The 141,013-nt window shown below is 50.9% G+C and overlaps 2 protein-coding genes, 1 long non-coding RNA gene and 1 other non-coding gene across 16 annotated transcripts; 2 read left to right on the forward strand and 2 right to left on the reverse strand.

The window, feature by feature from the left end:
* The first annotated feature begins 3,364 nt into the window (after positions 1-3,364).
* Positions 3,365-24,729, forward strand: LOC105491528 (katanin regulatory subunit B1). 3 transcript variants are annotated; one of them, XM_011758045.3, is made up of 20 exons: positions 3,365-3,513; positions 4,627-4,932; positions 9,282-9,412; positions 11,980-12,097; positions 18,348-18,448; positions 18,787-18,828; positions 19,167-19,250; positions 19,460-19,575; positions 20,044-20,115; positions 20,293-20,443; positions 20,592-20,782; positions 20,904-21,034; positions 21,458-21,517; positions 22,442-22,509; positions 22,639-22,758; positions 22,865-23,014; positions 23,322-23,398; positions 23,473-23,547; positions 23,842-23,958; positions 24,300-24,729. In XM_011758045.3, exons 2-20 carry the CDS (start codon positions 4,893-4,895, stop codon positions 24,430-24,432), a joined length of 1,977 nt encoding a protein of 658 aa, XP_011756347.1. In that variant the 5' UTR covers positions 3,365-3,513; positions 4,627-4,892; the 3' UTR covers positions 24,433-24,729. The 3 variants fall into 3 exon arrangements, with proteins under 3 accessions (XP_011756347.1, XP_011756349.1, XP_011756348.1); XM_011758047.3 differs by having other exon boundaries at positions 21,458-21,508; XM_011758046.3 differs by lacking the exon at positions 3,365-3,513 and adding an exon at positions 3,530-3,674.
* A 961-nt stretch (positions 24,730-25,690) lies between these two features.
* LOC105491526 (kinesin family member C3) lies at positions 25,691-70,594 on the reverse strand. Of its 11 annotated transcripts, none has more exons than XM_071084648.1 (21): positions 70,444-70,594; positions 66,159-66,369; positions 63,103-63,245; positions 56,718-56,856; positions 53,634-53,836; positions 40,182-40,247; positions 39,508-39,651; positions 39,163-39,402; positions 38,187-38,360; positions 37,459-37,606; positions 37,249-37,379; positions 34,250-34,361; positions 32,838-33,019; positions 31,632-31,736; positions 29,647-29,777; positions 28,945-29,068; positions 28,571-28,700; positions 28,255-28,484; positions 27,780-27,914; positions 27,202-27,310; positions 25,691-26,386 (listed from the first exon to the last, which is right to left on the reverse strand). In XM_071084648.1, the coding sequence occupies exons 2-21, from the start codon at positions 66,328-66,330 to the stop codon at positions 26,361-26,363; spliced, it is 2,844 nt and encodes a 947-aa protein (XP_070940749.1). In that variant the 5' UTR covers positions 66,331-66,369; positions 70,444-70,594; the 3' UTR covers positions 25,691-26,360. The 11 variants fall into 11 exon arrangements, with proteins under 11 accessions (XP_070940749.1, XP_011756338.2, XP_011756343.1 ...); XM_011758036.2 differs by lacking the exon at positions 70,444-70,594 and adding an exon at positions 26,601-26,627; XM_011758041.2 differs by lacking the exons at positions 53,634-53,836; positions 56,718-56,856 and adding an exon at positions 26,601-26,627 and having other exon boundaries at positions 70,444-70,593.
* Positions 70,595-83,169: 12,575 nt separating this feature from the next.
* Positions 83,170-84,853, forward strand: LOC105491527 (uncharacterized). The gene is made up of 2 exons (XR_011616160.1): positions 83,170-83,397; positions 83,967-84,853. It is a non-coding gene; the product is annotated as an uncharacterized lncRNA (long non-coding RNA).
* Positions 84,854-98,953: 14,100 nt separating this feature from the next.
* LOC112428298 (U6 spliceosomal RNA) lies at positions 98,954-99,060 on the reverse strand. The gene has a single exon (XR_003020338.1). It is a non-coding gene; the product is annotated as a U6 spliceosomal RNA (small nuclear RNA).
* Positions 99,061-141,013: the final 41,953 nt, after the last annotated feature.

Raw genomic sequence — 141,013 nt, forward strand, 5'->3', positions numbered from 1 at the left:
AAATGTAGATAGATAGCTATCTGCCAAAAGGCATGTGCTAGAATGTTCATAGCAGCATTACTGATAATAGCACCATACTTGGAAGTTACCCAAATGTCCATCAAGAGCAGAATGGATACATAAATTGTGGTCTTCAGATATTTTGGGTTGTGTTTAACTGCTTAGGGAGAATGCTACTGGCATCTAGTGCATACAGGCCAGGGATGCTGCTAAACGTTCTACAAAGCCCAGAACAGCTCTCCACAGCAAATAATGATCTAGCTCCAAATGCCAATAATATTGAGGTTATGGAGTGTATTAGTCTGTTTTCACACTGCTGGTAAAGACATACTCAAGACTGGGTAATTTGTAAAGAAAAAAAGGTTTAATGGACTCACAGTTCCACATGGCTGGGGAGCCCTCACAATCACGGCAGAAGGCGAAAGGCACTTCTTACATGGTGGCAGACGAGAGAACGAGAACCAAGCTAAAGGGAAAATCCCTTATAAAATTATCAGATCTCATGAGACTAATTCACTACCATGAGAACAGTACAGGGGAAACCGCTTCCATGATTCAATTATCTCCCACTGGGTTCCTCCCATATGTGGGAATTATGGGAGCTACAATTAACAAGATGAGATTTGGGTGGGGACACAGCCAAACCATATCATAGAGCGAGCGATGAAAATGAATGAACTTGCAACACAACTATATGGAATGATATGGTCGAACTGCCTAAGTATAATGTCAAAAGATTCAAGACACAAAAGTACATACTGAATGATTCCATTTATGTAAAGAACAAAAATAAGCAAAATTAATTGGTGATATTAGAAGTCAGGACAACCATCACTCTTGGAGTGTGAGGGTTAGTGAATAGATGTGAGCATGGAGCCCTGGGAGGGGATTCTGGTTTCTGGTCATGTTCTGCTTTTTGACCTGGATGTGTTCAGTTTGTAAAAATTCATCAACCTTGTACACTTACAATGTGTCCTCTGGAGTGTTTTTAAGTGCTTGTTGTCATGAATCTAATCAAGCCTTTAGCCCTAACTTAAGAAATTCAAGGGAAGAAATGCATTTAAGAAGAACTTCCATCGAACAAGAACTTCGGGAAATTCAGGTAAATGACACTAAAAGGAAACATTCCTAATGTGGGACAATCTACTAGGTAAATGGCCTGATCTCTTCAAAAGATCGATGTCATACAAATAAAAAGTTGGGGACAGAAATGGAAAGAACTTAAAAGAGTCAAGTGTGCTGAATACTGATTGGTTCCTAGTTAGAAAAAAAAGTCATAAAAGGTTTTTGGGATGACTGGGGACATGCGAAAATGGACTGGTTGTTAGAGAATTAAATTTTCTTAGCAGTGGTGATACAATGGTTATGTAGAATAAGGTCATTATTTTTATTTTATTTTATTTTTTTGAGATGGAGTCTCGCTCTGCCGCCTAGGCTGGAGTGCAGTGGCAGGATCTCAGCTCACTGCAAGCTCTGCCTCCTGGGTTCACACCATTCTTCTGACTCAGCCTCCCAAGTAGCTGGGACTACAGGCGCCCGCCACCACGCCCGGCTAATTTTTTGTATTTTTAGTAGAGACAGGGTTTCACAGTGTTAGCCAGATGGTCTCGATCTCTTGACCTCGTGATTTGCCCACCTCGGGCTCCCAAAGTGCTGGGATTACAGGCGTGAGCTACCGCGCCCGGCCTTTATTTTTATTTTTTGAAATGGATCTCAGTCTGTTGCCCAGGCTGGAGTACAGTGGCCCCATCTCGGCTCACTGCAACCTCTGCTTCCCAGGTTCAAGTGATTTCCAGGTTCAAGCAACCGCGCCTGGCCAAGAGCCTTATTTTTAAGAGCTACATGCTCAGTATTTGGTGTTGGGGTGAAATGTCGTATCTACAATTTTCAAATGGTTCAGAAAAAGACACACAGACGAAGCAAATATGGCAAACTGTTAACAAGTGCTGGAATCTACGTGGTATCATGATACTGTGTTTTCAAGTTTTCTCTATTTAGTTTTTTTAATAATACAAAAGTTAAGAGGAACTACAGACTAGACAGTTTTGATCCGATGTTATTCCAATCGTTTAAAGGTGCCTTGTGGTGACTCACGCCTGTAATCCCAGCACTTTGGGAGGCTGAGGCGGGTGTATCACCTAAGGTCAGGAGTTCAAGACCAGCCTGGCCAACATGGAGAAACCCCGTCTCTACTAAAAATACAAAAACTAGCCTTAGCCAGGCATGGTGGCGGGTGCCTGTGGTTCCACTTACTCGGGAGGCTGAACCAGGAGAATCGTTTGAACCCAGAAGGCAGAGTGGGGACTCCCCCACGCTTCGGCTTTCAGAACAAGGGTTCGAATTCTGGGGCTATTACTTTCTGACCGTGTGGTTTTTTGCAAGCATCTTAACCCGGAACTCAGTTTCCTCATCTGTAAATGGGAACAGGAATTCCTACCCCGTAGGGTTGTAGTGAGCGTTATGTGAACCCAAGGAGCCCTGATCTGAGGTGAGAGGCTGGAGGCCGAATGGCGAGGTTCGAGGAGCTCTGGGTGCCCGGGACAACCTCTGGGCAACAGGAAGAGGCGGCTGCGGGGCCGAGTCCCTCCTAAGCGGCCACGCGAGAGGCCCTGAGTCGAGAAGGGTTACGGCGCTTCCCTGAGCCCACCCCGCCCAACGTGTCACAAATAAAGCCGGCCTTTCTCCTATTCCCTGATTGCGGCCCCTCAGGGAGCAGCCCCTTGCCCACGCATCCATTAGCCGAGGTGGTGGCTGCGTGGTCAATGCTCCAGGACTCAGCGCCTGCCTCGGCTCCGGAATCAGGCTGTTTCCTTCTAGACCTTCCGTGGGGGATTCATGCCGGCGTCCGGGTCAAAGAACAGGGACAAAGTCCTCCTGCCACGGGGTACTATCTGCAGGCAAAGGGAAGAATGAGGAGCTTCGGCAAAATGCCGACTAAGGACTCCCTAGGTTTTTCCCCACTCCAAGATGGAAGGCCTGCGGCTTCAGACCGCCCCAGAAGTCTCCTTCCCATTGGCTATCTTGTAATTGGTTTTCCAATAATGCGGGCTCTGATTGGTCAATCCAGGACGGTTGCTCAAGCCATTGGCGCAGCCGCCATTGGAGGGCGGCTCTCAAAAGTTTTCAGACACAAATTAGGTTCGAGGAAGGAAACGGAGAGGAAAGGGAAACTTGAGACGGAGGCGGGACTAAGGAAAAGGCAGCTTGCATTGGTTTATCAGAGGCCAAGGGGCGGCTCTTGAACGCTCCTTCCTCTTGATTAGCCTGATTTAGGAAAAGAGGGCGGGTACTTAGGAAAAGCGGCAGAAGCGCCTGCTTCCATTGGTCAGTCCTGGCAGGAGGCGGAGCGCCTGCGGCAGCTGATTGGTGCGGGAGGCGAGGTGGGCGGGGCTCTGAGCCGGAGGTTTTGTTGTGAGGGTCGGTTGTCAAGCAGCGGCCAATCAGGGCAGGGGATGGAGGCAAGTGGGGGTCGCGCCTGGAGCAGAGCCTCGGCCTCCGGAGCCGCAGCTGCAGGTGGAGTGGGCAAGGGGACGAGGTGGCGAGGGGACGGTGGGCCCTGGGCTGGGCCGAGCCAGGCGGGGCTGGCCGGGCTTGCGGGCAGAGAGCTCTGGGCGTGGGGAGGCTAGAGCCCATACTCCGCAAGCAGAGGGTTGAGAGGATCAGCTGAGGCCGAGGTACCTGCCCCCGCCCCCGGACCAGAGGGGTCGGGGTGGAGGCCGGAGGGGGCAAAACCAGGGAGGCCGGAAGCAGAGCTGGGGGTCTGCAGAAGGACGGGTAATGAATAGGGAGAAGAGAAGCAGGAGAATGAATGAATGGGAGACCCCGGGAACATACGGGAAAGGGCAGTAACGGGAGTCTGGCGAGGCAGGGGCCACGTGAGGGAGCTCAGGAGGCAGGATGTGCATGAGTGGGAGACTCAGGGGGCAGGGAGAAAAGGGGGTGTGAACGGAGGACTAGAGAGGCAGACCCGGGGACCCAGGAGAAAGGTGACGGAGGGGAGCGGGCTCATGGGAAAGAGGTGAAGTGGCTGTGGGAAGGAGGTGGGAGGCTCCATGAGGTGGCCTTTCAGAGTTGAGAAGTCATAGCCACTCACGCCCAGACCAGAGGCCTAGTTCCTAGCTCTGTCCTTGGGAATCTCAGGGAGCAGGAGCGGTTCCCTTGCCAGGAGCTGGGGAGTTGGGCCATCAGGGTCATCTTCGAGATTCTTTCCAGGGAGGACTAAAGTGGCCGTCTCTGGGATGCCTTTCCTAGGCCCATAAGCTTAGCTTCTGACTCCACTCCCCCACACCCCACACGTCAGACAAAAACAACCACTCCCGAGAAATCTATGTGAATTGCAGACACGTGGTCTTCTCCGCCCCACTGCAGCTGCTGCACTTTAGGCAGCCAGCATCCTGGAACAGAGCTGCATCTCATTATCCTGGCCTCTGGGAGGAGTTTCTTTTTCCTTGTGTTCCAAATCACCCTACCTGAGGTGCCCCCTCTGCAGATCCCCAAACCCAATTTGCTTCTGGCCCTTGGGGCTTTGGTGGGTGCCAGTCTTTATCAAGTGGCCTTGGTGATCCAGGTAGCGATAGCTCTTACCAAGCATTTTCTAACATGACATCACCTCTGTTTGTATTGCAGCCCGGTACTGAGCTGAGATGGCTCAAGCCTAACATCCCATGATCCAGGATCGTGACAGATGTGCACAGGCTGCTGTTCTTGCTGCTGTGGGTGATTTGGAACCACGAGGCAGCCCACAGCCAGAAGACGAGGCATTCTCCCTGCCTGGATGTGTGGGAACTCTCTGCCAACTTGATTGGTGGATCTGGGGGGGATCCACCCCCACCCCACGAGGAAAGCACAGTTTATTTTGTGGGTGGGGCTTCAGGTGGCCAGCCAGCTGAAGGATGGCCACCCCTGTGGTCACCAAGACAGCCTGGAAGTTGCGTGAGTGGTTTTCATTTTTCTTTATCACCCCATTTATTCTGTTAGCTGCTTGTTGCTGGGAGGCCTGAACCCACAGCTTTGTTTCCTGTTCTTGGCACAGGAGGAGACTCCTAGACTTTGGAGTAAGATAGACCACGATGTAAATCATGACTGTGGCACTTCTTAGCTGGGTGACACTGGGCAGGTGACTTAACCTCTCTGAGGCTCAGTTTTCTTGTCTATACAATGAGATGACGCCTGCATTCTACGGTTGCTGTGAAATTCAAGTGACAAGATGAACATCCTAAAGCACTTAGCATAGCATTTCCAGCTAGGCCGACAGTGGGGTGAGAAATCCTGAAAGATGTTCGCAGCATTCTCAGACATCTCACAAGTCAAACTTCCCCGGTCAGATAAAAGCATCTTGGGCCCAGGATGGAGGAAGGAGTGGGAGCGAGAAGGGATGGGCAGAGGGTTGCAGACAGGGCTCGGACTGTAACTGATGGACACTGCCCTGAACAAGCGGTTCTAGACTCTTTCATCTAAAGACTTCATACTCTTAACAATTATTGAGGACCCCAGAGTGCTTTTGTTTGTTGGATTTATGTATCTGTCAATATTTACCATGTTAGAAGTTAATACTGAGACATTTTCAAACAAGAGTATATAATCAAATAGGCCTCTAGTGATGTTCTGGGAAACTCCACCATATGCTTGTGAGCAAATGAGAGTGCAAAAGGCAGATGCCATCTTAGTGTTATTGTGAAAATCCTTTTGTCTTCTCAGACCCCCCGAAAGGATCTCGAGGATCCCAAGCATGCCCAGATCAGAGTTTGAGAATTCCTGTACACATTGGCACCTCTATCGTAACTGGTTGGCATAGCTTTTGTGTGCTCCACCTGGTCACTGTCTGCTGCCAGCTGTCCCTGGGCTGGTTTTCAGGAGCTGGGTTGAGACAGACTCTCACTTTCGCCCAGGCTGGAGTACAGTGGTGCAATCTCAGCTCACTGCAACCTCTGCCTCCCGGGTTCGTGCGATTCTCGTGCCTCAGCCTCCCGAGTAGCTGGGATCACAGGCACCTGCCACCATGCCTGGCTAATTTTTGTATTTTTAGTAGAAACGGGGTTTCACCATGTTGGCCAGGCTGGTTTCAAACTCCTGACCTCAGGTGATCCACCTGCCTCGGCCTCCCAAAGTGCTGGGATGACAGGCATGAGCCACCATGCCTGGCCAAGACTACGCACTTTTTAACCATGAATTTAACCATAAGACTCGGGCAAAGTTCTTTGCAGGGCCTCTGTTTCCTTGTTTGTAAAGTGAGAGGTTTGGGCCATTTCCATGTTGTTCCCCAAAGCTCTAGGGCTCTGGGAGAACCCAGTTATGGTTCCCCAAGGAGGGCACACTTTGGTCAGAGTGACTTTGTCATTATTGGGATTACATATTCATCCCTTCAACAGCTGGCTTTTCCCCAGAGCTAGGCACTGGGGAGCCAATGGGCGACAAAGTAGTCAAGGTCTCTGTACGGTGGGAGCGCAGAGCCTGGGGAGAGCAACAGGCAGGAACTGGATAACCGTATCCCTCTGTGTCTCCTCTAGTTGCAAGCTGAATTAGTTAACTCGGGGGTGGGGTAGGGGGTGGGGTGGGAATACTGCAGGTTGCATGAACAGCAAGCGCAAAGGCCCTGAGGCAGGAGGCTCGGCGTATTGGAAGGACTCAAGGGAGGCCATGGGCAGTGGCACAGCAGCAGGAGGAACGTGGGGCCGCACAGACCTAGTGAGTTCACAGGAGCATGTGTCCACAGGACCCCAGCCCTACTGAGGCTGCCATGGCTTTATCTTAAAGGCAAGGCCAAGCCATCAGAGTGTGCGAGCAGGAGGTAATGAGATCAGGCGTGTTGGGCATCTGCTGCTGCTGCTGATTTCATGTGCATGGTGGTGTCCATGGGAATCAACTCTGAAGAGCCCAGGGCCACATGACCTCTGGCTCCTTGTGGCTCCAGGGTCTGGTGAGGATCAGAGGTGCGTGGCCCACATGAGGTCGTTGAAACCTAGTACTTTGTATCTTGCATCTGGGACGTGGATCCTCAGCCCTTCTTGCCATGCCGCACCGTGTTCCCCAGCTTTGGCTGGATGTGGGGCCCAGGTTGTATGTGCTCCCAGAGCTTGGCCTGCCAGTAGACACTGAGGATTTTTATTTTTCATTTTTTGTATGAAAATCAAGTATTCGGCCTGGGCTGTTGGTCGCTGTCCTTCAAGCCAGGTGAAGGAGGAGCTCTTGGGGTAGTGCCCCGTGCCTCCTTTGCAGGTGCCTGTGCTGTGTCCCTGCCCTTCTGCCCTCCCTCCTTGGGCTCCAGTCAGTCCCTGGTCAGGCTGCTTAGAGGGGAGTGATGTGGGCTTCTCAAGAAGGGCCCAACTTCTAAATTCTCACCCCAAAGTCGGTGGTTTTGCCAGCTCAGTCTCTTGCCCCCACCACCGTCTGATCACACTGGGGCAAATTTTGTGCAAGGCCTAGAGTGGGCACCCAGGCAATACTGATATTATGAATGAATGACTGTCTCCAGGGGCAGCAGTCCTGAGGCCCAGTGAGGTAGGGCCCAGCCAGACACTTTCCCTGGGAGGAGTGAGGGCCAGGGGATAGACAGAGCCCTCCAGGTAGGCCAGGGGGAGTGGGCAGTGCCTCCACGGAGAGAATGCCAGGCTTGGGCACAGAATGCCAGGGAGAAGGTGCTTTGCCCTCTTTCCGGGTTGGGCGGAAACTCTTGAACAGACACATGTCTGTGGCTGGATTCCCCAGGTTTCTGTCCCCACAGTGTCCAGAGGACAGAAGGCTCTCGTTGAGATGGGACTAAAGTGGGGCCCAGCTCCCTGGGATTCCCCATGGCAAGCTCCCCGGTGCCCTGGCCCAGGTTTGGGCCCACAGGGAACCCTCGCCCTTGCTGGTGCTGCTGCCTGTGCCGGCTCTGCCATGGCCGGGCCAGGAGGCAGGGTGTCATCAGTGAGATTGAGCCTGCGACTTGTCCCCTGGGCATTCCTGGTGGCCCCTTGGAGCCCGGCTTTCCGGCAAGCAGCTTCTGTGGACCCAGTTTCCCAACCTCCTTGTGGTCTGAAGTCCGCAGCAGAGACACCCAAGCAGAGTGGAGTTGGAGCTGGGGTGCAGGAGGGGCCTCTGTGGAGCACCGTGGCTGCAACACCCTTTTCCTTGGCGTCACCCACGCTGGCCTCCCAGGTGCCTCGGGGCGTCAGCACCTTGGGGTTTTCCCCTGGCCTGTGTAGGGAGAACTGTCTTTTTTCTGCTTTCTTTCCAGAAGGAGCTTGCGCAGGGATGGGCTCCGAGGCCCTGGCTGCCTCTTGGTTCCCTGCCTGTGCTTTGCTCCCTGTGGAGCCCTCCGAGGCTCATACCTGCCATCTCCACTGACCAGGCCAGGGGCCTTGGGCTGCCTTCATGGCTTCCTCCTCTGTGTGGTCAGCCCTCACCCCCACCCCGGCTGCTCAGTCTGTTGCCTCCTGCCCCCTCCTCATGAAGCTCACCCTCTGGTGCCCGCCGGGGCCCCCATGCCCACTCTCTCATGGTGACTAGCCCCGAGCCTGCCCAGCGTCACGGAGCCCTCACCTGCTACTAAGCAGCACGCAGACACGCTCTCGGGGAGTCCTCAGCATCAGGTGTGAGCAGGCACCATGGGTATCCCCACTTTCCAGACGAGGAGCCAGACCCTCAGAGGACAGGTGACCTAGTAGCCAAGGCCACACAATAGCAGATCGCAGACCTCAGACCAGAACCTGATCCATGATTCTGAATCTGAGCCACAGCCCCGTGCAGGCTCACCTGGGGGCAGCTTGTCTACAGGTGACTTTGGTTGTTCTTAGAGTGTGTTCTCCAGAGCGGGGTTTGCGTGTCCACATAAGCAGCAGCTGAGAGGTGCATAGGCAGTGCATGGGTCAATGTTTTTTAAATTTTAGTAACTCTTTTTCTTTTTGTATCATAGAAAGAGTATCATGAGTATATCAAACTTGTAATTTCATGGATATGGCCTAAGACCAAGCTAATAAAAAATAGCAAGTCAATTTTAAAAATTGAGTATAACTAGTCAATATTACCAAGTGATGTGCAGAAACAGGAAGAAAATCGTGAAGTCTAAAGGTAGGAAGGACAGGTATGATGAAAGTTGAGAAACAGTGATTTCCGTCTCAGGCCCATGCCCTGCCCCGTCTGCTGGTCCTACAGCTCATGGTGGGCACCAAAGCGGGAGCTGAAGGAGGCAGAGCCTTCCACTGGGTTTCAGGTTCTGGAGCGGGTAGCCGAGCAGGGTCACCCTCCTTCACAAGACCACATCGGGCCCCCCTGATGGCCTCTCCCTCTCCTTCCCTGTGTAGAAGAGATCGTCGCACATGCCAGCAATGTGTCCTCACTGGTGCTGGGCAAAGCCTCCGGGCGGCTGCTGGCTACAGGCGGGGATGACTGCCGCGTCAACCTGTGGTCCATCAACAAGCCCAACTGCATCATGGTGAGCCCCGACAGCCAGCAGGGGGTCAGGACAAGGACCTGGGGAGGGGACAGGGACAGGGGTTGGAGGCTGAAGAGTGAGCAGCTTCTCAGGCTCTCTTGAGCCCAGGGCCCCCTATCCGCTGGGGCCCAGTCCAGGGGTGGAGGGGGCATGGTGCTTCCCCCAGCTGTCTGCTCAGTGAGGCCCAGGACAGCCCAGCATGGTTGGGACAGTGGCCAGCCCTCAGGAGCGAGGGAGTCACCTGCCTGTGGTACTATTAAGAACTCCAGGCAGGCTTCGTGAGAAGGTTAAAATAAGCCCCGGGCCTGTGGTTGAGCCAAAAGACTTATACCCCTCCCCTCCCACCTGCCCATCTGCCTGCCTGGCAGCAACATGTGGGCGTTTATTTTAATTCATTCCCAGCCTTCATTCCCCAACAAGGATTTGAGGGGACCTGGCTGGAGCTGGTTAGGGAGCTAGTTCTTAAATAGCATCTCCCCACTATTTATGCAGCTATGTTCAATGCTAGAAACTGTTTTCTAACTAGGAGCACATAAAGGAGAAAACACAAAATGAATTACATATAGTTCTTTTATCCAAAGGCCACCACAGTTGGTGTTTTGGTCTGAGTCCTTCTAGATGCTGAGACAGATACGTATACGTGTACATGCACATGTGTGCATACTTGTACATGCATGTACACATGTATACATGCAAATACTCATACAAGCACACACACACAAATCAAAAAACACTGCCACTCTTGTGCAGCCTGATTTTTAAAACTAACAATGTTGTAAGGATTTGCCTGTGTCAACAAGTATTCTTTTACAACATGATTTTGAATGGCTTAATGGTGTTCCATTGTAGGGATGAGCTGTAATTATCTTAGCCACACCCTGTTATCAGCATGGAGGTTGTTTCCGGCTTTTTTCCAGCTCCGCTGAACCACCCTGTGGTGAACATCCTCAGCCACCTAGATCCTTGAGCAGATCCGTGATCGTTGCATTCAATCCAGGGGTGTGTGCTTTTGTTAAAGCTTTCAAAACAGATTGCCAAACTGCCCTCCAGAAATCATTTTACATTCTCACCAGCAGCATCGGAACCTGCCCTTTCCTCCATGCCCCACCCCGCATCCCTTGCCAACCAGGGAAGTATCATTGTTTTGACTCCTGGTGAAATAGATAAAGAAAATTAGGACAGGCACAGCGGCTCACACCTGTAATCCCAGCATTTTGGGAGGCCGAGGCGGGTGGATCAACTGAGGTCAAGAGTTTGAGACCAGTCTGGCCAACATGGTGAAATCCTGTCTCTACTAAAAACACAAAAATTAGCCGGGCGTGGTGGCGGGCACCTGTAGTCCCAGCTACTCAGGAGGCTGAGACAGGAGAATTGCTTGAACCCGGGAGACGGAGGTTGCAGTGAGCCGAGATTGTGCCACCGCACTTCAGCCTGGGTGACAGAGCGAGATTTCATCTCAAAAAAAAAAAAAAAAAAAAGAGAATATGGCAAAGGATGAATTTCTTAGTAGAAACTTAATCACCTCTGTTTTTCTGAGATCCAGGGGTAGAACTGAGATCCACCCCAGCCTCAGCAAGGGTGCCAGGGGTCAGTAAAGATGAATTGAAATGTTTTGTTTTACTTTGTTTTTAGGGTTCAAATGTGTTTTCTACCCCCCCTGAAATGCCAAAGTAGTAGCATACACAAGCTGAAAAAGCAACACCAATGACTGACCAAAAATAGGACATGCCACGACCCCCAGAGAAACGGGGCCAACCGTCTGGGGCCTGGCTTGCAGGCTTGTCTTTGAATGCCAGGTACAGCTGTCAGGCCCCAGCCGGTCTCGCCCCCGGCTGCTGCCCTGGCTCACACACACCAGCCTCCCAGGCCTTACAGTGTCTCCAGGCTGCCGGGGTCGTTCTCTCCTTGGGGTTTCTGTGCACACTCTCCCCCTGCAGGCCGTCCACTTGGATTTATTTTTGTTTATTTTTGAGTATGGGATACACTTATTCCTCTCAACATCCAAAAGATAGAGGGTCCACAGTGAAAAGTCTTCCGCCCTCCTCCAACCCCCACAGCCCTCTCCTTTCCGTGGGGATGGGCAGTCGGGGAGAGCCGGGGGTTCCAGAGGGGCAAGATTTGTGCCCGGGACCAGGCAGGCCTTGGTTCAGCTGTGGCTTTCCTCACTGAGTGGCTTGTGTGGGGCAGAGTGAAGAGGGGAATAGAGCAGGGGCGGGTTGCTTGACTTAGGGCCAAAGGGACAGCATCCCTTTATCTTGGCCAGTCACTCCCCTCCGAGAGGCCCAGGGCCATTTCTGCAGGTGACGCCCATGTCAGAAGCACAGCGAGGAAGAGGGAGGTGGTGGGGGAATGAGTGGGGTTTGTCCACTTTCAGCCCTGAGAGCTGAGGCCGAGAGGAGTAGCTGCTCAGAAAGGGCCTGCAGGAGGGCTCTGCTGTGGCCCCATGGGGTGCCCTCTCCTGCCTTAGCCACTTCTCGCTGAAGCGTTTCCGGGGGACCTGGAATTCAGGGCGGCAACTGCGGGGGTCTGTTCAGCAGTGCACTGCAGCTGCTGCCCTCTCTCCACAGAGCCTGACGGGCCACACGTCCCCAGTGGAGAGCGTCCGCCTCAACACCCCTGAGGAGCTCATCGTGGCTGGCTCCCAGTCGGGCTCCATCCGTGTCTGGGACCTGGAAGCTGCCAAAAGTAGGCCTCTGAGCTTGCCTTCTGTGCACGCGCACCTGCCTTAGTCTTCAGGCTCTGCAGTTGTGCCACTTCCTCCAGGAAGCCTGCCTGGACTAGGTTGGCTGCTTTGCTCCTGGAGCACTAACTGGGCAGTGTGGCACCCACTCCACCCCCATTAGCCTGGCATTGACATGCACTGCTGCCTCTAGCAGCTGGCACTGAGGGCCTGCTGGAAAATGTCTGCATGACCCATCGTGTGGGTTGGGGGATGCGCAGGTGTGTGTGTGTTTGGATGTGTGTGTGTTTGGATGTGTGTGTCTGCATCTGTGTGTGTGTGTGTGTATTTAGAACCTAAAGGGACGTCACATGTGGCCAGGGGCCCTGCAGGTCACGTGAATGAGTGAGGTGGCTGTGTGGGACAGCCGTGAAGAACCGGGGAGCTTGTACCCCGACTCCAGGTGGTTCCCACTCTGTCTTGGCTCCCTGGTGCCATCAGGCAGCCTGGAATGGCCAGATCTGTTTGCTTGTGCTCTGTTTTAATTTAGTTTTCATCTGTATGGAAGCTGTACATAGCCTAAAATTTAAAACCTCAAATACCAGTAGTTCTGCAATTAATTCCAATGGAGAGAGGAAACTTCTGCCTCACTCCTTCCCATTCTCCAAGAGCCGAAACTTTCTGTGCTTTCATCTGTGCTTTGCTGATCGCCTCCACCTTTCTAGACCACATGGTTATACCACAGTTTCTTTCTTTTCTTATTTAAAAAACATCGTGGCCAGGCGCAGTGGCTCACGCCTGTAATCCCAGCACTTTGGGAAGCTGAGGCAGGCAGATCACCTGAGGTTGGGAGTTCAAGACCAACCTGACCAACATGGAGAAACCCCGTCTCTACTAAAAATACAGAATTAGCTGGGTGTGGTGGCCCATGCCTGTAATCCCAGCTACTTGGGAGGCTGAGGCAGGAGAATCACCTGAACCCAGGAGGTGGCAGGAGGTGGGAGTTGTGGTGAGCTGAGATCGCACCATTGCATTGTAGCCTGGGCAACAAGAGCAAAACCCCATCTCAAAAAAAAAAAAAAAAAAGTTAGCACATTATTCTCTTCCTACTGTAGAGGATGAAAATTTAGCTCTCTCGTGGCACCACCCCCAGCCCTATCGCTCGTGTTTCTCCTCCCACCCTCCCAGTAGCACCATTTCAATAGGCAGTGTTTATAACGTAAGGATGCGTAAGTGTCATTTACCACTGACTGTTTCTTTTTAATAACTTGGTTTCCCTGGAGTTAATAGTTGTTCTTTTTTCTTTTTTAATCTGTGTGTTTTCTATGTCTGTATTACTCATTTATCCCCAGATTCTCTGCCAGAAGAGTAAAGCTCCTCCTATTTCTTTGAAACCCATCCCATAATGCAGGCGCCTTTTCTCAGAGCCTCTCCTCTGGTCCTAGTGGCCTGCAGCCCGGCTGTCATCCTGGGCCTCCGTGTCTTTTCTCCGGGGAATTCTCTCCGTCTGCTGTTCCTGGTCCCACCCCGCCACCTTTCTTGGTTTTCTCCCTCTTTTTGATGGAGCACATTCTTTTGTAGCTTACTGAGAAAGGGTGCTGGGAAGGCATAGTTTTGGAGACCTTCCATGGCTAAAAATGACTTTATGCTACCCCCATCATTTGCTTTTGTGTTTGTTTTATGAGTTTGAGTATAGAGTTCTATGTTGGCAATAAAATATCACCCTCAGAATTTGGAAGGTGCAGCTCTTCTGCCTTTTAGGTTCTAGGGTTGCTATTGGGAGGGGCTGGTGCTGTTCTAATCCCAGATCCTTCACAGGGGACTGGCTTCATTCCACGTTCTCGCTCTTCTTTCCTCTCTCTCTCTCTGTCTTTTCTTTCCTCTCTCTCTCTGTCTTTTCTTTCCTCTCTCTCTCTGTCTTTTCTTTCCTCTCTCTCTGTCTCCGCAGGCTTTTAGGGTCTTTGTCCCAGTGTTGTGGTGTGATGAGCCTAGGGGCGGGTCTGTTTCCACCCTGTGCTAGGTCATCGCTGGTTTCTTGCGGTTGTGGTCTGGAAACTCATGCCCTCAGTTCTGGGCTGAGTGGAGAGTCTCGCCCACTGCTCCTGTGCTGTGCCTCGGTGCCTTGGCAGGTGGTGCCAGCTCTACGGATTTTTCAAGAGAGGCTGGAAATCTGGAAATTCATGTGGAATCCACCCATTTAAAAATGTTGACAGCTCACTCAACATTTGTTTCAGAACACTATGCAGGCCAGCACTGTGAGGTCCAAATGAGACCTGTTTGCCTGATGCTTTTCTTTTCTTTTCTTTTCTTTTTTTTTTTTTGAGACAGAGTCTCGCTCTGTCACCCAAGCTGGAGTGCAGTGGTGCAGTCTCAGCTCACTGCAACCTCTGTCTCCCAGGTTCAAATGATTCTCCTGCCTCAGCCTCCTGAGGAGCTGGGACTACAGGCATGGACCACCATGCCCCGCTAATTTTTGTATTTTTAGTAGAGATGGGGTTTCTCCATGTTGGCCAGGCTGGTCTTGAACTCCTGACCTTAGGTGATGTGCCCTCTTCAACCTCCCAAAGTGCTGGGATTACTGGCATAAGCCACGGTGCCTGGACTGCCTGATGCTTTTTGACAGCCTTGGTTGGATCACCCCACGTGCCAGGCAGGAGGCCACCTACCTGAAGCCCTGGAGAGGAAGTGGCAATGTGGATGTTGCCGAGGCTGCTTTTTCCAGAAGAGAGCCCCTCTGGCCCGGCTGAGACTTCAAGATTCTTCTGGGCCTCTCCTTGGTTTGTGCTCTATGTTGGCAGCAGGGCCGCAGCCATGAGCCGCGCATACACAGTGGCAAGGCTCCCTTTGCTCAGGAACAGCGGGCTTTCTGTGTAGGTGGTACTCAATAAAGATGCACCCAGGTCGCTTCAGTGATGCTTGCCTACTCAGTGATGGTCAGTTTAAGAACAAAAGAGCCCCAGGACCTCTTTGATAACAAACAGGACTGCAGGCTTTGCGTCTTGGCACGTGATCACACTGCCTGGTCACACCAGGGCATGCTGTGCTTGGGTGTCACTGAACTCAAGCGGGCCAGGGAAGAGCGAGTCCAGGATGGCTGGGCTCTAATGGAGAAGGTGGGAAGGCTCAGGCAGAAGGCTGGCAGCTCCCCGGACCTGAATCCCAGCGTGTGGGCACCAGCCATTCAGTATTCACTGAAGAACAAGAGACAGAAGGGAGAAACCGAGGGCGCCGTGCCCCCTGTCCAGGCTTTCTCAGCCACAATTGTTTTGCTTATAAGGGAAATGTGAGGAATTCCTTGAAGTGGCTGAGAAATGAAAAATGAAGACTGCTGGATTCCTGGGCCCTGGACAGCCAGGGCTGGCTCCTCCACAAGGAGCTTATTACAAACTCACGGCGCAGACTCCACCCTCGGAGAACCCGACTCAGTACTGGGGTGGGCCCAGGATCTGGATTTTAATAAGCTTCCAGGTGATTCTGATGGACAGCCAAGTTGACAGATGGGCAAATGGAGGCCCAGGGAGGGCACCGAGCTTAGGAAAGCCCTGGTAGCTGCAGGCAGCAGAGCCTGGGACTTGAATCCTGGCGTCAGGAATCCCATCCCAGTGCTCTCTGTTGTGCCATTGAACGGAAGAGAAACTTGCCTTCAGCACAGCAGGTAGAGCTAAGACCTCCGGCCTCCTCCACCCCCACTTGCAAGAGCTCGGGTGACAGTGACAGACAGGCAAATTGAGGCCCCAGGTGTAGAAAGGTTCCAAAGAGAGCTGCTCCACTGGCATGGTGGCTCATACCTGTAATCTCAGCACTTTGGGAGGCCGAGGCAGGAGGATCACTTGAGGCCACGAGTTTAAGACTAACCTGGGCAACAAAAGGAGACCTCTGTCTCTATTTAAAAAAGAGAAAGAGCGCGAGCTGCCTCTCATATCGGTTGCCTTGGAAGGCCACCCATCACCGGAGGGCTCAGATGTAGGCTGAGGATGTGCTCAGCTGGGAGGCCTTGGGGGTTCCTGTGTGGGGCAGACAGACCCCGGAGGCCCCTCCACTCTGCAGTTCCTAGATCCCGTGATTGAATGTGGGCATCAGAGGCCTTCGTGGGATAGAAAAGCAAGGACAGGAGTCAGGCCAGAAGAATGTGGTCCTGCCTGCTTTCCACAGCGCAGCCAGAGGGCGAGGATGGCTCAGCACAGGGGATCCCACGGGATCCCACAGGAGGGCGGCCGGCACTTCATGCAGCCAGCCCACACAGGGTGGGACTCCTCCACATCCTCTCCGGGCAGGGCAGGATTTTGGAAGCCTTGCTGTGGGATCCAAGCTGAGTGGGCTGGGAGCGGGTGTGGACTGGAGCAGGAGCTAGCGTGGCCTCCTTGGCCAGGAGGCAATGCCCAGCCCCCAGCAGCAGCTGATAGCTACACGGAGCAAGGAGGGACAGCCGCAGAGATTCTGGTGCAGGTGAATTGGATATGCATTCGACAGACTCCAGAGGGATGTGAAAGTGTCCAGACCCAGCTCCAGCGCCAGACAGGGCCAACTGCAGAGGGGCACTGAGGCCTGGGGAGGAGGAGAGAAGGCCCAGCTTGCAGGACAGCCAAGAGCAGATGGCAGGCCTTGTGCAGGAAGACATGTGAATGGGACTAATTACGACTGGCATTTATTGAGCACTTACCATGTGCAGAGCCCGTGCTAAGCACTTTATGTCTGTTTGTTTACTCCATTCTGTGACCCAACGTGAGGCCCAGACACAGTATGTGATTGGCCAGGGTCACACCACCAGTGAGGATTGGAGCCAAGGCTGATCCCAGTACTGTCTGACGCCACAGCCCACATCCTGACTTTGGGGGTAGAGAAGATCATACAGTAGAGTTCATTTAATTCACCCAGTGCTTGGATCTTGACTCTGCAGTAAAGTGTTATATATGGAATCTTGAATACCTCCTCTGACCGAGAGCTCATTACCTCACAAGGCACCCTATTGCACCTTGGTTCAAAACTAAGAATGGCTGGACTCCCACATTTCCTGGCTCCGCCACTCAGGACGGTCAGTTTTGTTCAGATAGTGAATTATAAATCTTTTCAAAAGCAGGAAACATGAGACAAATTTGAGTGGTGCTGGAAGACACCCTGAAACACACAAGGTTTGCCTCCAGGCTGGGCCGCTCCTGGCCATGGAGATGCCTGCAAAACCTTCCAGGAAAGGATGGGAGATGTGGTTCCTAGGCAGCGGGAGGCGATCAGGCCCCACCCCGGGAGTTCTTTGGTCCTCGCGTGTCCTCCCTGTATCCTCTCAGTTCTCACTGCTCCTCAGTGTGTCCTCACAACCATCCTCAAGATCCCATGGACAGGGGTTACCCAAGAAGACTGGTGTGTGCATCAGGGCCACCCCAGCCATGCCCTCCCCTTGCCTTCCTTAGGGACTTTGCCCATCACCTCCATCTACCTAACAGTGCATCCCTCATCCTCCACCCACTGACATCTACTCAAATACGACCTCCTCCATAAAGCCTTCCTGGATTTCTCTTTCCGACCGAGCTGTTTCTCTCCCAGCTTGAACCTCTCCTGGTCTCTCTCTCTCCTCGTGCTGTCTTGGGTGGAGTTCAGCCCTCTGCAAACCATGAGCTGCATGCCCATAGGGCCTGAACTGAGTGTGGTGGTTCCCTGGCTCTGCTGCCGCTGGGGCACAGTCTGGGGGAGAGTGTGGTACAATTTCTGCAGACTTGAGGTAACACAGGGCTGTCATCTCTCAAGAGAAATATAGGAAAATTAATTATTGACTGGACGCAGTGGCTCACGCCTGTAATACCAGCACTTTGGGAGGCCAAGGCAGGTGGATCACTTGAGGTCAGGAGACCAGCCCAGCCAACATGGTGAAACCCATCTCTACCAAAAATATAAAAAAATTAGCTGGGTGTGGTGGCACATGCTTGTAATCCCAGCTACTTGGGAGGCTGAGGCAGGAGAACTGCTTGAACCCAGGAGGCGGAGGTTGCAGTGAGCCGAGATTGCACCATTGCACTCCAGCCTGGGTGACAAAGCAAGACTCCTCAAAAAATAAAATAAAATAAAATAAAAAATAAAAAAAAGAAAGGAAAAGAAAATTCATTGTTAGGGTGGTGGGACCCTTGATTTTTCCTCCTGTTTTAAAAATACGAGTCATTGTTCTATTTTTCTGTTCTGTTTTCTGTGCGGTTAATCCAAAAGCGCACACACATCCCCACAGCAGCCCTTCCTCTGCCAGCCTTCTCATTTGCTCTTAGCCACTGTCTCTGCTTTCCTTCTCGTTAGTTCTTCGCACACTCATGGGACACAAAGCCAACATCTGCAGCCTGGATTTCCACCCGTACGGCGAGTTCGTAGCCTCCGGTTCCCAGGACACGAACATCAAGGTGAGAGGCCGGTCCATGCCCCGTTGTCTCCCGCTGGGCCTGCGGCAGGACCGGCCCGGCCCTCAGTGCTGGATGCCCGCTGAGGGGACCTCTTCCCCTTTCTGCAGCCACATCCGCACCATCCTAGGGAAAGTGGGTGGCAGGCATCTGCCAGACGTTTCTGCTCAGAATGCCAGCTTAGTGAGCAGTTTCTGTCCTTGTTACTGTGGGGAGTAACAACCTAGAGAAGCCTGCGTCCCGCCCTCTGCTCACAGCCACACACCTTCCTCCAGTCGTGGCTCTGGGCCTCAGTCATGACCTCCCCTGACTCTGCCCCTTTGCTTCTCTCACCCCCACAGCTCTGGGACATCAGGAGGAAAGGCTGTGTCTTCCGATACAGGGTAAGGATGCGCTCTGTCAGTGACTCCGTGAGCACCTTGCAGGCATTGAGTGTGGCGTGGTGCCCAGACCCCGGCAGGGGATGGAGGGGACAGCTGTCCCACATGGGTGAGAACATAAAACATGGATCTGGAGCCGAGCAGGAGTGCCATGGGTGGCCCACCTGGATCCCCTGGCTCTTCATGAATCCCCTAGAGCCACGTTCATCAAACTGCTCCTTACAGAACCAGGTGGATAACCGGTGTCGTTACATAGAAGGGGTCCCATAGGAGTGAGGAGGCAGGGAGAGGTCTGTTGGGCCCAGGATCCCAGGGTGAGCTCATGCTGTGTCCTCCCTCAGGGGCACAGCCAGGCTGTGCGGTGTCTCCGGTTCAGCCCCGATGGGAAGTGGTTGGCGTCGGCCGCAGATGACCATACCGTGAAGGTAGCTCCCAGCCTGACCTGGGCCCTGGGGCTGGGGGCTGGGGGCTGCTGATCACACCAGGCTGAGTCCTCACCTCCCTCCTGATCGGGCATGTCCCAAGCCCATCCCGAGTGGAAGGTAGCTTGTAGATAAAAAGCTTGGCCTGGATTAGAAAGGGTGGGTAGCCAAGATGCCTGGTCGCCCTGACCTCCTCCCTGCCCTGCCTCCAGCTCTGGGATCTCACTGCTGGCAAGATGATGTCTGAGTTCCCTGGTCACACGGGGCCTGTCAACGTGGTCGAGTTTCACCCCAACGAGTACCTCCTGGCCTCCGGCAGCTCTGACAGGTGAGGAGGAGCGGGCGAGTTGCTCGTGACTGCCGTCCTTCACTACCTTGTCCTCTGCGCGTCTCTGCTCTCGGTCTGTCACTATCTGGGGTGTTATATGCCTGACGATCCTGTGTGGACTGAATTGGATTTCAGCCCAGCCAGGACTGGACCCTGGTCCATCTCCCCTTGCTCTGGTTCCCTGGCCTCAGTGTCCCAGGTCTATGGCTTCATGGGCAGGTTGGGACCCAAGGCACCTAGCGGGACCCCGTAGGGCAGGGAGGCTCATGGCTGTTGGGGCCAACCCCGGGGCCAGGGCCATCGGGCCCAGCCTCCCCCTTGCAAAGTCAGGGCCAGCTCTGCCCCAGACGTTGCTCCTGGTGGCCCTGCCCTGGGGGAGAGGTTTCTGGAGAGAAGCTGGCTTCCCAGGGGCATTTGGAGGCCAGGATGAGAGAGAGGCTTGGCAGCACAGCCTGGCTACCTTTGCAGGACAATCCGTTTCTGGGACCTGGAGAAGTTCCAGGTGGTGAGCTGCATCGAAGGGGAGCCTGGGCCTGTCAGGTATGCAGGCTGTGGGGTGGGCGGCCCAGCGCTTCTCCCGGGCAGCGGGGCGTGGCTGTGGGTGGGCCTTTCCCATTTCCACTGCTGTGCCCTCCTTGCCCTGGGCTCTCTGGGTTCCTCGGGGTGGGGACCAGGCTGGGTGCCACAGGACCCACAGCCATCTCTCGCCTGGCCCAGGAGCGTCCTGTTCAACCCCGACGGCTGCTGCCTGTATAGCGGCTGCCAGGACTCGCTGCGTGTCTACGGCTGGGAACCTGAGCGGTGCTTTGATGTGGTCCTCGTCAACTGGGGCAAGGTGGCCGACCTGGCCATCTGCAATGACCAGTTGGTGAGACAGCTATGGGACCCACCGCCCCCCACTCCCACGGGGCCACCTGCCTCCCTCCAGCCCAGGCCCTTCCTCCTACCCCCACACTGGGGCTGAGATTTTGCCCTCTCAGCTCACAGGCCCAGCCCCACCTCTCTGCTTCCTGCAGATAGGTGTGGCCTTCTCCCAGAGCAACGTCTCCTCTTATGTGGTGGATCTGACACGTGTCACCAGGACTGGCACGGTGGCCCGGGACCCTGTGCAGGACCACCGGCCCCTGGCACAGCCACCACCCAACCCCAGTGCCCCGCTCCGGCGCATCTACGAGCGGCCCAGCACAACCTGCAGCAAGCCTCAGAGGTGGGGGCGTGGGGGGCCTTAGGGGGCACAGGAGAGGGCCTGTCATAGGGGAAGCCTCGGAGTTCCAGCCCTGGGCCTTACAGGGCACCTGCTTCCTTTGGGCTTGGCCTCATACCCCCAGGGTGAAGCAGAACTCAGAGAGCGAGCGCCGCAGCCCCAGCAGCGAGGATGACCGGGACGAGCGCGAGTCCCGCGCGGAGATCCAGAACGCCGAGGACTACAACGAGATCTTTCAGCCCAAGAACAGCATCAGTGAGGCCGGGCTCCCGCCCCCAGCCCAGCGTCCCCGTCGGTGAAAGGGAGGCTGAGGGTCCTTCCAGGATGGCCTGCTGTGGCTCTACGTCCCTTTAGCTTCTTCTTAACCCATCCTGGGTTCCACACCCTGTCCTCACGTTCCCTGGACCTTGCCAGGCTGTGCTCTGATGGAACTGAGAGGGGGCCCTGGGCACTCCTCAGCAGCAGCCCAGCAGCTACTCAGGGTCTCAGTCCCTGCCCTGCCAGGGACAAGTGGGCTGGGAGGGGAAGGACTGAGGGTTCCTGGGACCAAGAGCAGGGTCCACAGTCTGCAGCCGCATGCCTGGGAGCTACCCTCTGTCCCCCACACTCTGACAGGGCCCGGGGTCCCAGGTGGCCTGGCCAGGAGCGCTCACAGCCAGGGGCCTCTTTCCGCTGCAGGTCGGACACCACCCCGGAGAAGTGAGCCCTTCCCTGCACCCCCAGAGGACGGTGAGTTGGGTGAGCCTGGTTTCCTAAGGTCTCTGATGCCCCCCGTCCCTCATCTTCTCTCCCTGTGAGTCCTCCTGACAAGCCCCTTCCCTGGAACCTCCCCTCTCAGGACACGACCCACAGCCTCTCCCGCTGGGTCTCTGCCCTCCACCCGTTATGTGCCGGGTCCCTGCAAGACTGACAGTGCCTCCCAAGGAGCCTGTGCCCTGGTGTGTGGGGGACAGACATAGACACCACCACACGGGCGGGCCTGCCAGGGGCACTTGGGCTGTGGAGGATGGAGAGGAGTCACTGGGGGCCCAGCTTAGATGGGGTCTGCTGTAGATGGGATGATTGGGAGGCTCTCAGGAGGCCCAACAACTGCTGAGGCCTGGGGGCTGGCAAGAAGAGGGAGAGGGGAGCGCTTCCGGCAGGAAGGGAGCTGAGAGGCGGGGAGCTGGGGTGAGTCCCAGCAAGAGGTCAGGCCCACAAGGCCTCACCTGGGGGTTTGGATTAAGAAGGGAGAAAACATGATCTGCGTTGTGGTTGGAGAAGGGGCAGGTGTGGGGCCCCCTGTCCTACAGAGTACCCCTGCCCTCCACCTGGCCTTCCCTCAGGGACCGTCCTTGCTGTCTTCTGAAGGCTGGGTTTCCTAGGAGGCTCCACTTCCATCTTGCCAGTCACTTATCCCAGCCCCCTCCACACACATGCCAGTGAAGGGACAGGACAGCCACATCCTAGAGCCCCCTGGGTCCCACCCACAGGCAGACTTAAGATTGAGTTCGGGGAGAGGGAGGAGGCAGGTCCAGGCCTGCCCCCAGGTCCTCTGGAGCCCCCATGCTACTGGCCTGCTGCCTCCCCACGCTCCCGCTCTGTCCCCATTGCAATGCTGCCCAGAGCTCCGCCCTGAGGCCCTTCTGGCCGAACCCAGTTATCTTTTCCTTTTGCCTCCAGATGCAGCCACAGCAAAGGAGGCAGCAAAGCCCAGCTCTGCCATGGATGTGCAGTTCCCAGTGCCAAACGTACGTCCATGGAGGGAGCATGGTGTGGGGCCTAGAGAGGGTCCTGAGCCAGGGTTGGGGGTCCCTCGTGTTGGGAGGCAGAGAGGGAGGCCCCAGGCTGGCACCCACTGAGCTTCACACCCGTTTCAGCTGGAGGTCCTGCCCCGGCCCCCGGTGGTTGCTTCCACACCTGCACCCAAGGCTGAGCCTGCCATCATCCCTGCCACCCGGAATGAGCCCATCGGGCTGAAGGCCTCCGACTTCCTGCCCGTGAGTGGGAGCCCAGTGTGAGGCATGGGTGGAAGTCTGTGGGTGGAGAGCAGAGCTTTGCTGCCGGCTCTTCCCGTGCCAGCATCTGGGTGCGCATCCCACACAGGCCGTGAAGATCCCCCAGCAGGCTGAGCTGGTGGACGAGGATGCCATGTCACAGATCCGCAAAGGCCACGACACCATGTGTGTGGTGCTCACCAGCCGCCACAAGAACCTGGACACCGTGCGGGCTGTGTGGACCACGGGCGACATCAAGGCAAGCGCCCACCCTCGCCCAGGGCCTCATCTCGCCCCCTGCCCCTGCCACCTGCCTGCCCAGGCGTGGGGCAGAACAAGAAGAGGCCACCCATGTGGGATAGGCCGTCCTGTCGTCATTATCATGGCTGCTGTTTAGTAAGCACCTGTTTAATGCCTGGCCTTACACTCACTGCGTTAGGTGCAGTGCTGTAAACACCCACAGCCCCTCCAGCACACCCACATTCACGTTCGTGCCCCCACCCTCACCCTCACAGGGCCACACTGTCCCCCACTGCCCCTCCCCTGACGGTGCTCTGTTTGCACAGACGTCGGTGGACTCCGCTGTGGCCATCAACGACCTGTCGGTGGTGGTGGACCTCCTGAACATCGTCAACCAGAAAGCGTAAGTGGCTGCCGAGGGGGAGTGGGTGGAGGGGCAGGGCTGGGCTGACGGCAGCATGTCCTGGCCTCTCCTAGCTCCCTGTGGAAGCTGGACCTGTGCACCACGGTCCTGCCACAGATCGAGAAGCTTCTGCAGAGCAAGTATGAGAGGTGCGTGTGGGGAAGCCATGCCTGCCTCAGGCAGGGGGAGGGGAGAGGTAGGAAGCCTCCTCCTGGACCATGGGAAGCCCCCCAAGAGCCTGGGTGTTCCTGTGAGCTGGCTGTGAAGCATTGCTGCCCCTCAACGGTCCAGAGGTGGGAGTGGAAACAGGCGTGTGTGTGTGTGTGTGTGTGTGTGTGTGTGTGTGTGTGTCTGTGTCTGCCCCTCCTCCTCTGTTCCTCGCTGTTTCTCTTTCTGTCTGTGGCCCTGAGTCCATCTGTGACTTCATCCATCTCCCCCTGAAGCTACGTCCAGACGGGCTGCACCTCCCTGAAGCTGATCCTGCAGCGGTTTCTGCCCCTCATCACGGACATGCTGGCAGCCCCGCCCTCCGTGGGTGTGGATATCAGTAGGGAGGAGAGGTGAGGGCCAGGCGGCACGTGTGTTGGGGGCAGGGGTGCCACAACAGGTGAGGGGACAAAGGCCTGGAGGCCCTGGCCCCTCTTACTGACAGTCCTGTTGGGACAGAGTACAGAGGGTGTGTTGGTCTGGGGCCATGGCTCAGGGCGTGGGTGGGCTTAGCCAGAGCTGGGTTCCTCCATGGCCTGGCTGTGCCCACAATCCCTGGCAGGGCCTGGGTAGTTCCCCTCTGGGCCTCCACCTTCCCTTGGGAGGAGGGGCTGGAGCAGTTAGGACAGCAAAGGCCCTGGGGTTGGGGTGGTGATGGTGCCAGCTGGCCCCTCAGGCACTGCCCTCTCTACAGGCTGCACAAGTGCCGGCTCTGCTACAAGCAGCTCAAGAGCATCAGCGGCCTGGTCAAGAGCAAGTCGGGCCTGAGCGGCCGCCACGGCAGTACCTTCCGCGAGCTGCACCTGCTCATGGCCAGTCTGGACTGAGAAACGCAGTGGGCAGGGGCGCTTGGCTGCCCTCAGGGCCTGGCCTCAGCCCCCACTCCTGTTCCTTTTGTGCCTAGTGGCCCATGAGCCTCTGCCTGGCCCCTGCCGCTGTCCTGTGGCCGTCCTGGAGGAGGTAACGCTGGTCCCTGGCCACCTCTACAGCCCTGAACTCTGAGACAACTCTCTCCAGCAATAGCTGCCCAGCTTTGCCCAACTGTTGCTTCTTGGGGCAGCGAACTGAGCCCTGGGGCTGCTACTGTAATTTATAAGGCAAATTTTATTAAATTTGTAACTATTCCCAGGTTTCCTTGCGGGGAATGTTTTCTGCTGGCCACAGGGCTCCCCACGTCCCAGGAGTGCCTGCCCCATCCTTTCTGAGATGAGGCCACACCCCCTCCAAGCCCTGGGGTGGGGCTCTGGGCCGTGTGGCCAGCAGGGGGCAGCAGAGAGTCAGGCCTGTGGGACATCAGTTCAGCCAGTTCAGACTGGGAAGGAAAGGGAGGCGGCAACCACCCTTCCACCACTGGGTGTTGAGGTTAGGTAGGGGTGGGCCCCACCAGCCGGTCCTCCCCACCTCAGCCACACACAAGTTGTCTTATGGACACCCCCAGGATGCCTCCAGGGGCAGGACTGGAAGGCACCTGCCCCTTCTTCTGAGCAGGGCTCTGATCAGCTGTCATTCCCTGCTGGAGCCCCCAGCACTGGCTGGCGGGAAAGGGCCCACTGCTCTGTGGTCACTGCGACAGGTGGGCCCCCTCCTGCTCCCAAGGCAGGGACCAGGTACAGCCCTGTCCCGGGGTGGTCAGGGTCCTCGGCACTGGAGGAAGGTGGCGCGGACCTCTGGCCAGTTCACTGAAGAGGGAAAAGGCCAGGGCAAAGGGTGGGCAGTGGGTGGTGCCCAGCAGTAACCCGGAAGGCCAGCATGGTTTGGGCAAGGCTTTAATGAGCTTTCGAAGCTCTCTCCAGCCTTAGTTTCCTTCCCATCAGTAACATGGAGGGAGGTCGGTCAGTTATTGTGGGCACACGGTAGGCACTGCATGAGGTGACTGTGACCACAAACAACAGAGAAAGTGACCCAGGGTGGGACAGCGCGGGCTCCCCCCAGTTGTTAAGGATGCATGTCCCTAACTGACCTAGAGGACAGCTCCTGGAGGGCTGTGGGGTGACCAGCCAGCGCGGGAGTCCACAGGACCTGCCAGTGCCCCATCCCCCTTAGCAGACCAAGAGGGGCTCACAGGCCAACGTTTTCAGACCATACTTGTGTAAAAAGGCTTTTATTTTAATAAGTAAAAATGGCTAAGCTTCCAAAAGTTCTTAAATAGGATTTCAGAGGGAAGAAAATTCAAGAGACCAGTGAGCCAGGCAGGTGAGGGAGCAGCAGAATCCCCCACCCACTGGCTGCCTCTGTCAGCCATAAATACGGCGCGGCCCCGTGGCAGGAGGCCGTGCGCCTCTGTACACACCCCAGCTGCGGGACCCTCCTTGAAGGAGAGGGGCGGGGAGGGCTGCCCTTGGTGCCACCAACCCACCCCAGTCCGCATGGTTCTTGAGCCTGCCAGGAGGCTCCTTGCCCACCCACGAAGGAGGGGGCTGGCCAGTCCTGCAAGCTGCGGAGAGGAGCTGGGGCAGCCTGGGTGAGAGGCCCGCCCTCCTCCACTCTCCTGCCCTCCTCATGGGGCCCAGCTCACTGACAGCCCAGGCCCGCCAGGAAGAGCAGCCACCCCCGCTTTTCCGCCCATGCAATTTGCACCCAGAGCCACAGCCGAGAGACACCGTTTCCTTCTGAACATGTTTCTCATCTCTGAGGGGAGACGGGGCAGAAGAGGAGCCTTCACTCTTGCCTCCACCTCCGGGGGTCCTGGCGCTGCAGCAGGAACAGGCCAGTGAGGCCTCGGGGCCCAGCTCCAGGCCCAGCGGGGTCACATCCGTCACACAGGCAGTGGCCGCGACTTCCCTGCAGGGGCACCGGGATCATCAGCCTCTTGTCCACTCGCCCACCGGCAGCCCACAACAGGTGCCACCAAGAGCAGGAGGGAACCCAGCAGAAGCAGACAGACAACACCAGCGGAGGCCAGACCCAGCCCTGAGCAGCAGAACGTCCCAGCGCAGCCCTGCAACCCATGGCGGCGGGCAGGCGGGTAGCCCTGGGCCACTGGCCCCACACTCACCTAGAGGCTGCAGCCCCAGCCGTCAGGCTGAAATCAAAGTGACAGGCGTCTCACTGCTGGGCCTGCCTCAGGCCAGTACCCCACAGGACCCTGCTGCTGCTACCCCTTTGGACTCAAGGACAGGCCAGGCCTTCCCATGATCTGGGCTAAACAGGGGCTGGAGTCCTGGATCCCAGTCCTGTGGTGGGGCTCACTCCTCACCTAGGACGTAGGCAAGCCCTGCCCTTTCTATCCCCAGGGCAGCTGAGGTGCAGGGAGGGGGATGCAGGGACTGCTCTGGAGGGGGCTTACTGCACAGGCCCAGCCAGCCCACCCTCAGAGAGCAGGGTCCCAGGGTAAAGTCAGCACCCCAAGCTGGGAGGCTGGGGTCTCCTTACACTACCCCTCCCCACGGACCTTCCATTTCCCACCTGCAGACTGAACACAGCACTGTCTGCCCTGACGACTGCCTGGGGGCAGGGGAGGTTGTAAAACAGGTTCTGGAGAAGTTGTAAGAACTTTTTAAAAAGGAAAGAAAATAGAAAGCCAATCCAGGTAAGGGCAGCCTGGTGACTATTATCCTGGGGAGACTCCCCCACCCACACTTCCACCCCAGGCTCACCCGAGGGCTGCAGCTTCCTCCGGATGGATCCAGGGCGGCTACTGGTCCCAGAGCTGGGGGCTGAGTGGGCCCGTGCTGAGGGCTGTGGCGTCTGACAAGCCGGCTCCCACTGTCAGCAGGGAAGGGCGGGTGGGCGTGGGCCACGGCTGCCCTGGCTCCCCACCCTGCTGTGCTGCTCTCTACTCCCCTGCCCTGCCTCCTAACCTCCTAACACCCAGTTTCCTCATCTGCAAAATGGGCATGATGCTCGTGCCCCAGCCTCAGTTATGGTAAGAATTAAACGAGATAATACATATAAAGAAGTCAACTAGTTACCACTGTGTGCTAGGTACAACTAGTACCTACTGTGTGCCACCCCCACGGCCAGCTGATCACCCCACAGGAACCTCTGAGGCCAAGAAGAATTACCTGTACTGAAGAGGCTCCTGGCTGTGGGTTCCAGCTGTAGCTCCACCCACCTCCGGCAGCTTCCCCGCCCCCACTGCTTCAGGACGTCCCCGCCCAGTTCCCCACTCCTGCCATGACCCAAAGTCTCTGACCCAGGGCCACCTGAGCCAGGCCTGTGACAGTCCCCGTACCTCTAGATGTTCCTGGCTCGACCAGGACCCAAGCTCTGCCCTGCGTAGCCCAGGCCCCAGCTCCACAGAGCGCACCCGCTCAGCAAACTTGAGAGAATAGAGCGTCTCGCTAGTGTTCTTCTCCACAGGGGACACCTACGGGACACAAGAGCTCACTGCCCAACCAGGCCAGCTGGAGGGACAGCAGGGCCAACAGAGGGAGCTCACAGCTGGGGATGTCAGAAGGCTTCCTGGAGAGGACTGAGAGATGGGGTGGGAGGGCAGGCAAGGTGGCAGAGGTAGCGTGGTCAAAGGTGGAGAGGAGGGACTGGGAGTCACACAGGGTGTGTGTGGCCAGGTCTGGGGCTGGGGGCTGTTGCTGACTATGGAGCTGCTGAGACAAGGGTCCCTTTGCACAGCCTGGGGTGACTGGGTCTCGCTGCTAGCGCAGCCCCTCCACTCTAGGGACTGGCCCGCCCTAACCCAAGGCACTCACCTGTACCACCATGAGGGTCTTGCTGTCACCACTAAGTGAATCCTGCAGCAGGTAGGTGAGCTTGGAGTTGCGGAAGGGCACGTGGCCCTGGCGGGAGCGCAGGGCAGCAATGACATCCCCCAGAGCTGACAGCGACTTGTTGATGTGCTGTGCCTCCCGCAGGCGGCTGCCCTCAGCCCCCGACTTGCCCACGCGCTCGGAGCCAGCCAAGTCCACCAGGTTCAGCTTCCCTGCAGGGAGGGCACCCAGCAGATCAGGCCTGCCGTGCCCCTTGTGGTTGTGGGGATCCTCAGGCCAGGCTGCCCGCCACTCTCACCCGTGGTGCGGAGGCCCGTGCTGCAGTCCATGCCTCGCACCGTCACGATGAGCAGCGCATGCGAGCGGGAGCTGTGCTCGTTGAGGTTGGTGAACTCCGTCGTGCGATTGGTGTGGCCGAACTCAAACACCTGGGGGATTGGGAGCGGGAGGGCAGAGGCACAGCGTTGAGAATGGGGTCCTCAGAGTCATCTGGCCCCAAGCACCCGTGAGGAGTGGCACCACCCTCTGCAGTTTAGATGAGGGAACTGAGGCTCAGAGAGGCGTGGGGACTTGCCCAAGGGTGCGTGCTTAGGACACAGCAGAGCCTACATTCAAACCCAGTTCTGTCCTCTAGAGCAGCGTGGCTGTGGTCAGGGGCTCCCTCCTCCACACCTTGTTGATGTCGTCCACGCTCTGCACCTGGAACTCAGTCAGCCCTGGTACATACAGCTGCCCACTGCCATCTGGGCATAGCCGGATCTCCAGTTTTTCCTGAGGCTCTTTCCCTAGCAGGTCCCTGGAGGGGTAGGTGAGACAGTCACGCCCTCCTCCCATTTCTGGCTGCTGTTTGCACTGCACCCAGCCCCCCAGTCAGGAATGTTCCCCCAACCCAGGAAGCCTTCTTCAGCCATCAGCTGAGCGCATCTCTCCTCCTCCAGCTCCTCCACCGCATTCAGCTGACGCAGAGATCTCACTCCACAATGCAATGAGCCCTGTGGGCAGGGCCCCCAGCTGCCCACTCTCACCCACGGCCACCTGGTGCAGCCCACAGGTAGGGGCAAGGATTGCCTGGGTCTGGGCTGGGGCAGGCTGAGAGAGAGCCCCTCCTCCCCACAGGACCACCCAAACCGATGGGCTGAGTCAGGACTTGCAGCCAGGTCCCTTGATGGCCTCATCTGTTCCCTGTACTCCCTTCAGGAAGACCCCACTTCCTATCCCCCATTGCTCCAGCACCACTCCAGAGGACCCCAAAACTGCCCCTGAGGCCTGCTCCCCACATGCTGGGGCTCCCAACTGAGGACCTCATTCCAGCACCACCCCGGAGGACCCCAAAGCTGCCCCTGAGGCCTGCTCTGCACACCCTGGGGCTCCCACCTGAGGACCTCGTTGTAGATCTCCGCGGCGCTGACGGTGATGGTATACTCCCAGTCAGACGCCTTCTCCTGCACCTCGGAGAAGAGCAGCTGCAGGGCCCGCTGGTTGATACCTGGGTTCTCAGGGGTCCCCTGGGGGCAGAAGGAAAGGCCCCAGTGAGCCAGGCCTGTCCCCAAAGATGCTCGTGTGGTGTCTGTCCCCCAAGCCCCTTGGTTACTCCTCACAGGCAAGCCTCCTTGCCCAAACCTCCTACCTACCTGCCACTGTCCCCCAAAATGCCCTCCACCAGCTGCAGGCAACTGCACCTCTATTTCCCCACCATTAAAATGGTATCGCCCTGCCAGGACTACCCTGAGACTCATTGTCCAGCACTGGGGTAAGGGGCCTGGCCCAGACCCCACATAGGCCAGCTGATGGCCAGATGCATGCCTGGCCCTGCGGGGCCACCTGGGAGGGGTGCTGGAAATGAATGACCCCACCACTGCCCAGAAAGGGGCTCAATCTCAGGGAGGCTGAGGCCTGGGCTCTGTGGGTGGTGGAGAGGAGGCACAGGGAGGAGTGGACCAGTGTCCTGGGGCAGGAGGGGTGGGCCGGCCTTTCTAGAAGGAAACCTGGAGTCCCTACCTGGGCCCTCGAGGCCCTGGGAGCCTGGCCCTCGCCCTTCTTCTGACAGTATCTCTCACCCTCTCTTTATTCCTGCCACAGGGGCCTCCTGGTCGGGCCTCAGGTGCCCCTGGCATGCTCTGGCCTCTTGGCCTTGGCCCTGCAGCTCCCTCTGCCGTGGGTGCTCCTCTGACCTCCCCGTGGTCGGCTCTGTCATCTCCCTCAGGGAGGCTGCTCCTTCGCCCAGCACCCCCAAACGCCCTGTCCCTCCCCCTAGTCAGTTCCACATCCCTGGCTTTATTTTTCTCCCTGGCCTGACAGGACACTTGCTGATTTATGTGGACTGTGTTGCCTCCCCACAGCCAGGTTGGCCCTGTGGGGAGGGCCCCCTGTGGAGGCAGGGACTGTTTGGGTCAAAGCTGTACCTGGCACAATGCCCGATATGCCTCAGGCATCAGCAGATACGCTTGAGGACGAACGCTGATGTTTCTGGTGGTCAACTCAACTCTAAGCAATCCCAAAGCAGAACAGGGAGCCCAGGGGATGCTGCACACACCCCCTTCCTCCTCCCACCTGGCCTGGCCTGCCCCCAATAACTAGTCTCACTAGTTCCAGAATTGAGGGAACAGCAGAGTCCAGATGGGAAATAGAGGGCCGCCATGACAGGCTCCCTGCCCAGCAGGCCTGGCCAGCCCTTTCCCCTGCCCAGATGCCGTACCACCTGGCCTCCTTCTGACCTAGGGAATCCCACAGCACCCCTCAAGAGTCAGGGCTAGCTTTCCACTGCCCTCTGCCCACAGTCAAGATCCTTCCTCATCTCAACGCCCCCCTCCCTGGCCAGCCACCTGCTCCACCACACCTGGGAGGGCGCCGGTGACGGGCAGGGAGAGGAAGCCTTGGCCTGGCCCCAGGGGCCACCAGCAAGAGCTGGGCTCCCCACCACAGCCTTCGCATGCCAGTCTTGCCCTGGGATCTCCTTGAGGACTGAGACCAACCACTCATCCCAGATCCCCCAGGCCCGGCCAAGGCAGCCATAAAGCAGGGGCGTGCAGTGCACAGTCAAGGTGAAATGCAGCCCCGGTCCTGAGAGAGGTGGGTGGCCTGCCCTGGACTCTGTCCCCAGGCCAAGATCCCTGTGATGACAGACCCCCCTTGCCTCTTCCCCAGTCCTGCTGGGCCCATTGTGGGTACCGTTGGGCAAGGGAGCCCCCTCTTAAGGCCTGGTGCCTTGGGGCTAACACAGATAACTACAGCCTCTGCTCCTGGGTTGTGAGGACCAAATGAGGCAAAACACACACTGCACAAAACCCCAAGACCAATGAAGGAGCCCACATTCCCTTCATACCTCACTGTGAACCCCCACCCCGTGGGGCAGCACCCACCTCCATCGTGTATGTCTTGCCGGCACCCGTCTGGCCGTACGCAAAGATGCAGACATTGAAGCCATCGATGCAAGAGGTGATCAGGGCCTGCACCTCCTGGAACACCTGGGAAGATGGTGGCAGGGAGGCTGGTGGGGGGCTTCCAGGGCCACTGGGACCACCAGCTACAAGTCCAGCCACCTCCCCAACCATGCTGTCCTTCAGCAACACCACAGCACGTGTTACTGCAGTCACTCAGCTCACAATGATTCGTGATTCGTGAGTCATATGTTAGACATCAGTGGGCAACTGGGCCGCCCAAAGACTGCAGGGAAGACAGGCCGGTGCCTGCTGCCCTTCCCCCAGCTCCTCCTGCTCTCTCTCAAAGAGCGCTCAGCACAAGGAAGGCAGAGGCCAGCACATGCCTGGGGACTCTCTGGCCTGGGCCTGCCTGCCAGCCATCAGCGGATGGGGGCAAAGACAGAACCAGACATGAGAACAGGAGGGCACAGGCCTTGGTAGGGCTAGCAGGTTGGTCTGGGCAGAGACAAGGGAAGAGTGGACACTGAGAACACATGGTTCTCATACAGCCTCAGGGGGTCGGGGGATTCCTAGGAAGGCCCAGGGGACTGATACAGGAGGGTACTCCCAGATGGAGAAGATGGGCAGGGTCATGAAGACAGATGGGGCCATGTGGGTGGGCAGTCACAGCCATGAGGGTGGGATGGGCTGTGATGGAAGGAGGGGCCTTGAGAGTGGGCAGGGCCATGCAGTAGAAGGAGCCACGTGGATGGGAGGACCCAAAGCCATAGTGGTGGGAGAGGCTGTGGGTGGGGCCATGTGGTGGAAGGGACTGGATATAGGAGGGGCCACATGGTGGGAGGAGCCATAGCTGAGAGAATGGAATGGGTTATGATAGTGGGATGGGCCTTAAGGGTGGGCGGGGCCACATGGTAGAAGGGGCCTTGGGGATGGAAGGAACCACAGCCATGGGAGGGGATGGGCTGTTTCTGGATCTCTCCTTCCAAAGGAGGCTTCTAAGGCCTTCAGTCTTAACTTCCCACCCTCTTCTGTCCTCCAGAGGAAGGTGCGGGACCCTGGCTCCCCACTTCTGATTCCTGTACCCCCCACTCTTATGCTTCTTCCTGCCCAGCCCCTCTCCCTCCCTGTGAGTCCGTCTTTCCCTCTCTCCATTGCTTTCCCTTTCCCGCATGGGGCCACACTCACGTCCTGCTGCGAGGCCTGTGGGGAGAACACCTTGTCCAGCTCGAAGGACACAGGCTTTCCCTTGTGCAGCAGGTGGATGATGGAGTCGTCGTCGGCATCGAAAGTCACAGCATTGGTGGCCTCAGGTCCTTCCCCATCCTCTTTGGTGACTGGCCGGACACGAGCAATCACTCGGATGTTCCCTGGGTTGGTTGGGGATGGGGAAATGGGCCCAGGCCATGTCAAGACCAGTCTCCACTCTGGTCCACTGGTGTCCCAGGCAGACCAGTTGGCCTAGGAGTCCCCTGACTTTTAAGCACAGCCCCCTAGGGGAAGGGGGCCCACAAAGCTGTTATCCATCATTCACACTATAGTATGCATTCACTTAGTACATTTCTTCTTGAACAGACCAGCTGACTGGGGTGGAGCTCTGCCTTGGGGATGGGGAGGAAAGGTCAGTTGTGGGGCTCAGGCACTGCACCCAGTCAGGATGAGACGCCAGAACGGATACTCTCTTTTCCTCCCTGGACTTCAGTTTCTTCATCTAGACAATGAGGGGCTTGGGCCCCAGTGAGCAAAGAGCCTTCTGAATGGCAGGACAGGGCTTAGGAATCAGATGGGCATATAGGCCTGGCAGTAGGTGATGACTAATGGTGTATCTGAGGGCCCAGATAGTGGGGCAGCCACAAGGGTATCTGGCAGCATGAGCTGGTCATGCCACCATCTACTTCCAGCCTTCGTTGGGATTCCTGTGTTCTTGTAATGAAGAGGAAACATCCCCCACTTCCAGCATGGCCCACCTGCCCTCCCTTTTCACCCATCTGTTCCAGCTCACCATCCAGGTCTCAGCTCTAACTTTGCCTTCTCTGGGAAGCCCCTCAACACATTTGCCTGTCCCATACCCAGGAGAGCCTGTCTCAGCCCTGGAAAGGGGCAGGGTTGGGGTTCCCTGACAATCACCATTGTCCATTCTCATACTAAAGTGAGCACCGGGAGGCAGTCTGTGGGGCCATGACCACAGCCTCGGGCTGGAACGGCACCTGGCACAGAGCAGGCACTCTAGAGCTCCATGCAGTGCATGGTGGAGTCTCAAGCTTGACCAGGCCCCAGGTCAGAACAAGTGGCTTTCCAGCTGCCAACAACCCAGTGCTGCAGTACCACACCCCTCGGCCATCCAGGGCCTGGGGAGTCACCTGCCCAAGCACTGGGGCCAGGGCTTCTGAGCTGGACAGACTCAAGTTCAAATCCAAGGCGGACCATTTAATATCCCTGTGGCTTTGAGCAAGTTCCCTGCCTTCTCTGTGCCTCTGTTTCCTTATCTACAGAGATGGGATTAGAATAGCGCCTCAACGGTGGGGCGAGCTCCAGGCATGACTGCCAAGCCAGGTCGAGGCCCCGAGGCTGGTGTCCACCCCCAGCCCTCCTGCAGTCACCTTTCAGCCGCACGAGCTCGTTGTGGCACTTCTTGCGCAGCTGCAGCTCACGGCGGTACTTGCGCAGCAGCTCCTGGTTGTTGCTGTTGACCTCCTCGATGGCCTGGCCTATCTGGTGGGGGGTGCACACCACTGTCAGGGGGTCAGCTCCATCAGCCTTGCTGGCCCAACTGCCCACCCCTGAGGGGTGCTCACTGCCTCCTGCCCCTGGCTGAGTACCTGACACACACTATCACATGTCAGACTATCGCAATCACCCCTCTGGGTAGGTACTGCTGCCATCCCCATTTTACAGATGATGAAACTGAGCCCCAGAGACTCTAAGCTGACAGCTCAAGGCTGCTCTGCTAATAAGCATAGAGCCAGGACTCAGCCTCCACACCATAGCATGAGTGCTTGACTATGTGATTCAACCAGACTCAAATTCCAGCTCTGCCCCTGAGTAGCTGGGGATCTGAGACTGCTGACTCAATGTCTTTAAGCCTCAATTTTCACATCTGGAAAACAGGGATAATACCATCTAACTCATGAATCTATAAAGATCTCCCAGTTACATTTCACAGGGGGAAAGAAGATGCAAAATCACACATACAGTATCCCGCTGTATACAGAATCACACGTCCCCTTTCTGGGGTAGAAGGAAAGTGTATACAGTGTATACAGTCGTCCCTTGGTAACCATGGAGGATATAAAACTCCACAGATGCTCAAGCCCCAGATATAAAATGATATAGTGTTTGCCTGTAACCTACACATATCCTCCCATATACTTTACTTTTTTGAGACAGGGTCTTGCTCTGTTGCCCAGGCTGGAGTGCAATCACAGCTCCGTGGACGTGGTGGAAACTCACCATGAATGGTGTTATCTTGGCTCACTGTAGCCTCAACTTCCCAGGCCCAAGCGATCCTCCCACCTCAGCCTCCAGAGTAGCTGGGACTACAGGTGCAGGACACTGCACTCAGCTAGTTTTTTTATTTTTGTAGAGATGGGGTCCCACTATGTTGTCCAGACTTGTCTTGAACTCCTGGGCTCAAGTGCTCCTCCTGCCTCAGCCTCCTGAAGTGTTATGATTACAGGCATGAGCCACTGTGCCCAGCCCCGCCCATGTCCTTTAAATCATCTCCAGGTTACTTACAATACCTAATACAATGAAAATGCCAGGTAGGGGCTGGGTGCGGTGGCTCATGCCTGTAATCCCAGCACTTGGGGAGGTCAAGGTGAGCAGATCACCTGAGGTCAGGAGTTCAAAACCAGCCTGGCCAACATGGTGAAGTCCTGCCTCTATTAAAAATACAAATCAACAACAACAACAAAAAAACCTAGCTGGGCATGGTGGCATGTGCCTGTAATCCCAGCTACTGAGGAGGCTGAGGCAGGAGAGTCACTTGAACCCGGGAGGTAGAGGTTGCAGTAAGCTGAGATCCCGCCATTGCACTCCAGCCTGGGCAACAAGAGCGAAACACTGTCTCAAAAAAAAAAAAAAAAATGCTGTGTAAATAGTTGTTATATGTTATTTTTACTTCTATTATTTTTAAATGTTGTACTGTTATTTTTAATCTTTTTCAAATATTTTTGATCTGTGGTTGTTTGAATCTGGGAGCGCAGAACCTGTGAGTGGGGGAAGGGCCTACCATATATTCACACACACACATATCAATTGGCTTAAGCATGCTCAGAATGGTCAGGGGGAAATGCTGAGAGGCCACACTGGGGGAGTTGGGTGGGTGGCAGAGAGGCCTTTCCTATTCACCTGATGCCCCGCTATGGAGTTTGACTTTTCACCATGTCCACGTATTATTGACATACTCTTTTAAAGAAGAACTATAGCTGGGCGCGGTGGCTCACGCCTGTAATCCCAGCACTTTGGGAGGCCGAGGCGGGCGGATCACAAGGTCAGGAGATCGAGACCACGGTGAAACCCCGTCTCTACTAAAAATACAAAAAATTAGCCGGGCGCGGTTGTGGGCGCCTGTAGTCCCAGCTACTCGGGAGGCTGAGGCAGGAGAATGGCGTGAACCCGGGAGGCGGAGCTTGCAGTGAGCCGAGATCGCGCCACTGCACTCCAGCCTGGGCGACAGAGCGACTCCGTCTCAAAAAAAAAAAAAAAAAAAAAAAAAGAAGAACTATATTCTGTTCCCAAAATATATTAGTCTTTGCAAAGCTATCATACAAATTCAAGGAGCTAACGGCTATAAACAGCTCGACATGTAGGAGGCACTTAAGAGGCGCTGGCTATTCTCATATATACAAGTACAGCTTGAAAGAATTAAGTTAAACCTAACAGAGATAAGACTGTATCGGCCAGTCATGGTGGCTCACACCAATAATCTCAGCACTGTGGGAGGCCAAGGCAGGAGGACTGCTTGAAGCCAGGAGTTCAAGACCAGCCTGGGCAACATAATGAACCCTGTCTCTAATAAATAATTTTTTTAAAAATATGTATGTAGCATGTTTTTTGTTTTTGAGATAGAGTCTCGCTGTCACCCAGGCTAGAGTGCAGTGGCACGATCTTGGTTCACTGCAACCTCCACCTCCCGGGTTCAAGTGATTCTCCTGCCTCAGCCTCCTCAGTAACTGGAATTAACAGGCACCTGCCACCATGCCCAGCTAATTTTTGTGATTTTAGTAGAGACGGAGTTTCGCCATGTTGGCCAGACTGGTCTCAAACTCCTGACCTTGTGATCTGCCCGCCTTGTCCTCCCAAAGTGTTGGAATTACAGGTGTGAGCCAACGCGCCTGGCCTGCATGTTTGAAATATGAAGTTATCTGTAACATGTTTGGTTTAAAGAATCATAGTAAGACAAATAGCCGAATGCCTGCCCTAAGCAGTCTAGTTTCAAACAGGGCCTATAAGGGCAGCAGTAAGTCATGGTGGGTGGGGCAGGGGCTGCTGTCTGAGGGGCTTTGTCTGAGCTTTGGAGGGGAGCCCTGGGTGGATGTTGTGCCTCTCCCAGTGCGCTCCCTCACCCTGGACCCTCCCACCCACTGCCCTCGCTCACCTCGGCCTTGACACTCCTGAGGGCCTCCTGCAGCAGCAGCGGGAAGCCGCGCACCTGCCGCTTGAGCCCGTTGTAGTCGTTGGTGAGGGTCCGCAGTGCTGGCTGCAGGGTCAGCAGGTTGGTCCGGACGCCTATGGGGACACTTGGGCTGTGAGGCGGGAGGGGATGAGAGGCCGCGGTGTGGGGTAGACAGGGCCCCAGTCAGCTCACCTGCTAGATTCTCGTGCACAGCCTTCATCTCCACCTGGGCTCTGGCAAAGGCCTCCTCAATGGCCCGGTTCTTGTCCTCTTCCAGGGACTGCATCTCCTCCAGCATCTGCCCATGGGCCCGCTCCAGCTCTGACTCGTACATGGCAATCTGGCAGCCAGACCAGGAAAAGGCTCAGTACCTCGAGGTGTGGGAGGGAGAGGGGCAGGTGCCATACCGAGAAAGAAGCCCCACTGGTCACCTCCCATGCCCATGAACACACATGCACACACACGTGTGCACACACGGAGGGGTAGAATGGCCTTGTCTCTCTCCCTGTAAAGGGCTGTGAGCTCTGTACATTGGCCCCCAACACCAACCCAGTACTAAGCACACATCAGGTGCCCAAGTTGCGTGCCCTCAGGAAGGTAGGAGAGGGCCTCTGTGATGACAGTGACGAGTACCACTGTAGAACTTACTGAGCAAGCCTGTGTGCTGGGCCCTGGGCAAAAAGCTTCCTGGGATCACGTTCCTGAGTCCCCACTGTGAGGTGGGTTCTGGGACCAGATCGTGTTATAATAGATGAGGAAATGGACACCGGACAAAACTTGCCCTGGGTCCCATGGCCATCGGGGAGAGGAGGGACTGGACCCCATGTCTGTGGGGTGTCCGAATGCTTAACCAGTGCATTGGCCCAAGGGCTTGCCTCTGGCTTCCGGGCTGGGCGTGTGCCCCCACACAGCCTGTGTACCTGCGCCCGGAGCCGCGCGGTCAGCTGGTGTGAGCTCTGCAGCTGCTGTTCCATCTCCTTCAGCACCTGCCTCTGCATAGCCACCTGCTCCTGCAGGTGCTGGTTGCGGGCCTGGGACTCGCTGAGGGCCTGCTTGGTCTTAGACGACTCCACCTCCACTGTCTTGATGACATACTGCAGGGCGAGGGAAGAATGGCGCGTGGAGCCAGCAGGCACCAGACCTCACCCCAGACCCTGAGACGCAGCCGGCCAGGGGAAGGAACTCTCAGGAACATCCCACTCAGAAACCTGGAAAAAACTAGAGGAGCCTTGAGGTCCTGGCTTTCCAGAAAGCTGGGGGGTCTCCTGGAACCTTTTTTTTTTTTTTTTTTTGAGACGGAGTCTCACTCTATTGCCCAGGCTGGAGTGCAGTGGCTGGATCTCAGCTCACTGCAAGCTCCACCTCCCGGGTTTATGCCATTCTCCTGCCTCAGCCTCCTGAGTGGCTCAGACTACAGGCGCCCGCCACCTCGCCCGGCTAGTTTTTTGTATTTTTTAGTAGAGACGGGGTTTCACCGTGTTGGCCAGGATGGTCTCGATCTCCTGACCTAGTGATCCGCCCGTCTTGGCCTCCCAAAGTGCTGGGATTACAGGCTTGAGCCACCGCACCTGGCCTGGAACCTTCTCTTCTTAACAAGAGGCTACTATGAGCCTGCCTGGGGCCCCATCCTGGGTACAAACAAGAAAGGCAAAGATGGGGGCAGAATCCAGAGGCTGCGCTGCATCTGTGCCTGGCACCTCAGTTGTTGGATACCTACTCGGTGCCTGGCTCTGGATACAGGAAGGGAAAGGGGCAGGATCAAGCACAGAATTGGAATGATTCCTCCACCCACATGCACCTACCTATTGACCAGGTCAAGCTCCTCTTATGGGCTGGCCCTGCCCCAGGCACCAGGGGCACTGGGCTGAGGCACAGATCAGGTGGGCCAGGGCTCACCTTGACAGGTGGGGACTGGGCCCGCAGGCTGGCAATGGTCTCGTGGCTGTCACGCAGGCGCCGGCTGAGTCGCTCCTCCTCCTGTGCCTTCTCAGCCAGGCAGTCCTTGAGCCGCAGCTCCACCTCAGCCAGCCGGTCAGTCTTCTGCTGCACCTCCAGGTTCAGCTCTGACAGCATGCCTTTGCTCTCCGCCATCTCCAGCTGCAGCTGGGACAGCTTGTCACGGAGCTGGGCACTCTCCTGCAGCCAGTGGGAGGCACTAGATGAGTGCAAGGGACAGGCTCACTCTGAGGACCCAGGGTGGCCCTCCAGGACCAGCATGGGGGCTGCGGCCATTCTGCTCACCTGGCTGTGCTCACAACCCAGGCAGGGACCTGCTGGCTTTGCACGTAGCTCTTGCAGCTCGGCCTCGCAGCGCCGCATCTCCTGTCTCAGTCGCTCATTCTCCACCATCAGCAGGTCCCGGTGCTTCTCCAAGTCGGTGCCCCCCTGCAGAGAGCCAGGGCCGAGGGGGCGCATGTGGTGAGGGCAGATGGCAGGGGAAGGAAGAGGGGCCAGCGGAGATGGCACAAGGGCAGGGGAGAGAGGGGAGGTGAGGAGAAAGGCAGACGGAAGGAGAAAAAGAAAAGGCAAGCGCAAGAGAGGAGGGAATGAGCTCAAGAGAGAAACCAAGAGAAAGATAGTGGAAGGCAGAGTCAAGAAGGGTGGCAACCCGGGGCCTGCTCGCCCTGCTGCCCCTATTCTGAGTGTGAAAGTCACAAGGAGAGACATATTTCTACCAGGGTTCACACTCCTGTTTAATGTCAGCAACCGGGAAGGAATCTCCCACCCCTTGGAGCCACAAGGCCTCTGAGGGTACCAGGACATAGGGATAAGGCTCTCGGTGTGTTTCTGAGACAGGGTGGGATGGATGTGTGGGCTCAGCAGAGAGAGGGTTGCACCCCTGCCCCTGGCAGGGCCCATCTACACAGGGCCAGGCCAGGCCCCTGTGCTGCCCCAGGACAGCCTTGTGGCCTCACCAGCTCAGATCGCAGTCGGCTCACTTCCTGGGCCTGGCTAATGAGCTTCTCCTTCAGGTGTTCCACCTATGGGCACAGAGTCAGGAGCAAGGTGAGACTCAGTTCTCAGCTCCAGCCCACACCCAGGCCTCCTGCCCAGCACCAGGGATGACTGATGTGGCCGTGGCTTCTTCTAAGGCTGTGGCCTTAGGTTCCCCTATGTTCAAGCATCCCGTCACACCTGGGACTTCAGGTGAGCGAAACCTGGGCTGGTACTGACAGCCTCCCGCGCCCTCTCCCTCCACAGGACAGAGCCAGCCCCAGCTCTTCAGGAAAGCCCAGAGAGCAAGTGCAACCAAAGCCACCCCAACGCCACCTGGGACCACCCAACGGCAGCCCACCCTCGGGACCCCTCACTCCACGAGCCCCTTCTGAAGCCCTGTCCCTGCCTGTGTCTATGTAATGTCATGTTCTCTCTCTCTCCTCTACCTGCCTGTGTCTATGTAATGTCATGTTCTCTCTCTCTCCTCTACCTGCCTGTGTCTATGTAATGTCATGTTCTCTCTCTCTCCTCTACCTGCCTGTGTCTATGTAATGTCATGTTCTCTTTCCTCTCCTGCCTGTGTCTATGTAATGTCATGTTCTGTCTCTCTCCTCTACCACCTGCCTGTGTCTATGTAATGTCATTTTCTCTCTCTTTAAAGGGGCCCCCAGATTATACATACTCCAGGTCCTCCGAGCCCTGGATTCACCCTGGCCCAGCCCCCAGAATTTTCCACTTGGGGTGGTCTCTGGCAAGTCGACCTGTGGAGATGGGTCTTCCAGTAGCCAGAGCACACTTAGAACCTGTGTCCACCCCTGCTCCCAATCTGCCTTGCAGGAGAGCTGTGGTGGCCAAGACTATTAGAGGGGGAAGAGGGTGTGCACCCCATGAGGAAGCCATGGTTACCTGGCTTATCCCGACCCCAGAAGAGGGGACACCATCATGGTGCCAGTCCCATGAGGGCAGATCCCAGGGAAGCAACCCTTCCCCGGAGCTGTCCTCCAGCCAGCCATCCCCTCCCAAGGCCCAGACCCTGGTCTCACATCAGCCCAGCCCCAGAAACCTCTCCTCAGGAAACAATCCGCAGACACAGACTTTGGCTCCAGCTTCCGTCAGGGCATGTTTAGGACTTTTCTTGCAGAATGTCCTGTAGTGAGCACCCCTCACCTCAGGAAAGGTATGTTAAGAGCCAGATTCCTATGTGGTAGTTTAGGAGGTTTACACAGCTGGGTTCTCATTACTAAATGACAGGCAACAACGTCCACTGACTACAGGGGAAAGCCAGGTAAGGCGGGTGAGGGGCTGTGCAGGGCTGGACTCCCAAGAACCCCCTAAGAAGGCGGCCACCATTTTTCCCCCTCAGACCACGGGAGGTGAAAACGTACACCGGCATCGCGAAAATTCTCATCTTTCAAGAAAGGCCTAGGCCAGCCTGAGCAACATAGCAAGACCCCATCTCTACAAAAATTTCAAAACTCAGCCAAGTATGCCAGTGCACGCTTATAATCCCAGCTGTAATCCGGAGGGTTAGGATCACCTGAGCCCAGGAGTCTGAAGCTGCAGTAAGCTATGATAGCACCACTGCACCCCAGGGTGACAGAGTGAGGCTGTCTCAAAAAAAAAAAAAAAAAAGAGGTTTAGAGTCTGCCCCCTTAGCACAGCCAGCAGCATGCATCAGCCATAGTTAAGACAGGCCAGACATCTGGATTTTGCGGGGTGTGTGTAAAATCTCCCTACTTTACATGGTTGAGATGTCATCAAGCTAGTCCCTGTCATCAAACAAGGTAGTGTTCGGCCTCAGAGGTCCCTGTCTCCCAGGGCTAGAGAGAGCGCTGACTCACAGCAGTTAGGCCTGCTCTGAGTGGTCAGGGGTGGACCAAGGGATCCACCCCCACCTCTGAGAAAAAGGCCAGGGAGCTGGCTTTGCCTACTCACAGTGGGGCAGGGGGATTCCAAAATGCAAGACCCAGGTGAAAGGCTGGGGACCCAGCCAGGCCTCCTGGGGGACAAGCAGGTGACCCAAAGGCCAGGCCCCAAGAGGTCAGCTCTGCTGCCACCTGGACAAGCACATTCCTTCCTAGCAACACGCTGGGCCACAGGCCAGGCAAGGAGGCAGAGCTTGCACCACTTCTCTGCCCACTCAGTGCCCGACGAGAGGACGGCTCAAGTCCTTTGGCCCCAGGTGGGAGTAGGGACAGTTTGCATGAGGCAGCCTTTCTGCTAATTTAGTCCTAAAATTGAGAATACCCTAAATACCCACGCTTAGAGGAGTGGGCAGCTGAATTACAATGTGTATACACATTACATGGACATTCAGTCATTACATCCATGTTTATCAAGAGTTTTAAATATCATGGGGAAAGGCTCAACATATTAAGTCCAAGAAACATCTGAAAAACCATTGAATATACAGTACTAAAAAGTGGGGATCTCTGGGTTGTGGAATTATAGTTGACAAAATCTTTATGCTTTTCAGTAATTTTTTTTTTCTTTTTGAGACAGGGTCTCACTCTGTCACCCAGGCTGGAGTGCAGTGCCGCGATCTAGGCTCCCTGCAGCCTAGACCTCCTGGACTCAAGCCATCCTCCCACCTCAACCTCCCGAATAGCTGGGACTACAGGCACATACCACCACGCCCAGCTAATTTTTTTTTTTTTTTTTTAAATATATAGACAGGGCCTTGCCATTTTGCCCAAGCTGGCCTTGAATTCCTGGCCTCAAACAATCTTCCCGCCTCAGCCTCCCAAAGTGCTGGGATTACTGTTGTGAGCCACTGTGCCCAGCCAGTAATTTTTCAGTCTCAAAGAATATGTATTCCTACTCTTCCTACCCTGACATAAGTGAATCGACTTCCTTTTCAAAAGGCTGGAGTCTCCTTCCACCCCACCTCCCTCCCCCAGACAGGTTGCCGCCTCAGCATGGGGCTGGGCGTGCTGACCTTGATCGTCTCCACTGTCGTCACTGCCAGGCACTCCGACCCCGATGCAAGGAGAGCAGGGTTTGCCAGTGTTTGCTGGGGGTGGGAGGCGGGATAGCCACTGGCCACCTGCCTGCGGCCCAGGGTTCTGTTCTGTCCTTGCATCACAATGGGAACCTGGGGGCTCCTGGGTTCTGTCTGGAATCTCAGAGGGGTGCCCAGAAGGAGGTGGCTGCAATGTGGGGGGATCAGGCTCGGGGAGCATGGGGGATGGTGAGGGAGTTGAGGAAGGGGCTGTAAAAGGCCCCTTTACTCAGAGATGTCAGACACTAGGTCATCTCTGGCTTGTTGCGGGCAGCAGAGCAGGGGGACTGTGGCTGAGACGCAGCAGACTGGCACCACGAGCACTCTGGCCCAGGCACCAGTGACCTGCTCTGTGGCAGGTGGTTGGCCAGCTCTACTGGGTGTAGGTCTCGGGCTTGTGGGGAAGATGTCCGCTTTCTCCTGCACTTGAAGGCAGGCAATCTCTCAGAATTAGGGAAAACAGGCAAGAAGTCAGAGAGAAGTGGAGGCACCTGGGGAAGGCCGATGGGAGACGGCCTGGGAGCAGTGAAAGCCAAGAGCAGGCAGAGCCAGAAGGCAGGGCCTTCCTCAGGGGAGACCGAGGGCCCTTCACACACTCACCGCAGCTCCCAGCCAGCAAAGGCCATCCGTGTCTCTAAGCCCACCAGGGGAGGGTCCCGAGCGCCACCGTGGGCTCGATACATACTTGTGGCCGCAAAGGGGCAGCGGGCACATGCCTGAGCCCAAGACACAGGATGGAGGAGAAAGCAGGTTCCCCACTAGGCCGCTGAGACGGTTCCAGGACAGCATGGACGTCAATCCAGGGCTGAGGACGGACCAGGCTGGGGCTGTGCGATACTCCTCCCAGGCCCAAGCTCTTCATCAGCCAGAGCAACTAAGTCACGGGCCTGCTGCAGGGGGCCTCGGCCCTGCCTGCTCAAGGGGAAGAGGGAGCTGGGCCTGTCTGCCTACTTGACACCACCTGCATTTACACTTCACAGGCAGAAGCTGCTCGACAGAGGGCGGGGCCGGCCAGCCCAGGTCTGTGTTTTCTCAGCTGTCTGCTTCCAAGGCGGCCTCTTACTATCACAGAGAGAAAACCTGCTGGTTACCTCTTTACCTCCCACCAAGCCCAGCAATGATCATCAGCTGTCTGCTAAGGAAAAGTGGCCTCTCCCAGGCCAAAACTGCTGAGCTGGGAAGGCCAGAGGGCCCGGAATCCAGACAACCTCAAGGAAACTCAGCCCAGAGGCCAGCCGGGCGGCCCTGGCAGCACACCCTGTGGAGCCCACAGAAGGCCTGATCCTGGCTCTATGACCACTGGCCAGGCCGGTCTGTCCCCTGTCCATGCCACCCTGCCTCTGTTGCCAAGTCTTCACCTCTGGGTCCTTCTGCCACTGACGGGCAAGTAATAGCAGCTGACAATTTGAATTCTTAAGCCAGGCTGCCCAGGTTCTAATCCAGACATTCCCTTACCCGCTGGGTAACCCTGGACAAGTCTCTTAAGTTCTCTGTGTCTCTTATTTTCCTTATTTGCATAATGAGGCCACCTCTTGGAGGCTGTCTCGAGGATTAAATGAGTGATATATGCGAAGGAAAGGTCTGTGAAGGCAGGGATTTTTGTCTGTTGTGTTCAGCACTATACTCCCAGTGTCTGAAACAGTGTCTGGTACACAGTAGGTGTTCAGTAAGTACATGTAGGAGGAATGCTGAATGCATGAGGGGCCAGCCAGAGCAGAGCTTGTGGATGAGGTTGGTAAGCAGAGACAGAAAGGGTGGGGGGGCTGGAGTGTGCTGAAGGATGCTCATCTCCACCAAAGGCAGGAGCTGCCACTCGACCTCAAGCGGTGGGTGCCATGTGGGAATGTCAGCTCAGAGGTGCCACATCTTCCAATATTTCATGACAAAAAGGAAGTCTAGAGTTTGATATGAATTTAATTAAGATTTAAATGTTGGAATTAATTTGATTTTAAAAGCAGGACAATTAGAACTAATAAATTCAGCAAAGTTGAAGGACACAAAATGAACACACAAAAATCGGTTACATTTCTACAACTAACAATAAACAATCCAAAAAGGAAATTAAGAAAATAGTTCCATTTACAATAGCATCAAAAAGAATAAGGTACTGAGGAATAAACTTAACAAAGGTTAAATATTGTATGCTAAAAACTACAAAATACTGATGAAAGAAATTAAAGATGACACCAATAAATAGAAAGACATTCCATGTTCATGGATTAGATGTAATATTGTTAAGGTGTCAATACCACCCAAAGTGATCTACAGATTCAATGCAATGCCTAACAAAATCCCAATGACATTTTCTGAAGAAATAGAAAAATCCTTATCAGGGGACACCATATAGCTAAAACAGTCTTGAAAGACTGAAGGTCTCACACTTCCTGATCCCAAAACTCATTAAAAAGCTACAGCAGTTTGGCCAGGCGCGGTGGCTCATGCCTGTAATCCCAGCACTTTGGGAGGTCGAGGCAGGCGGATCACTTGAGGTCAGGAGTTCGAGGCCAGCCTGGCCAACATGGCGAAACCCCATCTCTACTAAAAATACAAAAATTAGCCAGGCCTCATGGCAGGCGCCTGTAGTCCCATCTACTCAGGAGGCTGAGGCAGGAGAATCATTTGAACCTGAGAGACAGAAGTTGCAGTGAGCTGAGATCGCACCTCTGTGCTACAGCCTGGGCGGCAGAGCGAGACTCCATCTCAAATGAAAAAAAAAGCTACAGCAATCAAAGCAGTGTGGTACTGGCATTAAAACAGACATAAATACCAATGGAATGGAATACAGAGTCCAGAAATAAACACTGACATACATGGTTAAATGATTTTTGACAAGGTTGCCAAGACCATTTAATGTGGGAAAGGATAATCTTTTCAACAAATGGTGCTGAGAAAACTGGATATCCACAGGCAAAAGAATGGAGTTGGATCCTTACCTTATACCATATACAAAAATTCACTCGAAATAGATCAAAGAGGGCCAGGCATGGTATAATCCCAGCACTTTGGGAGGCCAGGGTAGGAGGACTGCTTGAGCCCAGGAGTTCTAGACCAGCCTGGGCAACACAGGGAGACCCTGTCTCTACAACAAGTAAACAAAATTAGCTGGGCATGGTGGCACACGCCTGTGGTCCCAGCTACTAGGGAGGCTGAGGCGGGAGGATCACCTGAGCCCAGGAGGCCAAGGCCGCAGTGAGCCATGATCATACCACCACACTGCAGCCTGGGCAACAGAGCAAGATCTTGTGTCAAAATAAAAAACAAAAAGCCCCAAAGACCTAAATGTGAGAGCTAAAACTATAAAACTCTCAGAAGAAAATAGAGGAGAAAATGTCATGACATTAAATTTGGCAATGATTTCTTGGATATACACCAAAGGCAGAGGCAATAAAAGAAAAAATAGATAAGTCAGACTTCATCAAAATTAAACACTTTTGTATAACAAAGGACACTATCAACAGAGTGAAAAGGCAACACGTGGAAAATACTTGCAAATCATTTATCTGATAAGGAGCTATTATTCTGGATATATAAAGAACTACAACTCAACAACAACAAACCCAATTAAAGAATGAGCAAAGAACTTGAATAGAAATTTCTCCAGGGAAGACATACAAATAGCTAAAACAGACATGAAAAGATATTTAATATCACTGGCATTAGGGAAATGCAACTCAAAACCACTATGAGATACCACTGCACACCTTTTAGGATGGCCATTGCAAAAATAAAAATAAGCAGGAGCAAGTCCCAGCTACTCCAGGAGGCTGAAGCACAAAGATTGCCTGAGGCCAGGAGTTCAGAGGCTGCAGTGAGCTACGACCATGAATGGCCACTGCACTCTAGCCTGGGCAATATAGCGAGACCTCATTTCTACAAATAAATAAAACGAAAAACCAAGTGCTCATAAGGATATGGAGAAACTGGAACCTCTGTGCACTGTTGGTGGGAATGTAAAATGGTGCAGCCACTATGGAAAACAGTATAAGTTCCTCAAAAAATTAAAAATAGAACTATCATATGATCCAGCAATTCCATTTCTGGGTATATACCCAAAAGAATTTAAAGGAGGGACTCAAAGAGATACTTGTACACTCACGTTTATAGCAGCATTATTCACAGTAACCAAAAAGTAGAAGCAAGCCATGGATGGATGAATGGAAAAACAAAACAAAATATGGTATATCCATACAATGGAATATTATTCAGCCTTAAAAAGGAAGAAAATTCTGATGCATGCTACATGGATGAATTTTGAGGACATTATACTAAGTGAAATAAGCCAGTCGCAGAAGGACAAATATTGGATGATTCCACTTACATGAATAGTCAAACCCACGGAGATAGATGAAGAATGAGGAGTTACTGTTTAATGGGGCCCAGATTTCAGTAGGGGAAGATGAAAAGAGTTCCGGAGATGGATGGTGTATTAGTGAGTTTTCACACTGCTATAAAGAAATACATAAGACTGGGTAATTTATAAAGAAAAGAGGTTTCATCAGGCACAGTGTCTCACACCGGTAATCCCAGCACTCCGGGAGGCCGAGGCAGGTGGATCACTTGAGGTCAGGAGTCTAAGACCAGCCTGGCCAACATGGTGAAACCCTGTCTCTACTAAAAATACAAAAGCCGGGCATGGTGGCGTACACCTGTAGTCCCAGTTTATGCAGGAGCCTGAGGCAGGAGAATCACTTGAACCCAGGAGGTGGAAGTTGCAGTGAACTGAGATTGTGCCACTGTACTCCAGCCTGGGAGACAGAGACTCCATCTCAAAAAATAAAAATAAGTAAGTAAATAAATAAACAAACAGATAAATAAAAGAAAAGAGGTTTAATTGACTCACAGTTCCACATGGCTGGGGAGGCCTCAGGAAACTTATAATGCTGGCAGAAGGAGAAGGAGACACAAGGCATGTCTTCCATGGCAGCAGGAGAGAGAAAGTGAGCGCACGAAGGGCAAACTGCCACTTTTAAACCATCAGACCTCATGAGAACTCACTATCACAAGAACTGCATGGAGGAAACCACCCCATGCTCCATTCACCTCTCACCAGGTCCCTCCCTTGATATGTGGGGATTATAATTCGAGATGAAATTTGGGTGGGGACACAGAGCCAAACCATATCAGATGGTGATGGTTATTGCACAATGAGAATGTGCTGCTGCTGAACTTAACTCTCAAAAATGCTTCAGATCAGCCGGGCGCGGTGGCTCACACCTGTAATCCCAGCACTTTGGGAGGCTGAAGCAGGTGGATCACCTGAGGTCAGGAATTTAAGAATAGCCTGGCCAACATGATGAAACCCTATCTCTACTAAAAATACAAAAATTAGCCAGGTGCGGTGGTGCGCACCTGTAGTCCCAGTTACTCAGGAGGCTGAAGTGGGAGAATTCCTTGAACCCAGGAGGCAGAGGTTGCAGTGAGCTGAGATCGTGCCACTTCACTCCAGCCTGGGCGACAGAGCAAGACTCTCTCAAACAAACAAAAAAAATGCTTAAGATGGTAAATTTTATGTTACATCTATTTTTAAAATGATAAAAAAAAATAAAAAAGAAGAAGAAGAAGACGGCAGCCAAACAAGACACATTTGAGGGCAAGAGCTAGTTTTCCAGCCTGTGGCCTCTGAAGACAATTTTTTTTTTTTTTTTTATTTTGAGATGGAGTCTTGCTCTGTCATGCAGGCTGGAGTACAGTGGCACGATCTTGGCTCACTGCAACTTTCGCCTCCCAGGTTCAAGCAGTTCTCCTGCCTCAGCCTCCCTAGTAGCTGGACTTACAAGTGTGCAACACTACACCCGGCTAATTCTTGTATTTTTAGTAGAAACGGGGTTTCACCATGTTGGCCAGGCTGGTCTCGAACTCCTGACCTCAGATGATCTGCCCACCTCGGCCTCCCAAAGTTCTGGGATTATAGGTGTGAGCCACTGTGCCCGGCCTGAAGACAGTTTTTTAAGGTTCACTCTTGAGGTGCAGGGGGCAGGAAGGGAGTGCAGTGAGTGCCAGGCACAGTGGCTCAGGCCTGTAATCCCAGCACTTTGGGAGGCTGAGGCAGGCAGATCTCTTGAGTCCAGGAGTTTGAGACCTGCCTAGGCAATATAGCAAGACTCCGTCTGGACAGAAAATACAAAAGTGGGCCAGGTGTGGTGGACACCTGTGGTCCCAGTTATTCAGGAGGCTTAGGTGGGAGAATGGCTTGAGCCCAGTAGGCAGGGGCTACAGTGAGCTGTGATCACGCCCCTGCACTCCAGCCTGGGTGACAAAGTGAGACCGTCTTAAAATAAAAAAGGAGTGTAGTGAGGTCTGGGCAGCATGTCACATTGTTGGGAACTTCAGGAACCTTGAGGCCATGGCTCTAGGGACATCCACAAGAGGACAGGGGAACTCAAGGCCAGCAGGACGTGGCCTGGAACTGTTGTTAACAACACTGGGGAGGGTCATCCCAACAGCCACAGCCTCGGTCACCAGACCGAGATGAGCGGCCTCTGTGGCCTGGGTCAGCTGGGTGCTCAAGGACTATGGACCTTTGGCCCAATTGCTCTCAGTATACACAAACACCTCCTCCACCTGGCACAGCAGTGGGGAGGCCTGAAGAGACCACTGCAGCCCCTACAAGCCCAGATCCCAACAGTGATAATGGAGCCCCGTTAACTGAATCAGCTTTGCCAGTAGGGCAGGGGGATTTCATAAGATCATTTTTCATCCCCTATTCCCCTGAGGTAGGAACTATTATTATCCCCATTTTACAGGAAGAAAAACTGAGCTCCTAAGAGGTTAAGCCTTGGTTAGGCAACTTACTTGAGGTCACCTGACCAGTAAGTGGTGGACCTAGCACTGGAACTCGCATCTGACTGACCCTTGCAGAACCCTCACCCTTAACCATGGGGCCACACAGCCTTGCAGGAACAGCAGTGTGAGAAAGCAGCCGATCAGAAGCCAGTGTGCACAAGGCTGGGAACACAGCACCACGGAAAACAAGGCACAGTGTATCCCCTGGCGGGCTTTGCTTAGAGAGGCAACGTTCAGAATTCCAGGAAAGTCCAAGTCTGCGTCAAACCACAGTGAGGCTAGCAGGAGACCAGGGCGCACGGGAGTGATAGCTCATGACGCACCACACGTTACAGTTGACCATCCTTTTTTCTGTCCACTCTTACAACAGATCCACCCCTAAACTGCAATGGAACATTTAGTAAGCCCCAGTTTAGAGACTGGGAAGTGAAGGCTCAGAGAGAAGGTGACTTCCTACACCTGCCCAGCTGGCACGTGGCATAGCCAGAATAGAATCCTACTCACGGGATTCCAAATCCAAAACTCTCCCAGTAACAACAATGGTGTGGCCACAGCAACACCAATGACTCACTAAGGATCATCTCACCACATCCTATTATTACATCCATTTCACAGATGAGGAAACTGACCTGCAGAGTGGTAATTAACTGTCCCAAGGTCACATAGCTAATGAGTAGTGCCAAAGTCAGGGTTTGAACCCAGCTCTAGACCCATGTGGTTGGCCACATCTCCACAAGGTTGGGCCCCCCAGAGAGTATCTCAGAGACCTGGAGCTTCAGATACATCCCCTGAGAAATTTCCAGAAAAGAGCTGCAGTCAGAAAGTTCAAGGACAGGCCAGGTGCTGTAGCTCATGCCTGTAATCCCAGCACCTTGGGAGGCCGAGGCAGGTGGATCACCTGAGGTCAGGAGTTCGAGACCAGCCTGAACAACATGGTGAAACCCCATCTCTACTAAAAATACAAATTAGCCAGGCATGGTGATGGATACCTGTAATCCTAGCTACTCGGGAGGCTGATGCAGGACAATCGATTGAACCTGGGAGGTGGAGATTGCAGTGAGCCGAGATCGCGCCACTGCACTCCAGCCTGGGCGACAGAGCGAGACTCCGTCTCAAAAAAAAAAAAAAAAAAAAAAGAAAAAGAAAAACAACGTTCAAGGGCAAAATGTGAACAAAGACCAGGAACCATTCTGAATTCCCAAGTCACTTGCGGGAGTGGGATAGGCTCAGGGTTTCTCCTAAGAGTGGCTGGAGAGCTGGGGGTCAAAGAACTAAAAAGGCTGGGATGTTTCCTCCTCAGTTTCCCTTCTTAAAATGTAAGTTGATTTTGTTAATTAAAGGAAAAATGTTTTCAAAAACCTCCTTAAAGTCACAAAAGGTTAGATACTATGATTTCACTTCTATGAAATGTTCAGAAAAGACAAATCCATAAAAACAGAAAGCAGATTAAAGGTTGCCAGGGGCCGTGGGGCAAGGAGCATGGGGAGTGACCGTCAGTAGGCCCGGTGGAGTGATGAAGATGTTTGGCAATGAGACACTGGTGATGGGTACATTGCCATCTTAATATACTTACCACCGACTACTGAACTGTACACTTTCAAGGGGTGAATTTTATGGCATGTGAATTATATCTCCACAAAGTCCTTTTCTTTTCTTTTTTTTTTTTTTTTTTTTGATGGAGTTTTGCTCTTGTTGCCCAGGCTGGAGTGCAGTGGCGTGATCTTGGCTCACTGCAACCTTCCCTTCCCAGGTTCAAGCGATTCTCCTGCCTCAGCCTGCCGAGTAGTTAGGATTACAGGTGCCCACCACCACACCCAGCTAATTTTTGTAATTTTAGTAGAGACGTGGTTTCACTATGTTGGCCAGGCTGGTCTTGAACTCCTGACCTCAAGCGATCCACTTGCCTTGGCTTCCTAAAATGCTGGGATTACAGGCATGAGTTACTGCGCCCAGCCCACGAAGCCCTTTAAAAAAACACTTATTTGCAAAATGAAGTGTCTGAAGAGCCTAACTGGGGAAGGTCAGGGAAGGAAGAGGGGCTGCTCAGCCTTTGCCTGAGGCCAGATGGGTGTCCTGCAGGGTGGGCCCTGGACCCCCTGCAACCCCCAAGGCGCTTGAGCCACGCCCCTCCTACCACAAGTCCCTTTGCACTGGATGGGCCCCAGCTCAGAGTGCACTTACCTCTGCTCTATCCCAGAGCTTAGCTCAAGATGCCCAGGGACAAGACCTCAAGGCCATGCGTGTGCCCATCCCATCGAGCCCTTCCCACTTTATGTGGGTGTGTGAAGCAAATGTCCATTTTCCCACAGGCAGAGCCTCCACCGGGTGGGAGCCTACTGTCCACTGGGGTATCCCCCATGCCCAGCTCAGTGCGAGTACAAAAGGGGCATGCACAAATACCCAAGGAAGCAGGTGGGCATGCAGCAGGCAAGAGGATACAGGGCTGGCCTAGAGGAGCCCCCAGTTAGTGGGGAAGGCAGGCCCAGATAGTCAAGCTGTGGGGTAAGTGTGTAAGAAGGACACAGAGCATGAGGGGCACCCCAAGGAGGCCCACCCGAGTCAGCAAGGGGCATGGGGGCAGGCCAGGCCATTCTTGAGAAGAGAACACACCTGTAAGCTGGAAGAAATGCTGCATTTCAAAAGCGTGCACAATATGCTGCCCCCAGAACGGAGAGAACAAGTCACAGCACATATGAGGCACAATAGGCAGACATCGGCATGTCCAGGCCATCTCTTTGCTGGCTCATGGGACACACAAAGAACTTAGCTCTACCTGAAGGCCAGTCTGTCAACACAGAGTCCTGGGCCCAGAGCTCAGAGGCCCAACAGCCAGGCCAGGGCACTGGATCAGAAGGGGGGATGATGTGGCAGATGGGCTTGGAGACCTTGGGGAAGTGGGCAAGGCTGAGATACAATCCTAGAGACAGCCACTGAGGAGAAGAGCGGGGAAGGAGGGCTGGGAGCTGAGTGGAGATCCAGAAGGAGAAGAAAGTGACGCAGCCACACATACACAAGAGGGCCGGTGGTCAGCCCCACAGGACACGCAGCTTATCAGCCAATGGTACCCAAATGTTCTGCCCAGCCAACGAAGGAGACAACGCTGACCTGCATGAACCCTGGCTCTCCCTGGCTTCCAGAGGTTTGAGAGATCCATTCCCCAACACGCACTCAAACTAGCGTCCACCTTTAACGAGAAATCAAAAGCATGAGAAATGTCATGCCAACCTCCTGTGGGGTGACCATCTGATGAGTTTTGTCCACTCGGGCTGCCCAGTGCAGGGCACCACGGAAGACGGGGTGGACTCAGGGTGGGAAGCACCCCGCACCTTCCTGTTCCACTCACATCTACATCACCTCCTAGGGAGGCAGGTCCTGGCCCCCTGTAACCCAAGGAGATGGGGCACAAGAAGGATCAGGATGGGAGGCCCCTGTAAGCTGAAAGAAATGCTGCATCTCAAAAGTGCATCCTCCAGGATGGGAGGCCTCTGACTCTTACCACCCTACCCTCCAGCATATTCCAGGAGACGAGACCCCAGCTGTCTCCTCTTACACCAGTAGCCTGGTGGGGTCAGGTGCCCCAGGTGGTGTCCTCTGACCTGCTCCATAGTGGGCAGTGGCCTCTGCCCATCCCAGCCTCCCCAGGTACCTGGTTCTGCAGCTGGGTGGATGTGACCTGCTGGTCACTGTCGCGGAGGACCAGCCTCTCCCTTAGGACCACCAGTTCCTCCTGTAGCTGGGCCTTCTCCTCCTGGAGCTGGGACATGGCCTCCACCATCCTATGCACCACGGGGGCCGCACCTGGTGGCCCTGACAGGCTCAAGCACCTCCTGCTGCCAAAGAGACGCCCACCTACAAGCAAAGTAGTGGCTGATGAGAGGGCAGCAGAGGTCCCACGCTGGCAGAGGAGAGGGTCCATCACAACAGGGCAGACCGCCAGGGATGATAGGGGTGCAAGCAGAGGGGGTGGGCAACCAGGTGAAGCTGGGGCAGCAGCGGCATAGGTTAGCTGGGGCCTCCAGGGCCTGTCCCAGAAAAAGACACTTCCCCAGGCAGCATCTGGGGGATTAACTTGCCTGGATCAGGACTTAAGAAAGCAACTTCCACTGAATACGGCTCTCAAAGCACATGTTCTAGGTCTCATGGGCCAGCCTCTCTCCATGGCCAGGCTGCAAGGAATCGCAGCTGGGAAAGACAAGGGATTCTCACCCTAGAAAACTCTATTCTTGTAGGAACGTTATTTCTTTAAGTCTCAAACCCTCTCAAGAGTACAGAAGAGAAGAGTGGGGCTCCCCAGCCTCCCCATGTGGCAAGTGGTCAACTGTGCAGAGAGAGGGGAGCCAAGGGAGCCGTGTGCATGTGGGAGGGACAGACAGACCAGGACACAAAGCCCGCCCTGCACATAGGGCAAGAACTCAGCCAGCCAGCACCTAGCAAGGATGGAGCGCAGGGACCTCCCAGGCAAGACAGAGGGAGTCCTCCTCCTCCAAAGGCCCGCCACTGTCCTGTCACCAGGAATGAGAGAGATGGACAGATGGATGAAGGACAAGAACACAGAATCGGGGCCCATGACCTGTGCACGGCGCCTGGGATGCTTGTTATAGCTTGCTTCCAGGGCGCCAAGAATGGCCATGGTCTCTGCAGGTAGGGAGCAAAGAGTCTGAGGGAGAGAGAGAAGAATGGGGGGCTGGGGAGGAAGGGTGGGGGATTTGCCTCCTCCCTTCAGGGAGCACAAATGGGACATGACAGAGCATGGCAGAGTGAAGGGTGAAGAGGGGCATCTGCTGGCCAGAGAGCGCTGCTCTCTACCTTGGAGCCTGGGGCTCTAGGTGTTCCCACATTAGTCCCCAGGAATCCCAGCCCTCAGCAGGCTGGGGTTGGGGGCTCCTAGACCCTGGGAAGGAAGCCACTTGCACCTGAAGTCACACACCCCTCTGACAGCCTGGCCTGAGGGAAGCCAAACGGACTCAGATGGACAGGGAAGTGGGGAGGGTACAGCTTGCAGCTGGGCGGGGACATCTTGGCACAGCCCCAGGAGGAGGGGCAGATGGGTAGAGGCCCCCTGCCCCGCTCTAGGAGAGCAGGAGGGGCACACACAGGTTGGCTCTTCCCTCCTCCACCCGAGCACTCCAGAGAGCTGGAGCTGGGCATCCCCGGTTGGGTGGTGACCCTGGCCGTGTGGCCTGCACGTGACACAGCATGCATGTCACACAGAGCTGGCCAAGCTCCTGTGATCTGTTCTAGAGCGAGTGAGGTCAGACGGATGCTTCCAGGCCTGCACACGCGGCAGCATGAGCGGCATGTGACCAGCGTGGCCCTCAGCCCTTTGCAGGCTGCTGCAGTGAGGCAGGGAACGCACTGGACTCCTGGCCCGGGAGCTGGTTCTGCCACTCCAGAGACGTGTGGGAGGGGCCCGGCAGGAGCTTCCTAGGAGAAATGGGGACAAGGGGCCTTGCCTGAAAGGAGCCCAGCACCGTGGAGATGCACAGGCGTGGGTGGCTGTTACACAACAGGCCATGGGGCAGAAATGAGGCCTCGGAGGGCCCAGTTCATCCGGAACACTGCTCACATCATGGGATGTCACCCCCAGAGGGGCTCGCCGGGTCTCGGCACCGCGGCAGGGCAGTGGGACGGGGGCCAGGAGAGTGCTTGTGGAGAAAAGATCTCCAAGAAGCTCAGGGAGGTCCCAGAAAGGGGAGGATGGGAGGACGAGGTGAGATCAAAGGGGCCCTTGTGCTGGAGAGGTTGCACTCAGGGTTCAAAGATGCGATGCAGGCACGGCCTGGCCCCACTGACCAGGTCACCCTTGCTGTTCCCTGGAATCGGCCTTCCTCTTCTCAATGCACAATCAGCAAGATGATGTCCCCTGCCCGAGGCTGGCCTGCTCACACTCAGCCAGACCCCAACCCCTGCCGCTCGCTGCAGAAGAGTGCCTGGGCCCAGACAGGCCGGAACGCCAGAACGGGGCTCCGGACAGCCTCAGAGAAGGGAGTGGCTCCTTCCACCACATGGCAAGTTCAGACACACAAGTTAACCTTTTGGTGATGGAGGAGGAACATGACAGAAAGGCCGGCTCCTCTTTCCTTCACATGCTCTCGGCCTTCCCCCGGGATCCTGGAGGATGCTGCTTCCCCATTATCACCGGGCTCTCGCTTACTGCCAGGGATCCCCGGCATGGACCCGTAAGACTACAAGGGGGGCCTGTAGAATCTTCCAGAACCAGCCAGCCCTGGACACCATGGCAGACCCTGCCAGAGAATAGCTGAGCCACCGGCTCCTTTATCTCAGCCTCTGACCAGGAGAATCAAAGTCCTGTTCTAGGAGCCTCCAGACCTTGGGAGCCCATGGATAGGAGGGAGAAGGCCGAGTCTCTCTCTGCAGGCAGTGGCGTCTGTGAGGCTGCCACCCTCGCCCTGCTTTAGACAGGCACTGGGAAAAGACAAAAAGCAGAGAAATTCAACCCCAGCCCACGCTGGCCAAGGCCTCTTATCACTGGGTGGGGCCTGGATGCTGTGGGAGGCAGGTCGAGATGAAGGTTCCATACACACCACTGTCCCTGAAACTGGGAGAGGCAGGCTGGGGGCTTGGAGCTATGGGTCAGGCAGCTGGAGTCTGTCTAGGCCACCTCCAGCCAGGGAGGACAGGGCATAGGGATAGCACCAACCGCACAAGAGCCTCCCTCCTGTGCTGGCTTCACTGGGGAGTGCCGGGTCGGCGGGCAGGCCTGCTTTACCTGTATTCTCTACATTCATGGTGCCACCAGCTTCCTGGGCCTCCCGGGCCCGCCTGGGGGCCGGTGCCTGTCTCTTCCAAAGCTTCTCTTCTTTCGTCCCCTGACTCTGGCTCTTGCACCCCTTGTCCTGTAGGGCCTGCTGCCAAGACACAACCAGAATCCTCACATGAAGGAGACTGCGCCAGGGAAGGACCCTCGAGCCAAAGGATGGTGCACTCCCAGAGCTGGCCAGGATCCCAGGGCCCAGGGGGTCCAGTCCCTCCCTGTGTGGGTGGGTGGGGACGTTGAGGCCCAGGATCTGGAAGAGGATGTGCCAGGTCCCACAGCAAGACAGTGGCGGTGCCTTATCCTGGCCTCCCTCAGCAGCTGGTCTTCTACCCCAGCAAAGAAGGTTCTTAGGTACTTCAAGTTCTCAGGCGAAGCTCATGCCATCCCTGCAGAGTCTGAGAGTCACCAGCACAGAGGCCGGCTCACTTCCAGTGCACACGCCCCATAGGCAACCATCCAGCCCCACCACACACATAACCTCAGGGCAACTGCTCCCATGCCGATGCTGCCACCCCAGGCACACAGCCCTACATCTCCAGATGGAACCCCCAGGACTGCCAAGGAGGCTGCCCATGAGTCTGTCTGAGCAGAAGGGCCACAGCCCTGCCTCCTTCACTTTCCCCGCCCCACAGGGCTATCAAGAGGCCATGAGAAGCCATCTCCTCTTCCAGGGCGAACACAGGCAAAGGACTCGAGACAGAGAGGGCCAGTGCGCAGGCACAGGGAGAGAGAGGGGAGGCACGAAGAGGTGTTTCATCCAGAGAACGTCACCTACCGCTCACACATAAAGATGCCCAAGGCAGGCGGCAGGGCCACATGCAAAGAGTGAGCCCATTTGAGGATCATGAAAATAAAACAGGCATAGAGACAAATCAAGAGAACTATATGGACAGTGATCCTCTCTGGAAGGTTGGGGAGATGGTGTAGTGGCTGAGAGTAGAAACAAGCATCATTTCAATTTGTGGGGAATAAAAAGAAAGTTCACAACAGAGAGAATGTGAGAAGAGGGGAAAGGAGGTGGCCTTACATTTCATTTTGAACCTCTTTGGCATTTGAATTGTTAACCTTATAAACAATGACTGTGTGTTTTTTTGGGTTTTTTTTTTTCTTTTCCTTTTTTAAACAGAGTCTCACTGTGTCACCCAGGCTGGAGTGCAGTGGTGCCATCTCGGCTCACTGCAACCTCCGCCTCCCAGGTTCAAGCAATTCTCCTGCCTCAGCCTCCCAAGTAGCTGGGATGACAGGTGTGTGCCACCACACCTGGCTAATTTTTGTATTTTTAGTAGAGACGGGGTTTCACCATGTTGGCCATGCTGGTCTCAAACTCCTGACTTCAAGTGATCCACCCGCTTCGACCTCTTGAAGTGCTGGGATTACAGGAATGAGCCACTGCGCCTGGTCATTTTTTTTCTTTCTTTTTTTCTTTCTTTCTTTTTTTTTTTTTTTAAGACAGAGTCTCACTCTGTGGCCCCGGCTGGAGTGCAATAGCACAATCACAGCTCACTGTAACCTTGACTTCCTGGGCTCAAGCAATCCCCCTACCTCAGCCTCCCGAGTAGCTGGGACTACAGGTACATACCACCATGACTAGCTGATTTTTGTATTTTTTGTGTAGAGAGAGGGTTTTGCCATGTTTCCCAGGCTGGTCTCAAACTCCTGGGCTCAAGCGATCCTCCTGCCTCAGCCTCCCAACGTGTTAGGACTACAAGCATGAGCCACCACACCCAGCTTTTTTTTTTTTTCCCATATCAACAGAGGTTATCTTGGAAGAGAGACAGCAGACAATTTCTGTGTGTCTTTGTGACCTTTAAATTCAAAACAAAAAAATAAGTTACTCTTTTAAAAGTGCTCACTCTAAAAAATAAACGCGTAGTCTAGAGGCGGCAAGGCCTGTGTGTGAAGACTGGCTCTTCCTCGGCTAAGCTGGGTGACGTTGGGCAAGTTACTTACCTTCTTGAAGCTGCGTTCTCCTCATTCTTAAAATAAAAATGGTAATAACAGGACTGCCTCATTGAGCTTGTGTGAAGAGTAACAGACAATTGCAGCCAAGTCCTCAGAAGGCGCCTGGCACATAGTAAGGGCTTGATATGAGGTAAGTATTATCAGGACATGATTCCTGTAATCTTCACATCTTTTTACTTTGACATTCAAAAAGCCAATACAGATAATTGAAAAGACAAGAAAAGTGACATCAGCAGGCTCCTTAGCCCAAAATTCACCCCCTCCTTCTCTTGACCCCGAGCTCCACTTAAGAAGGGCGGGTGGGGGACACACCTCTTATATTTAGGAATATTCGTGCTGGGCGCAGTGGCTCACACCTGTAATCCCAGCACTTTGAGAGGCTGAGGTGGGTGGATCACCTGAAGTCAGGAGTTGGAGACCAGCATGGCCAGCATGGCGAAACCCTGTCTCTACTAAAAACAGAAAAAAAATTAGCCAGGCGTGATGGCAGGCACCTGTAATTGCAGATACTCGGGAAGCTGAGGCAGGAGAATCGCTGAACCCAGGAGGTGGAGGTTGCAGTGAGCTGAGATTGCACCACTGCAATCTAGCCTGGGTGACAGCAAGACTGTGTCTCAAAAAGAAAATAGAAAATTCCCTCCGACTTAATTTTGTCCCCACCCTGTGACCAACTGCCACACCATCACTAGCAGGCTTGTGATCCATAGCGGCAAGGACAGCAGCTGGAAGTTTCCATTTGCCAGCCAGGGCAAAGGTTACACTATTTCTGGCCTGTTGGCCAAGCCACAGGAAGGACAGACGGGGCCCTGGAGGGTTGGGAATTTCTGCAGCGCCTCTGTGGGGTGCATCTCAGGTTTTAACTGCTGGACAGAGCCTGGGGAGGGGGTGTCACTAAGGCCGCCAGGTCGCCGCACTGTGCTTGGGACCCACCCTGGCCCCACATCTTCAATCCTGAAGAACCTACCGCATAATGGAGCTTTGTGGGGGCCCACCAGGATGTGAACGTGGAAGCTAGTTGCTGGTGCCAGCATCCCAGAGATCTTCAGCAGATCTGCTGACCCCAGGACTCAGCAACCACAACTCAGCACCCCATAATCAAAGCTCAAGAACAGAGCCACCACCCAACTCGAGGCTGTGGGTTTCTGACTGCCGCCTTCCAATTTAACTATGGATGGCTCAAGACAGAGCAAAGAGCGGGTCCTCAGGTTTCTTTAACTGTTCTCTCACCAGACCTGCTTTCTAGCAGATTTGAACAGATAGAAGAAACTTTTGGTTCAGTTTTCAGATGAATCACATGAGAAGAGACAAGAAACACCTCGAAACACAAGACTGTCCCTGAAGCAACATCAACCCCTGCATCCATGTTCAGATCAGGGGCTGGGAAAACAAGCTACCCGGGCCAGGACATCCGTTTGCAGCAGGGAGGATATGTCCCCTTGAATGGTATGTGTTTTCCACACTCCATCCTGCCCACCATTTGTACATGTTCCTTCAAGGCTCTGTGAAAATGTAGCTTCGAGAAAGGGCAGAATCAGTGTGTGTCGATGGTCAGGAGAATGTGGGGGAATGGTGGGCCCTCTAGTGCAATGGTTTTCTTAGGGGGTGAGCCTTGGCAGCACCCCCAGATGACTCTGGTGTCAATCCTCTGCCACTGCCTTCTTGGCCCCTGCCTGGTTTGCCTTCATCCCTTTATGATTATTTGATCACTCTCTGGGGCCTCTGCTAGACTCTCTTGTCTCTTTCTGCACTGCACCTCTGACCCTAGCACAGACTGGCACATTCTAAATAATCTGTTGAATGAATGCATCAATTAAAAATGGGCAGAGCTTGTACTGCCCTGAAAATACTCAAAGCTATTGCTGCATGAACACAGCACAGATATTTGTTTAAGGAGCTCACTGCAATCAGAAACAATACAGAGGATCTGTTATAAATAACTTATGGTAAGTCCTGAAGTAGAACATTATGCAGCAGTGTAAAAGAAAGAGGTAGGGCTGGGCGTGATGGCTCACACCTGTAATCCCAGCACTTTGGGAAGCCAAGGCAGAGCCCACAAGTTCAGGACCAGCCTGGGCAACATGATGAAACCTCCATCTCTACAAAAATTACAAAAATTAGCTGGGCGTGGTGGCACATGCCTATAGTCCCAGCTACTCAGGAGGCTGAGGTGAGATGACATGGCTGGAGGTTGCAGTGAGATTGTACCACTGCATTCCAGCCTGGGCAACAGAACCAGACCTTGCTCAAAAAAAAAAAAAAAAAAAAAAAAGGTAGTTCTCTATGTGTTGATGAGCATGAAGAGATTACGAGGAGTTACTTGAGGGAAAGAGCTAGTCACAGAATAACATGTAAAATAAATAATAAAAATCATATAAATATGCACTGGGCACTGTGGGTCATGCCTGTAATCCCAGAACTTTGGGAGGCCCAGGTGGGCAGATCACTTGAGGTCAGGAGTTCAAGACCAGCCTGGCCAACACGGTGAAACCCCATCTCTACTAAAAATACAAAAATTAGCCAGGTGTAGTGGCGCATGCCTGTAGTCCCAGCTACTCAGGAGGCTGAGGCATGAGAATCACTTGAACCTGAGAGGTGAAGGTTGCAGTGGGCTGAGATCATGCCACTGCATTCCAACCTGGGCAATAGAGTGAGACTCTGTCTCAAAAAAAAAAAAAAATCATATAAATATGGCTGGGTGGCTCACACCTGTAATCCCAGCACTTTGGGAAGCTGAGGTGGGCAGATCACTTGAGGTTAGGAGTTCATGACCAGTCTGGCCAACATAATGAAACCCTGTCTCTACTAAAAATACAAACATTAGCTGGGCATGGTGGCGCACGCCTGTAATTCCAGCTACTCGCAAGGCTGAGACAGGAGAATCACTTGAATCCGAGAGGCGGAGGGTGCAGTGAGCTGAGATCACGCCATTGCACTCCAGAGCGAGACTTCGTCTCAAAAAAAAAAAAAAAAAAAAAAAAAAGAGTTCAAGACCAGCCTGGCCAACATGGTGAAATGGTGAAACCTTATCTCTACTAAAAATACAAAAATTAGCCAGGTGTGGTGGTGCACACCTGTAATCCCAGCTACTCAGGAGGCTGAGGTAGGAGAATCACTTGAACCTGGGAGGCGGATGGTGCAGTCAAGACCACGCCACTGCACGCCACTGCACTCCAGCCTGGGCAACAGAGTGAATGAGACTCCATCTCAAAAATAAAAATCATATAAATATAATTAAGTGGTTCGATATAGGAAAGATAAATAAATAAACCCCAAATACTTAATAGTGGATTTCTCAAAGATAGAGGACTATGAGAGGCAGTTTCTGGGTAATTGTATCTCTGCCCTGTTACAAGGCTAGTTGTGTTGAATGGTCAAATATGTGACCAGCAGCCAGTAACTTAACCTCTCTAAGCCTCCACATCCTCATCTATAAAGCTCAGATCAAATACTGTATCCTGAGACTGTTATGAATATCATGAGGACTGATATGAGATCTTTAATGCCTGGCACAAAGTCCGTGTTTGATAAATAGTAGCTCTTATTACTATTATCATTATGTATTATTTCTATAGCCAAATATACCTATATATGTAAAGTTTTTTTTTTTTTTTTTTTTTTGAGACAAGGTCCCACTCCGTCACCCAGGCTGGAGTGCAGTGATGCAATCACAGCTCACTGCAGCCTCAACCTCCTGGGCTCAAGCAATCCTCCCACTCCAGCCTCCTGAGTAGCTGGGACTATAGGAACCACCATGCCCAGCTAATTTTTTATTTTTCTTTTTATAAAGATGGGGTCTCACTATATTGTCCAGGCTGGTCATGAACTCGTGGGCTCAAGCGATCTTCCTACCTCAGCCTCCCAAAGTGGTGAGATTACAGGCCTGAGCCACTGCACTCAGCCTTACTTTGTCTTTTTAAAGTCACTTGGTGATAACTACAAGGGAGAAGACCCCAAGTTTTAGTGAATCCCCCATCTAGCTTTGAATTCTCACTTCAAACAAGGAAATATTCCCAAGGAAATACAAGGAAATGCTCACATGACCATGTTTGAGAATAACCAGCTACCCCAAACCTGCCTGTTCTCCCAATACCTTCTCCAAGCTCTGCCCATCTCAGCTAAGGCCCCATGCTTCCCACTTTAACACCTCAGCCAGGGCATGACTGAAAAGTTCCTGTCAGCTCCTGTGAGATTTCCCCTGTCTGACTTAATGAAGCTGGCTCACAGGCAGAGGGGTCACAAGGGGCCTAGCAGAGAGGTGCGAGGTGGGTCCCTGGCTCTCCCCTGGTGCTTCCTACCCCCAGGAACCTGGCAGGAACCCAGCCACTGGAGCTCAGAGACCCAAGGCACATGCAGCCTGGAAGGCCCCAGTGCTTACCTGCAGGGTCAGGTAGAGCCCGTGGGGGCTTCCGGGGCCAGCCCAGTCCACGCTAAGGGCTCGGCACTGAGCTAGGGCTGGGCGAGCTGCACTTCGGGCACTGGAGTCCTCGTCACCGCAGACTGGGGTATCTTTTCCACGCCCTGTCCCGGGACAGAGAGATAGGTGAGACACTCCGACCGCTGGCCGAAGACTGCTAGCCATGGACCACTGGCCAGGGCCACAGCTGACCTCAGCTTTCACACACCCCTGGCTGGTCCAGATGAGGCCAGGAGGGGCTCACACACCCTTACATGCCTGCCCTGCACAGAGGGGAAGGCCTGGCTTGGGGCAGGGGCTACACTCCTTTCTTACCAAAAGCCGCCCCAAGATTCTCTTCTGGAGGGGGCCCAATACCCCACTGGAGGCTCCCCTATCCTCACGGTGGCTTTTGCGGCAGGCACCTGCTCAGCAGGGCAACGGAAGGAAGCCGATGCCAGCCAGCCTGCACGAAGCTTTGAGGACTTGCACAGGGGCTATGGCTTTATTACCCCAGCTGCCTCTAGGTGGCAATTTCTTCCCTGACTTCATTAAGACCAAATCCACACCAGGTGGCCCAGCCTCCGTTGCTTCCCCAAGTGTATTCAGAACCAGCTAACGTGCATCCCCTTGTGCCTCTCACACACTGCCTCCCTCACCCACGGGAGAGAGGGCGGGCTGTGGCAGCGATGCCCCAGCCACCCACCTCCACCTGCAGGGCTGAACAGGGTGGGATGGGGGCCAGCCTCACGAGTCATGAGGCACACTGCAGAGCCACTACCCTGGGGCATAACAATATCCCAAGTGCCAGCCACTGGGCCAAGTGCTTTTCAAGCCTTACACACATTTTTTTTCTTTTCTCTTTTTTTTTTTTTTTGAGACAGGGTCTCTCTCTGTTGCCCAGAGAGTGCAGCGATGCGATCTTGGCTCACTGCAACCTCTGCCTCCCAGGTTCAAGCGATTCTTACATCTCAGCCTCCCGAGTAGCTGGGACTACAGGCGTGCACCACCAACCCAACTAATTTTTGTACTTTTAGTAGATATGGAGTTTCACTTGGTTGGCCAGGCTGGTCTTGAACTCCTAACCTCAAGTGATCTGCCCGCCTTGGCTTCCCAAAGTGCTGGGATTACAGGCGTGAGCCACAGTGCCCAGCCTTTACACACCTTCTTGATCCTCAGTTTGCTTGTCAATAAAATGAGGACAACTTCACAGCCCTGTGGTGAGGATCAAATGGATGAGATACACGTGGTGCCCATGTAGTGCCAGGCACACAGAAAGGGCCCACAGTACAGGCCAATAGGACTACAGCTGCCATCAGCTCCTCACAACTCCCCAGGGAGGTGGGGGGCATTCTCCCAACCTGACAGGCAAAGAACCGGAAGCCCTGAAGGGTTAACAATGTGCCCAGGGTCACAGGAGCCAGGATTCAAATCTCATGTGCTAACCAATCCTCTGCCAGCCGACTCTCAGGGTGGCAATATGGGGGTTGGTTGGGGGGCTCAGAGGGGCCTGGGGCAGCTGAGCTGGCTGAGGTCCAGTGGCAGGCATGGTGCTTGCATTTCACACACAGGATTTCATCTGACCTTTGTCTTAAATTTTTTAAGTGGATAAAAGTCTGTATGGTCATATAATCTTCATAATACCCAATTTTTTCCTTCAGGTTAGAAAGCTGAGATAACACAATATTTCAAATACCTATATGCGTGCGCGCACACACACACACACAGACACACATGACTAGAAGGCACTACATAAAATGTTCAGTGACTAGCTTGTGATTTTTATTTCCTTTTTGATATTTTTCTATGTGTTTTAAGTATTCGAAGGCAAAATGTTTTTGTTTTTACCAGAAAAGCAATACTCATTCATATTACATTTGTAATCCTTACGACAACCTTATGGGGTAGAGGCCATCCTCTGCCCCTTTCAGACAACTGGGCTACCTGGCCCAAAAGCCCAGGCTTTTCCCGAGGGCCCTGGGTCATCCCCAGCCTGGCTGTGCTGCTTGGGAGCAGCCAGCCCCAGACAACCACAGAAGCAGAGAGACCTCAGCAGGCATCAGTCCAGCTGCCACTGACAGCACAAATGTGGTGGGAGAGAGGGCTGAACAGGAGTTTGCTGTGTGCCCTCTCTGGGCCTCAGTTTCCCCTTCTGTGCACCAAGGGGCTTGGACCTGATGGCCCAGAGGGACTCTGCTAGCCCTCACAGGGTGGCAGTCTAGACCCTGTTCCTGTAAGTCACGGGAGACAGGGAGCAGACCCCTAAAGGCACCTTGCCTGGAGAGCCCTCTTTCCCCCACACTACCAGGGCAACCTGCCCACGCCTCGGGAGAGGGTCATGGGCAGCTCCCCAGCCCCGTCAATCCAGTCCCCGCCCTGAATCAGAGAAGCCGCTCACTTCTTGACTTTCGCAGCACCGGGGGACATGACCCAGAAAGGCGAGCTGGCACTGACAGCTCCCCGGGGAGACACTAGGGGCCAAGACTCTGGGACCCCTGCCCACCTGCTGTCAGGGTCTCTACAGAAACACCTGAAATGAGCACATGGCCCCCAAGCCCCACCAGGCCACGTTCCGGGGAGCAGCCTCAGTCCACTCCCAACGCCGTCCAGGGGCCAGCCCAGGCAGGATCAAGTGTCAGCGGCGCTTGGTGCCCGGGCAGCCACTTCACCTACCTTGTTTACCAGCCTGGGCAGAGACCGGAGTGAGCCCACACGCTTTTGGCCAAGGACGGCAGCCCGCAGAGCTCTGACCAGCTTGGCCAGAGGGAACGCAGCTGATCCCCCTGCTCTGTGCCCGCCCCGTGTTAAAGTTTAACCCGGCTTCCAGGTCTCCTCTTTCCAGACAGGGGCGCAAGGAAGGAGCACCCGGCGAGACTGACGCTCCGGCTCCACGCCCGCCCGGCTCTGGGCTGTCGGTTACCCTGTAATTACCTGACAGCTCTGACTGAGCTTAGGAACCGGTGAGAAACCTCAGTCTCATCTCTGGTATCTGGAGGAAGGAAGGGAAATAAAGAGGCATTTTAAAAATGCGGACTCACCAGTTCTCAACCTCCCCGGGCCGGTGTGTGGGAAAGGGCGGGCGGCCGGGCTGGCTGGGGCTGGGGCGGGGCGAGCCATCCCCGGCTCGGGCTCCGGGGCCCGGCCCACTCTCCACAGGCCCCGCAGCGAGGGCGTGGCTCCCAGGTTCCACGTCCTGCGAGAGGGGACCATGGCCTGGGGCTCAGCAGCCTCCTCGGGGCACCGGGCAGCCTGCGGAGAGAACAAGGGGAGATGAGCTTGAAGATCACGGACCAGCACGACTGCATCTCGGGCAGAGCCAGTCATCTGGAAGGGTCTACGCCCCACCGGTCGCTGGTTACCCAGGGCAGCAGCTCCAACTGCACTGTCCCCCAAAGACCCCAGGGCTCGCAGGATGAAATGGGGCCTGCTGCCTTTTGGGGATATCTGTTTCCGAATACGGAGGCTCCGAAGTGGGAAAGGAGCATTTCAGCTGTGCCTGAGACCCCACACCTGAACCCTTCCGCGCTGAGCCTGGCAGCGTGAGGACAAGCCAGGTCCTAGCCCCACATAGAGGAGGCACCGCAAGTCAGCAGCGTCTCCGTAAGTCTAATCCTTTTCCTCCAAGACATCTAATTTTCTAATTGCACTTAACCACGTTCTTAACCCTTAGGCTTCAGGCTCCTCTGCCTAAGGTCTGTCAGCAGAGCAGTGAATGCTCTGAATATTAACATTTCATTGAGGAGGGACTCAAAAGGGCCCTGACTGTGGTCAGTGACAAGTGAAGTCTATATACAGCAAGTTCTCATTCATGTATTCGACTAGCCTGCGCTCTGTGCCTAGCATGTGGCAGGCACCGTATGGGTGTTGAGATACAAAGATTCATTCAGTCTTCATTTAATAATGCCTACTGGGTGCCAGGCATCTGCCAGGGGTTCTTTTGGATCAGAAGAGATGACGCCTGAAAGCTCCCGGTCAGAAGGGAGATAAACACTTCAAAAACCCTTAGTCTGAGCAGGCTGCTGGAGGCTGCAGGTGCGGGCCAGGCACCAGGTGGTATGGGGAATGGAGGGGGGTGGGGAGCATTGGTCAGGGATGGAAAGCTTCAGTCAGGGATAGTTCCCTCATGAACTGAACAAATGAACAGAGCTCAGATATTCCCTGCACAAGTCTTTATTGAGCACCTACTGTGTGCAAAGCAACCTTGAGGGCATTTAAGGTGATCATGCTACAATCCCAGACTCAGACAGTAATGTCATTTACAGAAGAAGCGAAGTCAGCTCGGAGAGGCAACATGGGGTTTTAAGATTGAGGTGGGGGTAACCGAAGGACTTCCTAGTGGAGCTTTCTGGGCTGTCAACTACTCTCCCCATCCCTCATTGCAGTGGCCACTTCCTGCCAAGAAGCGAAGATAGCTATTTGAAGGGTGTCCACCTCCCCTGACCCACGATGGGTCCCACAGCTCATACACATTCATGTTTGCAGCCCCATTGCACCCAGCCTGCAGCTGCACCCACACTAAGCACTCTGGGATGGCTTGTGAGGTGAACATTCTGAAATGAACACACACAAGCTTGAAATGAAGCCTGGAAGAGAGGTCAGGGCTGGACACAGACTCAGAGCTAAACAGGGCCACCGATGCCACAGGTGAGGAGGCAATCATCAAAGCTTGAGCAAGAGGAGACAGCCATGTGATAATAGGGCTCACCGGGGGTGGAAAGCTGCAGAAAGAAGATGAGAGAGGGACAGGAGCTCCAGGCAAGTATAGAGTTTTCAGAAGTGACTGAAGTGTAAGTGGGAAGGAGAGGTTGGTCAGTGCCCAGTGCATCATGCCACAGACGTGGAGGACTGGAAGCCCAGACAGGCAGAAAGCCTGAGCCTGTGGAGGGAGAAGGGCAGATGGCAAACTTGGGAAGGCTCAAAGAGTGGGGAGGGAGCTGAGGGAGGAAGAAGCCACTTCCTTCTCCTTGGGGCTGTTTGGCTAGCACGGGAAGGAGAGGATGTGGTGTCTAGAATAGGAGAGAGTTGAGCATGTTGGGGAGACAGAGGGACAGGAGTGACTAAAGCATTGAGAGGCAAAAAAAAAAAAAAAAAAGTAAAGGGTTCAGGGGTTAGGGGCCTGAGGCTCTGGTGTCTGACGTTTGCAGAGCCCAACCCTGGAAGAATGCCAGGCACCTGGCGAGGGAGCCATAGTCTCTTCCTTCCTTGACTGAGAACAGCTAGGAGGCTCCTGGGTGCAGTCTTACTGGGAAGGGGATGGGAATGTGGGCCAAAGGACAGGGCAGAGGCTGATCTAAATACATGGGCCAGCTCCACTGAGGAAAAAGAGATGGACCAGTGTGGCGTGGAAGAAACCAAAGGGAGCAGCCAAATGTCCTCTTCTCCAGGCTGCTTGGCACAGAGCTGGGCACACAACCAACCCTGCAGACCAGCTGTCCAATGGGCAAAGGAAGGAGCAAGACAGGTCCATCTGCATGCTTGGCTGCTGGGAAGGTGAGACGGTGCAGGGCATTGGAGGCTGACTCCACAGTGGACAGAGAAGACTTTCAGGGAGATCAGTTCCGTCTGAGGGGCAGGGACAGGAGGAGATAGCGTTTCTGTGGTTATGAGGAAGGGAAGTGGAAGAGGCAGCCAGGAAGACACCAGGAAGAAAGAGGAAGGGTGTGTGCTAGATCCTGAAGAGGAAAAAGCAGCTGAATTTAGCAGCCTCAGGGGTGTGAAGGTCAAAAGTATCAAGGAATCTTAAGCCCAGGGTTCTGGGCCAAGAAAGCAGCACTCTCTCTCTCATTTTACATGGGCATCTGAGATGAAACCTGGTGTCCAGGGACTTCTACCAACCTAGAATTCATGGGGGAGGGCAGTGGGACTGGTTCAGAACCTGGCTCCACTGTTTACTAGATGTGTGACCTTGGGAGAATTACTTTGCCTCTCTATACCTCATTATTTCCATCTATGAAATGGGGAGAACTCCACCTTATAGGGTTGCTCTAAAGATTAGACAAGGCCAAATGTTCAGAACAATACTGGCATATACAAAGAGCTCCAAAATTTTATTTTTCAGTGACTTCGCTCCAGTGGTGGGTGAATGCAGAGGGGCTGGCTGGGGAAGAGGGTCTCTGCCTCTCTGGGTTTAGACCAGGGCAGCAGAGCTGCAATACTCCCCCTGCCCTAGATCAGGGACATTGCAAAGATTGGGGGGACAGGCTGGACAGCTGCCCAGAGACTGCAGCCGGCAGGGCTTGGTCCCCCTGGGAGAGCAGGCAGAAGGTCAAGGAAGTTGCACAGGGAATGCCACCTCCCTGCACACCATCATTTATCCTGGGCTTTCCAGAGCAACCCAGATTTCAAACCCTCTGCTCCCCAGTGCCCCTATGAACAGCAGAACTCACCACCCTGTGCCCCTAAAGTCCAGTCACTGCAAATGCAGGGCCCCATTCTGAGGCTGCATTCCTAGCAAGTGACTCTCCCTGGTGAAGGAGACGGCTACTTTAACAAGGGCATGGGGAATACACGTCTGGGAAAGAATGGGTGCTCACCCTTTCCAGGCAGAGGAAAAGTCGGGGAAGGTGAAAGGGCCAGGGGTGGCCACAACCCGCAATCTTGAGACAGTGTTGGGCTATGGAGGTGGCGGGGGCGGGGGGTGGCAGTAAATGGTACTCCAGAATTTAAACACAGCTTCCTCTTTAATATCTCCCAGGACCAGGCCCTTCACTGCACCAGCCAGAGTTCTGCTCTAACTAGCAATGCGGGGCTTAAGGGGGTGGTCCTGGGATCGCCCTCCCTGCTGAGACCTTCACAACTGCTGCGGCTGTCATGGCCCGATTCCTCACTGCCCGGAGTGCGCCGGACAAGGCCCTTCTTCCTAACCTCTGGGCTGGGGCACCCCGCCCCAGGCCCTGCCAGGGAAAAAGCGAACTCCCCAAGGGACGTGGTGGGAGGGACCCAACGGCAGCCTTCCAAGGAGCCCTGGGGGTGGGGGAGACCCCAAGAAGGGGAGGGGCGGCGCCAATTGACACGCCGATCCCGGGTAGGGTCTGCGCTCTCCTCGTTCAATGAAATCCAAACGGGGTCCCAAGGCTGCTCGGATCCCGGGAGACACGCCGCCCCCATGTCTACTCCCAGCAAGGTCCTCGACTAGGGCTGAACGGCGCTGGAGGGGACCTCGCAGGGCTGGGTCTCCCGGGCCTTTTCCTCCCCGCGCCCCCAGCGGGTCGGGGCAGAGGGGTCCTGAGGGCAGGGCCGGCCCGGACGCGGCTCCCCGAACGGCGGGCTGGGCGGAGCCCCAGCGCCCCGCCCGCACCCAGCCCGACCGGGCCCCCTACTCACCGGCCTGGCGGAGGCAGGATCCTGGCGTCGCCGCAGCGCCCGGGGCTCGGCCCGGCCCGGCCCGCCGGCAGGAGGCAGCTCCACGCCGCCGCCTCCTCTGCCCGCCCGCTGGCGCCCCTCCCGCACACTTTCCACAGGAAATGATTAACTCGGGCCGCGGCGCGTTCCCATGGCAACTGGCTCCGACCCCGGCGGGGGGCGGCGGCGCGCGCTCGCACTCACGCGCGCACTGGCGCGCACGCGTCAGCCCGGGCGCGCCCCCGCAGGTCTCCCGCCGGCGCTCCCACTCCCACTCCCGCTCCTTCGCGGGGCCTCCCACTTGGGCTCTCCCGCCTCCCCGCGTCCCGCACTCGCACTGGCACACGTGCTCATGCGTTCTCTGAAGGCTCTCACAAAACATGCCTGCGCATGGGCTGGCTCACACGAGGCAGCCCACACAGCCCCACACCTGGTGAGCCATGCGTACTTCTGCACAGCCTCAAACCCGAGTGCAAAACTTCCACGCGAATACTCACACATACACGTCTCATTCGGGCTGTCATACCAGTACGTGTCTTCCCATCCCAACACACACACAAGCTCTTATTCACGAGACAGTACATGTACACCCCTTACCGTGTCCTTGCACACGCTGGCGCACATGCACTCACCCTGTTTTACAGCGCACACCCCCTCACTCGCTCCACCACCTACTCGCTGGCCAGGCAGCCTCCCAGCCACAGCACTTCCTACCTCTGCACCCCCAGCCCCACCCCAGCAAATGAATATCTTCCCAGCAAGGAAGCTGCCTGGGGTCTCTTAAGGTAAAACATTCCGTCAGGTTCCAGTGAAAACACACCAATGGTGCAGCAGTTCCCAGCCTGGCTGCAGAAGGCCCTGCTCCTGGGGGGCCTGGAGCCTCAGAAGAGGCCAGGGGGAGGCCAGGGGCCTGCCAGCCTGGAGAGACAGCTGACCCGGAGGAGCCACTCTGTTCTTTGTCTCCCAAACAGAGGCAGCATTTTATTCCAGAGCCAGCAGCAATATTCTCCCTCACCCTCCACACACACACCCCACACACACCCCCGGGTGCGGAAGAGGAGAAAGCAAGTCACTCTGAAGCCAGCCTGTGCAGGCTGATGGTTCTGCAGATAATCCCAGGAGGGTGGGTACTCTGCCCCTTCCTGCTTGTCAGGGGATTGCCCAAGAAGATCAAGGAGAGGACTGGAGGGGGTCTGGCAGCTCCAGGTGGGAGCTCCCACTGCTGCCCAGGCGCTGGGCTGCCAGTCAAGAATCTCAACCAGAGACGGAGCCAAGGGCCTGGGCCTCAGTTTGTTCTGGACACCAGAGCAGGACAGTCACAGTCCCCCAGCTGGAAGCAGCCTAGTGCATGCTTTATTTGCCAACTGAGATTCCTCAGTGAAGGCCTGATAGAGGGTGAATGTCATGCTCCTGGAATCATTCCCTAGAGAGTTGGATTTCCAGCTGAACACCACACCGAAGAACCCTTCCAATGGGAGAGAAAGCCTTATTTGGGGAGTTAAGATCTCTGAATTCCCCTGCCTGCCCTCCAAACAGCAGTGATCCAGGGGACTGCAAGGGTGGATGAAGGCAAAATGTTTCTAGAATTCGGATTTAGTATCTAACTCCCTTGATTACAGTGAGTTGATGGGGGAGGGGGGAGGGCAGAAAGTTTGTCTTTAAAGTCCTGGTTCAAAACAGGAGGTTTTTTCTTACTCAGGGATTGAGTACATTGACATTGACTGTAGGTCCTTCCCACCAAAGCCAAAGCCAGATTTTTAAATTAATAATAACATTTGTTGTTCTTTTGCTTTGATTACAAAAGTAATAGATGTTCATTGTAACCATATCCCACCCACTGGAGATAAATGCTGCCAACACTTAGAAATCTTTTTTTTTTTTCTGCGTACATAATAGATGCCATTATTGAAGCTAACACTGTGTCAGGCACGGCACTAAGCTCTTTATAAACAAAATCCCATTTAACCCTGAACACCCTATGAACACCAGTACCGTCATATTCCCATGTTTCAGGAAAGGAAAGTGAGCCTCCGAAAGTCTGTTCACAAATGCAGTGTGTGATAGAGCTATGAGTACAATAGGTACTCACACAGTACTATCAGATGCATATGGGTATAACAACTTATTAAGATCAAAGCACCAGCGAAGGAAAAAGAAAATTGAAGTGTAAGGAAGTTGTATTTTTGGAATTCTAGCAAAACTCTGATTTGAAATGTAAAAACTACTTGTTTCATCGTTGTTGCATTTTTGAGACAAGATCTTGATCTGTTGCCGAGGCTGGAGTGCAGTAATGCAATCATAGCTCACTATAGCCCCGAACTCCCGGGATCAAGTGATCCTCCCACCTTAGCCTCCTGAGTAGCTGGGACTACAGGCACACACCACTGTGCCTAGCTAATTTTTTTTTTTTTTTTTTTTTAGTAGAGACGGGGATGTCTCACTATGTTGCCCAGGCTGGTCTCGAACTCCTGGGCTCAAGGGATCCTTCTACCTTGGCTTTCCAAAGTCCTGGGATTACAGATGTGAAGATGTGAATTACTGTGCCTGACTCAATTTTTTTTTTTTTTTTTTTTTTTTTTTTGAGACGGAGTCTCGCTCTGTCATCCAAGCTGGAGTGCAGTGGGATTACAGGCACAGACCACCACACCTAGCTAATATTTTATATTTTTAGTAGAGACAGGGTTTCACCATGCTGGCCAGGCTGGTCTCAAACTGCTGACCTCAAGTGATCCGCCCGCCTCGGCCTCCCAAAGTGTTGGGATTGAAGGCATGAGCCACCGTACCCGGCATGACTCAATTTTTTAAAAAAAATATTGTGTGGAGTCCGGGTCTAGCTCTGTCGCCCTGGCTGGTCTCAGAATCTTAGCCTCAAGCGATCATTCTGCTTCAGCCTCCCAAAGTGCTGGGATTATTTGCATGAGCCACCATACCATGCCCATCCCAGTTGTTGGAATTTAAGAATGTACAATGTCACCAGGAACTACATACCGACTCCAAGGTCATTTCTAACCCAGAAACTTCGCTGATGATTTACATAGGAGGCTGCCAACTTTCCTGGCCGCAGGGAAGGTGGAAATTTTGCTGAAACCTAGCCATCCCAACACTGAAGTCCTAAACCCTTGAGGGAGGACTCTTGGGTTCAGCCTCAGCCTTAACCCTTCCTGCCTACCTCTGGCAGAGGCACAGCTGTCTCAGGGAAGGCCAGACAAAAGACAGTATCCAGAACACTGTAATTCCACATCCACATCCACCCCATCCCCAGGCAGGGCCTAGCAGCGCCATCTTTGTGTTCAGACAAGATCAGGTGCGTTCACGGTGGTATGTCCATAGACTTTTTTGTTGTTGTTGTTGTGGTTTGAAACAGAGTCTCTACTCTGTCACCCAGGCTGGAGTGCAGTGGCGCAATCTCAGCTCACTGAAATCTCTGCCTCCTGGGTTCAAGGGATTCTCCTGCCTCAGCCTCCTGAGTGGCTGGGATTACAGGCATGCGCCACCACGCTCGGCTAATTTTTGTATTTTTAGTAGAGACAGGGTTTTGCCATGTTGGCCAGGCTGATCTTGAACTCCTGACCTCAGGTGATCTGCCCGCCTCAGCCTCCCAAAGTGCTCGGATTACAAGCGTGAGCCACCACACCTGGCCCGTCTTTGTGTTCAAAGGGCCCGTAACCCCTTACTGCTCAGGTATTTGTCAGAGAAGTGGCCAAGAGCCTGAGATTTCTGCTCCCCAAAAGAAAGGAAACAAGGGGAATGAAAAGCCAGATTGTGTTTAATCTGATTCTCATAGCAACCCAGAGTAAAGCACAGATAAAATTTACATGATTTTCCCATTTTAAATGATTTAACCTGAGATCAAGTCTTCTCCGAGCCTTTGCAAATGTCCTCGCTGCCTGGAAAGCCCCTCTCCTTCACCCCATTCTCATCTGCCTCCACTAACCCTTCCCTGGTCAATTCCATACCTGCTTGTCCCTCCTTCAAGCTTAGAGGTCACCTTCCTTGACCCTCCCAGGCACCAGCAGGTGGGCTCAACCCACCCCCTGCAGCATCCCTGACCCTGGATCATGATGGCATTCCTGTCTATACCATCTGCTCCTTCAGGACAGGACCCTTTCCTGACTTGATCACAGGGAAAGCCTCAGCTGACCCCAGCTCAGGGCCTGGTATCACAGACGTGCTCATTGAATAAATCCCTAGATTCTGTAGAATTCAGAAGGGAAGAACAGGTGCATGAAATGTACCCAAACAGACTTTCTTCCCATGTAAAGTAATGATAATTCCTACCAAAAGGAAGTAAGAGAAGGCTCCTTAGCAATTATTTCCATGTGGTCAGGAAGGAGTGCCCTGCAGCTGTGAAAAGTGTGTCCTTCTCATGCTTCTGGGTAACAGAACATTTATTGAAGTTGGAGAAACTCATTCTGGAGTGAGCCGCATATTAAGTAATCCTGACCCAATTAGCTGCTTTTTTGAATCCGCATCTTCCAATCTTCCAATACCTCTGAAATCATTCATCATGAGCATCTCAGAAAGAACTGCGGAGGAGGCTGGATGCGGTGGCTCATGCCTGTAATCCCAGCACTTTGGGAGGCTGAGGCGGGCGATCACCTGAGGTCAGGAGTTAGAGACCAGCCTGGCCAACATGGCGAAAACCCATCTCTATTAAAAACACAAAAATTACCCGGACGTGCTGGCCGGTGCCTGTAATCCCAGCTACTCAGGAGGCTGAGGCAGGAGAATTGCTTGAACCCAGGAGGTGGAGGTTGCAGTGAGCAAAGATCATGCCACTGCACCCAGCCTGGGCAACAGAGCAAAACTATCAAAAATACACACACACACACACACACACACACACACACACACACACCCCTGTGGAGGAGCTCGTGGAGGCGAAGAGCATGGCCCTGCACCCAGCCCCACAAGCATGAATTTGGTTTCCAGCTTTGCATGTCACCAACTGCAGGTCTTGGGCACGCGACTCAACCTGAGCACCTCAGGGGGTCTGGCACAAGGCTCACAGCTGCAAGCTCTCAGGAAGCCAGGCTCCTCAGTGGGCATGGAGAGGTGGTGGTCTTGGATGACCCTTGACTGGACTATAAATTCCTCTCATCCTTGTCTACTCTAGACCCAGCTCAGCAGGCAGTAGGTGTTCAAGTGATACTTAAACAAATGGTACTTTTCTCACTCTTTTATCTCCCTCTCGCCTTCCTGCTCCCTGTGTTCCCTTCCTTTCTAGAAACTGTATTAACAGGGGAAAACAGTTCTCCCATTTTCAGAGAACCAAGGCAATCTTTCCCCCAAGAAAATCACCTTGCAGGCCAGGCACAATGGCTCATGAGACAGGAGGATTGCTTGAGGCCAGGAGTTCTAGACTAGCCTGAACAATATAGAGACCCTGTCTCTACAAAACAACTAGCCAGCCGCGGTGGCACCGGCCTGTGGTCCCAGCTACTCGGGAGGCTGAGGTGGGAGGATGGCTTGGGCCCAGGAGTTTGAGGCTGCAGTGAGCTATGATCATGTCACTGTACTCCAGCCTGGGCAACAGAGCAAGATCCTGTCTCAAAACAAGAAAGAAAAGAAAGAAAGAGAGAGGGAGGGAGGGGGAAAAAAAAAACCTTCTAAGGAGACTAGAAAATAAAAAGAAAACCACCTTGCTTTAAAATATCCAAATGGTGGCTGCCTTTCTGCATTGGCCAAAATGACTGAACTCGACAGTGCTCCCCTAACTCTCAGTTTACGGGAACCTAAAACCTCTTTATGACTCAAGGAAGAATTTGGCGGAGATTCCCTCCCTCCTAGCACTCCAAGGCTAAAAGCAAACCAAGGCTTTGTGGGTTTTTTTCCCCTTTATCATTTCCTGTAGTCTAAAAAAAATGAGAGGAATGCAAACATTGAGGAGATAATGGACGTAAGCACCAGGTAATAAAAAGATTTAGCAATAACCGCCCTGAGAGTAGCACGGGCCAAATAAGCCCCGCCCCAGGCCCGCCTCCCAGCCCGAGGATCCTGTCACCATCCTCCAGAAGCCTCCGGGCTCCTCCTCACTAAGTGGTCTGCCGCTTTCCTCCTTGCTCCTAAATTGTTCTAGCTCCGGGTTCTAAGCCAGCACATGCGTTTTTAACATCCTTCCCATTTTTCCCCACTTCCTCATTCACTTCTCCCCACCTGCTGCAAATTCTAGGTGGCAGTTTTTGGTTTTGAACTTAAAGTTTTTTTTCTGGACAAATCTAATGAAATCAAGAGAGAGAGGGAAAACACAAAAACCACCCTTCACTTATCGTCATTGGTCCAGATTTTTCCTTCCAGTATCTGACCATGAGCTCATGTCATTTCTGTGTTAAGGAGATGACAGTATAGAGGAGTGGCTAAAGGTGGTTCTGGGGCCAGGTAGACCTGGGTTTGAGCTCAGTCACTGGCTCAGTCACTTCCTCTGTGCCTCAGTTTCCCCCTGTGAAAATGAGAGTAGGGGTAGTATCTAACCCATTGAGTTATGGTGAGATGTAAATTAGAGCAAGCACATAGCACCCTCAGCCCAGCATCTGGCACACAATTGGCGTTTCTGCAAACACAAGCTGCAGTCATAGTGGGAGGCAAAGACTGGATAGAATGTTTTACTCTGCCTTTTCTTACTTTGAATCATGTAAGTGCTGGGCATGGTAGCTCACGCCTGTGGCCCAGCTTCTTGGAAGGCAGAGGTGGGAGGATCACTTAAGCCCAGGAGTTTGAGGTCAGCCTGGGCAACATAGCAAGACCCCCATCTCTAAAGTTTTTTAAAATTATTATAAGCAGCATTTTCCATGTCACTTTTTCCTCCTAAGGCCTGCATTTTTCTGAAGTACAGACATCATCAGATAAGGCCAAGATCACATTCAGAATGGAGGTTCCAGTGTCTGGGGCACACCTAGCACTCAATAAAAATGGCTGAGAAGTATTTTATTTATTCACTTATTTAGATTTGGGGTCTCGCTCTCTCACCTAGGCTGGAGTGAGGTGGCATGATCAGAGCTCACTGCAGCCTTAAACTCCTGAGCTGAAGCGATCCTCCCACCTCAGCCTCCCGTGTACTGGAACGACAGCCTGTGAGCCACTGCACCCAGCAAAAAACTATTTTAAATGGCTGCATAATATTCCACTGAAAGCCTGTGCCCTGACTGAGCTGGCCATTCCATAGGATCTGATATTTGAGTAGCTCCCATTTTTGTCACTTTTATAAACAGCATTGCTGTCACCATTGCCACCCACACAGCCCGTTCATTCCCTGGTGTGGGGTGGGAAGGGAGAAGAGAGGTTGTCAATTTCATAAAAAATCTTTCTGAATAAAGAGTCTGAGCATTTTTTTTTTTCGCTTTCTAAACATGTTGCCAGATTGCCCCTCAGAAGGCCTGTACCAAATTTACACTGTTGGCAGCATTTTTTGACGAGAACTACTCTTCACGCTAATTTACAGTTTTTCTCTCGGATCTGGAATTCTCGCCCTGGCTGGTTCTCCTGGGAGGCATGAGGCATGTATAAAGATATCTGAGCGATGGCTGTCACCAGAGGGGCGTATCTGGTTCTTCTGCCAGGTGCTCAGGCTGGGAGTGTTTCTGTCTGCTGGGCCAGGCCAGGTGGGGCTGAGAGCACTGTCTCAGTGCTCCCAATCCCTGCCTGCTCTTAAGCCACCAGAGATCTTCCGAGGTGGGTCCTGGAATGCCTCGGTACCCTGCGGTTCAACACTCTGGCCCGTCCTAGACAGATGAGTCTCATCAGGTGCCACCACCGTGATTCCTGCTCTCACATCCTGGCACTTCATTGGGGCTCCTTTGCAATAAGTCAATCAGCTACTACTGGAGAAAAAAAATTTTTTTCTCCTGGGTAGGGAGATGGGGACAGGGGCCATAAGGGAAGCCACATGCTCCTGGAAAGCCATAGCCACAGCCCCTGACCACGTGCTGAACTCTTAGCACCACTGCTGCTGCTGCCTTTAGACTGTAGCATTGCTTTGCTGAGGTTCTGTGACGCGCAGCCTTTCCCCTAGCTCTGGTCCTCCTCCTCCGGGGGTGGCCCTTGTTTGCAAACAGCAACAGGAAGTTTTGACGCTGCTGATTAACCAGACTCCCACAGCTCTCTGTGCTGAGTCATCGCCACTAGTGTCAACCTCTCGCCTGCCCCGCCGATACCACCAGCTTCCAGGTGACCGAAAGGAAGCAGCAAGCATCCTGTGGTTCCAGTGGCTTCCATCTGCCACCTTCTAGGGGAGGGGAGGGACAAACTTCCATCCACCCCAGACAACCAGAATGTGCAAGGCCCTGAATGCCAGGATGGGAATTTAATCTAATTAAACTTCAGCAAGGGGCTGAGGGACAGCTTCATGCCAGGCACCGGGAAAAACTCTTTACACATAGGATTGCCTTTGCTTTCATTCAATCCCCGCAACATGTGTGGTAGGTGTTATTATTCCCATTATACAGATGGAGAGACTGAGGCCAGCGGGAGGCCCATGGATGTGTAGGGGCTGCTATGGGAAGGCAGCTTGGAGTGCCAGAGATGGTGGGTACTGCCAGCAGGAGCTGTGTCCTCTACGCACGATGTGACCTTGGTCAGATTTCCTCCCTGTTCTGGGTCTCATGCCCCTCCCTGGGTACATGAAGACTGGTGACCTTCTCAGGGCTACAGCCACGAGGAAGTGAGTGGGCCAGCTGGATGGCCCACTCTGGGATTCTGCTTGCTGAAAGCCTGATCCAAGGGCAGGACTATCCCACCTCAGCCACCTGGGACTGGCTTCACTGTTCACAGTTGCATCACCAAGGAACTCCATGGAAAGAAAATAATTGAGTGGTTGCCAGGTCCTGGGAGGTGGGAGGGAGAATGAGGAGTGACTATGAATGGGGCTTCTTTGGGGCGTGATAAAATGTCCTAAAGTTAGATTATGGTGACAGTTGTACAACTCTGTGAATATACTAAAAACAATTGGATTGTACACTTTAAACAGGTGAATGTTGTGGTATGATAATTATATCTCAATAAAGCCGTTTAAGAGAGAAAGGAGGAAGGAGGGAAGGAGGACAGGAGAGAGAGAGACCTACTCAGAGGTCAGGCCAAGCGCAATGGCTCACGCCTGTAATCCCAGCAGTTTGGGAGGCAGAGCAGGGAGGATCACTTGAGGTCAGGAGTTTGAGACCAGCCTGGGCAACATGGCAAGACCCCATTTCTACAAAAACATTTAAAAATTAGCTGGGCATGGTGGTGCATACCTATGGTCCCAGCTACTTAGAAGACTGAGGTGTGAGGCCAAGAGGAGTGACTCACGCCTGTAATCCCACCACTTTGGGGGGCTGAGACAGATGGATCATTTAAGGTCAGGAGTTCAAGACCAGCCTGGCCAACATGGTGAAACCCTGTCTCTACTAAAAATGCAAAAATTAGCCAGGCATGATGGCACATGCTTGTAAACCCAGCTACTTAGGAGGCTGTGGAGAATCAGTTGAACCTGGGAGGTATAGGTTGCAGTGAGCCAAGATTGTGATTGTGCCACTGTGCTCTAGCCTGGGTGACAGTGAGACTCCGTCTCAAAAAAAAAAAGATTGAGGCCAGAGAATCACTTGAGCCCAGGAGTTCAAGGCTGTAGTGAGCTATGATCACACCACTGCAGTGCAGCCTAGGTGACGGAGCGAGACCCCATCTCTTAAAAAAAAAAAAAAAAAAAAAGTCAGGCCAGAGCTGCCTTTGAGATTTGCCTGCTGGAATAGGGCCCTCAGCATCCAGGCCCTCTCCAATCATCCCCTTCTAAGCAGCCTCCCTCCAGAGCCCAGGAAAGGTGTGTGTGAAGACACCCAGTGGCAGGCGGTGGCCCCAGCTGCTGACCGAAGGTGATGGGGCCCTGGCCTCTGGTGCTTGCTCTCCTCAGAGAGGAAAGAACCATGAATCAAAGGGCAGGTGTGTGTGGACCTGGAGGAATGCGGGGAGGGTGGCAAGAAAACTGCTGGAGGCAGAGCAGGAGAGACCCTGTGAGTCAGGGTGAGGTGAGGTGTTGCTCAGACAGGAAGGGCCTGGAAACAAAGCCTGGACTGGAAACACCGAAACACCAGGCTGGCCAGGGCGCTCTCAGTTGCCTAGAAACATCTTAACACTCCAGAAAGTGTAAGTAAGGAACACCTGCTGCTCGTGAGGGGCCCCCACCAACTGGTCCGGCCATGTCTGCTTGGCAATCGGGGGCACAGGCAGATGCCGCTGCCCAAGAGGTAACCCCAGCCTAGACCTAACGCTGAGCCAGGGGCACAGGTGCAAGGGATCCATCATGAGGTTAGCTAAACTGGCCAATAAGAGGCTGGAGCTCATTCCACTCGTACTGTTTGGGCAACTTACTGTTGAAAAAGGAGAACCTGGCCGGGCGCAGTGGCTCACACCTGTAGTCCCAACATTTTGGGAGACTGAAGCTAGTGGAGCACCTGAGGTCAGGAGTTTGAGACCAGCCTGCTCAACATGGTGAAACCCCATCTCTACTAAAAATACAAAAATTAGTCAGGCGTAGTTGTGCATGCCTGTGATCCTAGCTACTCGGGAGGCTGAGGCAGGAGAATCGCTTGAACCCGGGAGGAGGAGGTTGCAGTGAGCCAAGATTGTACCACTCCACTCCAGCCTGGACAACAAAGCAAGGCCTTGTCTCAAAATAAAAAAAAAAAAAATTAAAAAAAAAAAAGGAAAAGGAGAACTCAGAGGATCTTGGAGGCACAGTGTCCCTGTCTAAATCTCCAGATAACCCAGAAAGCACACGCTGCCCCCACACCACTCCACCCCCTCCACGCCTCCCTGTCCTATGCTCTTCACACTCACCTCCTGGGGCAAATGGCACCGGATGCTCCTGTCTTAAGTGAACAAATGGAGACTCTAACCACCTTCTGAGAATCCCAGCCCTGGGGTCAAACCTGCATGCCTGCTGAGTACCTGCATGACAATAATTAGGATTTCCTATGCTCTGAAGCAAACCTCCCACCTGGCATCCTGCATGTGTCCAGCAACTCCCTGCACCTGGGCACTAATCACGCAGGTGGGCTTGGCATCCTCACAGCCTCTGTAGCACATGCCTTCAGGGGGAAGAGACCCGGGGACTCAGGAGACTCGAGGCATCTCCAGAGTCACAGCCTGAAGACGGAACCCCATGCTCTCCTGGACATAAAAGCCACACAGTCCCTGGCAGACAGGTAGGCAGAGGTGAAGGGATTTACCCTGGCACTGGGTTGGAGCTGTGCAGTCACCCCTGCTTATTCTTCCTGTACATCCCGCTACTGTCCCCCTGCTATAGATTTGACTGGGGCAGGCTGGCTGCAGAGTCCAGGTCTTGAACCACTGTACCACACTGCCTCTCAAGGGCACAGTCAGTGGGGTCCTTGTCACTGTGGGCCATTCCTCAGCATGCATTCAGAGCTCTTCACCATCTGCCTGCAGCCACCCTGCCTGGCCTTTTCTCCCACTGACCCCCCAAGGCACCCTCTTTCTGGTCCTTGACTTTTCCATATGCTCCGCCCCCACCCCCACCCCCACATCTCCACCTGCAGCTGTTTACCTGTGAGGCTCAATGAAAGGACCACCTCCTCCGTGGGGACTCCTGATACCTAGTCAGAAGTCCCCTAGGACCACCTCCCTTTCCCTTAGCTCACCTAGCACTGGATTCACAACTGTGAGGGACTGTCAGTCTCCTACATTAGATTGGAGGTCCCTGAATCAGACTCCCATGCTGTGTGACTTAGGGTAAGGCCCTTAACCTCTCTGAGCCTCAGTTTCCTCATTAACAGGTAATATTTATTGAGCACGTACTATGTGCTAGGTACTATATGCTACTATCCCGTTTAATCCTTACAGCACATATGAGGCGGGTACTGTAATTATCCCATGTTACAGATGAAGAAACTGTCACTGTCATTAGGACTACCACCATTATTGTCATTCTTTTTTTTTTTTGAGACAGATGCTCTGTCACCCAGGCTGGAGTGCAGTGGTGCGATCTCAGCTCACTGTAACCTCTGCCTCCCAGATTCAAGCAGTTCTTCTGCCTCAGCCTCCCAAGTAGCTGGGACTACAGGCATGCACCAACACACCCAAGTGTTTGTATTTTAGTAGAGATGGGGTTTCACCATGTTGCCCAGGCTGGTCTTGAACTCCTGAGCTCAAGCAATCCACCCACCTCGGCCTCCCAAAATGCTAGGATTACAGGTGTGAGCCACCGTGCCTGGCCTATTATTGCCCTTCTTTTATCCACTACAAAACCTAGCACACAGCAGATACTCAAACTCAGCAAAATTCAAGTATAGCTAGAACTGGAACCAGCCTTGGATAGGAAGGAGTTTCAGAAACAAAGTTCTGCACATGCTCTAGAACCCGCAGGCCTGGCCCTGTCCTGGCTGGGGTGATACCATCTTTGGAGGCTGATGCTGGCAGTCTGTTGTGGCTGGGGACTTGGAGTGGCCTCCTTTCACTTCTCATAGCAGCCCTGCCTCTATCCACAGAAACAAACTCTGCCCAAACCAGTCCTGCAATGCACAGAGCCCGGTGGCAAACAAGCCACCTGGATAAATGGTGCCCAAGGCTGTGGGGGTCCTGGGAGGCTGACTGGAGGCAGAATTGTGCTCATTTGTAACCAGAGTAGCTCTGGGTTACTTCTGTTAGCTCAAGGTCACAGGTACATCTCTGTGCTTCAAGATCCACACCGCACCCCCCCACCGCTACGTGTTTTCTAGGATCTGCTCCAAGCATTTTCCAAAGCCGCAGGGGCTGCTTACAAGACTCTCTGCCCATCACCCCCAACCTGGCTGAGCTGGGACCACATCGACGCCTGGCCTGACTCTCCTACCAGGATGCCCTCCAAGACCAACACTGATGCCTGAGTCCCCTCACCAGGGAGACTGGGGGTGCCCCTACGCGGCTGCTGCACCTGATGTTGGAAACGGAGGCTCCAAAAACATAAGTGAAGTGGGTATTCCTGCTAAACACTCCACTCAGGGCCTGGGGGAAGGGGAGCAAATGTCTGTCTGCCCCCCGCCAACTCCACCCAGCCATGGCTTGTCCCATGGTCAAGTTGCCTGGGTCCGTGGGATCACCAAGTTCTTCTGAGTCACTACACATACCCCCAAACACCCCCAGACTCCTTTCCTGCCACTCCCCCACCTCAGGCACACATGCAGTGCTTGGCGCCAGGGTTAAGTCTGTGCCCTGCGGCGAGTGCTGCCCGGAGACCCCGGTGTCCATTCGAGGATGAACTTGGCTGGGTCATCCCTGCTACAAACAGGCTTTTACATTCTTGAACTTCACCTGGGGTGAGGGTTTTCAGAAGTCCTGCCCCTTTTCCTCCTGAGGCCTCCTTGGTCCTGATGTTAATGAGTGGCCATCCACGTACCCACAGGAAGGGATGTGGTCAAATCCTCTTACCAGCGGCTCTGAACCATTTGACCTGCTACCTGAGATGCTGGGGAGAGGAAAGGGGAGGGTGAGCCTGTCACTTCTAAAAGTTCATCAAGTTCTCACAACATCCCCATTCACAGGTGAGAAAACCGAGGCCTGAAAAGTGTCAACCCAAAAGACACTCCTTGCCCCAAGCCCAGAAGGCTGAGGAAGTAGGGAAGTGCGGTGGGATCTGTCTTCCCGTGTGTCTTCAGGATCCCGGGGCCTGCCCCTCCTGGCTTCCTCTTGAGAAAGGCCTCAGAAGACCCACCTTTGGTCGCAGGACAGAAGCTGGGCCGAGAGGCAAGGGTTTTGGCCTCCACAGGGGAAACTCTGGGCTCAGAACTGCCGAAGTGACTCACGGGCCCTGCTGGGAAGCAGCTGACGTTCCTTGTCTGTGCCTCACAAAACCACAATGGGCTGCGAGTGACAGCCAGCTGCTCTGAGTGGCGGAGGAATGTTGTTGCCAGACAGGTTCCTGAGGCATCTGCTGAGCTGTGCTCCAGAAACCAGCCCTGGGCAGCTGCCACACCAAGCAGCCTCCACCCCTCCCCACAATCAGGACTCGTAGAGGGCACCCCCACCAACCTCAACAGAACCCTCCTGTCAGGGATCCGTGGAAGTCAGCCACTGCCACCAGGACAGCCACCCATTCCGGGCAGGAGCTCATGGGAAACCATGACCAGGGAACCCATCCCTCCCCACCCCCAGCAAGACTTGAGGCCAGGGAGGTTAGAGGGGTCTCCTTATGACCAAATCTGTGGCCGTCACAACCGACCTTGAACCATAATACTAAGAATGAGAACGATAATAATCACAGCTAACCCCTCGCACTCACTACATGCCGGGCACCATGGCATGGAGCGCTTTTTCTGGATTATCACATGCATTCATTTCCTGGGGCTGCCGTAGCAAACTGCCACAAACTGCATGACTTAAAACAACAGAAACGTATTCTCTTGGCCGGGCGCGGTGGCTCATGCCTGTAATCCCAGCACTTTGGGAGGCCGAGGCGGGCAGATCACCTGAGGTCAGGAGTTGGAGAGCAGCCTGGCCAACATGGCGAAACCCTGTCTCTACTAAAAATATAAAAATTAGCCGGTGTGGGGGTAGGAGCCTGTAGCGCCAGCTACTCAGCAGGCTGAGGCAGGAGAATTGCTCGAACCCAGGAGGTAGTGGTTGCAATAAACTGAGATCGCACCATTGCACTCCAGCCTGGGTGACAGAGAGAGACTCTGTCTCAAAAAATAAAAAATAAAATAAAAATAAAAAAGAAGAAAGAAAAGTAAAAGAAAAAGGACTGTATTCTTTTACAGCTCTAGAGGCCAGAAATCCAAACTCAAGGTGTTGGCGGGGCCACACTCCTCCTGAAGGCCTAGGAGAGAATCCTTCTTTTCCTTTTCCAGCTTCTGCTGGAGGCGGGTGGTCTTCAGTGCACCTCGGCTTATGGGCATGTCACAGCAGTCTTTTTCCATCTGCACATGGTGTTTTCTCTGTGTATCTATGTCTCTGTGTCCAAATCTCCCTCTTCTTAGAAGTACACCAGTCATATTGGACTTAAGGCCTACGCTAATCCAGTATGACCTCTGCAAAGGCCCTAGTTCCAAATAAGGTCATATTCCCAGGGTTCCAGGTGGATATAAATTTTGGGGAACACTATTCAACTCAATATACCACATGTAATCTGCTTAATAAGACTGATATTGCTTTTATCTTCATCTTACAGATAAGAGGCTCAGAGAGGTTAAGCAATTTGCCAGAAATCACCCAGCCTCTGATTCTAGAACTCATACTACATCATCATCACCATCTCCTCACAGAAGCTCAGCACTTCATCACTTACAAAGCTTCTCCTGGCCATTGTCGCTTTCTCTCTTTCTTTCTTTCTTCTTTCTTTCTTTCTTTCTTCCTTTCTTCCTTTCTTCCTTTCTTCCTTTCTTCCTTTCTTCCTTTCCTTCCTCTCCTTCCTCTCCTTCCTCTCCTTCCTCTCCTTCCTCTCCTTCCTCTCCTTCCTTTCTTCCTTTCTTCCTTTCTTCCTTTCTTTCTTTCTTTCTTTCTTTCTTGTCTTTCTTTCTCTTTCTTTTTTTCTCTTTCTTTCTTTCTTTTTCTTCCTTCCTTCCTTCCCTTCTTATTTGTCTGTTTTCTTTTTTATGTTTTGAGATGGAGTCTCACTCTTTTTGCCTAGGTTGGAGTGCAGTGGTGTGATCTCTGCTCACTGCACCCTCCACCTCTATTTTTAGTAGAGATTGAATTTCACCATGTTGGCCAGGCTGGTCTCGAACTCCTGACCCCAAGTGGTCTGCCTGCCTCAGCTTCCCAAAGCGCTGGGATTATAGGCATGAGCCCCCATGCCTGGTCTACTGTTGCATTTTCTTCTTGCCAACACAATCTTGAGGGGCTTGGGAAACAGTTGATAAGGAAACAGTGGGCTCCATTAATTAACGTGGCCATGGTCATACAGCTAATGAGAGGAAGGTCTTTTTGATTTTCTTTTGAGACAGGGTCTCGCTCTGTCACCCAGGCTGGAGTACAATGGCACAATCACAGCTCACTGCAGTGTTGACCTCCCAGGCTCAAGTGATCCTCCCACCTCAGCCTCTCCAATAGCTGGGATTACAGGCGTGTGCTACCAAGCCCAGCTAATTTACCTTTTTGTAGAGACTGGATCTCACTACGTTGCCCAGTCTGGTCTCAAACTCCTGGGCTCAAGGGATCCTCCTGCCTTGGCCTCCCAAAGTGCTGGGATTATAGCTTCTGCTGGAGGCGGGTGATCTTCAGTGCACCACAAGCCTGGCTGAGTGGCAGGTCTTTTGACCCCAGATCCAGCATACTGTACTATGTAGGCTCCAAATGGAGACCTCGTGGGAACATTCCAAGGCTTTGTAAACCCCTCGAGGCTATTTGCCCAGAGTGATCAATGCCATTGCTGTATTTACTGATAACACCCACTTCAGCTATACCTGCCAAGCTCATAAAATGTATTGTAAGCCTGCTGCTTAAATTTACCTCCTCAAATATCAGCTCCTCATCCCCTGTCTGTTCTCTGCCAGCAACAAGACCAGCTATTTGAGCAGTAACAATGTGGAGAAAATCCAAGAATCCAGGGGGCCCTCACAGCTCACAGCTGAGCCACGGAGTCTGGGGAGACAGTAGCAGGTGTGGTGGGTGCCGTTCCTCCAGTTGCTCCCAGCCAAGAAGGGGCGAGGTACAGGCACAGCCCCACTGTTAGCTGCCCCTCCAGACATAGCTCCAGGACGGTCCAGCGTCTTCTCATTGAATGCTCACAAGGATCCCACAAAATCCGTACTATTGGCTGGGCAGGGTGGCTCACACATGTAATCCCAGCACTTTGGGAGGCCGAGATAGGAGGATCACTTGAGCCTAGGAGCTCAAGACCAGCCTGGGCAGCACAGGGAGACCCTGTCTCTACAAAAAATTAAAATATTAGCCAGGCACAATAGCATGTGCCTGTAGTGCTAGCTACTTGGAAGGCTGAGGAAAGAGGATGGCTTGAGCCTAGGAGCGGGGCACATGACTTGGCGCAAGCAGGAGGATTGGACTCCGAGATACCTCCTGTTTGGACACCAGCACACGGCAGTCAGAGAAGTCTTAACATATAAAGGAGAGATTGTCACCTTCAAACTTTATTTTCTTTCTTTTTTTTTTTAAATTTTATTTATTTATTTATTTATTTATTGAGATGGAGTCTCGCTCTGTCACCCAGGCTAGAGTGCAATGACACGATCTCTGCTCACTGCAACCTCCGCCTCCCGGGTTCAAGCCGTTCTCCTGCCTCAGCCTCCTGAGTAGCTGGGATTACAGGTTCCCGCCACCGCACCTGGCAAATTTTTGTATTTTTTGTAGAGACGGGGTTTCATCATGTTTCACCTCAAGGTCAGGCTGGTCTTGAACTCCTGACCTCGTGATCTGCCTACCTCAGCCTCCCAAAGTGTTGGGATTACAGGTGTGAGCCACCGCACCCGGCCCTTTTATTTATTTATTTATTTGTTTATTTATTTATTGAGATGGAGTTTCGCTCTTGTTGCCCAGGCTGAAGTGCAATGGCACGATCTCAGCTCACTCCAACCTCTGCCTCCTGGGTTCAAGTGATATTCCTGCCTCAGTCTCCTGAGTAGCTGGGATTATAGGCACCCAATACCACGCCCAGCTCATTTTTTGTATTTTTAGTAGAGATGGTGTTTCACTATGTTGGTGAGGCTGGTCTCGAACTCCTGATCTCAGGTGATCCACCCACCTTGGCCTCCCAAAGTGCTGGGATTACAGGCATGAGCCACTATGCCCAGCCTTTTCTTTTCTTTTTTTTTTTTTTTTTTTGGAAACAGAGTCTCACTCTTGCCCAGCTGGAGTGCAGTGGTGGGATCTCAGCTCACAGCAATCTGTGCCTCTCAGGTTCAGGTTCAAGTGATTCTCACGCCTCAGCCTAGCTGGAATCACAAGTGTGCACTATCATGCCCGGTTCATTTTTGTATTTTTAGTAGAGATGGGGTTTCATGATGTTGACCAGGCTGGTCTTGAATTCCTGACCTCAAGTGATTTGCCTGCCAAAGTTCTGGGATTACAGGCATGAGCCATTGCACCCAGCTACCTTCTGACTTTAAAATGTGGCACTAGGCCTTTGCACTCACTGTTTCCTCTGCCTGGGGTGCCATTCCTTGAACTCCATGCAGCTCAGCTGTCAGCTTTTCAGAATGACTTTTTTATTTTTTGAGAGACAAGATCTAACTTTGTCACCCTAGGCTACAGTGCAATGCAGTGGTGTGATCATAGCTCACTGCAGCCTCGAATCCCTGGGCTCAAGCAATCCCCCATCTCAGCCTCCTGAGTAGCTGGGGCTGTAGGTGCGTGCCATAACACTCAGCTAATTTTTTTATTCTTTGTAGAGATGGGGCCTCGCTATGTTGCCCAGGCTCGTCTTGAACTCCTGAACTCAAGTGATCCTCCCAGCTCAGCCTCCCAAGTGCTGGCATTACAGGTGTGAACTGCTATGCCCAGCCCACAGTGATCTTAGAGTTGATAGTTCCCAGTTATTCTCTACCTTAACCTCCTGGTTTATTTCCTTCGTTGCATTTAGCAAAACCTACAATTACCCTGTTTATTTATCATTTGCTTCTTAATCGTCTTTCTCTCATGAAGACAAGAGGTAAGGACTTTGTCTTGTTTCCTGCTGACTCTAGCGCTTAGCACAGTGCTTCCACATAGGTCCTCCGTGGATATTTGTTGAATGAATAAATGAATGAATTCAATAGAGAATACAGGTAAGGTACAGTGCCTCATGCCTATTATCCCAGCACTATGGGAGGCTGAGGTGGGAGTATCACTTGAGCCCAGGAGTTTGAGACCAGCCTGGACAACATAGCAAGACTCTGCATCTACCAAAAAAAAAAAATGTTTATTTAAAAAATTAGCCAGGTGTGGTAGCACACACCTATAGTCCCAGCTACTCAGGAGGCTGAGGCAGGAGGATCACTTGAACCAGAAGTTCGAGGCTGCAGTGAGCGAAGATTACACCATTGCACTCCAGCCTGACTGACACAGCAAGCCTCTGTATTTTAAAAAAAAAAAAAAAAGGAGGAGGACCACGGGGTCACAGATAAATAACCCAAAGCCTGGGAAAAGACTGGGCTGGCCATTGGGTATGACAAGGAGAGTGGCCTGGGAGATTGAGACCCAGGTAGAAGCTGGGGAAACATTGGGAGAGCGAAGACAGGTGGCTGGGCCTCAGGCCAAGAGGACTTCCTGGAGTAGAATGACCAGACTTTGTAAAGGGATGTTCTGTCTCTGGCTGTAGCTTTGTGCAGGGACAGGAAGCAAGAAAGGAAACCAGGTAAAACTCTCTGCTGCTTTAGCTACAGTTACCACCACGGAGACCAGAATAGGGAAGAGTTTCTTAGTCCATCTTCTGCCCCAACCTATAACAAGGACTTGAATTAGGAGGCAGTGATTTCAAGACTCAAAGGTGAACTTTCATCCTACAATCCTCTGTGCCCATTTGCTGGCAATCTTTCCTAAGTGCTGAAGACTAATGCCCCCCCCGCCCCACACACACACACTGTTTCTTGTAGGCCTGGGGAAAGTATAAAGGTCAACCTTCTTATCTCTACTGGTACATGGTCGGGGAGGGGTGCTATTATAGGTAAGAGATAGCTGAGGACCATGACAACACTTTGCTGACCTCAGAATTCCAGAAGTTAAAAAAAAAATAATCTGTGTGGGCATGGTGGCTCATGCCTGTAGTCCCAGCACTTTGGGAGGCTGAGGTGGGAGGATGGCTTGAGCCCAGGAGTTCGAGGCTGCAGTGAGTCTTGTTCCCACTACTGCACTCCAGACTACATGACAGAGTGAGACCCGTCTCTACCAAAAATAAAGATTAGCCTGGCATGGTGGTATATGCCTGTAGTCCCAGCTATTCCGGAGGCTGAGGTGAGAGGATCACTTGAGCCTGGGAGGTCAAGGCTGCAGTGAGCTGTGGTGGAGACACTGCACTCAGCCTGGGTGACAGAGTGAGACCCTGTCTCAAAAATAAAAAAAAAACAAAAAATACCAAAAACTACAAGTAAAACAAGAAAATTCCCCAAAGCACAATGGCCACATCGTTAAGAAAATGGGCTCTGGAATTAAACTTGGAGCCACCTCTCGGGGCTGAGCACCCTCAGGCAAGCCTCTTAACCTCTCTGAGCCCATTTCCTTCTGTGCAAAAGTAATCAAGTCACTTGTCCCTCAAAGGGTTGTTGAAGAGATGAATGAGATCATGTACAGGAAGATCCTGGAACACAGTAGGTGCTCAATACATGGGAGCACTTGTTAGGGGCCAGTTCTGTGCCAAGCCCTACCGGAGTATCTTTCATTCTACAAAATAACTGGCCTGTCCTCTTTTAAAATGCCAATGTGGCTGGGCGCAGTGACACACCTGTGATCCTAACACTTTGGGAGGTTGAGGTGGGCGGATCACTTGAGGAGTTCGAGACCAGCCTGCCCAACATGGTGAAACCCTGTCTCTACTAAAAATACAAAAAGTAGCCGGGTGTGGCGGCGGGCACCTGTAATCCCAGCTACTCAGGAGGCTGAGGCAGGAGAAAGGCTTGAATCCAGGAGGTGGAGGTTGCTGTGAGCCGAGATCGTGCCATTGCACTCCAGCCTGGGCAACAGAGTGAGATTCCGTCTCAAAAAATAAATAAAATAAAATAATAAATAAAACGCCAGTGTCATGAAATACAAAGAAAAACTCAGAGACTGTTCCAGATTGAAGGCAACACAGAGCTTGGATTTCCTTTTGCCATGAAAGACATTCTTGGAGCAATTGACAAAATCCCAATACAGCCTGTAGATTATTAGGTAGCAGTGTTGTTTCAATGTTAATTTCCTGATTGTGATCATTGTATATTGGTTATGTAAACCAAAAATTAATTCTAAGGCCCCCCAACCATCTGAATAAACCCCTCCTCTTGGCCAAGGGCATTTCAGCATTAACTTGAAAAACTAGTTCAGACTATGATGGAAGAGGGTTCGGACAAGCCTCATTATGCTTTCCTCCCTTTTGGAATTCAGGAAAAGTCGACCAGCATTAACATCAACACAGAGCTTAAGTCTGATAAGAAACATTTACAATCTATTCTTCATCTGCATGACAAAGCCATGGTCTCTACAACCCCTTATCATAACCCAGACATTTCTTCCTATTGATAATAACTCTTTCAACCAATTACCAAGCAGAAAATTTTTAAATCAGCCTATGACCTGGAAGCCCCTGCTTTGAGTTGCACCACTCTTCCAGATGGAACCAATGTAAATCTTGTATGTATGGATTGATACATCATGTCTCCCTAAAATGTATACAAGCAAGCTGTACCCTGACCACCTTGGGCACTTGTCCTCAGGACCTCCTGAGGGTGTGTCGCAGGCGTGTCCTTAACCTTGGCAAAATAAACTTTCTAAATCGATTGAGACCTGTCTCAGATACTTTGGGTTCACAGTTGTAAAAGAGAATTTCTTGTTTTTAGGAAATATACAGCGAAGTATTCAAGGCTTAAGAGGCATTATGTATGTACCGAACTCTTAAATAATTTCAGAAACAGAGTCTCGCTCTGTTGCCCAGGCTGGAGTGCAGTGACGCGATCTCAGCTCACTGCAACCTCCGCCCCCCGGGTTCAAGTGATTCTCCTTCCTCAGCCTCCTGAGTAGCTGGGGTTACAGGTATGCACCACCATGCCCAGCTACTTTTTTTTTTTTTTTTGTATTATTAATAGAGACGGGGTTTCACCATGTTGGCCAGGCTGGCCTCAAACTCCTGACCTCAAATGATCTGCCCTCTTGGGTCTTGCAAAGTGCTAGGATTACAGGTGTGAGCCATCACCCCCAGCCTAAACAGTTAATACTTGAGGAATCTATAGAAAAATTGCGAGAATAAAGTCTGCAATTATGAAAGAAAGAAAAGCATGGTTCCTGCCCTTGTGGAGTCCTGGCAGGGAGAGCACATCCTGCTGGTGGCAGGCTTCCAGGGAGGGTGATCAACCATCCAGCTTTGCCTGGGATTGTCCTGGTCTTGGCACTGAAAGTCCTGCATGCTGGAAAACTCCCAGAATGGTTGGTCAGCCTAATTCCAGGCAAGCTTTGTAGATGGAGATCATGGCTGCATATGAACCTCTGTTGGTCCAGTGAGGCTCCCTGCCCTGGGGGAGCCACTGAGGCTGCACCACCAGCTAGAGGCAGGCTTGTAGTGAGTAGGCTGAGGGCAGATCAGACATCTCAGCCCACCCAACAAGAGATGGGCCAGGAGCTTTCTGGCAAAATGAGATGTTCACAGCAGAGAACAAGATTCCAAGTAGGGCCAGGTGTGGTGGCTCACACCTGTAATCCCAGCACTCTGGGAGGCCAAGGCAGGCGGATCACTTCAGGTCAGGAGTTCATAACCAGCCTGGGAAACATAATGAAACCCTGTCCCTACAAAAAATACAAAAATTAGCCAGGCATGGTGGTGCATGCCTGTAGTTCAAGCTACTTGGGAGACTGAGGTGGGAAGATTGCCTGAGCACAGGAGGCGGAGGTTGCAGTGAACCAAGATGGCGCAACTGCACTCTACCCTGGGTAACAGAGCAAGACCCTGTCTCAAAGAAAAGCAAAAACAAAAACAGAAAAACAAAAGATTCTATGTGGCCCTTTGCCTGAAATCACTACTGAGGCCCTGTAGGTGCAATGAACAAGGTGGGGAGGCCAGCCCTGCACCCCCCGGTCCCTTTTTCTACACATTTTTTGTAGAGATGGGGTCTCACTCTATTCCCAGGTTGGTCTCAATCTCCTGGCCGCAAGTGATCCTCCCATCCATCCCAAAGTGCTGGGATGACCCATGTGAGCCAGAACCATTGGCACCTCTCGACCAGGCCCTCTCTCATCAAATAGTTAACCTGCCTCCCAAGCCTACTCAGCTATCACTGCGGTCAGAACCAATGAGATGGATGGATGGATGGATATCAACAAGGCACTTAACGACCAAGGAATGTGGCCTACAGCACGACTCACCCCAGCCCAGCCCTCCTAGCAGGTAGATTGCCCAGCCCTTGGGCAATCCCAGGCCGCTCTGCAACACAGATGACCTCCTGAGGGACTTGCCTCCTGTTACCTGCTGAGGGGCGAGTCCCACATCTAAGAGAGGTGGAGGAGAGACACCACCATCAGTCCTCATGAGTCACTGGCCAGGCTCCTTCTCTTTGTCCCTCCTCAACAAATGCCAAGCATCTGTGCTAAACCAAGACTCTGGCTTCTCCCCAGCCCCGAAGGGAAAATGGGGTTTGCACGTGGGCTTTCGGCTCCATTCATGAAAGCATAGGTATGTGTGATTATAACAAGGATATGAGCTTGCATGCAGCAGGCTGTTAAACACCATGCCAGGAGGACGCCACTCCATTTAACCCCTGAGGCCACTGTGGGGCCAGCTGTGAGTCAGGCTTTGACCTCAGCCGCCTTCCTAATTTAGAGTGGCAGCTGCCCACCCAAATTAGCTGCCCCACGTTCAGCCTCAGCTCTGCCGTTCAAATGCCTCTATCTGCTTAGGTTCTTTGGAGAACAACCCTGAGGTTATTTTCTTTTGTTTTTTTGTTTTTTGTTTGTTTTGTTTTGTTTTGAGACAGGGTCTCACTCTGTGACCCAGGCTGGAGTGCAGTGACACGATCTTGGCTCACTGCAGCCTTGACCTCCCAGTCTCAAACACTCCCTCCACCTTGCAGCCTCCTGAGTAACTGGGGACTACAGGTGCGCACCACCATGACAGGCTAATTTTTTTCATTTTTTGTAGAGACAGAGTTTTGCCATGTTGCTCAGGCTAGTCTCAAACTCCTGGACTCAAGCTATCTACCCACCTTGGCCTCCCGAAGTGCTGGGATTACAGGCATTAGCCCCTGCACCTGGCTTGTTTTCTCATTTAATATGTTCAAACAGTACAAACTATGGTGAAAAGTAAGTCTCCCTCTCACCTTTAACCTCCATCCTCTGCGCCCCTCCTCTGAGGGAATCACTGCCACCAGTAGCTGGAGGGTCCTTCCCCAGAATAGTCCCCACACACAAGCCCACACCCCAAAATGCCTGCTTCCCCCACCATGGGAGCCCAGAGCACAGTTCACATGCTATCCTGTGCTTTGCTTTTCACACTTCACCCTGTTGGAAAGCTCTCCACATCATGCATACACACTTGTCCTTCTATGGTTGTGCTTTTTTCAAAGAGTGGACCCAACTGATTGAACCAGTTCTCTCTCCAGAAACAAACAAAACAAAGCAAAACAAAAAACTATGTGATGATTTTGCATTCAGTTTCTAGAGGGAGGTTTATAGATGCCACATTAAGAAGTCTTGGTAGAGAGGTAATTAACAGGTAATTGAGTTATTTCAAGTCTTTTGCGACCACCATGCTTCCAAGAATGTCCTTGTACCTAGATCTTTTATCTCATTTACAGGTGGTAGTGGCTATTCCTAGAAGTGGAACTGCTAGAGTTTTTAAATGTTTAAATTTAAATTTAAACATTAAAAAATATTGGGTTAGGAACCACTGCTCTTTTGAAAATTTCATGCAAAATACCAGTTCTCTCTTGAGAAACAAACAAAACAAAACAAACTACGTGATGATTTTGCCTTCAGTTTCTAGAGGGAGGCTCGTAGATGCCACATTAAGAAGACTTGGTAGCGAGGAAGAGAACAGGTGCAGGAAAATTGTATCCGACCATCACTTCCCTGTGTGCGTGAGTGTTTTGATTTGGTCATCATAGAGGAAGCTGCCAGTTTGTTCTGCTGATGGTGACAGATACACACAGTAGAGTTCAGTTCTGATTCCAAAAGTCAGATTCCTGATCATATTCTGCCACTAGAGTACATACCTCTCACTGTGGTCATACTCTGGACCTCGGACTCCCAGAATGTGACTGCTGAGCAGAAGTGCGTCTGACGCTGCTCCACACAGTGCTGCGCTGGGACACTGGGGCCTGCTGCAGACCCTCCCTGCAGCTGCTGCCTTGGGACTGTGAAACCAGAGCCTGCTAGGAAGGCTCTGCAGCTCACACGCTCAGTTAGGCTTTAATATTTTATGCCAGCTGCCAATAAGGACTCAGGTGACAAGAGTCACTTCAGGAAAGTAGCGTGCAGAAAGCATGGAACCCATTGTCTCTCATTCAGGGTCCACATCAGACTAAAGTGATCCCACAAGAGAAAAGCTAAAAGGAAGCAGAGCCGTGAACAGCCTGTGGCTGGTGGGAGCCTGGCGTCAGCGAGCTCAGGGTCTCACTTCAGTGACTTGGCAGCCAGTAGCTTCCCTTGGGCCATGGCCACAGGCCACATCTCAGTGTCTGGTTGGCTCTGTGTCCAAGGCCACTGCCCGCTGTGAAGACATGGCGAGGGCTGAGGCCAGACAGCTGAGGGCCCTGGCTGACCTTCCGCTGGCCCACTCACCTGAACGAGGTTCACCCAGGGCAGTTTCCACAAATCTGGAGCAGAGCCAGAGAGCCGGCCCATGCCTGGCACAGAGGAGACGCTCAACACCTGTCATCGCTTCCCTTCTCCTCCCTGTCCCTCAGAGTTCCTGGAGCTTCCGATCTCCCAAGCCTCATGCTGCCCATGCGACACGTCACGACCATTTTCAGCACCACAGCCTCCCTGTCCCATGGCTGTTTTCTGAGGTCTAGAAGTCACCGCCTTGGGCTTAAGCAACCACGAGGCCATGGATGGTCAGAAACTTCCCTGGGCTGCACTCCACAAACCCTCCAGCGGGCACAGCACGTGTCTCTCACACTTTGGAGAGAAAGAAACTGAGAACTCCAATTTCTGGAACCCCATGCCAGTTCTAGAAGGTTCCATCCTAAAGACGAAAGCTGATTTATCAGCTGTGGCGTGTCCCAAGAAGAAAAAAACACCTCACCTTGTACTGAGCACTAACTACACACCAGGTGCCAATTGAAGCCTCTGAGGCGTATTCACTTACTTATTTTTCCCAACAACCGCTTGAGGGAAGTTCTACTGTACTCTCTTTTCAGCTGAAGAAACTGAGGCACAGAAAGGTGAAGTGCTTCCCCAAAGTCATGCCACCAGTAAGGAGCAGGCTGGGATTTGTAACCTGGGCAGCCTGCTGCGTGGTCCCTGGGCAGCCTCCAGAGGAGAGAATGGAAGAAGCCCCTCTGCGCTCCTCCTGCTCCTCTGCTTCCTCCTCATGAGGGAGCCGCTGCCTGTGTAAGTGCTTTACCTGCATCATCTAATGTCACCTTTGCAACTGCCCTGTGAGATACGAAGCGTGCTTAGGTCCCTTTCTCAGGGGAGGATGCAAACGTGAGGCCACCTGCCCGCTAAGGCAATGGTAGACGGGGACTCGGCCCAAGGTTGCGCCGCCATTGAAACCCAGGCCCTCCCTGGGTGCTGCACGTGGAGGCCCATGTGCAGATGTGGCCAGAGGAAATGCTGTGAGTGGCAGAAAGGCCAAGAAGCCAACGTGGGTGGCAGGAGGGAGAGAGGGAGGCTGTGGCAAAGTCTTGTTTACATCTTGCCAAGGAGAGCTACTTGTCATCATCTACCTGAGGGTGGCACCTCAGAAGACAGCCTGGGTGGGGCCCGGCGGCACTGGGCCAGGGTCCCAGCCTGGGTTCTTGTCCCAGCTCTACCCTGATGGATCCCGTCTCTGGTGGACCTGGGCAGAGGACAGGCCCTGAGGACCCTTCTGGCCCTAATGCTTTATGATGCTGGAGCAGGAAGCAGGGCTGACAGCAGAAACCTTGGCCCCTAGTGGCCTTTTAGTTAAGTGCCTGAGGAACAGCCCACTCCCCACAGGAGGCACTAAGCCCCTCTCCACTACAAGCCCAGCCCCCTCCACATACAAGCCCCTCACGCCCCAGGAGAGGGCAGTGTTAATAGCATTACTGATTGAGCCCTAACTAGATACTAAAAGTCACAAAGCTGCCTCTCTGCTAGTCACTTGCTATGGATTAAAACAGATGCTGTTGCTATACCCATTTTACAGATGAGAAAACTGAGGCCCAAAAAGTCAGCTCACTCAAGGTCACCACAGACCCAAACACTAGGCCAACTTCCCCAGAAGGTACAATAGGCACAGTGATTAGAGACCATAATACTTTTAAGGACCCATAAAAATGTTTTAATTTCACTTAAAATCAGAAGGGGAAAAATGAACTTTTAGGATAAAGATAATGATTTCATATATAAAATTAACATTTTCACCTTTATACCAATAGAGCAGGAAAATCTAGTTTTTTTTTTATTTTGTTTTTTAAAATTAAGAATAACCTTTGTTTTTTGTTTGTTTGTTTTGTTTTTTGAGACAGGGTCTCACTCTGTTGCCCAGGCTGGAGTGCAGTGGCACAATCAGGGCTCACTGCAGCCTCGACCTCCTGGGCTCAAGCAATCCTCCCACCTCACCCCTCGAGTAGGTGAAACCACAGGCATGTGCCACCATATCTGGCTAATTTTTTAAAAATTTAGTAGAGATGAGGTCTTGCTATGTTGCCCAGGCTGGTCTTGAACTTCTGGGCTCAAGTGATCCTTCTGTCTCAGCCTCCCAAAGTGCTGGGATTACAGGTGTGAGCCACCATGCCTGGCCAAAAATCTATTTTTTAAATGTTCTTTTTAGTGGCAAAACGAACTTACCAAGGCAAAGGTACCTAGGGCTCAGGAAAGTCACCATGCAGCCCTGAATAGGCAGACCTTGAACTCCGATCTGTTTCCCTCCCAGGGTCATGTCCATCAAAGAATCCTCCAGCCTCTTCCCCAGTATCAAAGCAACCACTCAAGGGAATCTCACAGAGCTGCAGAGTTGACGTCTGTCCTTGGAAGGGTCATGGCCAGACAGCAACTCAGCCACGGGTATTTGCCCAGCTGGCCACAATCCTTGTGGGCAAGTGTCCCAGGCTCAATTTTTGGCCTTCCAAGAAGCCATTGGAGCAGAGGAGCTACATTTCTGGGGCCAAGTCATTCATAAGAGAAGAGGAATAAAGCAAGCTGGGAAACATGCTTCCCCTGAGCTGGGAGAAGCAAGAAAAGATGACCAAGATCTTCCAAAAAACATTCCATCTTTTCTTCTTGACCTGAAAGAAAACAATTGACAGCCTCCACCAGGGAATTCTGTCCTTGAAAGTCCAGGTATAGCCCAGGAGGACAGAGAGCACTGGCTTTGGTGACAGGCAGATCTGGGTTTGGGTCCCTACTCCGCCATTTAATTTGCTGTGTGACCTTGAAAAAGTGACTTTACCTCTGTTTTCCTTTCTTTTTTCTTTTCTTTTTTTTTTTGAGATGGAGTCTTGCTCTATTGCCCAGGCTGGAGTGCAATGGTGCAATCTCGGCTCTCTGCAACCTCCCCGTCCCGGGTTCCAGCAATTCTCCTGCCTCAGCCTCCAGAGTAGCTGAGATTACAGGCACCCCCTACCACACCTGGCTAATTTTTTGTATTTAGTAGATTACAGGCACCCCCCACCACGCCTGGCTAGTTTTTTGTATTTAGTGGCCAGGCTGGTCTCGAACTCCGGACCTCATGATCCGCCTGCCTCAGCCTCCCAAAGTGCTGAGATTACAGGCGTGAACCACCACATCTGGCAAAAATATGGAACGCTTCACGAATTTGCATGTTGTCCTTGCGCAGGGGCCATGCTAATCTTCTCTGTATCGTTCCAATGTTAGTATATGTACTGCCAAAGCGAGCACTGTTTTCCTTTCTGTAAACTGGGAATAATAGCAACACCCTTCCCCCAAAGGATGGTAGTGAGAATTGGCTGAAATAAAATGCTTTTTTTCTATAGTAAAGCAGTTGCAAGGAGTAAAAGCCAGAAGAATATTTATTCATCGGTTTGAGAAACAAAATCGTTGATGCCAGCATTCCCAGGGCCTTGAGTAATTATGCCATGGGCTTGCCTGAAACGTTGATAGAGAAACCACCAAAGCCACAGTAACTGAGGCCACACTATGAGGTCAGCCTCTTTTTCCCCCCAGGTCTTTGAGGTGACGGTTTAGACAGGAGGTAGGAATCTTGCTAATGAAAGGAGAGCCTCACCTTCAATTAAGGCGTCACCAGAGTGGGAAATTCATCAGCCCTGGTGATGGTGACTTACGCCACACTTGAGCCTTGCAAGTCCAGGATGACACAACCCAAGGCAGAAACCATGAAATTAGAACAAAGGTCTAAGTAGTAAGCAGATCTGGGAGTTCCATCCAGGTGAGCAGGGCTGTTGCTCAGCAGGTGAGCCTGCCCCGCCATGGAGACTCAGCGCTAGAGTGAGAACCACATCTGCTCACACCAGGGGCCCGAACCTTGCTAACCCCACAGAGGGGGTTCTCACAGCCAAAAGCTCTTGTGACTCTTCCAATAATAGCAACTCCCGCCCAGCCCCTTCTCTCCAAGAGCAGGGCTTCTCAAACCACATTGTGCACATGAATCAGATGGGATGTTATTAGAATGCATCTTAAGGCCACGGCTCATGCCTGTAATCCCAACATTTTAGGAGGCTGAGGCGGGAGGATCACTTGAGGCTAGGAGTTTGAGACCAGCCTGGGCGATGTGGGCACAAGACCCCGGTCTCTATACAGAAATATTGGTTTTTAATTAGCAAGGCATGGTGGTGTGTGCCTGTAGTCCCAGCTACTCAGGAGGCTGAACCAGGAGGATCGCTTGAACCCAGGAGGTCCAGGCTACTGTGAGCCATGATCATACCACTGCTTGGCAACAGGAAAAAAAGAAAAGAAAGAAATACAGCTTAAGCTTTAGTGGGTCTTGAGATTCCACATGTCTGACAAGCCCTCCATGGATACAGCTGGTGAACAACGAGGGCCTTGACTTTCCTTGGGCCCCACAGACACCTCGGGTTGCCCTTCACCAGGTAGACCTGGGAACCCTGATCAGTTTGTACTCCAAGATTTAGGATTCAAGCAACCAACAGCACAACTATAAACTGGATCCCTCATGATTTCTTTGGAGGTTGAGGGGAAAGGGTAGGATACAAAATGAATTAAACAGAAACATTTGTGGCAGGATAACTTATTGTAAGGTGATTTTTTTTTTTTTTTTTTTTTTTTTTTTTTGAGACGGAGTCTTGTTCTGTCACCCGGGCTGGAGTGCAGTGGCGCAATCTTGGCTCACTGCAACATCCGCCTCCTGGGTACAAGCCATTCTCCTGGCTCAGCCTCCCAAGTAGCTGGGACTACAGGCATGCACCATCACGCCCATCTAATTTTTGTATTTTTAGTAGAGACGGGTTTCACCATGTTGTCCAGGTTGGTCTCAAACTCCTGCCCTCCGGTGATCCTCCCACCTTAGCCTCCCTGAGTGCTGGGATTACAGGCATGAGCCACTGCGCCAGGCCTTTTTTTTTTTTTTTTTTTTTTTTTGACAAAGTCTCACCCAGGATAGAATGCATTGGCACAATCTTGGCTCACTGCAATCTCTACCTCCCAGGTTCAAGTGATTCTCATGCCTCAGCCTCCCAAGTAGCTGGAATGCGCCATCATATCCGGCTAATTTTTGTATTTTTAGTAAGGACAAGGTTTCACTATGTTGGCCAGGCTGGTCTACAACTTCTAACCTCAGGTGATCTGCCCACCTTGGCTTCCCAAAGTGCTAGGATTACAGGTGTGAACCACCGTGCCTGGTCGCAAGGTGAATTTTTTTTTCTCCCAGCATACTGCCCTTTCCCCAACACACACACACCCTTTTCAGGTAGCAAGACCCTTTGATGTCTTCTTGCCACAGAGATTTTTAAATTTCAACTAATTTCAGAAGTCAGGCGCGTTTCTTTAAAAACAGAGGGCTCCGGAGGGCTCCATCCTCTCCTATCACTCCTACTCCTCACTCCCAGTTTCAGACATCCCTACTGATATTTAGGCAAAGGTATTTTAAAAGAGAGATGTTTGCAGGATCATGTTGGATTGGCTCTTCCTTTCTTTTATTAAAAATATATAAGCCGGCCAGGCTTGGTGGCTCATGCCTGTAATCCCAGCACTTTGGGAGGCCGAGGCGAGTGGATCACCTGAGGTCAGGAGTTCAAGAACAGCCTGGCCAACATGGGGAAACCCCATCTCTCCTAAAAATACAAAAATTAGCCAAGTGTGGTGGTGTGTGCCTGTAATCCCAGCTACTCAGGAGGCTGAGGCAGAAGAACCGCTAAAACCTGGGAGGTGGAGGTTGCAGTGAACCAAGGTCATACCACTGCATTGCAGCCTGGGTGACAAAGCAAGACTCTGCCTAGATATATATATATGCACCCAGGGTGCCAGGGGGGCAGAGGGGACAGTGGCTGCCCCTTCCCATCTTGTATAAGATGTAGTTACAGGGTGGAGGTAAGTAGTGACAGCACCAAAGGGAAGCTTGGGGGCCTTCAGTCTCCCCATTAACTTCACCAGGACCCCTTCCCCTAATCCCTGAGCATAGCTAACCACAGTACTCTGGAGATGTGGATCTCAGCGCCCGAGGGGAGATTCCCTCCCACAGGGATGAGCCCTGTACTGGGGAGCAAGGGTGTGCTCTCCACTGAGGCAGCTGGGCAGGGCTGAGCTCAGAGGGGCTTCCGGCTGCACCCAGCTCCTGTCTCAAGCACACTGTTCCTGGAAGCAGCCCCCACAGACTCCCAGGACCCAGAGATCAGGACTCCCAGTATCAGAGACCATGGCATGGAAATGCGGGGCCCCTACCCCCAACTTTGGGTGAGTTTCCCATCGTGGTGACACGACACCTGGGAGGGGGAGGGGCCCTAAAATTACTGAAGAGGAATTTATGGCCACCTCTCTAAGGGAGCTTGGGGATCAGACCTAGGGAGTATCAGTAGCATTTTAAAAAGTGGTATCATACCTCCTGCATATACTTAATGATATTCAATATTTAGGAATGCATTTACTTTTTTTGTGTGTGTGTGAGACTGAGTCTTGCTCTCCACCAGGCTGGAGTGCAATGGCATGGTCTCGGCTCACTGTAACCTCCACCTCCCGGGTTCAAGCGATTCTCCTGCCTCAGCCTCCTGAGTAGCTGGAATTACAGGCGCGTGCCACCACGCCCGGCTAATTTTTTTGTATTTTTAGTAGAGACAGGGTTTCACTGTGTTAGCCTGGATGGTCTCGATCTCCTGACCTCGTGATCCACCTGCCTCGGCCTCCCAAAGTGCTGGGATTACAGGCGTGAGCCACGGCGCCCCAGGAAGGCATCTACTTTTAAAGTAATATACATACTATAGCTTAGCAACACATTATCAAATAAATTATTTGATGAAAAATTGCAAAAGGTTACCATCTGTGAAAATAATCTCCCAGTACTGTTTCTTAGTGGAGCTCTCCTGGTCTTAACTATTCTAGACTGGGAAACATTGGTTTGTCCCTGAGCAAACTGCACTCCCTGACATTTTTTGAACATTAAAAAAATATATATATCGCAAAAGTTTTGCACATTATACAATTCATTCATTATTCAGTAAACTCTTTACCTTGATCCTTTTTTCAAAGTGTTAAAATTCTGAAGTATCTGTAAAAATAAAAATACCTTTAAATTGTATTTATCTATTATTTTATTTTATTTTTATTATTTTTAGAGACAGGTTCTCGCTCTGTTGCCCAGGCTGCAGTGCAGTGGTACCATTATGGCTCACTGTAGCCTCAACCCCCTGGGCTCAAGCAATCCGCCCACCTCAGCCTCCTGAATAGCTGGGATTACAGGCACACGTCACAAGCCCAGCCAATTTATTTTTTATTTTTTATTTTTGTAGAGACCGGGTCTCACTGTGTTGCCCAGGTTGGTCTTAAACTCCTGACCTCAACCGATCCCCTCACCTCAGCCTCTCAAAGTGTTGGGATTACAGGCATGAGCCACTGTGCCCTGCAAAAATACCTTTAGGTGCCATCTAGACTGGGTGTTACCTATTGGTGTCTCCACTGCATGCAACTCTGCAGAGGCAGTCATTCATGAGCTATGCTCAAACCTTTGCCATCACTGCTGCCAATGCCCTTTCCCAAGGAGGTAGATCTGAGAAACAGAGGGAGATCCTTAGACATGGTATTCAGGAGGAAAACAAAATGCAACAGAAAAGCTGCTTTCTCGTGCTTTCCTCTTTGCTAAGACTGGCTCCCTTCAGGCCCCTCCTTCCGTGAGTAAGAACAGAGGTGGGTTCTCTCTTTTGTTCTAGGTACAGTCATGGGAGAGATGCTGCCTCTTCCCCGAAGGCACAATAGCACCAATATTTGAAGAGTCAGTGATAGACGATTTCATCAGAAAGTTTTGGCAACAGAAACTAGCGAACGACTTATTTGGAAACAAAATGGAAAATAGGAAAATCCAATCAGCTCATTGATCACCAGGGAGAAAAAAAATGAACGTGTGTTTCTTGTATCTCAGCCTGCTCTAAAAGATGAAACTGGAATGCATTTCAGAAAGCAGCAAAGATGTGAGTATGGAAAACTAAAGCACTATGATAATTTGATAGTGCAATTTTCCTTTGTGGATTTCCTGTAGTGACCAATATTAATATAATAGGAGTTAACATCCACTGGGTACTTATTACATATTAGCATTTTCTATGGTATTTTATTAGGTTACAGAACAACCCAATAAGGAAAGTGATTCACCCAAAGTTTTGAGTGATTCACCCAAAGTTTTATGGCTAACAAAGCTCTATTCCAGCCCGGGCGCCATAGTTCATGCCTGTAATCCCAACACTTTGGGAAGCCGAGGCAGGCAGATCTCTTGAGGTCAGGAGTTCAAGACCAGCCTGGCCAAAATGGAGAAACCCTGTCTCTACTAAAAACATAAAAATTAGCCAGATGTGGTGGCGTGTACCTGTAACCCTAGCTACTCAGGAGGCTAAGGCATGAAAATGACTTGAACCCAGGAGGCAGAGGTTGCAGTGAGCTGTGAGCACACCACTGCACTCTAGCCTGGACGACAGAGTGAGACTCCATCTCAGAAACAAAAACTCCATTCCAGCCTGGGCACCTCTCTCCAGGCCCTCACTTCCAACCCAGAACACACTAGATTCCAGAGTGAAACCCAGTCGCCAGCCTGAAGCTGGCATTCAGGTTGCACTTCTCAGGGAACTCAAAGGTTGACGTGAGAATTTTCTGCTTTCTTTGTTTTGAATCAGGGCCTCTGTCGCCCAGGCTGGAATGCAGTAGCAAGATCATGGGCTCACTGAAGCCTTGACCTTCCTGGGGTCTAGCGATCCTTCCACCTCAGGCTCCCAAGTAGGTGGGACTACCGGCATTCCACCATGCCCGGCTAATTTTTGTATTTTTGGTAGAAACAGGGTTTCACCGTGTTGCCCAGTCTGGTCTTGAACCCCTGGGCTCAAGAGATCCTCCCACCTCAGCCTGTCACAGTGCTGGCATTACAGGTTTGAGCCACTGTGCCTGGCCAGTGCAGGCATTTTCTCCTTGGCCTATATCAGCTTGGTGGAGCTAAGAGCATTATTTTCTCCTGATGAAGAGCTAAGCCTCTGGGCAGAAGTTGAGCAGCCCAAGCAAGGTCAAAAAGGGAATGAATGGTAGAGATTTTCTGGTCTTAGACTGCAAATTCCCTCTGTCTAAGTGAACTACCCCAAAAGGCACAAAAAGAAAACAGAAATGTACCCTCTTGCTCCAAAACCATTCTCCTGGCTTTCTCAGCCCTTTATGGGCCATCTCAGCCCTTTATGTATTTTTGTTCTTATTTTTTTTGAGACAGGGTCTTGCTCTGTTGCCCAGGCTGGTGTGTAGTGGTGCCACCGTAACTCACTGCAGCCTCGAAATCCTGGGCTAATGCAATCCTCCCACCTCAGCCTCCTGAGTAGCTGAGACTACAGGTACACACCATCATAACCTGCTAACTTCTAAAACTTTTTTGTAGAGATAGGGTCTTGTGGTGTAGCCCAGGCTGGTCTCAAACTCCAGGTATAAAGTGATCCTTCTGCTTTGGTCTCCCAAAGTGTTGAGATTACAGGTATAAGCTACTATCCCCTGCCTCATCTCAGTCCTTTAAAGATGCATCAGAGGCTCTGCTAGTCTTTAGAAACCAGTGTGTATAGTGGTGTGTGTGTGTATGTGTTTTGCAACGGTGACAGAGTTGGGGAGTGAGGGCAAAAACCAAGGAATTCAATCAACTCAATAGAGAAAAACATTACAACACTGACAAGGTAGCAGCAGGGCCAGGTGGTGGCTCACGCCTATAATCCCAGTACATTGGGAGGCCAAGATGGGTGGATCACTTGAGCCCAGGAGTTCGAGACCAGCCTGGGCAACATGGCAAAACCCCATCTCTACTAAAAACACAAAAATTAGCCAGGTGTAGTGGTGCGAGCCTGTAATCCCAGCTATTCAGGAGACTGAGGCAGGAGAATCGCTTGAACCCGGGAGGGAGAGGTTGCAGTGAGCCAAGATCATGCCACTGCACTCCAACATGGGTGACAAAGCGAGACTCGGTCAAAAAAAAAAAAAAAAAAAAAGAAAAGAAAAAAGAAAGAAAGAAAGAAAGAAAGAAAGAAAGAAAATGTAGAAGCCAAATGAGACTAGGTTGCCATAGCAACCATTTAACTGACATTTTCATTTTCCCAGCATTTGTTCTGGGCAGGTGTGGGCAGACACGTGTCCTCAGGGATGTGCAGGGATGAGGGTGTGTCTGTTTTCCCCATTAGTCTTCATAATTGGAGGGGTTGGTCCTGCTCCTAGACAAGGCCTTGGGAATCGGGTCTTTAACAGTGCACGGAAAACCCCCTGTCTCAGAACATCCACACAGGCAGAGCCAACCTCACCGTGTAAAGGCAGTGGAGGTGATGGTGAACTTGCTTGCTGTGTGGATGGGACGCTGAGGCTCAGGTGGAGAGCCATACAGAGTGGCCTTGGCAGAGCCCAGCCCAGACCCAGGTCAGCTAACTCCTGGTGGGCCACACTGGCTTGAAACCACACTGGCTTGCTGAACCAGGGTCAAGGAGCTGGGGTTAGGGGAAAAAATATAAGATGAGGAGGAAGCATAGCACAGCTTAAATCCATCAAGAGTGCAGAATCACCTTTCATCTTCTGAAGGAGCAACTGTTTTCTGCACCAAACCACACAATGCAAGCAAATCTGCTGCCAAAGAACAAAGAGAAAAATGCAGGGAACAAGCCGCCTCCCAAGCCTCGCAGCCGGGGATGAAATTAAACTCGAATTCACCTGCAAGAGCAGCGGATGGTTCAGCTACAAACCGCCTCCAGGCAGCCTCTGAGATTCAGAATTCATGCACCCTGCAAACTGCACAGCATATACTAGTGGCAGCCCTGGCTGGGTCCTCGCAGCCACGCAATTTTTGAGGATGACACACATGGAATACTAAACACATCCCGGGAGTTCCAGACACAGCCACCTGGTTACAGCCCGGCCTGCTCTTGTCTGCAGCAATTTTTCTCAAAGGCGCGGCTTCATACACATCTATTACCAAGCACATGTAGACAAGACGGTGTTCGGAAAGCACAGCCCCGAGTGGGAAACAGGAGCCATCAGCAAATCATTTTCACAGGGAAAGGAAAATCTTTAGGTGGAAAATATTGCTTTGGGACTTCCCCGGGAGGAAAAAACGAGCTGAAATTGCTGTGGTGTTGCAGCTTCCATTTTCCAAAAAGCAAAATGCTTCTAAGAAGACCATCAGGGTTATGCTTGATCATAGCTTTGCTTAATCCATTTCTTCACGGGTTTTGCCCGTGTCATCTTTGCTTCCTGAACCACTCCTGCATCTTAGAGTCACCACAAATCCTATCCCATAAAAATCTGTAGCATCTCTGTGTGTGGAAATCAAACAACAAAAAGGCACCGCCGTGTGGAGCTGCGTTACGCTTTTGGTGGAAAGATGACGTGGATGAAATGACCCCTGGAAAACGTTGGGAAGGCCTGACTAGCAAGGTGCAGAGTGGGGGATTAGTGGGGAGATACACAGGACCTCTTACTAAAACTGAGAATAGCATTCTGTTAAAGAACCCTTATTGTGAGGCTGGGCACAGTGGCTCATGCCAGTAACACTGTAACATCAGCACTTGGGGAGGCTGAGGTGCGAGGATTACTTGAGGCCAGGAGGTCAAGGCTGCAGTGAGTTATGATCAAGCCACTGCACTTCAGCCTGGGTGACAGAGGGAGACCCTGTCTCTAAAAAAATTAAAAATAAACCATATTTGGGGTGATGATATCCCTCCCCTAAAATAATAAGGATTAGCTGGGCACAGTGGCTCAAGCCTGTAATCCCAGTACTTTGCGGAGACCAAGGCAGGAGGATCCTTTGAGCTCAGGAGTTCAAGACTAGCCTGGGCAACATAGGGAGACCCCGTCTCTACAAAATGGAGAAAACAAATTCCAGGCATGGTGATGCACACCTGTGGTCCCAGATACTTGGGAGGCTAATGTGGGAAGATCACTTGGGATTGGGAGGTGGAGGCTACAGTGAGCCATGATCATGCCACCGCGCTCCAGCCTGGGTGACAGAGTAAGACCATGTCTCAATAATAATAATAATAAAGATTATTTATAAATGTCTCTGTAACTCAAACACCCCCTCAAAAAATTTCTATAAATTGGAGACCTCACCCATCATCATTCCCTTCATTTTATTTTAAATTTCATTGAAATTTATCCTAAAGCACTTCCTATGACTTGAAAATACAGGCATTTTGGCTAATATTATTATTCATTGCTTTACATTTGAATGTAATAAACGTATCAGGTTTATTTATCTGAACTTAAATCTAAGTTTTAGTGTATTTTTTCCCCCTGGATCTAAAATTCCATCATCCTTGAGCAACTCGTAGTTGTCAATTTGACAGCTTCTCCACTATTTTAAGCATTTTCCTGTTCATCACCATCCACTTCCATTGACAGCTCCACTCTCCGCTGCCTAATAGACTCCTGGAACTGACTCCTCAAATTGGATTGTCCCCTCACTGGCCCATTCCTCCCCAGCCTTCCCAGTCTCAGTAAATGGCCGCAGTTGCTCTAGTCAAAAAACCTAGCTTAGCCAGCCGAGGTGGCTCACACCTGTAATCCTAGCACTTTGGGAGGCCAAGGCAGGTGGATCACCTGAGGTTAGTTCAAGACCAGCCTGGCCAACATAGCAAAACCTCGTTTCTACTAACAATACAAAAATTAACCAGGTGTGGTGGCACGCACCTGTAATTCCAGCTACTCGGGAGGTTGAGGCAGGAATATCACTTGAACCTGGGAGGTGTAGGTTGCAGTGAGCTGAGATCGAGCCACTGCACTCCAGCCTAAGTGACAGAGAGATACTCTGTCTCAAAAACAAACAAAAACCTAGCTTGCCAGACACAGTGGCTCGTCCTATAATTCCAGCTACTAGGAAGGATCCTTGAGCCCAGGAGTCAAGACCAGCTAGGGCAACATAGCAAGACCCTGTCTCTAAAAAATAAAAGTTAAAGGCCGGGCGCGCTGGCTCACGCCTGCAATCCCAGCACTTTGGGAGGCTGAGGCGGGTGGATCACCTGAGGTCAGGGATTTGAGACCAGCCTGACCAACATGGGGAAACCCCATCTCTACTAAAAATACAAAATTAGCCGGGCATGGTGGTGCATGCCTGTAATCCCAGCTACTCAGGAGGCTGAGGCAGGAGAATCACTTGAACCCAGGAGGCAGAGGTGGCGGCGAGCCGAGATATCACCACTGCACTCCAGCCTGGGCAACAAGAGCGAAACTCCGTCTCAAAAACAAAAGTTAAAATAAACCTAGCACAGGTTCTCTCCCTCCTCACCCCAGCTGTCACCAAGTCAAGTGGGTCCTACATGCAAGACAATGTCAAACCTGGCCACCTCCCACATTTGTCTCAGATGTCTTTGGAAGCCTCCTCACTAGCGGATACTAGGCTTCCTGTGTCCACACTCTGGCCTTCTGGCAATCCTCCTCCACCAGGCAACCAGAGGGACCTTGTGAAGGCACAACTTCAACCCTGTCATGTTCTCCAGTCTCTCCTTCTGCAAATATTTGCACACCTACTCTGGGCAGCGCTGTTCTAGCCCTTGCTGGACCTTGCATTATCGGCAGAGAGAGAACAATAGACAAAAATGAAAGAGTGAAATTTAGAGTGTGGTAGAGGACCATAAGAGTGGTGGAGAAAAATTATTCAAAGGAGGACATGGAGGGATGGGTGGCTGAATTTTTTCCAGCTCTTTAAGTAGGGAGTTGTCATTTCTAGTAGGGTGGTCGAGGAAGGCCCTGCTGAAAGGGGTATCTGAGACCTGAAGGAGGTAGAGAAGTGATCCATAAAACACCCAGAAGAGCTGCCACCCTCCTAAAGTTCCCTGTTACATTAAAATGAAACCCAGGCCAGGAGCAGTGGCTCACGCCTGTAATCCCAGCACTTTGGGAGGTTGAGGTGGGTGGATCGCTTGAGGCCAGGAGTTCAAGACCAGCCTGGGCAACATGGTGAAACTCCATCTCCACTAAAAATACAAAAAGTTAGCCGGGCGTGGTGGCACGTGCCTGTAAACCCAGCTTCTTGGGAGACTGAGGCAGGAGAATTGTTTGAAGCCAGAAGGTGGAGGTTGCAGTGAGCTGAGATCGTGCCACTGCAGTCCAGCCTGGGCAACAGAGCAAGACTCTGTCTCAAAAACAAAAACAACGACAACAACAAAACCCAGAATGAAACCCAAACTCTTTCCCATCACCCATGAGACCCTACAGTATTTGCCATCGGCCTCTCAAATGCGCGCTGCCCTCAGTTCCAGCTCTCAAGCTGCACAAGTCTCTTGCGTCTGTCGCATGCCAGGCCCTCCCCATTTCAAGGTCTTGGCTCTGGCTGTCCCCCTGTTGGGGACACCCCATCCACCCCACTACACAGCCCCCATCCCCACCTCCTCCCCTATTCTCAAGGGTGGCTCCTGTCTTTCTACCCTTAGGCCTTAAAAATGTCACTTCCTCAGAGGGGCCTTCCCTGACCACCCCCACCGGCCATCTCCTGCCTTCTTCCTGAGTTTGAATCTCCTCATGCTTCCTTAGCCAGGCATGGTGGCGCACACCTGTAATAGGTCCCACCTACTCGAGAGGCTGAGGCAGGAGAATTGCTTGAACCTGGGAGGTTGCAGTGAGCTGAGATCGTGCCACTGCAGTCCAGCCTGGGCAACAGAGCAAGACTCTGTCTCAAAAAAAAAAAAAAAAAATCTCCTCATGCTTCTTAGCGCGTCTGAAATGATCTTGTTCACAAACTGCCTCCCCCACCTGGAATGCAAGCTGCAGGGGGTCAGAAATGTGCTGGCTGGACCAGGGTCAGAGCTCCCTGTGTCTGGAACGGTATGGAGTGGACATTCACTGCATATTTATGGAGTGAAGAAATCAATCCATCAAGTAGAACTAGATAACAAAGTTGTAAATAATTCATACAGTCCAGTGCAGCAGAGCGGGAAACACTCAACAACTCACATCCAAGGCCAGCCTCGGGCTCCCACCATTGTATCAACAATGAGAACAACCATAGCAGCAAACATAATTCAATAATAATTCAATAATTCAATTTCGTGACTCAGTAACACTGTGCAGTCAGACTAACAACCTGGGCATTGACTCAAAGCCCCTGTCGTTTGCTTTCTCTTTTCATCCCATAACAACCCATTATTATATTATCTTATTATAACAACCTAATAATAGCCCATTATTCTCATTTTAATAGGTCCAAAAACTGAGGTTTAGGAGATGTTTTGTGACTGAGAGAGTTCAGATCCCAACCCTAGGCCACACAATTGTGTTCAATGTCCTCTAAATAAATATCATTGAGCAGCCGGGCACAGTGGCTCATGCCTGTAATCCCAGCACTTCGGGAGGCCGAGGCAGGCAGATCACCTGAGGGACAGGAGTTCAAGACCAGCTTGGCCAACAAGATGAAACCCTGTCTCTACTAAAAATATAAAAATTAGCCAGGCGTGGTGGTGCAAGCCTGTAATCCCAGCTACTCGGGAGGCTGAGGCATGAGAATCACTTGAACCCAGGAGGCAGAGGTTGCAGTGAGCCGAGATCACACCATTGTACTCTAACCTGGGCAACAAGAGTGAAATTCTGTCTCAAAATAATAATAATAATAATAATAATAAATATAAATGTAAATAAATAAATCAATAAATATCATACAGCACCTACTCTGTGCAAGGAACTGTATATAAAAGAAACTCACAGGCAAATCAGGGAAAAATATTTCAGATAAAAGGATTTTCAATTAATTCTGAACCACTTGACAGAGATTCAACTACGAGACAATCAGAATGTGAACACTGACTACCCTTTATTGGGCACTTCCTGCCAAGAAGGCCTTGGGCCATGCACCTCACCTGCCTCGCCTCATCACTACTTACTGTTGGCCCATTTCACAAAGGAGGAAACTGAGATCAAGGCTGGTCCAGTGACTTGCTCAAGGCCCTTGCCAGGAACTGATGGTGCTGGGTTCTGATGCCCTGGTGCCCTGGCTGCATACACACTCATCATTAGAAAAATGGGGTGCTCAGCCTGTAATCCCAGAACCTTAAGAGGCTGAGACAGGAGGATCACTTGAGCCCAGGAGTTCAAGACTAGCCTGGGCAACACAGTAAGATCCCACCTCTACCAAAAATAAAACACAAACAAACAAAATCCCTGGTGCTCAGTGAGACAGATCTAGGCAGTTGGCAGGAGCTTCTGAGAGTATAGAAAATACTGGAAATACCTAAATTGAATAATCTTCAGACGTGTTTGCAAGGCCTAAAGGAAAACGTCTATACTCCACCCTGGAGATGTTTCTTTCCTTGGCTGACCATGGTGACTCATGCCCATAATCCCAGCACTTTGGGAGGCCAAGGTGGGCAGATCACTTGAGGTCAGGAGTTCCAGACCAGCCTGGCCAACATGGTAAAACCCCATCTCTACTAAAAATACAATGATTAGCTGGGCATGGTGGTGCACGCCTGTAATCCCAGCTACTTGGAAGGCTGAGGCAGGAGAATTGCTTGAACTTGAGAGATGAAGGTTGCAGTGAGCAAAGATTGCACCACTGCACTCCAGCCTGGGTGACAGAGTGAGAATCCATCTCAAAAAAAAAGAAGTTTCTTTCCTTGATCTAAAGGCAGTGTAGGCTGGGTGCGGTGGCTCACGCCTGTAATCCCAGCACTTTGGGAGGCTGAGACGGGTGGATCATGAGGTCAGGAGTTTGAGACCAGCCTGGCCAGCATGGTGAAGCCCCATCTCCACTAAAAATACAAAAATTAGCTGGCCATGATGGTGTGCACCTGTAATCCCAGCTACTTGGGAGGCTGAGGCAGGAAAATTGCTTGAACCCGGGAGGCGGAGATTGCAGTGAGCCAAGATCTCACCATTGCACTCCAGCTTTGGGTGACAGAGCAAGACTCAGTCTCGGGAAGAAAAAAAAAAAAGGCAGCGTAAACCTATCAGCAAGGTCTGGTGCAGGTCCCTTACCTGAAAGCCATAGCCTCGTGTCTCTGAGATCAGGATGCTCCCTGGGGAGGGGGATTGGAGTTCAGCAAGAATATCTTCATTGGAGGTGCTGGGGCTGCGCCAGTGCCAGCTGGGGGCCTCCTCCTGGCCTGTGCTAGGGTCTCTGTCCCACTCTCTCCACCGCCCCCTCCGCAGGCCCCAGGTGTTTGAACAGAGCCACACCAGGGCTGGAACTACAAACATGGCAGCCCGCAGCCCATCCCACTCGGACAGTCTACGGGAGCACAGTCTTCTACACTGGAGCCCACAGCAGCCTGTGCCCTGGAATTTTCTGCTTGGTTCACCAATTCCTAGCTGGAGCCTGCAGCGGCTGTGGTGTCGAACAAGGCAGGCATTCAGTCATTAGTTCAGCAATTAAAAGGCTTAGAGGACAGGATCTTTAGCTTCCAGGGACCGACCCAGGTTACCAGCAAGGTTCTTGAAATGATACCCTTTGGGTTCTTTAGCCAGTGCGTCTCCTCTGCAGCCCATATGGTCTTGAGAAGAATTAGAATTTTTATAGCAGGGAGACAAAAATTAAGTGAACTAGACTCCTGATATCCAAGAGGGCATTCAAGATGTCCACACTGGAAGTTTGATTTTCATTCACCACAAATCTGGTTTCTCCTTCAGCCTTCTCATCCCAGCTAATAGCAACTGCACCCTTTCAGTGACTCCGTGCAAACTCTGCAGGCATCTTGTTATGACTCCTGCCAGCACTACCTTCAAATATTATCCAGAATCTGCCCACTTCTCACCATCACCAGTGTCCCCACCATCCCTCCCTGGACTCTTGCGATAGTCCTTGACCCGCTGCAATCATCTCAACTCAGCAGCCTGAGTGACCCTGTTAAAACCAAAGCCAATCACATCACTCATCTGCTCAAAGCCTTCTGTGGCCCCCATATCGCTTCAAGTAAAAACCAAGGTTTTGCAGTGGCCCTCAAGCCCTCTCTGCTCCAAACCTCCTATCCCTCCCGACACCTTTGCTCTGCTCCTAAAATCTGCCAGACACCCTTAGGGCCTTTGCATGGGTTCTTCCACCTTGGACACTCTTTCCCCAGATATCCACAGGGCTCCCTCTCTCCCTCCACACCTGCTCAGGCACCTGTTCCTCAAGGAGACTCTCCCTGATCTCCTTAGTTAAAAATCACAACCCACTCCTCATCTTCCACCTCTGCCCCAAACTCTTTACACCCCTTACTCTGCTGTTTGATTGGTTGGTTGGTTTTTGTTTTATAGTCTTCGCTCTTAACACCTTCCAACAGACAAAATGTCGATGTATTTTTGTGCCTATTATTTATTCCGTTTTCCTCTGTGAGGGAGAGTCACCTCTGAAAGGTGGAGATCCTTTTCTATATTGTGTGCCAACATCTCCCGGGCACTGGTACAGTCTGACACTTACAGGGGGTTCTGTAAAGTTTTGTGAAAGGAAGGGGCTGCCCCAGAGCTGTGGGGTTTTTGTCAAAACAAAGATGAGAAAGAGAACAGATCAGAGGAAATGCGTTTGACTTCCCCACCCCTCAGGAGATGAGATGAGGGAAGAGTAGACAGGGCAAGGGGCCTGGAGACCCACCCCTGTCAGACACAAACCTGTGCCCACTCCCTCCCCACCAGAGCAGGAAGGGGCTGGACCTTCAGGGGCCGGTGGTAGCCAGGTAGAGGGAGAATTCCACCCTGTCCCTGGGTTGGGTTGGGCAGTAGAGGACCACACCCTGGGTGTGGCCCAGACAGCACTGTGGGGCTCCTGGTTCCAGACCTGAAGCCAGGCGGGGAGAAGCAGACAAAGCCATGAGATACACATCCTTTCCCTACCTGTGGCCTCCCGGCTGCCTCCAACCTGGACACAGGGCTTTGCAAGCTTTCTAAATGAGAATCCTGATTGCTGAAGAAGGCGGATGGTGGAGGGTGACCCTAACAGAAGTGAGCTCTCTGCAGACACTGGAATGCAATGTTCTGCTGGGAAACCCAGCCACCTGGGCGGAGATGCCTGGACGGCGCTGTTCAACCCAACAGGTGCAAATTCTCATGTCAAACCCTTTAAGGAAGCTGGTCACAGATAGCCCATCCTCCCTCTTTTCTCCCCCACTCCATCTGGTTGTTAACAAGAATGAGAAAAGCAGATTAGAAGTGTCACCCCTGCAGCTGGTTCAAGGCTGTACAACCAATCCACTTTCATTTCATTCTGACAGGTACAATTTCTTTCCCAAACACTCAGGTATTGAGTTTTGAGAAACCTACTTATATTAATTTCATGAGCTTGACTGTGACCTGGGATAACCCTTTTATGAGCAAAACAAATAAATGACCTATAAAAAGAAGTTTGTTTTCCTTTGTGATTCTGTGATATAAGAAATATATTTAGGCCCGGTGCAGTGGCTCACGCCTGTAATCCCAGCACTTTGGGAGGCCAAGGCAGGCAGATCATTTGAGGCCAGGATTTCGAGACCAGCCTGGCCAACAAGGTGAAACCCCATCTCTACTAAAAATGCACAAATTAGCCAGGTGTGGTGGCGAACACCTGTAATCCCAGATACTCCAGGGGCTGAGGCATGAGAATCTCTTGAACCCGGGAGGCAGAGGTTACAGTGAGCCAGATGGTACCACTGCATTCCAGCCTGAGGCAACAGAGCAATGATTCTGTCAAGGAAGAGAGGAAGAAAGGAAGGGAAGGAGGGAGGGAGGGAGGGAAGGAGGGAGGGAGGGAGGGAAGGAGGGAAGGAGGGAGGGAGGGAGGGAGGCAGGCAGGCAGGCAGGCAGGCAGGCAGGCAGGCTGGCTGGCTGGCTGGCTGGATGAGGTGGCTCACACCTGTAATCCCAGCACTTTGGGAGGCCGAGGTGGAAGGCTTGCTTGAGCCCAGGAGTTTGAGACCAGCCTGGGCAACACAGTAAAAATCCTGTGTCTATAAAAAATAAAAATTAATTTAAAAAAATTGTAGGACATGCAGCTGGTGTCACAGAGAATTGATTGGTGTGGGGAAGAAACCACACACATTTGGTGTTAGGAGTGTTCTATGGATAGAAAAAGATTAGAGATTCTACAAACTGATTCTGTCAGTCTGTGGAATTACACACACACACACACACACACACACACACACACACACACACACAGCCCAATTTTCTGTTATAAGCAGGGGAGGTGAGTCCTGAAAGAGATATGCAGATGATATAAATGCATAAGAGAACATTGAGACTTTTCTTTCCCTTTGGCCTTATTGTTCAATAATATATTTTTAGATTAAGTCCAGATGCCAGATGAATTTTTGTTTTGCTTTGTTTTGTTTTTTGAGACCGAGTCTCACTCTGCCGCCCAGGCTGGAATGCAGTGGCACAATCTCAGCTCGCTGCAACCCCTGCCTCCCAGAATCAAGCAATTCTTGTGCCTCAGCCTCTCAAGTAGCTGGGGCCACAGGCGCACACCACCACATCTGGCTAATTTTTGTATTTTTGTAGAGATGGGATTTCACCATGTTGACCAGATGGGTCTTGAAATCCTGACCTCAAGTGATCCACCTGCCTCAGCCTTCTAAAGTACTGGGATTACAGGTGTGAGCCACCATGCTTGGCCTGGATGCCAGAAGAATTATTTGCAAAACAATTTTTAAATACTCTGAGAAATTATTGTTGTAGCATCTTTGTAAAGAAGCCAAAGTTTTATTATTGTTATTTTCCGTCTAGTGCCTTGAAGTTGCCATATATTTTGGAGATTCTATTAAAGCTATAAGCTCATTTTGTTCAGATGAACATTCATTTGTTTTTATGATCAAGCAAACAGAGAGTGGTTTAACTGACTTAAGAAGGACCACACGGAAAGCCGAAATCCAGGACCAGCATCAAGATGCCAGCATGGAGACCCTGTGTGGTGGCTCATCCCAGAATTCTGGGAGGCCGAGGATTGCTTGAGGCCAGGAGTTCCAGACCAGCCTGCACAGTGTAGCGAGATCCCATCTCTACAAAAGCTTCTAAAAATTAGCTGGGCGTTGTGGTGCATACCTGTAGTCCTAGCTATTGGGCAGGCTAAGTCCGGAGGATGCCCTGAGCCCATGAATTTGAGGCTGCAGTGAGGTGTGACTGAGCCACTGCCACTCCAGCCTGATGGACAGAATGAGATCTGTCTCAAAAAATTAAAATTAAAATTAAAAGATGCCCATAGGAATCTAATCTCCAATTCTGTGTGCAGACTACTAAAATGTCTCTCTTGCTAAAAGGAAGCCCTAAGAATGGCTACACAGGGTTTTTAAAGATTTAGCATGTCTTAGGACTCACTATGTGTGACACCTTCAGGCACCCATAACAAAAAACTAGAGGTTTTCTGTAAATATATGAATAAAAATAAGGAATTTAGATTCCCTGGCAACTATGACCTTAAACTTTGTTTTCAAGGTGAAAAATATTCACATAAAATTAAGCTTTATGAGAACATTTCTATGATGATTTAATTTCTTCTCTCATCCCCAGTTCCACTTAAACACTAATCCTAGAATCCTAAAACTGTTCTTCCTGTAGATGTCATGGTAAGTACCACACTTTTTATGTGCTTTTCCATGAGCAGAGAACAATAGTAGCTGAGTGATCAGACAGTACAGAGATTAGCAGAGGAGTTAGTAAGAAGCTTTAGAGGTTTATATCTGTGGCTCTACTTGTCTAAATTTAAGCCTTTTTGGAGACAGAAACCCAGTTAACCAATTTAAGGCAACGACCATAACAGTTTCTTGATAATTGGTGATCTCAGTAGAAAGGGTACGTTGTAAATAAACAAAGCAATGAAACCCAGATTTCATTCATCCATGTATCCCCTACAGACCAGTTTAATGGAGATAAATTACCTTGTAGATAATGACAATGCAAACTTAACACACATCAGATCGATTGAGACAAACTGCTGTGTGTGTGTATCTGTGGCGGCCTTTACTTTGTTATCACAGATTTAGTTATTCTAAAACCCTTATTAAGTGCTCTGTGGGTTCATGGTGGCACTTCTCTAAAAATCTAAAAGTCAATATAGTCTTTTAAATTACAGAGTTGGTGCCCTTTGTCTTATGAAGGGAAGGAGAACATAAACTCACTGCCTCTAGAAGATATGGGTAGAGGTGTTTAGTAAATAGTTAATGGGTCCAGGTGGCTCATGCCTGTAATTCCAGCACTTTGGGAGTCCGAGGCGGGCAGATCACCTGAGGTCAGGAGTTCAAGACCAACCTGGTCTTGAACCACCACGCCTGGCTAATTTTTGTATTTTTAGTAGAGACGGGGTCTTGCCATGTTGGCCAGGCTGGTTTCGAACTCCTGACCTCATGTGACCTACCTGCCTCAGCCTCCCAAAGTGGTAGTACTACAGGAGTGAGCCACCACGCCTGACCACAAGAATGGGTCTTTTTCATACATTGTACTGAGTTCTCTGCAGGCCCTTCCAGTGCTTCAACTGTGGGAAGTTTTCCTGTGTTGTTTCATTGATATTCTCTGCCCTTTCTTTGTTCTCTCTGGAATTCCTTGAAATTGCTGATTTGATTTTAACTCCCTTCCCTTCCCTCCCTCCCTCCCTCCCTCCCTTCCTTCCTTCCCTTTTTTTTTTTTTTTTTTTTTTTTTGACAGGGTCTTGCTTTGTTGCCCAGACTGGAGTGCAGTTGTGCAGTCATATCTCACTGCAGCCTCAAGCTCCTGGGCTCAAGCCATCCTCTCACCTCAGCCTCCTGAGCAGCCAGGATTACAGGAGTGTGCCACCACACCCGGCTAATATTTTTTTAATGTTTTGTAGAGACAGGGTCTCATTATGTTGCCCAGGCTGGTCTCAAACTCCTGGGCTCCAGTGATCCTCCTGCCTTGGCCTTCCAAAGTGTTAGGATGACCAGTGTGAGCCACCATGCGTGGCCTATTATTTTTCATCTCTCTCTGTTTGTTCTAGTTCCTGGGAAATTTCCTCAACTTCATCTTCCAATCCACTTACTGATTTTTCCCCTCACATTAAAAACAGAGATTTTTCTTGTGTTTGTTTTATTTTATTTTTCCTTATCGCTGGGAATATCTGGAGATTTTTTTGGTTTTGAATATTCATTTATCCAATAGCATTTCAAGAGTGTAATTGCCTCTTGTCTCTGAAACTATTACAATATTCGTTTGTTCTTTCTTTCTTTTTTTTTTTTTTTTTTTTTGAGACAGAGTCTTGCCCTGTTGCCAAGGCTGGAGTGCAGTGGAGCAATCTTGGCTCACTGCAACCTCCGCCTTCCAAGTTCAAGTGATTATCCTGCCTCAGTCTCCTGAGTATCTGGGATTACAGGCATGTACCACCACACCCGGCTAATGTTTGTTGTGTGTGTGTGTGTGCGTGTGTTTTTTTTTTTTTTTTTTTCCGAGACACAGTCTTGCACTGTCACCTGGCCTGGAGTGCAATGGCGCAATCTTGGCTCACTGCAACCTCTGCCTCCCAGGTTCATGCAATTCTCCTGCCTCAGCCTCCCAAGTAGCTGGAATTACAGGCACACACCACCAGCCCAGCTAACTTTTTGTATTTTTAGTAGAGACGGGTTTTCTCCACGTTGGCCAGGCTGGTCTCAAACCCCTGACCTCAGGTGATCCTCTCGCCTCAGCCTCCCAAAATGCTAGGATTACAGGTGTGAGCCACACACCCAGCTCATTCTTTCCTTTTTTTATTTCTTCCTTTCTTTCTTTCCCTAGATGTCTATTTTGTCTCTTTTTTCCTGCTTATTTTATTTTGGTCTCACTTTCACTTTAGAGACAAACTGTGGGATTATCCTTGGCTTTCTGTTCATATTTAAGATGAGACACTAACAGTCGGTCGGACCTATATGTGGGGGTGGCGCTTGTGACTGGAGGACTTTGCTGTAGGGTGATGGACCGGGGCCTTGGAGCACTCATTGGAGGATCCTCATTGTCAGTTTTATTAGTTCCTTTCTCCAGAGCTGATCTGTTTCCCCAGAAGTGAATCACCCCATCTCCTGCCGCATCATCAGCTGTAACCCTGGCTGCCAATGTTCGGAGACCTCAGAGAGGGCAGAAGGCCAGAGGTCTCAGTGTTCTGAGTGAGTTTCGCGTCATCCCTGGGTTTCGGGTGTGGTGCTTCCTCAGCTCCCACCTCTGGGCCACGTGTTCTGAAATCCAGATTCCTTAACACCTTTTGTCTACTGTTCTGTTCCTTTTCTATTCTCTTTACCCTTGTGGATTTTTACTTTTTAAATCCTTTACAATCATTTCATTTGGGTTCAGGAAGGGATGGAAATGAATGCAAATATTCCGTCTTCAACTAGAAGTCCTATACATTAATATTTTACTTCAAGAGGTTTAGTTCAAAGCACATCTAGATTAGGAGTAAAAATTGTTCTGTAAGCCCCAGTGAGCCAAACTAGGGAGACTAAAGGAACCTATTTAGCAAAAAGATTCTATATTCCACTTAAAGGGATCAAATAGCAATTCTAAGTAGACTGTCAAAAGCTAAATATGTATATTGTAATTCCTACAGCAATTTTAAAACTTTCTTTGTAGAATTTCTTTTTTGTATAGGAGAGAGAGAAATTTTTTGTAAAGAACTAAAATTAGTATGCTATAGTATATTTCTTTGTATAGAATCACTATATAAAGAAATATATACCTAGAAAATCCTGAAGACAAGGAAAACAAGTTAAAACAATTTTAAAATAAGAAATATAATCAAAACCCAATAGATAAATTAAAATGGTATACTAAAAGTATTCAAATAATCTGCCCGGGCATGGTGGCTCACTCCTGTAATCCCAGCACTTTGAGAAGATGAGGTGGGTGGATCACCTGAGGTCAGGAGTTCGAGACCAGCCTGGCCAACATGGTGAAACCCTGTCACTACTAAAAATACAAAAATTAGCTGGGCATGGTGGTGCATGCCTGTAGTCCCCAGCTACCTGGAAGGCCAGGGCAGGAGAATCACTTGAACCCAAGAGGCAGAGGTTGCAGTGAGCTGACACCATGGCACTGCACTCCAGCCTGGGTGACAGAACGAGAATCCATCTCAAAATAAAATCAAATAGTATTCAAATTATCTAAGAGAGGATAAGAAAGGGCAAACAGAAACAACAAATAGAGGGAACAAACAGAAAACAATTCAATGGTGAACCCAAATTCAAGCATATTAATAATCACGTTAAGTGTAAATAGTCTAAATACACCAATTAAAAGACAGAATGTTTAATTTTAAGTTTTAATTTTGTTTATTTATTTTTGAGACAAAGTCTCGCTCTGTCACCCAGGTTGGAGTGCAATGGCACGATCTCGGCTCACTACAACCTCCACCTCCCAGGTTCAAGCGATTCTCCTGTCTCAGCCTCCTGAGTAGCCGGGATTACAGGCACACGCCACCATATCCAGCTAATTTTTTGAATTTTTAGTAGAGATGGGGTTTCACCATGTTGGCCAGGCTGGTCTCGAACTCCTGACCTGAAGTGATCTGCCCACCTTGGCCTCCGAAAGTGTTGGGATTACAGGTGTGAGCCATCGCACATGGCCTTAATTTTTATTTGATTATTATTTTTTGAGACCGGGTCTCATTCTGTCACCCAGGCTGGAGTGCAGTGGTGTGATCATGGCTCAATGTAGCCTCGACTTCCCAGGCTCCAGCAATCCTCCCATCTCAGCTTCCTGAGGAGCTGGGACCACAGGTGCACACCATCATGCCCAGCTAATTTTTGTATTTTTGGTAGAGATGGGGTTTCACCGTGTTGCTCAGGCTGGTCTCAAACTCTTGAGTTCAAGTGATTCACCTGCCTCACCCTCCCAAAGTGCTGGGATTGCAGGCATGAGTCACCATGCCCAGCCGGAAATTGTTAAATGGAATTTTTTTAAAAACTCAACTCTGTGATGTCTATAAGAAAATCCACTTTATATGTAATGATATAGGTATGTTAAAAGTATAAAGATGGGGCCAGGTGCAGTGGCTCATGCCCATAATCTCAGCACTTTGGGAGGCCGAGGCAGGCAGATCACTTCAGGTCAGGAGTTCGAGACCAGCCTGGCCAACATGGCAAAACCCCATCTCTACTAAAAGTACAAAAATTAGCCAGGCATGGTGGCATGCACCTGTAGTCCTAGCTACTGAGGCAGGAGAATCACTTGAACCTGGGAGGTGGAGGTTGCAGTAAGCTGAGATCATGCCACTGCACTCCAGCCTGGGTGACAGAGCAAGACTCCGTCTCAAAAAAAAAAAAAAAAAAAAAGAAAATTACCGCAGATATAAACGTGAGCAACACCATCAATCAACTGGATCTAATTGACATTCCTGGAATATTCTACCCGAGAACAACAGAATATACATTCTTTTCAAGTGCCCTGGGTCATAAACCAAACCTCAACAAATTTAAAAGAAATTAAATCATATAAAGTTATTCCCTGACCACAAAGGAATTAAACTAGAAATCAACAGAAAAGTATCTGGAAAATCTCCAAGTGCTTGAAAGTTACACAACACACTTCTAAATAATCTGTGAATCAAAGTGGAAGTTTTGGCCAGGCACAGTGGCTCACACCTGTAATCCCAGCACTTCGGGAGGTCAAGGTAGGAGAATCATTTGAGGCTTGGAGTTTGAGATGAGCCTGGGCAACACAGCAAGATGCCATCTCTACAAAGAACAAAAATTAAAAACAAAATTTAAAAGGTGAAAGGGGCCCCCCGCCCTCTTCTATTTTTCTTTTCTTTTCTTTTTTTTTTTTTTTTTAAAGACATGGTCTTGCTCTGTCGCCCAGGCTGGAGTGCAATGGTGTGATCTTAACTCACTGCAACCTCTGCCTCCCAGGTTCAAGTGATTCTCATGCCTCAGCCTCCCGAGTAGCTGGAATTACAGGCATGCTCCACCACACCCGGCTAATTTTTGTATTTTTAGTGGAAATGGGATTTCACCACATTGGCCAGGCTGGTCTCAAACTCTGGGCCTCATGTGATCTGCCTGCCTCGGCCTCTCAAAGTGTTGGAATTACAGGCATGAGCCACCGCACCCAGCCAAAAAGTGAAAGTTTGGATGGAAATAGGAAAATATTCAAACTGAATGAAAACAAAAGTACAACATATAAAAATTTGTGAGATGCAGGTAAAAAGTACTTATCAAATGCTTATCTTAGCAGAGAAAAAAAGCTAGATTTCTACCCTAAGAAACGATCATAAGAACAAAATAAATTCAAAGCAAGCAGAAGCAAAGAAATTATAACTTTAAGAGCAGAACTTGACCAGGTGTGGTGACTCAGGCCTGTAATCCTAGCACTGTGGGAGGCCAAGGCGGGTGGATCACTTGAGGTCAGGAGTTCAAGACCAGCCTGGCCAACATAGCGAAACCATGTCTCTACTAAAAATACAAAAATTAGCTCAATGTGGCAGCACACACCTATAGTCCCAGCTACCAGGGAGGCTGAGGCAGGAGAATCACTTGAACCGGGGAGGCAGAGGTTGCAGTGAGCTGAGATCATGCCACTGCACTCCAGCCTGGGTAACAGAGTGAGACTCCATCTCAAAAAAAAAAAAAAAAAAAAAAAAAAAAAAAAAAAAACAACTAAACTAACAACAACAACAACAAAACAAAAACATTAAGAGCAGAAATTAATAAATGGAAGTGGAAATACGGCTGGGCGCAGGGGCTCATGCCTGTAATCCCAGCACTTTGGGAGGTTGAGGTGGGAGAATCACTTGAGCCCAGGCATTTGAGACCAGCCTGGGCAATACAGCAAGACCCTGTCTCTACATAATTAAAATTTAAACTAAAAAAAAAAAAAGTCTGGGCACAGTGGCTCATGCTTGTAATCCCAACACTTTGGGAAGCCAAAGTGGATGAATTGCTTGAGCTCAGGAGTTTGGGACCACCCTAGGCAACATGGTGAAATCCTGGCTCTACAAAAAAATACAAAAATTACCTGGCATGGTGGCACACCCCTGTGGTCCCAGCTATTCTGGAGGCTGAGGTGTGATGATTGCTTGAGCTGGGAGGTGGAAGTTGCAGTGCATTCCAGACTGGGTAACAGAGACCCTATTTAAAAAAAGAAGGAAGGAAAGAAAGAAAAAGAAAAAGAAAAAGAAAAGAAAAGAGAAAGAAAGAAAGAAGGAAGGAAGGAAGGAAGGAAGGAAGGAAGGAAGGAAGGAAGGAAGGAAAGAAAGAAAGAAAGGAAGAAAGAAAGAAAGAGAGAGAGAAAGAGAGAGAGAAAGAAAAGAAAGGAAGGAAGGAAGGAAGGAAGGAAGGAAGGAAGGAAGGAAGGAAGGAGGGAGGGAGGGAGGGAGGGAGGGAGGGAGGGAGGGAGGGAGGGAGGGAGGGAGGGAGGGATAAAAAGAATAGAGAAAAACCAATAAACCCAAAAGCTGCTTCTTTGAAACAATCAATTAAAAGTGCTAGCGGCCGGGCGCGGTGGCTCAAGCCTGTAATCCCAGCACTTTGGGAGGCCGAGATGGGCGGATCACGAGGTCAGGAGATCGAAACCATCCTGGCTAACACGGTGAAACCCCGTCTCTATTAAGAAATACAAAAAACTAGCCGGGCGAGGTGGCGGGCGCCTGTAGTCCCAGCTACTCGGGAGGCTGAGGCCGGAGAATGGCGTGAACCCGGGAGGCGGAGCTTGCAGTGAGCTGAGATCCGGCCACTGCACTCCAGCCTGGCGACAGAGCGAGACTCCGTCTCAAAAAAAAAAAAATAAATAAAATAAAATAAAAGTGCTAGCTAGACTGACAAAGAAAAAGAGGGAAGACAGAAATTACCAATATCAGAAGGGAAGAGTGTATATAATAAAGACCTCACAGATGTTAAAAGGATAATAATGAAATATTACAAATAACTCTGTGCACGTTAGTTTGACAATTTAGATGAAATGGACCAATTCCTTAAAGCCACAAACTACCAAAACCCACCCAAGAAGAAATAGACAGACTAAATAGTCCCGTTATCTGTTGAAGAAATTGAGTTCATAGCTAAAATCCTTCCAAACAACAAAACTTAGGTCCAGATGGTTTTCCTGGTGAATTCTACCAAACATTTCAAGAAAATATAACACCAGTTGTTCACAATCTCTTTCAGAAAACAGATCAGGGAACACTTCCTAACTAATTTTGTGAGCCCAGCATTACCCCAATACCAATGAATCTGACGGATTGCTGTTTATTAGTAGTGCCTACGACTGACCACATATCACAAAATCCACCCGCAAAAGATACAGCAGTGCTTTAACTCCAAGGCAGAGCAGCACAGGCCCACTCTCCCTGTGTGTTGTGTGTCTTCCAAGGATCTTCAGAGAAGGATATATTCTTCTGGTTTCTGCCAACATCCTCAGGAAGGTGTAAACGTGAAGGTCAGGAATCGCCATATGTAAGATACTGGCTTCTTCTTTAGCACAGCCTGTTTCCAAACCTTGTTCCAGGTCCCCTGACTTCAGCTTGGCCTTCTGAGACTCTTAGCCCATTTCTGACTTTCGTAAGTCCCCCAGAACCCCGTAAAACTTTTCTTTTTTTTTAAAATCATACTTCAAGTTCTGGGATACATGTGCAGAACGTGCAGGTTTGTTACATAGGTATACACGTGTCATGGTGGTTTGCTGCACCCATCACCCCGGCATCTACATTAGGTATTTCTCCTAATGCTATCCCTCCCCTAGCCTCCCACCCACTAACAGGCCCCAGTGTGTGACGTTCCCCTCCCTGTGTCTGTATGTTCTCATTGTTCAACCGCCACTTATGAGTGAGTACGTTCAGTGTTTGGTTTTCTGTTCCTGTGTTAGTTCGCTGAGAATGATGGTTTCCAGCTTCATCCATGTCCCTGCAAAGGACATGAATTCATCCTTTTTTATGGCTACATAGTATTCCATGCTGTATATGTGCTACATTTTCTTTTTTTTTTTTGAGACAGAGTCTCTCTCTGTCCCCCAGGCTGGAGTGCAGTGGCACAATCTCGGCTCACTGCAACTTCCACCTCCCTGGTTCAAGCAATTCTTCTGCCTCAGCCTCCTGAGTAGCTGGTGCACGCCACCATGCCTGACTAATTTTTGTATTTTTGGTAGAGACGGAGTTTCACCATGTTGGCCAGGCTGGTCTCGATCTTCTGACCTGTGATCCACCTGCCTCGACCTCCAAAAGTGCTGGGATTACAGGCATTAGCCACCGCGCCTGGTCCCACATTTTCTTTATCCAGTCTATCATTGATAGGCATTTGGGTCGGTTCCAAGTCTTTGCTACTATGAATAGTGCTGCAATAACTTTCTTTCTTTTTTTAACTTTCCTGATACTGAATGAGCAAAGAAATTTAGCTTCTTTTAGTCTAAGAGCCTCATTGCAACCCAAATGTCCATTATATGTCTTCCCGGGCACAGAGCACTTTGCCCCTAGGAGAAGCCTTCCCTTCCCCGGAACACAGAAGCAGCTGAAGCCAATTTTAGTTTTTTGTTCTATTTTTGCTTTTTGTTTTGTTTTGATTTTTTCTTCCTGTCTAATTTCAGTAATAGCAGAAAGACATCCAATATAAAGTCCATGAACCATTTATAGAAAATTAAAGTGCACATCATGACAGCCAGCGTTGTCTTTCTCTGGAGTTCTGCTCCAGGTGTATAATTGCATGTCATTAACTTTCTATAGCTCACTAATTCACAAACATACCTTTTTTTAACCATCCCCTCCCTTAACAAATTTAAATTTACATAATTGAGGCTGGGTGCAGTGGCTCACACCTGTCATCCCAGAACTTTGGGAGACTGAGGTGGACGGATCACTTGAGGTCAGGAGTTCAAGACCAGCCTAGCCAACACAGTGAAACCCTGTTTCTACTAAAAATACAAAAAAAAAAAAAATTAGCTGGGCGTGGTGGCACATGCCTGTAATCTCAGCTACTCAGGAGGCTGAGGCACAAGAATAGCTTGAACCTGGGAAGTCAAGGCTGCAGTGAGCTGAGATCACACCACTGTACTCCAGCCTAGGCGACAGAGTGAGACTGTCTTAAAAAATAAAAAAAGAAAATACATAATTGAATTCACAAAACAAATTTAATTTCTATGTATATGAAGACAGACAAATGCAAAGAAAAATATTCTATGAAGTATTCTTTGGTTTTATAACAAAAAAGGCAAACAGATACTTTTTACATTCTTCTTGTCTTAATGTAATACATAGGACCATACCCACCTCTTTATTTGAGAAAGTATTTGAACAGTTTCTATTCTGGAGGATTAGAGATTTCCTTGAAGCCATGACTACCCTACAACTTTACACTGTGGTGGGCAGCAAAAATAATATTGTGCCTGATCCCAAAGAGGAGACACAAGCCTTTCCAGAAATGTCTACACCAAAGACACACACCAAAAATAGTTTACTAATGTATATTCTCAGCTTGAGTATGTTGTCTGCTTCCACTTCTAGACTTAAGAAAAGGCCACGTTCCTCACCCTCCTTCCTCCAGCATTTGCTTCATGCAGTTAAAATGGAATGAATGACTTTAGTTAAAGCATAAAAAGAGTCTCACTAAGGAGATACTAATTATAGCTGTTTTCACAAAGCTCTCAGAAACTCCAGCAGGGGGCTCATTCATTCCTGCTGAGCTGCTACAGACCCTGAGATTATGTTGTCTACATCAGCCTTAGAAATTTCCCACAGGCAACACTTCTCCCACACCCGCGGAAGTCATACACCAGTTACAGTGGGAGGGCAACTGTGTAGGTCACTACAAACGGAACCATTAGTTTCATCTCCATGTTCCCCACAAACATTTAAAATAAAATCAAGGCCAAATGCAGTGACTCACACTTGTAATCCCAGCACTTTGGGAGGCTGAGGCAGGCAGACCACTTGAGGTCAGGAGTTGGAGACCAGCCTGGCCAACATGGTGAAACCTTGTCTCTACTAAAAATACAAAAATTAGCCAGGTGTGGTGGTGCATGCCTGTAGTCTCAGCTACTCAGGAGGCTGAGGAGGAAGGATGGCTTGAACCCAGGAGGCAGAGGTTGCAGTGAGCTGAGATTGCGCCACTGCACTCCAGCCTGGGCAACAGAGTGAGACTCTGTCTCAAAAATGAAATAAAATAAAAACAAGCGGGGCAGGTGGAGCTCCCTTAATTCCTCCCTAGGAAATTCTATAAAGGCAGAGTAAAATTTAGAAAATCAAACTGGGGCAGTGGCTCACACCTGTAATTCCAGCACTTTGGGAAGCAGAGGCAGGTGGATAACCTGAAGTCAGGAGTTCAAGACCAGCCTGACCAACGTGGCGAAACCCCATCTCTACTGAAAATACAAAATTAGCTGGGCATGGTGACATATGCCTGTAATCCCAGCTATTCAGGAGGCTGAGGCAGGAGAATCGCTTGAACCTGGGAGGAGGTGGTGGCAGTGAGCCAAAGATCATGCATTGCACTCCAGCCTGGGCAACAAGAGTGAAACTCTGTCTCAAAAATTTTTAAAAATTTAAAAAAAGAAAATCAAACTGGATATCCAAATGATAATTAAATTACATATGTTCATTCATTACCACTGCTGTTACCAGAAAATGGGTCTTGTCCCAGACTCCAAGAGTGGGCTCTTAGATCTCACTTTCTCGGGAAAGAATTCAGGGCAAGTTGCAGAGTACAGCAAAGTTAAGATAGTTTGTTAGAGACTATTATGGAGTAGGGCTTCCTCAGAAAGCAAAAGGAGGAATGCCCCTACTTTAAAATTTTTATTTATTTATTTATTTATTTAGATACAAGATCTCACTCTGTCACCGAGGCTGGAGTACAGTGGCACTATCATGGCTTACTATAGCCTCAATTTCCTAGCTCAATCAATCCTTCCACCTCTGCCTCCCAAGTAGCTGAGCTACAGGTACACACCACCATGGCTGGCTAACTTTTGTATCTTTTGTAAAGATAAGGTTTTTTCATGTTGGCCAGGCTGGTCTTCAACTCCTGAGCTGAAGAGATCCATCCATCTCAGCCTCCCAAAGTGCTGGGATTACAGGCGTGAGCCACCATGCCTGGCCAAGAATGCCTCACCTTAAACATAGTGCTTGCTTATATAGGTTGTTAAGAATAGCATACTTCATTACAAAGACTTTTGATCAGCTTGTGACGGGCTATTAGTATTGTTATTTTCCTATGTTACTACTGATTTCCACAAGAATTTATGTGTGTACTATTATCTGTAAAGTAAAATCTATTCTTAAACTAAGAATGCTTTTTGTTCTTGAAATATTGGGACATTTCCATAAGTTCTGGGTCTTTATTTGGTAAGTTAGCATCATTAACTCATCCCCTCAACCATAAATATCTTGTGACCAACAGTGTCAACCCCCTGGGAATGCTGCCCAGCAGGATTGGCTTTACTTAGCCTTTATTCAAGATGGAGTCTCTCTGGTCAGGACATCTCTGACACTATTAACCTTCTATCTCAATGTCTTTCCCTCTCTCACCACGCAACCTTAGATAATTAATTTGTTAATTACCAATCTCATAAATGAAACAATGCTGACCAGGGCAAATGGCTGGTCTGGATGTTCCCAAGGATGTATTGCAGGCGGCAGGAAGGACGATGGACCCAGCATCCACTTTACCCGGGGACGATCATAAAACAATTTGCACCATGGTACTGAGGGCCAGAAGGCTAGAAGACAGCCATGTGATCAAAATAATCTTTCCTAGGCCAGGCGCGGTAGCTCACACCTGTAATCCCAGCACTATGGGAGGCCAAGGCAGGTGGATCACTTGTGGCCAGGAGTTCAAGACCGGCCTAACCAACACGGCAAAACCCTGTCTCTACTAAAAATACAAAAATCAGCCGGGCGTGATGGTGTGCACCTGTAATCCCAGCTACTTGGGAGGCTGTGGCACGAGAATCACTTGAACCTGGGAGGTGGAGGTTGCAGTGAGGCAGGATTGTGCCACTGCACTCCAGCCTGGGCAACAGAGTGAAACTCTGCCTCAAAATAATAAAAATAATAACAATAATGTTTCCCACAGGTAAAATATTTTCAAGCGGAAGGAGTGGAAGTACTAGCCAGTCATATATATAGATCATCAAGGAATAAGGATGAGCTTCTGGAAGCGAATTCTGGCAGCTGGGCTTACCTGCTACTCCCTGGGAGCTTTTTGGCGCCTTTATTATTATTATTATTGTTCTTTAATTTCTGTCCTGAATAGCTGGGACTACAGGTGCACACCACCACATATGGCTAATTTTTTTTTTTCTTTTAGTACAGACAGGGTCTTGCCCAGGCTGGTCACAAACTCCTGAGCTCAAATGATCCTCCCGCCTCAGTCTCTCAAAGTGCTGGGATTACAGGTGTGAGCCACAGTGCCTGGCTGAGATTTCATCAAGCTACTTAGAACATCATGCAACTTAGAATTTATGAATTGTTTATTTCTGGAATTTTCCATTTAATATTTTTGGACCTTGGGGCCTAACCAACACGGCAAACCCTGTCTCTACTAAAAATACAAAAATCAGCCAGGCGTGATGGTGCGCACCTGTAATCCCAGCTACTTGGGAGGCTGTGGCACGAGAATCACTTGAACCTGGGAGGTAGAGGTTGCAGTGAGGCAAGAGGGTTACTGAAACCTCAGAAAGCAAAACTGTGGATAAGAGAGGATTACTATACTGCCATAAAGTTGCATTTTTTAAATAATTTCAAACATTGTATCCAAGTAATATGTGTATTCAATTAAAATTTCATCCCTTCAGTGTTTTATAAGTACTTCAAATACCAGAGTGGTAACCATCTTCTAGGAATATTAGCTACAATCCCAATCACTGTTTTTCAAAAAGATGTTGTCAGTCCTGCTCCTGAAATTTCTCTCCAACAGGTCTCCTCCTCCCATTCCCACTGCCCCAACCCAGCCAGGCCCTTACCTCGCACTGCTCCGGGATGCCAGCCTCCAATCTGAGGCTTTCCTGGTGTCTGGGCTTCCATGCAGCTGTCAGAGTGTTCTTCCTGAAAAGAAACTCCATCCATGCCATTTTCCGAGCAATACGCTTTACTGGGTTGTCCTGTAGCCTTCAGGATAAAGTACAGATTCCTAAGCATGACACCTCGGATGAAGTATTTTCCAGTCTGTTCCCTCCTTTCCAGATTACCACCTGCCCCTTTGACCCTGCCCTTTGGTCATTAGCTACAATCAGCTGCTCTCTCCAGCAAGCCTCACTAGCTCTCCAAGCCTTCCCCCATGATGCTCTCTGCCCGGACTGCCCTTCCTCCTGTTCCTCTGCCTACAAGATCCGACGTGCCCTTCAGCCTCCAATGTTAGTTCACCAAAATCTTCCCTTTGAATTACGAATGCAGCTGGCTGCAAACTCCTCCAAGTGACCAGAGTGTCCTATAATCACCTCTATGATAGCATCTTTGATTTAGGGGGTGATTTTTCTTTTTTTCTTTTCTTTTCTTTTTTCTTTTTTTTTTTTTTTTTTTTGCATTTCTGAATTTCCTAAGAGAATGTGAATTCCTAGAATCCTAGGAATTCTCATCTGATTTTTATTCCCAACATAGCACCATGCAAAGCAAAAAGTAGGTACCCAATAACTGCTTTTGGAATGAATGAATGAATCAATGAATGGTACCAAGCAGCTGCCAAAGTGCTTTCTGCAAAGCAACTCTGACCTTGTTGCTCTCTGAGCTGTGCTCCTTCCTGGGTGATGAGGTAACACTGAAAGCTATTAACAGATAAGAGAGAAAAAAAAAGGAGGGGAGAGATCTCTGGGGCTCTGACAAATTACTTATTTTCACTGAGTTTCTGTTTCCTCATTTGTAAAACAAAAGTGCTGCCCGGATGAGCTCTGAAGGCATCTTCCAGTTCTCAAATTCCAGCCTGCTTGGCTCCCAAACAACTTTCCTGGAGTCTCTGGCAGCTATAACCCAAGTCTTAGCACCATCTAGTGATAAACAGGCACACAGCTGGGAGGGAAGGCCGGGGAGTGGGGAGGGTGGATAAGAGAAGGAATGCCAACCTTAATTATATTATGAGCTGGCAAGGAATTAGGTCAAACCTGCAAATACGAAGTTAAAACTAAGAGGCCTAACTTTATCCTGGGGATGGAATAACTAATTAGCTTCAGAACATGGATGAAGTAGACAATTATAGAATGCCTGAGACATGGAAAAGACAATAAAACAATTCCTGTGTACCCTGGCCCTCTGGTTCTTTTATCAATTTACTGCTTGTTACTGTAATTAAAGTTTTCTTGGGAGGACATGTGCTTTTGAAGGGCCTATGGCATGGGACTCTAATAACTCAATAAAACCACAAATTTATTAAGAATATATATGTATTTTTCAAATTTCTTCTTATTTATTTATTTATTTGAGACAAGGTCTTGCTCTGTTGTCCAGGCCGGAGTGCAGTGCCATGATCATGGCTCACTGCAACCTCGAACCCCTGGGCTCAAGCAATTCTCCCACCGCAGCTTCCTGAGTAGTGAGGACTACAGGGATGTGCCACCATGCCCAGCTAATTTTAAAATTTTCAGCCAGGCACGGTGGCTCACACCTGTAAATCTCAGCATTTTTGGAGGCTGAGGCAGGTAGCTCACGCAGTCAGGAGTTTGAGACCAGCCTGGCCAGCATGGTGAAACCCCATCTCTACTAAAAATACAAAAATTGGCTAGACATGGTGGTGTGTGCCTGTAATCCCAGCTACTCAGGAGGCTGAGGTAGGAGACTCTTACCCCGGGAAATGGAGGTTGCAGTGAGCCGAGATCCTGCCACTGCACTCCAGCCTGGGCGACAAAGCGAGACTGTCTCGAAAAAAAAAAAAAAAAAAATTCTTTTTTTCAATAGAGATTGGGGTGGGGGAGGTCTCACCATGTTTTGCCCAGGTTGGTCTTGAACTCCTGGCCTCAAGCGATTCTCCCACCTTGGCCTCCCAAAGTGCTGGAATTACAGGTGTGAGCCCCAAGTTCAACCTCTTTACCTTTATTGGAGTATAATAAGACCAAAATATGACTAATTAACACTATAGGAAATAAGGATAATTCTGGGAGAAGCAGCAAAACAGTAATAAGATACTAGTGTCCACATTCTTTTCTTTAAAACCTACAGACCTACACATTTTTATTAACCTAATATTTGCTAAATGACTTTCTAGTTGCCAAAAAACAAGAATCAACAAATCAACTGAACAAATGGCAAAAGATAAACAATTGAGCATTGAGTAACAGAAACTATGTTGAGATTTTGCTATAATCTGTCCCCAGGGCTGTCCTGAGACCATTTTCTGGACAAAGCACACATGTAAAGGGGTAGGTACTTTATAGATACATTGAGCAATAAGGGTCCTTAGGCCAGGTATGGTGGCTCACGCCTGTAATCCCAGAACTTTGAGAGGCTCAGGTGGGAGGATCGCTTGAAGCCAGGAATTTGAGACCAGCCTGGACAACAAAGCAAGACCACATTTCCATAATTTTTTTTTTTTTTATTAGCCAGGCATGGTGGCGTGCACCTGTAGTTCCAGCTACTCAGAAGGCTGAGGTGGGAATATCGCTTCAGCGCAGGAGGGTGAGGCTGTAGTGAGCTATGATTGCACCACTGCACTCCAGGCTTGGTGACAGAATAAGACACTATCTCAAAATAATAATAATAAAATAGGCTGGCGCGGTGGCTCACGCCTGTAATCCCAGCACTTTAGGAGGCCAAGGTGGGTGGGTCACCTGAGATCAGGAGTTCGAGACCAGACTGACCAATATGATGAAACCCCATCTCTACTAAAAATACAAAAATTAGCTGGGCGCAGTGGCACATGCCTGTTGTCCCAGCTACTAGGGAGGCTGAGACAGGAGAACTGCTTGAACCCGGGAGGCAGAGGTTGCAGTGAGCCGAGATTATGCCACTGCACTCCAGCCTGAGCGACAGAGCGAGACTCCGTCTCAAATAATAACAATAATAATAATAATAATAATAAGGACCTGTGAGTGGGGAGCAAGTGAAATCAGTCCTACATTTAGGCCATTTCTAAAGTGAGATTCCATTGTAATGCATAATTACATTTGCAAGTCGTAATAACCTATGTCTGCATGTACATTACCTTATAAACCTGTTCTTACTCATCATACCTCTTTGGAGTCTAATGGAATCTGTGTAACCATTTATTGACTGATACATTATATATGCAGTAATGATTATTGCATAACCCCAAGAACACAGAGAGTATAAACCTGAAACTGGACCATTTTACTGCAGTGCCATATTTTCCAAACCCAAAATAAGGCCACTTGTACTGACAAGAATGTGCATACAACAAAAGGAAAACGAGGTCTGATAACACACAGCGCCTCCAGGTGATTTCTCCCTTGGCACATTTATAACCTAGAAGTGTTTGAAAGAGGAAGAAACTGCAGAGGGAAAAAGCAAGTCAGCAATTTTTTTTTTTTTTTTTTTTTTGCCTGGAGTCAGAATCCAACGGTTGGGTTTTGGAGACTTTGAAGGAAAGTCTCCAAAGCTTTGAAGGAAAACAATGACTTGCTGGGCAGGTGCGTTTCAGACACTAACAAACATGAAAAAACGTAGGGAGTTATGGGTGATAGACTCATGAGACAGGTCTGTGCCTGATTTTTCTATTTTACCTGCTATTAACTATATGCCTCAACCTGTAAGCTTACAGATGCATCTCTTTTATGGCTGATACAGTTACATAAAGAATGATATGTTTCATTTGGATAAACTCAATTTTATCTGAAAAATTCAAAAGCATTTCAAACATACAGAGCTGAAAAACAAACTTTTTTTTTTTTTTGAGACAGGGTTTTACTCTGTTACCCAGGCTGGAGTATAGTGTCGTGATCGCAGCTCACTACAGCCTCTACCTTCCAGGCTCAAGGGCTCAAGATATCCTCCTAGCTCAGCCTTCTGAGTAGCTGGGACTACAGGTGTGTGCCAACAAGCCTGGCTAATTTTTGTATGTTTTGTAGAGATGGAGCCTCAGTACGTGTTGCCCAGGCTGGTCTCAAACTTGTGGGCTCAAGCAATCCTGCCCTCCCAAAGTGTTGGGATTACAGGCATGAGCCATCGCACCTGGCCAAAAAACAAATTTTAAACAAATAATAATTTTTAGTTATAATAATGCTTAAATAGGTAACCAAAGTACTTCAGGAGGTGATCCATTCACCCAGAGCAAAGCCATCAGCTTCATCATAAAACCTTGGCAAAGAAAACACCTGCAATTCATTTCATGCCTTGTGATTTAAAATATATTACATTAACGTGAAAAATTATCTTCTGAACTCGCACTCACTGAAATGTAAATGTGCCCTCCTTTCCCCATGCCCCCGCCACTTCCCCATTTCATCCTGAAATTCCATTTGTAAATTCTGTACATCCAGAGATGCTGTAGTCATTACCTCGTTTTTTGTTGATAAGTCTTCTCTGCCTAGAGGTTTTTATAAGAGTTATTTTTCCTGTAATGAATACTCAGCAATTCAGGCCCGTCTTTTCAGCTGGCTGGATGCTAGTGTCCCTTGATTAATGGACCTGCCAACTCGATGAGGTGATACCACACCAACAAAAGCTCATCCTAGAAAATGTCACCTCTTATCCTGGTTGCCCAAGCACTTCTGTTTTATGAGCTTTGTGTGCCTCCCAGATGTGCCTAGTATTTCATTTTTGGCTTTGTTAATAAGAAGACAAGTTAGATGGAAGCAGGTAATTGGATTATTTAATGCAGTAGAAAGAATTTCTTTTGTTCAAATAATGTGCTTCATATGATAGACTATTTTTTTTCTATTTTTCATTCCTGTCAGCTAAACTGCTAGTTAACCATTTAAATCAATGTATAGGTCAATACAAACAACATTCTTTTTTCTGCCTGGAGATAAAGCCTTACAGTAAGAATTGTTTGAGAAGAAAAAAAAAAAAGTCCTCAAATAAAAATATTTTGCTTTTTAAAAAATTTGCTTTAATAAGACAAAGACATGGAAACCCTAGTTAAAAGTTAAAGTTGTATACTTTGGTAGCAAATTTGGCTTCTACATTTTTTTATAGAGACAGGGCCTTACTATGTCGCCCAGGCTAGAGTGCAGTGGCGTGATCTCGGCTCACTGCAACCTCCACCTCCCAGGTTCAATCGATTCTCCTGCCTCAGCTTCCCGAGTAACTGGGATTACAGGTGCCTGCCACCATGCCTGGCTCAAATTTTTGTATTTTTAGTAGAGATGGGAGGGTCTCAGTATGTTGCCAAGGCTGGTCTCGAACTTGTGGGCTCAAGCAATTCACCCATCTTGGCCTGGCAAAGTGCTGGGATTACAGGCATGAGCCACTGCACCCGGCCTAAAAAATATATATTTTGCTTTAATAAGATAAAGACATGGAATCCCTAGTTAAAAGTTAAAGTTATGCCTGGGCATGGTGGCTCACCCCTGTAATCCCAGAACTTTGGGAGACCTGAGGCAGGCAGATCACCTGAGGTCGGGAGTTTGAGACCAGCCTGACCAACATGGAGAAACCCTGTTTCTACTAAAAACACAAAAATTAGATGGGCGTGGTGGCAGGTGCCCATAATCCCAGCTACTCTGGAGGCTGAGGCAGGAGAATCGCTTGAACCTGGGAGGTGGAGGTTGCAGTGAGCCGAGATCGTGCCATTGCACTCCAGCCTGGGCAACAAGAGTGAAACTCCATCTTAAAAAAAAAAAAAAAAGTTGTGTACTTTGGTTTTTTGTTTGTTTTGTTTGTTTATTTGGAGACAGGGTCTCACTATGTTGCCCAGGCTGGAGCGCAGGGGCTATTGATGGGCATGCTCAGGACACACTGTACCCTTGAACTCCTAGGCTCAAGTGATCCACCTCAGCCTCCCAAGTAACTGGGGCTACAAGTACAGGCTCCAGGTCCAGGTGCATGCGCTTTTTATTTATCATTATTATGGCCTAAGATGGTTACTGAATGTACTTTTTATGTTGTTGATAAGATTCCATTTCTTTTTTTTTTTTCTTTTGAGACAGAGTTTCACTCTGTTGCCCAGGCTGGAGTGCAATGGTACGATCTCCACTCACTGTAACCTCCGCCTCCCAGGTCCAAGCAATTCTCCTGCCTCAGCCTCCAGAGTAGCTGGGATTATGGGCACCTGCCACCACACCTGGCTAATTTTTGTGTTTTTAGTAGAAACGGGGTTTCCCCATGTTGGTCAGGCTGGTCTCAAACTCCTGACCTCAGGTGATCCACCCACCTTGGCCTCCTAAAGTGCTGGGATTACAGGCATGAGCCACCGTGCCCGGCCAGATTCCATTTCAGTAGAAGAATCCTAACTCTCAGATTGTAAATAGGCAAAATTATGTGCTACTCCAAGCTTCTGAATAAAACATTCTTAAGAAATTACTCAGGGCCAGGCGCAGTGGTTCACACCTGCAATCCCAGCACCTTGGGAGGCCAAGGCCAGAGGATTGCTTGAGTCCAGAAGTTCGAGCCCAGCCTGGGCAACATAAGGAGACCCCTGTCTCTACCAAAATTTTAAATATTAGCCAGGCATGGTGAAACGCGTGTCTATAGTCCCAGCCAATTGGAAGACCGAAGTGATCGTTTGAGCCTGGGAGGTCAAGGTTGCAGTGAGCCATGATTGTGCCACTGCGCTCCAGCCTGGGTGACAGAGCAAGACCCGTCTCTAAAATAAATAAATACATAAATAAAGTAACCATGGAGCAGAATAAATTTCAAGGGGATTATGAAGACTAATGATCCCAAAGTTATAAAACAATGGACTGCTCCCAAAAAGGTATTCCACAATTTGAATAAAGGAAAGTACTTATGTAAGCACAAAATACCACGCTGGGGCCCTAATAAAAGAAGGAAACTTAAAAAAAAAAAAAAAAAAAAAAAAAAAAAAACCACTTCTTTCAATGCCTAGGGGGATATATGCAAAATATAGGCCTCAAAAGAAACAAAGAGTAGAGCATGAGTACATAATTTCCATAACCATACAAATCTAAAATGTAATAACATTTTTAAGAAAGGGTGGGCCAGGCGAGGTGGCTCACACCTGTAATCCCAGCACTTTGGGAGGCAGAGGCAGACAGATCACTTGAGGGCAGGAGTTCGAGACCAGCCTGGTCACCATGGTGGAACCCCATGTCTACTAAAAATATAAGAATTAGCCAGGTGTGGTAGTGCAAGCTTATAATGCCAGCTATTCGAGAGGCTGAGACAGGAGAATCGCTTGAACCTGGAAGGCAGAGGCAGAGGTTGCAGTGAGCTGAGATTGTGCCACTGCACTCCAGCCTAGGCGACCAAGTGAGAGCTTGTCTCAAAAAAATAAAAAATAAAAAAAGGAAAGAAAGAAATAAAAGAAAGAGAACATAAGCCCAGAACCAAGACAGCTAGACACAGCGTCCAATGGAGAGGAGGCTCTGAGGTCTTCCAGGGCTGGCAGAGGTGCATCAGCGTGGCCAAACACAAGGACCAGAAGGCTAAGAGAGAAGCAAGGACATCCAGGTCCCATACATACCAAACTTGACCAACATCAAGACTAAATGTCCAAAACCCAATTTAAAAAACCAGTGGGCCGGGTGTGGCGGCTCACGTCTGTAATCCCAGCATTCAGCAGTTTGGAAGGCTGAGGTTGGTGGATCACCCAAGGTCAGGAGTTTGAGACCAGCCTGGCCAACATGGTGAAACCCTATCTCTACTAAACATACAAAAAATTAGCTAGCTGAGTGTGGTGGCAGGCACCTGTAATCCCATCTACTCGGGAGGCTGAAGTAGGAGAATCACTTGATTCCAGGAGGCAGAGGTTGCAGTGAGCCAAGATCACGCCACTGCATTCCAGCCTGGGCAACAAGAGTGAAACTCCACCTCAAAACAAAACAAAACAATGACTAAGATAAATTACTAGAGGGAGTTATAAAAAAAAAAAAAAAAAAAGACAACATATGAGGTGTTGACAATATCATTCACAAACATTCCAATGGTAATGAGAACAACAGTATGCGGAAAGCATAAGTAATAAGACACTCAATTGAATGTAGTATGAGAAAACCCTACTTCAAACCATGTTGAACACATCACAGAATGCAGCTTCCTAATGCATGGAATATAGGATTTAAGCCAGCCGGGCTTGTTGGCTCATGCCTGTAATCCCAGCACTTTGGGAGGCAGAGATAGGCAGATCACTTGAGCCTAGGAGTTTGAGACCAGTCTGAGCAACATAGTGAGACCCCATCACTACAAAAAAATACAAAAATTAGCCAGGCGTTAATTAGGTGGCGCGCGCTTATAGTTCCAGCTATTTGGGAGGTGGGTGGTGGAGGGATCACTTGAGCTCGGGAGTCAGAAGTTGTGGTGAGCTGAGATCACCCCACTGCACTCCAGCTTGGACAACAGAGTGAGACTCTATCCCAAAAAAAGGAAAAAAAGAAAGAAAAAAAGATTTAGGCAAGCCGTCAGAAGAAACCAAAGTTTATAATACAACAAAACATTGAAGAAATGCAGTCTCTATAGCTGACCACTGCCTCGTTTTGTTATATTGTCCTAAAAGAGTAATTGTCTCTAATTGTTCTAGAGTGAATCTTCTGCTAGGTGTTATACAAACACTATAAAGAAATTGCTAATGAAATCTGTCAATAGAACTAAGAAAAAAAAGAAAGACATTGCTAAGTAGAACAATTCTAAATCCTCAAGCATGCATAACTCTGAGCGCTGTTAGTTGTCTCCCTCAATGTCATATCAATTTGCTGACAAATTAATAAGATAGCCTCATTTTTTTTCATATTAACAATCTCATGCAGATATTTTTAGGGTCCTGCTCATTAGAACTGGGTAGATGCCCTTTCACTTCCTTCTAAGCAAATCTGAGAAATTCTGTGATTCAACAAGCATTATTCTTTGTTTCAGTTTATTGTGTTTAGAGGCATTACTCATATCTGGAGGAATTATCCCAGATTGCAATGGATAATTCAAATCTGAATCATACCAAGGTTCTAATCCCCTTTTCTAGTCTTCAAATAGTGCTTTTCTTTTTTCTTTTTCTTTTCTTTTCTTTTTCTTTTTTCTTTTCTTTTCTTTCTTTTTCTTTTTTTTTTTTTTTTTTTTTTTTTTTTTTTTTTTGAGACAGAGTCTTACTCTGTCTCTCAGGCTGGAGTGCGGTGATGCGATCTTGGCTCACTGCAACCTCCGCCTCCCAGGTTCAAGTGATTCTGCTACCACAACTTCCGGAGTAGCTGGGACTATAGGTGTGTGCCACCATGCCCGGCTAAAAGTAGAGACAGGGTTTCACCATGTTGGCCAGGCTGGTCTCAAACTCCTGACCTCATGTGATCCACCCGCCTCAGCCTCCCAAAGTGCTGAGATTACAGGTGTGAGCCACCACACCCAGCCCAAAAAGTGCTTTTCCATGGTCATCGTGCAATGCTCCTGTGGAGTAATTAGAAATAAAAGACCTACGAACACATTCAGTTGTATCCTTTCAAGTAAATTTAGATTCAGATGGAATGCAAAGTATTATCACTGGTGCAAACTTTTGTGGCTCATACTTCCTCCTGGCAGCTTTGTTTGTTTGTTTGTTCATTTGTCTTTTGTGGGTGCTGTTCATGACTAATTTGCCAAAAGTCATCTAATATATTATCATATTATCCTTCATTGAATTGAGGCCAATCTAATTTTTTTTTTTTTTGAAACAGGGTCTCTCTCTGTCCCCCAAACTGGAATGCAGTGGTGCCATCACAGCTCACTGCAGCCTCGACTTCCTAGGCTCAAGCAATCCTCCCACCTCAGCCTCCTGACTGGCTGGGACTATAAGCATGTGCCACCACCCCTGGCTAATTTTTGTTGTGTATATATTTGGTAGAGATGGGTTTTCGCCATGTTACCTATACTGGCATCAAACTCCTGGGCTCAAGTGATCCTGCCACCTCGGCCTCCCCAAAGTGCTGTGGTTACAGGCATGAGCCAGCGCGCCTGGCCCTGATTTTAAAACTTATTACTTATATTTGACTTATACATGGAAGTTTTCCATGGTATCTGAATTATTCTTTTGAACCTGTCTGGAAACACTTCATGTCACCCCCTCCTCTACCCACTTTTCATTAAGGTACAAAACACTTGATTTCAGAAATTTGGAAATGTGGCCGAGCACGGTGGCTCACGCCTGTAACCCCAGCACTTTGGGAGTCTGAGGCGGGTGGATCATTTGAGGTAAGGAGTTCAAGACCAGCCTGGCCAACATAGTGAAACCCCATCTCCACTAAAAATACAAAAATTAGCCCGGCGGTAGTGGCGCACGCCTGTATTCCTAGGTACTCTGGAGGCTGAGGCAGGACAATTGCTTTTGTCTGGGAAGCTTAAGTTGTGGTGAGCTAAGATGGCGCCACTACA

The sequence above is a fragment of the Macaca nemestrina genome, chromosome 18 (genome assembly GCF_043159975.1).
Source record: "Macaca nemestrina isolate mMacNem1 chromosome 18, mMacNem.hap1, whole genome shotgun sequence".
NCBI classification, from domain to species: Eukaryota; Metazoa; Chordata; class Mammalia; order Primates; family Cercopithecidae; genus Macaca; species Macaca nemestrina.

Coding starts and splice junctions, on each gene's coding strand:
- LOC105491528 (XM_011758045.3), top strand. CDS start 4,893: ATGGCCACCCCTGTGGTCACCAAGACAGCCTGGAAGTTGC. Junction 20,444..20,591: donor CCATCTGCAATGACCAGTTG/GTGAGACAGCTA, acceptor TGCTTCCTGCAG/ATAGGTGTGGCCTTCTCCCA. Junction 23,959..24,299: donor GATATCAGTAGGGAGGAGAG/GTGAGGGCCAGG, acceptor CCCTCTCTACAG/GCTGCACAAGTGCCGGCTCT.
- LOC105491526 (XM_071084648.1), bottom strand. CDS start 66,330: ATGGTCCCCTCTCGCAGGACGTGGAACCTGGGAGCCACGCCCTCGCTG. Junction 63,246..66,158: donor CCCGGGGAGGTTGAGAACTG/GTGAGTCCGCAT, acceptor GTCCCGGGACAG/GGCGTGGAAAAGATACCCCA. Junction 39,652..40,181: donor GCCGACTGCGATCTGAGCTG/GTGAGGCCACAA, acceptor GGCTCTCTGCAG/GGGGGCACCGACTTGGAGAA.